At 47.4% G+C, this 144,179-nt stretch overlaps 1 protein-coding gene across 2 annotated transcripts; it reads right to left on the bottom strand.

Moving 5' to 3' along the window:
• Positions 1–47,088: 47,088 nt before the first annotated feature.
• On the bottom strand, positions 47,089–137,032 carry LOC146859197 (dehydrogenase/reductase SDR family member 4-like). 2 transcript variants are annotated; one of them, XM_085649875.1, is made up of 10 exons: positions 136,898–137,029; positions 119,800–119,867; positions 115,474–115,668; positions 94,822–94,999; positions 94,366–94,467; positions 62,888–62,958; positions 55,169–55,220; positions 52,970–53,104; positions 49,783–49,838; positions 47,089–48,135 (listed from the first exon to the last, which is right to left on the bottom strand). In XM_085649875.1, the coding sequence occupies exons 2-10, from the start codon at positions 119,820–119,822 to the stop codon at positions 48,021–48,023; spliced, it is 927 nt and encodes a 308-aa protein (XP_085506001.1). In that variant the 5' UTR covers positions 119,823–119,867; positions 136,898–137,029; the 3' UTR covers positions 47,089–48,020. The 2 variants fall into 2 exon arrangements, with proteins under 2 accessions (XP_085506001.1, XP_085506002.1); XM_085649876.1 differs by lacking the exon at positions 119,800–119,867 and having other exon boundaries at positions 136,898–137,032.
• Positions 137,033–144,179: the final 7,147 nt, after the last annotated feature.

Here is a 144,179-nt window from a genome sequence, read left to right as displayed (position 1 = left end):
AGTAATCTACAGCTCGTAAAGCAGTTCATTACTCATAGGGGTTTACGTAAGTCCAAAATTGTACACTAGACCAGAAAATAATGTCATTCCAAAGTTAGATTACTATAATCGAATACGGTTGGTGTTAATCAATTCACATATTCCAACGCTAATTTGCAACGCTAATTTCGCTTGTACAGTACAAGGCAGTAAGATCTTCAAAGTCAGGCTACATATGTCCACGCGCACGTAATTGCAGGATAAATGCCTGAAAATGTAAACAACATTAGCCTTACAGTGCACGTACTCTTGGAGCCAAAAGATGCTCCATAATGTGTACTCCTCATAACATAGTGTTAAAATTACTGTTATTATATAGTATAGTACAAAACAATTAGTACCATGCTGCTTACATGTCAAATACCTTTTGTTATGCCAATATACTGGTACACATCTCATACTTCATAGATATAAAAAATACATTCAGAGTCTGATCTACAAGCTTTTCCAATCTTGAGTTGACAGAAGGTGAAAATTATAAAATATACCAATACCATGTGAGGAAGTGAGGAACAAATTCGGAGGAAAGGGTAGGATGCCCGTGTTGGTGAGTGCCAGTGCAAGGGCTCCTTCCTTCTCTCCTGTTAAAAACATAAAACATACAAAACATTCCCTTAGAATTCGATATGTCAATAGTCTAAGCACATGACTTAGTAATGAGGTCTTAGAAAGCGCAGAAACATATAATGCAATGTGCACTATTCAAATTAATATGAAAGTAATGTAAAAGCAGTGGAAACAGTTCAAATGAGTTCATTTTAAGGAGGCTAAGTCATACTTTCAAATGAATGGACAATTCCTCATCAATATTTAACCCTCCTGGGCTCTTGGTGAGAAATTCAATGATATATCTGGATTCACGTTGTCTCAAAGTCAGAACTCTATCTCCCCCTCTAGGATTCTTAGGGATGTGTTCTAAAATCATATAACTTAAATCGGAGACATTAGCAAAGTGATGTTCATTAAAATGACGAGCGACCGGATATTTTGGATCGTTGTTCGTTATCGCTCTGAGATGTTCTAGAACCCTCTTTTTGGCAGGACAGGTCATACTGCCAATATACCACAAATTGCATGTACATTTGATAGCATAGATGAAAAAATTTGTGCTGCAGGTCAAAAACTGCGTGAGCTTTTTAGAAATGCCACTGTATTCCAGAGTTCCCTTGAATTTACTGTGTCGACATGCTTTGCAATGACCGCATGGAAAAATCCCACAAGGCCATGCCCTGAATTGGTAGGATACTGGGTGATGTCATGCTTAACAACTATGTCACAAATGTTTCTATCTCTTCTATAAGTGATAGTTGGGCGATCAGGTAAAGATGTTCCCAAAACCCCATCCGATTTTAAAATGCCCCAATGTTTGGTAAGTATACGTTTGATTCTCTGTGCTTCAGAATTGAAGGTTAGAATCATCCGTGTACCCGCCTTGTCATCATCTTCCTCTAGAATAGGTTTGTCTTTTAAGGTGTCAGTTCTCAGTACCCCATCTACCCGATCTCTGGCTTTTTTCAGAACCCAATTAGGGTATCCACTGCTGCGAAATCTATTTTTAATGTCTTCTTGTTCATTAGAAAAAGCATCAGGATTACTACAGTTCCTTTTTGCCCTCAACAGCTCCCCATAAGGAATGCTCCATTTGAGAGCTTCTGGGTGGCTGCTGAGGGCATGAAGGATACTGTTACCCGCTGTCTCTTTGCAGAACAAGGATGCGCTCAGTTTGTCCTGTTTGATCTCCAAATAAACATCCAGATACTCAGCTTGACTCCCATGTATATTGCCTGAAAGTAAAATGTTGTACTTGTTAGTATTCAGTTTTTCAATAAAGACTTCAGCCTCTTCCTTCAAACCACTCCAGACAATAAATAAATCATCTATATAGCGAAGCTATATAATGACTTTCTGAAAATCCTCGTGAAGGGAAGTACTTGCGAAGATTTCCTGCTCCCAGTATCCCATGAAGAGATTAGCAAAACTGGGAGCAAAGCAAGAACCCATCGCAGTACCCTTCACTTGCCTGTAGAGGGCGCCATTAAAGGAAAATATGTTGTTTTTCAGACAAAAATCAGTCATTTCAATTATCATCTGACTATGCTCACGATATTTCAAGGATCTGTGCTTCAAGAAGTGTTCACAAGCTTCCAGTCCCTGTTGATGGTCAATTATCGTGTTAAGTGATTGTACGTCAAGAACAATAAAGAGATAGTTGGATTTCCATCTAAGATTCTCTATCTTAAAGAGAAAATCTTTTGTGTCCCTTAGGTAACTCGGTAGTTGTGTGACATACTATCTCAGAAAGTGATCTACATATTTAGAAATATGTTCGGTGACACACCCAATTGACGAAACAATGGGGCGTCCCGGAGGTTTGATCTTATCCTTATGTAGTTTTGGTAAAAGATACAGAATGGGAAGTCTAGGATGATCTTTCTTCAAACAGCAAAATTCTTCCCACTCAAGAAGACCTTTATCTTTCCAAGTAGTCAATTTCTCCCAGATGGCAGTGATGCTAAGATTGTACGTATCCATGGTTACTTGTGTATAGAAATTCTTGTCGTCCAGTTGGCATAGGGCTTCATTAATATAATCTTCCCTATCCAGTATCACCACGTTACCCCCCTTGTCAGCTGGGCGGATCACGATACTATTGTCTTCAGCTAACATTTTCAGTGATTGTCTCTGGACAAAGGAAAGATTATTCTGCGTATCATAAGGACGTTTGTGAACACTGAGTCTAAGGTCCATCAGAGATTTTATGGTACAAAGGTAGATTTCGCCCTAAACTGAGTATGTGCTGCAGCTCCCTGTTCCAACTCCATGTTATCGAGGATCTGCGTGGTATTAGATTCCCCACTGTTACTTTCACTCACTTGGGCCAAATCGGCCAAAGTAATGAGAGTATCAATATCGCTGATCATAAGATTATTGTCAGTTGTATTATTCACGTTGTTCCTAGGTTGATGTTGACCTAGTCTTTTGAGCATATGCCATTTTTTTGAGTTTGAGTTTGAGTTTTCTTACATATTTAAAAAGATCAATTCTGGTATCTGTATACCTAAAAGAAGAAGAAGGACAGAAAGAAAGACCTAGACATAAGGTACGTTTTTCTACGTCATTCATAAGTCTTTTGGACAGATTCACCACCGTTTTGTTTACCGTTTCAATGTCCATTAACCCCTTCGACGCGCATGACGGAACGGTTCCGTCATGCACGTCGGTTGGGCTGTGCTTATGACGGAACCGTTCCGTCATGGCCCCGCCCGCGCTCAGAACCTTCAGCGTGGCGCGGAAATCCGCGCCGCGCTGAAGGGGTTAATAGTTTTTGTTGGAGCGTGTTCGACGATTTCCCACTGCGCCCCTTCCTCTGCCTGTGTTGCCAGCGTTGTCTAAGTCTTTTCTTTCTGTTACGACGTTTCCCCTGCCTCTTCCCCGTCCACGTCCTCGTGTTGTCGATGGTTTGTTGTCTCTTGTTGATTGTCGATCCTTCTGCAGGACCCGAAACTCCTCTAAAAAATTGATTGGCCTTAAATTGCGTTCCTCGCCAGAAGTATTCCCTCCAGAAATGTCCGATTCAGTATCACTGATGGTAGAGTTGTCAGTTAAAGTAATATTCTCGTTCACAGTAGGTGTTAACTTTACAGCATCTTGTGTTTTATATAAGTGGTCATACTTTTTACTAAAAGTCAGAATTCTACCACTTTCATAATCAGAATAATCCCTGTTCATTTTCCTTTGTTTCCTTGCCTTAATTTCTTCCTCGTATTTTGTAAGACGTTCTTTCATGGAGTCTAATATTTTCTTGAGAGCTGCAGTGTCCAACATTGGTTGTAATTCAGTGAGTATACGTGGTTGCCGTGCCTCTTTTCCTGAGAGCATACTTTATTGGATTAGGAATTGGGGTATATATATATCTACACACATACATGTATACAGGTATTTATAGAGTGTGAGCCTGGTAAGCTAGAGAGAGCCCCAAGCAGGTAGAAGGAATACTTTGACAGAAAGAAGAGCTTTGTGAGGAGGGGACCATTTCATTCTTGAATTATAAAGACAAAAATTATAAAGATGGTCCAGTTCTTAAAACTATTTCTCTATTGTAATAATTCTAGTGTCAGAACGAATCAGTACGGGGAGTTTATTGCAATCAGAAATACAGTTTTATCTTCTTAATGGAGACTAGAGTTGAAAAGATTGGGGCTTGAAAAGAAAATGAGAACTCAGATACTTGGATTTTTAAGGAAGTGTGAACCTTCCTGGATGAACACAGTTTAAATCAGTTAATGCTGCATTTGAAATGGGATTCATAGATACGGGATAATTCCAGTCTATCTCTAGTGGTGGTTTAAGTACCACTATTATCATTTCACATCATCTCAAGTACACATATAAAGTGCACATTCACACCTGGGGGTACCATATGTTTTGTGCTATCCAAGTAAATAGTACTTATTGTATAGACCTTGGAAGGAATAAAGGTTGAGTGGTAGCACCAGGATTCAAACATGTGAGAGAGTGGTCAAACACATATTGCGCAGGTGGATTCATTCATTTAATAAGCCATCAGAGTAATGCGATCTGTATGGGTTCTTCACCATTCCTATCATTACACACACCACTGTGGAGGCTTGAATATGACTGTAATCACACATTATCACTGTGGGGACTTAAACATCACTGTAATCACAAAATATCTCTGTGAGGACTTGTACATGACTATATTCATGCACTATCTCTGTGTGCTATCCCTGTGCATCCCATTAATCACACAGCATCTCTGTGGGGACCTCGACATCTCTATAATCACACACGATCTCTGTGGGGACCTGGGCATGTCTATAAACACACACTATCTCTTTGGGGACCTCGACATCTCTATAATCACACACTATCTCTGTGGGGACCTGGGCATGTTTATAATCACACACTATCTCTGTGGGGACCTCGACATCTCTATAATCACACACTATATCTGTGGGGACCTCGACATCGCTATAATCACACACTATCTCTGTGGGGACCTGGGCATGTTTATAATCACAAACTATCTCTGTGGGGACCTAGGCATGTCTATAATCCGCCATATTCTCTTTGGCGACCGTGGTAATACTATAGTCACGCACCATCTCTGTGGGGACTTGAGCATTTCTGTAATTACATGCAAGCTCTGTTTTGGCTTGAGCATCATCAGCTTTGCATTCGCTGTATGGGGCTTTGCGAATACTGAAAAGTAGTAAAGTTAGACTTTTGGTATAAGTTTACATTTGTGAAATTGAAAAGTAGAAAAGTTAGATTTTTTTCTATTGTGTATTGCCCTATTTTAATGAGGACTTAAACACAATTATCTTCATACACTATCTCTGTGGGGACTTAAACATTGCTATAATAACACATCTTTGTGGGGGCTTGAAAAAAACTATAATAAAACACTATCTTTGTGGGGACTTGAACATCACTATAAAAACATACCATCTCTGTGGGAACTTGAGCATTCCTGTAATCAAACACATGCTCTGTTTTGATTTGAAGCACCAGGGAGTGCCAGGGAGTGCCATGAGTCACAGGGTCAAGACTGATATGCATATAGCTGGGTCTGATCTGGGGTGGTGAAGTGAGCTAAAGAACGATGATGGATTCAACCTAACCCTGGACAGACAACTACGCTACGCTCGCATAGTTTGCGCTACTTCGCACTACACAAATTGCATGCAGCACAGTGCAAAAGCACGTAGCGTAGTTGGCATTTTTTGCTCGCTTGCGGTCCTCAACGTCAAGTTGGCGACCGCGAGCGAGCAAAATGACATCCCGGCGAGACTTTTTCCTCGTTCGAGATCAGCAACATCAAGTTGCCGATCACAAGCGTGGAAAATAAACCTCCCAGTGAGATTCTCAACGCGGGGAGGTCAGGTTTCTCATTGCGAGTGGTCATGTTTGCTCGTGATGAGAAACTACCAGTCCGCGTTGAGAATGCTGCCGCTTGAGTAAAAATCTACACGAGCAGCAGAAAACGACAGCTCGCACTGTGCAAGATGCCGTTTTCAATGATTGCACAGTACGGACAAGCATCCGGCACTGTGCGATCATCGCAGACAGCGCACTACGCAGTTCGCGTAGTGCTACGCATATCTCGCATAGTGCGAAGTGCACTTTGCGTAACTACGCGTTGTGCTACTACGCGAACTACGCCCAACCCAGATCTGTGACTGGGGGTGAGTGACTGAAAAGTTCAGCGCTCTGTCCATCATCTCCTTGTGTTTGCTTTGTTCGCCTCAAGTTGGCAGGGTATGCGTGGGTCCCTTGCTCACTTTACCACTGGATTCAATCTAGCCCGGCTGATGAGGGGGTGTTACCCCAAAACTGGTCCCAGGCATGCTTATTTCCAGTCCAGGGAAGACCTGACTTGGCAGTTCGGGCTAGACTGTTCCCATGAGGCACAGGGTCAAGACTGATTTGCATGTAGCTGGTCTGAACTGGTGTAGCGAAGTAGGAAGAACTTTCCAACCCCAGCGCCAACACCAACGACATCCTACCCTCACAGGAACTGTGCGACTTACTGGCCATCTTCTTCCACCGCAAGATCGCCGACATCCACGACAGCTTCAACACCACGACCGACCCGACCACTCAAGACTCCACCCCTCCTCCGAACACCAACAACGCCAACCGCCTCACCTCCTGGTCCAACGTTAGCAATGACGAGACACGCAAGGTCATGAACTCCATCCACTCAGGATCGCTGACAGACCCGTGCCCACACCACACATTCAACAAGGCAGACGCAGCCATCGCCCCCCAACTACGGAAGGTCATCAACATCTCCTTCGAAACAGCGACATTCCCCGAAAGCTGGAAGCACGCCGAAATCAACGCCCTCCTCAAGAAGCCCCAGGCGGACCCCAAGGACCTCAAGAACTTCCGGCCCATTTCCCTACTCTCGTTCCCGGCGAAGGTCATCGAGAAAATCATCAACATGCAACTGACCCACCACCTCGAAGACAACAACATCCTGGACCCGTCCCAATCCGGATTCAGACGAAACCACGGCACGAGACTGGCCTCATCCCCGCCACAGACGACATCAGGCGCCAATTAGACAACGGCGAAACATCAGCCCTCATCCTCCCGGACCTCTCTGCTGCCTTCGACACGGTCTGCCATTGCACTCTAAAAACACACCTCCAAGAAGTGAGGAACTTCGATTTTCGATCGTGATCTAACGACCCACCATTTTGTGCTCCGCCGCCATTTTGTGTTGCCCTCATTCAGGCAGCACAACGATCGAAGTCTTTTTCTGCTTTTTCTGCAGGTTCGTGTCAAAATAAGCCTTCTGCCTCTGTTTGCAAAGCTGGTGTTAGGTTTGGCCGAGTACACTAATCTCTGTCTGGTTTTTCTAATCCCACTATTCTCCTCTGACTTTATCTTATCGTCTGGCCTTCGCTGTCCTCTGCTAGCATTCTCTCGTTTCACAACTGTCCTCCAACACACACAAACGTATCTCGCCACCTGCAAGTTAGTTGCAGATCAGTTAATGAATTAGCTCGTGGGGAGGTTGACAAACGAAGTTGGAGGAAAGGCTTCTTCGAGTCATCTGATATTTTGTTTTCAAACCTTTCCTATTGGTTCTGTCCTGTTTTCCAACTTTTCTTATTGGCTCTTTCTTATATGTTCTGGGTGTGTATTTGGTTAATGTATACTTTACATATGTGCTATAAAAGATTGTGCGCCACAGAGTGAAGTGGCAGTCTCCTGAGAACCTACCTCGTGTACTTCTGGTACAACTGTACTAGCTGCAGCTAATAAATCTAATCTTTTACGCCGACAGAGTGTCCCCGTGTCTCTGTGTAGCTAAGCAGGAGAAACCAGGAGATTAAGGCGTACCCTGCGCCGCCAGATCCAAAAGGTTCTGGTTCTTCAGAAGCCGGCATCTAAGAGAAGGCCCTCGACTGGACCACATCCTTCCTCTCCGGCAGATCCCAGAGCGTCCGCCTCCCACCCTTCCGATTCACAGCCACCGACATCATCTGCGGCGTCCCCCAGGGCTCCTCCCTCAGCCTCACGCTGTTCAACATCTACATGGCCCCCCTTGTGAAAGTGGCCCACCACCACAACATCATCTCCTACGCCGACGACACTCAACTAATCCTCTCCCTCACCAAGGACCCGAGTACCGCCAAAACCAACATCCACGACGGAATGAAGGCCATCACCGACTGGATGAGGAGCAGCTGGCTGAAACTGAACTCGGACAAGACGGAGGTCCTCATCCTCGGACCCAACCCCTCGGCCTGGGACGACTCCTGGTGTCCGACCACCCTCGGGACAGCACCGACACCCACCGACCACGCACGCAATCTAGGATTCATCCTCAACTCCTCCCTCTCCATGTCCAAACAGGTCAACGCCGTCTAGTCCACCTGCTTCACCACCCTCCGCACGCTTCGCAGGATCTACAAGTGGATCCCGATCGAAACAAGAAGAACAGTGACACAGGCCCTCGTCAGCAGCAGGCTGGACTACGGCAACGCACTCTACGCCGGAATCCCAGCCAAACACCTCCACATCCAAAACGCCTCCGCCCGACTGATCATCAACGTCCCCCGCCGCAGCCACATCACCCCCCACCTGACCAACCTACACTGGCTCCCCGTCGACAAGAGGATCACCTTCAAACTCCTCACCCACGCTCACAAAGCACTCCACGGCACCGGACCAGCCTACCTGAACAGCAGACTCAGCTTCCACACCCCCACCCGCCAGCTCTGCTCCACCAGCCTTGCACTCGCCACCGTCCCCCGCATCCAACGAACAACCTCCAGCGGCAGATCCTTCTCCTACCTCGCCGCCAAGACCTGGAACACCCTACCCACCCAGCAACGGCAGGCCAAAGACTTACTCGCCTTCAGAAGACTCCTCAAGACCTGGCTCTTCGAGCAGTAGCGCAACTCCCCTCCCCCCCTCTGAGCGCCTTGAGACCCTCACGGGTAAGTAGCACGCTTTACAAATACCATGATTGATTGATTGATTGTGCTAAAGAACAATGATGGATTGAACCCAGATATGTGACAGGGGTGAGTGACTGAGAAGTTTCAGCACTCCGTCCATCATCTCCTTGTGTTCGCTTTGACTAGAACATCATCAGCTTCACATTCTCTGTATGTTATGTTATGTTATGTTATGTTATAAGGGGTTTTGTTAAGCGCTCAGCTACTCAAGCAGAGTGTCCCGGCGCTGTCAGACCCGAAACCACAGAACTCTAACAGGGGGAAGGAAGCTTATTGGCTAAATAGCCATGTTTTGAGCTCTTTTCTAAAGGACATCAAGCTCTCACTCTTCCTTAAAGATAGTGGGAGGGCATTCCAAGCCCGGGGCGCGAGGTACTTGAAGGAACGTCCACCTATACGGGCGCGCCTGATTGCTCGGACCGTGGTGAGAGATAGAGACGCCGAACGCAAGGCTCTGGCCGGCCTATGGAGAGTGATCCTCTTCCTGAGGTAGTGAGGGCCCATGCCATGAAGGGTCTTAAAAGCCAGGGTGAGCGTCTTGAATTCAATGCGCCTCTGGATAGGCAGCCAGTGAAGAGTTTGCAGCAGGCCGGTCGCATGGGCGCGATGACCAAGACCAAACATCGCCCGAGCGGCCGAGTTCTGTACAATCTGCAGGCGCGAGAGGAGAAACTTCGGAAGGCCCAGATACAGGACATTGGCATAATCTAGCCTGGATCCTATCAGGGCCTGCACTGTTGTTTTCCTATGGGCGATGGGGAGAAGGGGAAGAAATTTTCTAAGCGATTTCAAAGCCCCGAAACACTGACCGACTAGACTCATAATTTGTGGTTTAAGAGTGAGAAGGGTGTCCATCTTGACCCCGAGATTTTTTGCCGCCAGTGCCGCATTAGAGGGGGGAGACATATCCATCGGCCACCAGGATTTCCAACAAGTATCTGGAGGACAGCCAAAAAAGAGAACCTCGGATTTGTCCGAGTTACATTTGAGTTGATTCTCTTGAAACCAATTAAAAACTGCCTCCAGGCAGCCTTTAATGAGATCACCATCAAAGTCCATATCTTTCCCGCAAGAGAAAAGGAGCTGGGTGTCATCAGCATATGAGACAATCTGGGCACCAAAAGACTCAGCAAGTGCCGCCAGAGGGGAGATATAGATATTAAAAAGAGTTGGGCTCAGGATTGACCCCTGAGGAACACCCACATCCATAGGCGGCACTTCCGCGGAGTGCGGGGGTGCCCAGACTGTTTGTTGGCGGTTGGTCAGAAAAGATGAAAACCAATTGAACACCGTTCCTCCAATACCGATCTCCTCAAGGCGCGCCAGAAGGCGGCCATGAGGGACGGTGTCAAATGCCGCCGAGAGATCAAGCAGTATCAGCATTGCCTTCCCCCCTGAGTCCAGAACTTCCTTAATGGCCTCAGTCACCTCCAACAGGGCCGTCTCCGTGCTCATATTGGTACGGAAGCCGGACTGAGTGTGGTGCAGAATACCATGGGACTCAACGAAGTGCGAGAGGACAGACTGAACGTGCTTTTCCGCCACTTTTGCCAAGGCTGGGAGCAAGGAGATGGGTCGATAGTTGGCATGAATAGTGTGATCCAAGGAAGGCTTCTTCAGGAGTGGAACGACCATCGCTCGTTTCCAGATGGACGGTACTATCCCCGTTTCTAAGGAGCGATTTATGATGGGGTTAACCATCGGGTTGATCACATGGGCCACTTTAGCCAAAAACTTAGCAGGGCAGGGGTCCAGAGGAGAGCCCGATCTCATTTTTAAGAGAATTTCCAGAGAGGCATGAGGTTGGATAGGAGGGAAGCTCGTCAGGCTGGGTTGACCCTGCTCAGGTACCTCAGACGGGGTTTTAGGACAAGACAGTCCTCCCTGATCGAGAGAGGTAAAAGTTGCCTGAATACTCCTGATTTTATTGGAGAAGAAGCTGGCTAATTGAGAGACCCACGTCTCCGAGAAGGAACATTTGAGGGAGCTGGCAGCAGGAGAGGTGAGTTATTTCACAATTGCAAAGATTTCTTTGCTAGTATTCGCCGCTTCTTCAATCCTTTGGGTGAAGTAGGCCTTTTTGGCTACATAGATTTCTTTATGATAGGCCTTAATACAGGACCTATAAGCCTCCTTTAATGGATCTAGATAATTTACACGCCAAGCTCTCTCGGCCTTCTTACAGAGCCTTCTACTGGCATTGAGAGCATGCGTGAACCAGGGGGCAGAGGCACGTGAAGATTTCTTGAGGGACCGCTTAGGCGGGGCTAAGTCCTCCAAGCACTGCGCTAGCCATGTTTGAAAACGAGAGAGGTCCAGTTCTAAGTCCCCTGTAAGAGAACAGGGGTGAGACAGCCTATATTGCTCAATCATTTCTGGTGTGACTAGATGAAAGGGTCGTGACAGCCGGGTCTGACAGCCGACAGGTCTACCAGTTACAGCGGTCTTAGACTGAATCTTAAAAGTTAGTAGAGAATGGTCCGACCATAAGACGGGAAGAGGGGGCGCAACAGAGATGGAAGAGGTAGAAAAAATCTGATCCAACGTGTGCCCTCTATCGTGGGTCGGCGATATCACGTAGGGTAAAAGGCCCAGAGGTGCAGTGGCATCTAGTATTTTGATAGTGTCAGCGGCATCCAAATTATCAAAATGCACGTTAAAATCGCCCAAAAGGATAAAATGTTTAAATTGAATACTCATGGCTGATATTACAGTGTCAAGCTCTTCGCTAAAAGATCCCAACGGGCCTGGAGGTCTATATATCAGCAGACCGGCACAGGATTGAGCAGGTGAAAATGAAAGGCAAAAACCCAAGGCTTCTACCCCGTGAATTTCATTAGTGGGTATAATGGAGCATGCATACCGTCTGTCTATCAGCAGTGCTACTCCCCCACCCTTTCTATCCATCCTGTCTTTTCTTAGTACGTAATAATTAGGGGGCAAGGCATTAGCAATATCAGGCCCGGATGTATCATCAAGCCATGTTTCAGTAAGAAAGAGACAGGCTGGCTTGAAATCAGTAAGGAAGCTGAACAAATCCTGAGCATGCTTGCTAGCCGAACGAGTGTTCAGAAGAGCACAACTGTAAGAGCAGTCATCAGTGTTATGCATCGTCGTAGTGGTTATATGCCGGCTAAGCTTGGAAGCCATTAACTCCACCCGGTCCCCTCTCAAAGACCAACCACATCCCGAACAACGCAGGTTCTCCCCGGTACCAGGGTCACACACACCGCAGTTGCTGTGCTGGCCAGTTCTTAAAGCAAGCAGCTGAGGGCCTGTGTACTCCACAATTCCGCACCCGTCCGCATCCGGGACGCTGACGGGCGCAGACGGGCTTTCCGTAGGCGCTCCTTTGGCGCGGGAAAGGCGCCTCCGCAATGCGCGTCCGCTGCGCGGAGTCATCACCGTCTGATTTTATACTTCCCGCCCGTGAGGCAGCAAGCCTAGTCCGCCGACCAGCGAGCCTGCCTCACTCAAGATGGCCGCCGTCCCAGAGCGACTATCCCGCTGTACGACTGACCAGCGAGAGGGTCGCCCGGAGAGCACAGCAGGAAGGAGGAAAGCGTGGAGCTGCGAAGCCCCGACACCGGAGCAAGTGACTTCGCTCCGCTGCCCCAAGGTAAAAAGCGAGTCCCCTTAGCCCCAAACACAGCGAGAGTACAGGAGAGATCCCCCGGCTTTGCGCCTCAGGAGAGAATAGCAGCAGCAAGAGATAAAAGCAGAACAATACACTTCACACATAAAAACAGCATAGAATTTAAAAATGATATAAGACAGTTTTAAAACAGCGCATTTAAATAGTGCAAAGTAGGCAATGGCAACCCGCCGCCAGAGAGAGCTCACACCAAGGCAGCCGCCCTGGTAGAGTCAGTGGCAAAGGTCTTTGAATATTGGAATATTGAAAAGTAGTAAAGTTAGACTTTTGGTCTAAATTTACCTTTGTGAATACCGAAAAGTAGTAAAGGTAAACTTTTTGTCTAAGTTCACCTTTGTGAATTGGGCCCCTAATTAAATGAGGACTTAAACACAATACCCTTCATGCACTATCTCTGTGGGGACTTAAACATTGCTATAATAACACACTCTCTTTGTGGGGACTTTAACTACACTGTAATAACACACTATCTTTGTGGAGACTTGAAAATCTCTATAATAACACACCATGCCTGTGGGGACTTGAACATCTCTATGATAACACACTATCTCTGTGGGGACTTAAACATTGCTATAATAACATACCATCTCTGTGAGGACTTGTGATTCTTATAATTACACCCAACCTCAGGTGTGGACTTGAACATCATTAGCTTCACACTCTTTATAATGACTTTGAATGTGCACACTATTTCTATGGAGACTTAAACACAATGATCTTCACCCACTATCTCTGTGGGGACTTGAACATCTATTTTGGCCAAAATGTAAGCAGCTAATCTCTGGGTTCCACTTGACCATATTCCTTGGTTCCATATGTTAATTTCTTTATGTGCTAGGTCCCTTATCTCCTAAGATTTTAAGCACTGATACATAGGTTAATTACAGCTTTAAGTGTCTTTAAGCATGATATGATATTTCCTGGCACATTAACATAATCTGTGTTTAATGTATACCTGTAGTATATATGCAGAAATTCATATATGAATAGATTAAAATGTTGTTTGTGTATATTGTTGATAAAATAAACATTTAGTCATGTGCCTTTGACTGTATTCAATCACAAATAGTGTTACAGACTAGGTCCCCACAAGGAAGGGAGGGAGGGGTGTGTGTGTGTGTGTGTATGTGTGTGTGTGTGTGTGTGCGTGCGTGTGCGTGTGTGTGTGTGTGTGTCTGTCTGTCTGTCTGAGGCGCATGCCCTAGCCAACCACAAATCCCATTTCGAACACTTACTGGTCAAGCTACGCCCCTGGTGGACAGAATCACGAACCACTTTTCAAACACATGGGCAATTTTATAACTGTTTGCTGAACACTGGAATAGTATTTCTTGCATAATGTTCTTGGATTAATTACCTTACCTGCTTGTTGTTATGAATGTTTTTTTTATGCATATTTCTTATCTACTGAGCTACTAGGAATAGTGAAGTTTTTGAACATTTGTTTAAGGAGAAGGATCAAATGCAGACGTGGGACACGATGGAGGTGGTTAGCAATAAAGCACCCTGTGTGTGCACAAATGCTTTCTTTTACAATACAAATTTGTGCATAAATGCGATGATGCTTGCAAATTAAGTAATATTTTACAAATTATTACTTAGAACAGAAGTGTTCATTTTAACATCCTATCTGTGGGAAATTGGACTGTTGGTTGAGGAGGATGTTAATGCTGCTCAAGCAACAGCCGCAGTCCATGCCAGGGTAAACCATAAAAAAGTCACTAAATGAACCTGTGCTTAGCCCTGTGGTAGCTTGCCACAAAAGCAGTCAGACTTCGCTTAGAGGCAATGTGCAAAGTATTGATGTGGCACAAAAACAGTAATAAAGTGAAAACACAACGCAGGAAAAATCCCAATACAAGTCAGTCTATTGTGATCCCTCCCTCCTTCCTAATGCAACCAAGAGTTCCAATTGAGTGGGAAGACTGGATTGAGACATTCGAGAATTATTTATTGGTGCTTGAGGGCACAGGCTTTTCTCTGCGCAGAAAAAAAGCTCCTCTTATTGGTTGGTTGGAAAAAGAGGGCCAACATGTGTTTAAATACCTACCACCAGGACATAATGACTGCGGAAATGAGAACGAGGATGTGTAAAAGGAGGCTAAACTGCAATTACACACCTGATTCGTGAAAACAGTGACCATTGTGATGCAACGCCACAAGTTCTACACTCAACCACAAAAAAACTTTTAAGTCAGTGGATGATTTTGTAGGTAGACTGTGTGAGTTGGCGTCAAAATGTCAGCTTGGAAAAATGACAGAAACATTGATTAGGGATACATTAATAGTGCAATGCAGTATCAAGAAAATGCAGGAGAGGCTGTGGGCAGCTCGTAATCCTACTATTAAAATGCAATAAATATTTACAAGGAGATGCAAAAAACAGAAGGTAAAAATGCCTCAGAAGTTAATGAAGAGTCTGAGTTGGTTAACGCAGTAAAAAAAACTTTTTGCAAACAAATAGTAGTTCTAACAAAGGAGGTAGTCACAAAGTTATGGGAACATCAAGCTTTGCAAGAAGGCCATCATCCCAATCTTGTCACAGGTGTGATAGTAATTTCCACTTGGGCGATCCAAAAATGTGTTTTGCCAGAGGAAAGGAATGTTGTAATTTTGGCACGGCAAACATAACAAGATGATGGACAGAGTGCTGAAACGTTTCGACCAATCACCCCCAGTCAAGAGCTCTGGGTTTAATCCATCATTCTTTTGCTCACTAGGAGGCATTCAAAGTAGTGATACGAGGGACCACAATCAGCTCAGTGTTAGGGACACGCCACATTCTTTACCGGGAACTTGCGCAGGTGGATGGCACCCTAGCCAAGTTGGAACGAGAGGCCGCCCACTCCGAAGCTGCCAAAAGCATACCTTCAAGAAGGCTGTATAAAGTATGCAGACCTCCTAGAACAACTGTGGGTGATAGATTATCGAGCTTACACACAGAAAACACACACAGAAGCGGATAGGCCGGGCACACTGTTGGCACGTATATTTAGAAACACCCGAAATCGACACCTGTAACAGAAATACTCACTCCTCAGCTGACCCGAGTGACTACACAGAGTGAAATTAATAAGGTTTTCTATAATTATTATAGGGCACTATACACCGCACCATGTAAAATGAACACAAGGGAGATTAGTGAACTCCTGAGCCCAGTTCGCCTCCCGCAAATTCCAGCAGAGTTACATGAGATATAGCTGCACCAATCACTACAGCTGAAATACGCACAGCAATTAAAGATATCCCCAAAAATAAAACAACGGGCATAGACGGATTACTGGCGGAATTTTTTGCCGTGAACCCCCACCTGTTGGCCCCAAGACTCCAAAAACTATATCAGGGGGCATTCAAGGCCGGATCCTTACCCCCCCCCGCCCCCCCACTACAGTGCAAACCCTAATGACTTCCCTTTCTAAACCTGGCATGGACCACACCAACCTGTCTGCTTAAAGGCCGCTATCTTTGCTAAACACAGAATATAAAGTACTGAGTAAAGTGCTATTCAGCCATCTCCAGCCACTGCTGCCTAAATTAATACGTATTGACCAGTGCGAATTTGTACCTGCACGTAATACATCTCTCCATATACGTAGGCTATGCAACGTTATGGTCGCTTGCCCTGAGGAATTGATCAGTGCGGGATGTATATCATTAGATATTTCCTAAGTGTTTGTTACGCTAGATTGGGACTATATGATTGCTGCCCTTAAAAGATTCGTGATTCCCTCCGAATACATACAATGGATTAGGATACTCTATCATATCCCAACCGCCCGGGTACACACAGGGGTGCACATATCTCCTTCATACCCAATACAAAGGGGCACGACACAAGGCTGTCCATTCTCACCTATGCTGTTTGTGCTCGCACTCTAACCCCTCACCCACAGATTGCCTGCTGAATCAAACAATTGGGAAATTACTCTTAATCATGCACTCCATGCACTATCCCTTTACGTGGATGACATCATTCTTAACTCCCAAGACTTACGGGAGAACCTGTACATGGTGGCAGAAATATTTACTCAGTTAGAATCCATTGCGGGTCTTGCCATCAATTATGAAAACTCATATGCATTCCCCTTTCAGACTGATATACCTGGGCAAACTATCCCCTTTGGAGATCGAGTCATAACGGTGGCTCCCACCTCTTTCCATTGCTTAGGGATTCAAGTGTATAGGAACGCCCAGGACCTAATTGAAGGGAATATACCCAAGGCAATAAACATTCTGCGCGCCCAGATCACCTTTTGGACATCCCTGACACTTTTGGCTGCTGGCCGACTGGCAATTACTAAAATGGTGATGCTACCACGGCTCCTTTCCATTTTTACTAATCTCCCCGTAGTAATTCCCAGATCTGTTTTTAAGACACTAAACTCACTATTAGCTGACTTAATATGGGGCTCTTGTTGCCGACGAATTAGTCTAGCAAAGCTACAGCTCGCATCAGATGCTGGTGGAATGGGGGTACAGGACTTCTATGCCTACTGCCTAGCAGGGCTGTTGCAGTGGCTTTCCATGTATCCAAACTCAGAATGAATTTATTTTCAAATGCATGCATGAACAAATTCGCGTAGGTAGGCGCGGCACAATTGCCCATCGATGTATCAGTGAGCTGTAGGTCCATGGTACATGATACATGGAAGGCACATGCACGTCTATTTTTGCGTTACATAGATGATATTTTCGTCTTATGGTTTGGCTCACTAGACTCTCTCAAGACAGCCTTGACAAACCTAAATCAGATCAATGACCGCATTCAATTCACTTTCAGTTTCCATGAGGCATCTATAACATATTTGGATGTTCAGCTGACAATACGTGACAATCAACTTACCACCACCTTGTTCAGAAAAATCACCGATCGTAACAACCTGTTACATTACACCAGTTTCCATCAACCGGCATTGAAGAACCACTTACCATTCTCACAGTTACTTCGGGTGAAAAGAATTGTGTCAGATCATTCTGAATCGCAAGATCAAATCCAGGCTATGGCACATCGTTTCACCACCCGTGGATATCCCCAGGAGGTCGTTTCCAACGCCATAACAAAAGTGGCTAACACACCACGTGAAAGGCTGTTACAACCCACCACACGTAAAGAACAGCACCGCATGGTCATGGTTTCCCGGTTTTCCACCATGAGTCATAAGTTCAAACAATCAATCAGAAAACATTGGCCAATGTTGACGTTTGAAACTGATTTCAATGGCATCTTCAGCAATCCACCGATGTTTGCATACACCAGGAGCAAAAACATTCAAGAGCGAATCCGTCCTAGGATTGTTGCACCCACCACACCGTTTCGAGGAACAGTTCCCTGCCTAAACTGCAGTAACTGCAACAGTATCATCGGGGGCAATTCAGTTGCACACCCAATGAGAGGCACTCCAATTAAACTGCATGTCAATGCCACTTGTGATACCAACAATGTTATCTATCTATTAAAATGCCCTTGCGGCCTGGTGTATGTTGGCAAAACAATAAGGAAGATCAAGACACGCATCCTTGAGCACAAAAGCAATATACGCACCGGCAATTTAAAATCAACAGTGGCCACTCATTTTCTAGAGAAACAACACAACATTTCGCAACTGAAATTCCTGGTTCTGGAAACTGTGATAAAGATGGAGGGCAGAGACAATGACACCTTCCTACTGCAACGCGAAAACTACTGGATTTATAAACTGGACTCTCTGAAACCGAAGGGTCTCAACGACCGCTTGGAATTCGCTTGCTATCTATAAATTTGAACACTTGCATGTGCATGTCAGCAGCTCTTCTTTTAACCATAATTATTTTCATTATTGTTTGTTTTCACACTTTTTATTTTTTCACACACTGTTCGTTTTCACCTTTTTCACACACTGCCTGTTCCCTGTTCACACTTTATTTCCTTTGTTGCCGCCCTTTCTTCTTTGTCTATGTAATCCATTCATGTTTTCCCCATTGTCCCTTCACCGATACTTGCAACATGGCGCCGACTATTCCCGCAAGTTCTAAACGGCTATGCGGACTAACAACTACACGTCACTTCCGGCTTACACCGGCACCCCTTCACTTTATATGCGCGCCGTTTTTCGAGCAGCTCTACCCACATCCCGTGACCGTAGACCGGCACCGCTGTAGTATTACAGCCCGAATCGCTGAAGTACCAGCACAAGGTAAATGCTTGCTTTAACCGGAACACTTGCGCGTCCAGTTGTATGCACACCAGTTCACATTTCACGGAGCTTTCAATGTTATTCGTTTCACTTTTCCGCTTGTAATTTGTACATGATTTATTTTTACAAGGCGCATATTAGTTGTTAACATTTTTTTCGTTCGTTTCCCCCCCCCCCGGCATTTTTTACCGAGCACTGAACACGGCTTTCGGTTGGGTTCACCTCTTTTGAAACTGTTGGCAATACATCTTGTTTGTTTTTTAATTACTGCGATTCGAGCAACACACCTTCGCTCCACATGGGACGTTTTTCTCCGTTCTTCATTATGTTTATTCATGTATTGTAGCGCATGACAATGAGGCCACTATAGCATCTTGGCACTATTTGTAAACTCATTGGCAGGGTCCTCTATTGGCTTTTGTTTTATGGCGTAACCTCTCATTGAAAACAGTTAGTTATTGTTGTGTATTGTTTTGTTTAGACTCCCCTGATGAAGGGCCAAATGGGCCCGAAATGCATTGGGACCATGACAACCAGATGATATGGAGTATATATAATATCATCATTATTGCATTTAAAGCACATGAAGCATTTTGAAAAAATCAGAGATCAATAAATGTTTTGACTTCAAGTATTCACTGCATCTTCACTCAATGCTACACTCAGATGGTTTAAACACGTTTTAAGCTTTTGCTTGAAGAGGTGTGCCCAGAGGGACGTTGCCTGTGTCCAGCCAACGCATGAGAATCTTTCTTGTAACGGATTATGCAATTATTGGGGGACGATGCGGAAGGGGCAAGACGTACAGTCCAAATTCACAGACTTAGCACTCATTTTAGCAAAGAGGTGTATTACTAGGAGGTGGAAATCAAAAACTGCCCCCAAGATTCAAACATGGAAAGAAGAAGTTGAACTGTGGGGGATGGCAGAAAGTGGAGCCCTCCATAGGGTGGAAAGAAGGGGACTCCGCAAGAGACTCATAGCAATGCAATGGGACCTATTACTAGAATCCTTTAAAACATCGGATGCACTAAATTCTCCATCGGAAGGACACTTGAAAACCCCGTAGCACCCGCAGTTAGGCTAACGGTGCCACAGATGTCACAACCCTATCAATCTGAACCTACTGTATTATTTCTACAGATCAGACCATCGACAGTTTGGCTGAGAGCCCTAATCAGCCAACCCAAACACCTATGTCTCCTGCCCCCTAATTTCTAGGTGCACGCACGCTGATATTCTCTGTAATGGTCACTTGAGACAGGTTGGTCCAAAAACACTGGGGCACTAAGAGGTACCCGTCAGCTGTGGGCTAACGAGGGACATTCTGTTTGTATTTGTTTTCCTCTGTTTGCTTGTTTCTCCTACATTTTAGGCATTATTATATAGCTGTGCGATATAGTGGTAGCGGCCACTACGACTAAAGCAATTCTTTGAACTGTGAGGAGACATCCCCGCTAACAATACGTAGCAATAGTATTACACTGCCTTGTACATTGACTGTGGTAGATCTTATATGCACAATTGCAAATGATAACTCATGTAATGACTTAATTCAAATGACTAATAAAGTATGTTTAAAAATATGTTTTTTTTGCTCACTATGCCACCCCAGTTTGGACCTAGCCATCTGCAAACTAGTCTCGACCCTGCTCCTCTTGGGAACAGTCCAGCCCGAACGGCCAGGCCAGATCCTCTTTGGACCGGAGACAAACATTGTGGGACCTGTTTCAAGGTATCACCACTCGTCAGCCAGGCTAGCTTAAATCCAGTGGCACAGTGAGCAAGGGACCCACATCTGGTCATACCCATGGTCACTTAGGGAGAACATAGCAAAAACAACAAGATGATGGACGGAGTGCTGAAACTTTTCAACCACTCACCCCAAGTCACAAACATTCAGGTTTAAATCTATCATTCTTTTGCTCACCAGTCCACCCCAGTTTGGACACAGCCATATGCAAATCAGTCTTGACCCTGCTGTTCATGGGAACAGTCCAGCCTGAACTGCTAGGGCAGGTCCTTCCTGGACCGAAGACAAGCATCCTGGGACCAGTTTCAGGGTATCACCCCTCATCAGCCAGGCTAGCTTAAATTAAATGGCATAGTGAGCAAGGGACCCGCGTCTGGGCATACACTTCCCACTTAGGGCGACAAAAGGAACAATTGATTGACAGAATGCTGAACCATGAAAACATTCACCCCCAGTCACAAACATCTGGGTTTAATCCATTGTTCTTTTGCTCACCACGCCACTCTAGTTTGGACACAGCCATATGCAAATCAGTCATTTTGCACAAGTGTGGAAAAGTTCAAACAAACAAGTTTTATCCATTGATGAAGCAAATGAATTGACAGAACATAGTTTACTCATGGTGGATGATGCGTCTTCAAATGAGGGGGGCAATCAGATGAAAATGAAAATATGCCCCAAGGTAAACTTTAATGTGAATGGAAAAGTAATATCATTCATGGTGGATTCATGGTCATAGTATACCATAATACCTAAGCAATTGCTTGAAGTCACCTGGCCTGGAAGCATACTTAAATCAACTGACATGATATTGAAAGGTTATCAAGGAATGGATATTAGTGTGATGGGCAATGTATGGCCAGAATAGATTTTGATTGCCGGGAAACCTGTTTAAAGGTTTATATACCGCGGTCGAGGGTCCGCATATTTTGGGTTGGTCACATCAATTTGACTTGCACATTGTGGTGAACCCGAGAGCTGCCAACCAAGTAATGGTGGTGTAGGACATGGAACTGAGTGGAGTACTGGACAGCTTGAACCTGTTTTTGAGAATAGGTTAGGTGAAGCAAAGGAATATTTAAATAAAAATCCATTGAGGAAGCATGCTGTGCCGGTAAGACATGTAGCAAGGAAAGTATGTGGAGATAAGAGCTGAAGTAAAAGTGATTGTTGAGCAAATGGCCCAGTATAAGTTCATAGGCTCCGTCAAGACCACAGAATGGGTGACACCTGTCATCATACCAAAGGGTCATTGAGGTTTTGTGTGTTTACACGGCCTCAATCAGACTATTTTCATGGATTGTTTCCCTCTGCCGAATATAAATTAGCTGATTTTGTTGTTGTTTGGGGGAAAGTATTTTTCCAAGCTCAACTTAAAAATTGCTTATGATGAGGTGAAACTGCAGCTGGAGTTCCAGAATTTGACTGATTTTGTCACAGGTAAAGGGATATTCCAATTCAACAGGTTACCTTTCGAATTGTCGTCCACATCAAGCATTTTCCAGAGACTAATATCTAATATATTGTCTCTGGGTCAAGAATGTTGTTTTCTTTCAAGATGACATATTAGTCTTTCAAGAAAGTATTGCTGCACACAATGATACTTTGCGAGAGGTGATGACTCACACCGCCAAGGCTGGTTTGACTGTGAAAAAGAAAACTGTCCATTTTGGGTGCAAGAGGTAGACTATTTCGGATCTCATTGCAGGAGAGGAAGTCAAACCTAAATTGTAATTGGTAAGTGTGGCGGTACCTAATGATAAGGACAAATTTTGATCGTCTGATGAAATGTTATTCCAAATTTGTGCAAGATTTTGCCTACAAAACTGAAGCCTTGAGGGAGTTGTTGGGGAAGGGAAAGAAGTTTGCGTGGGGGGACGCCCAACAGGCAGCTTTTGTGCAGATTAAGGACTATATTGCGAACACTGGAATTTGATTCTTACTGCAGATGCCAGTGCAATTAGTATTGGTGCTGTGCTTTCTCAAGTACATGGGAGGATGGAGAGAACAGTGGCTTTTGCTTCTCATTTGTTGTCTAGCACTGCAAGGAATTACTCTGTCAAGGAGCGGGAGGCATTAGCTTCTGCATGGGCACAAACTATTTTCATACTTTCATTTGGGGCAGTAAGGTGAGTTGAGAAAGGATCATAAACCACTCCTGAAGGTTTTAGGGCCTGATGGCACTAAGAATTGCTCAGGCGTTTAACAAGATTGGCTTTGAAGTTACAAGATTATGACTGCTGCGTTGAATATGCACCGGGCTGGAAAAACAAGGTGGTGGATTGTTTGTTGAGGTTGCCTGATAAGGTGGCAGATGAATGTGAGATGGATACAGAGGAAGTGGTGGCGAGTGTGGAGGATGCCACGGACGGTTCGGAGGGTTGTGTCTCAATGGAAGACTGGATGGGTGCTATGCATGGAGACAGTGTATTCAAGGCAGTTTTGATTGGAGCAAAGATGGAGTAAGGAAGGAGTACATTTCTGGATGCAGTTAAATCATTTCACAAAGTGGTCAATGAATTGTCTTTGTTTGGGAATACACTCTTCATGGGAGGCGAAAAGTTTGTGCCACTTTGTGCAGTAAGAGCTGAACTGGTACGAATGCCGCATGAAGGACACTTGGGTCAGATGCTCAAGAGACTCTAGGAAAGGCTTTGGTGGCCGGTGATGGATTGTCAGGAGCAGAAAGAGGTGTAAGATTGTGAAGTGTGCAACGATTCGAAGAAGCGACTGAGAGTGAGTTTAGGGGTATTAAAAAAAGATTAGCATGTGTCTGAAGCAAAGTTTGTTAGGAGAAAAAGTTTCTTGGATTCCATAGGCCCATTTGCTTTCCTGCCTGAACAGAAGAGGTATACTGCTGTCACCGAGGATACTAAATCTAAGTGGGTTGAAGTTCACGTAGTGTTTTAATGCAAAGGCTACTATTGCTGTTTTAGAAGAGATTTTCAGGAGAGAAGGTATTTCCTCAGTTTTGGTAACTGATAAAGGCAAGCAACTTACTTCTGGTGAATTGAAAGAGTTTTTGAGTAACATTGATGTAAGCATGCTTGTACCTCTTTGTAAACTCTACAAGGAATGGTCAGGTTGAAAGGATCAATTGGTCAGTGAAGGGTACAATGGAATTGTCTAGCAGGGTTGGTTGTTCAAATGCCATGAAGGATATGTTGTGGGCCCATCACACCACTGGTAATACCAATACGGGCAAAACACCCTTTGAAATGATGATGGGTAAGCAGCCAGGGATGCGAGAGCGGAGTTTAACTGTGTTGGGTAAGGCTTTACAGGTAGATCGGAGTAAGTTGGTGATCAATGAGAGTGATTGTTTAGGATTAAACCTGGTGGTGTGGGTTGTGGTCTGTCCAAGTTTTAATTGCCCATGCAGAGAGAAGATTGTGGGGGGAAATTGGGTGAAACTGAAGAATGGACAAACATGAAATTAGAGGAACTTTCCTTTGTCGCAGAAGCAAGGGTAGAGTGTGGTGCAGCCGAGAAAGGAGGTAGATAAGTGTTTGGGTTGGCTGTTGATGAAGGATTGGGATTTTCAAAGGGAAGAAGGTGGAAGTGGGGCTGCATCGTATGACTGGGTCTCTCTTTTTTCAGGTTTTGGTTCTTCCACCGAGCGGGCAGTGAGGTCTTGCAGACCACTGGGACGGTTGGGTGAGGATGATTTGTTGATGAATTGTTGTGTCTTAGTCTTTCTTCTTGTCAAACACAGTTTGTTTGTTTCCACTTGTAGTTGTCGTGTTGTATAGTAGGTCTGGTCACTGGTAGTATGTTCATTTGACTGTACCTCCTTATCTGTTTTGTTTTCTATCCGCTTTTCCTTTCTTGTGGATGCTCAGGCGGGGTGAGTGTCAATGTGTTTGTGTTTCAATGGGAAGGGAAGGGCCTGTGAAATAGTGGTTGCTTATCTATGTTCAGCCCTATTGCTTATCTGGGTCCGGACCTGTGATGTTTCCATACAATGTTGCCTATGTAATGCATTGTGACTTCATTGAGTTCTAGGGTTGTTTATCTAGAAATTTGAGAGTTGCTGTCAGTCAGTGGCGGCTGGTAGGGAACGGTGGCAGGGAGCAGGGGGAAGTGGGGAATGTAGAAAATAAAAATAATAGACAAAAAAAAAAAACTTACCTGCTGCTCGCGCAGCCAGCCTCTCTGCAGTCTCTCCTCGTCGCAGGCGAAGCAACAGGGCTAACAGGTTTCCTAAGCTAATGACAATGCTGCAAAGCAGCATTGTAATTGGTTCCCCTAAGTTCCCCTAAGCCAATTACAACGCTGCACTGCAGCCTTGTGATGGATCTGAGTGCTGTGGTTCGGCACTCAGACAGAGCAGGTTCCCTATCAGGCTGTGTAATACAGCCTCGTGGGGAACAGGCAAACTGCGCCTGAATGCTTGGCTGGCCCAAGACAGCCGGTCAAACAGTCATGCGCACTTTTGAGTGGACAAACCACTCCTCCACTTGCCCCTGCTCTGTCCAGCCCCACCCCTCCCAGCACCTAAGAACGGAAAAAGGAAACGATAATAACACGTTTTGTGATTATCATTTTCTTTTTCCTCTGCACTGCCTTAAAGCAGTGGAGCAACACTTTTCCACCTTAGCGGAGGAGCTGCTCCTGGTTGCTAACTGGCTTTAGATGTCACAGGAGTTTGCTACCAAATAAGTTACAAGTTCTTCAACCCCTATGGTCTACTACAGTGTGTTCACTAAAATTACGTCACCTTTGAAGAAGCCTCTTATGTCCTTGTGGTTTGACCAGAGAGCAAGCAGAAATGTCCTGGCGTTCTGGGTCCCCCGGGCAGGCTGGTTACAGCAGGGCAGCTCACAGCAGCAGAAGAGTCCTGGTGCAGCAACAGGAGGCTTTGGGCAGCAAAGCACCCCTTGGTCAGCAAAGCAGAGCAGACTTCATAGTCTGAAAGTCCTTCCTGGCAGAGTCTTCTAGTCCAGAAGTGATATGAAGAGTGGGTTTGAGAGTCCCTTTTTTTTAAACCTGGTGCCGTCTTTGAAGTAGGAGAAGTTTCTAGAAGTCCTCCCTCACTACCCTGGCTACAGGCACAATAGCCTAGTGTGAAATCCTTTGTGTGTGAGCAGGACACAGCCTATTGAATTGCAAGAGGGGCTGTGCCCAGTTTCACCATGAAGCTCGATCAAGCCACAACGCAATACCGTTCCTGGCTTGATACAGCGTTGACTTTACTAGTGCCCCCTAAACAATGCCAACAATCCAGGAGAACCCCATCAGAACCATGGTTCAATGACACATTGAAAGCTCAGAAGCAACAATGTCACAATTCTGAGAGAAAGTGGAGACTAAATGACAATGCAATTACATGCTTGGAGTACAAGGCTTCTCTCTTAACCTACAAGAAACTTATCCTCAGAGAAAAGGCTGCTTACATTTCTGAGAAAATTCTGGTACCCAACAGATGACCCAAAGCCCTGTTCACTACAGTAAAGAAACTTGTAAAGTTGCCATCTGTACCTGACACTAGTATTAGTCAAGAATTCTGCAATGCAATAGCAGAATGCTTCCAACAAAAGCTCAAATCAGTCTTAGACTTGTTTATGCAGCAGGATAAACGCCCGGTTCAATCAGCGCTTGAGGTTGTTAAGACTCAATCAGTTCTTTTGGATAATTTACAAGTTCCTCTTGAACCAGACCCCGACCCTTTCCTGTTTTAATACACTGACAATCGAACAAACCTCTTTACTGATAGCTGCCACCAAATCTGGCTCTCCATTAGACCCATGCCCCCCCCACCAAATCTTGCATATCTCGCCAGAAATTATAGCCATTCCTTTAACTGAGCTTTTTAATTTAATGTTTACGTTGTTGTTGAAGAAACCTAATCTGGATGTCAAGGAGCCTCTCAATTACAGACCAATTTCTAGACTTCTATTCCCCGTAAAAGTAATTGACAAAGCAATAAACACAGAACTTTCTGCTTTCATCAAGGACAATGACATCCTGGATCCATTCCAATTTGGACTTTGTGCTCAGCACAGCATTGAGTTGGCTCTCATCACGGCAACAGAGGAGCTTAGGCTGATACTAGACACTGGGGGGAATGCAGCGCTGATCCTACTGGACCGGTCAGCAGCCTTTGATACTGTCAATCATGGGCTTCTGCCGGACCAGCAGTGTACCATCGGGATCAGGGGTAAGGCGATATCTCTTTTAAGCTCCTTGTCGGAGCGGTCTCAGGAAGTGGCTATGGGGAACATGGTTTCACCCCCCTTTTCTTCCCTTTGCCCAACACTTTAATCTCTACGTCACCCCGCTGGCTAGTCTGGTTAGAAGCTATGGCTTCGCCCTTGTGTCGTATGCTGACGACACACAGATTGTCAGCTCTACCAGCAAGACGGCTACCATGTTTTGCGATTGTATGAGCCACATTGCAAAGTGGATGTCAGACAACTGTCGGGGGGTGGAGCTTGCCTGAACCGAAGATGGCCGCCTAAATTGAGAGCTCCATCGAGCCATCCATATATTCATTAAAAATCCTTCATTGTCACTAACTACTCTGCTACAAGTTTGCAGCCCTGTGCATTGGAACGTGTCCTGCGCTGTTAGACTCCATCCCAGACGGCAAAGACGCCCTGTGGACGAAGATACGCAGGGTCAACTCCGGAGGCGGTGACTGCGTAGCAAGGCCTAGCGGAATAGAGATGGATGCGCTCTGCCTGGGGTCACCGCTCCGGAGCTCCGGGAGAGTGAACTACTGTGTGCCGCATCGACTGTGGGCGAATGTCACAGCGTCTGCTGATGTATCGGAGGGAGCGAGTGCAGCGCTCGCGCCTGGCTCACTAACTCAGACTGTGTTGGCTCTGGGCGGCGCCAGCGGCGCCTTGTAATCTCCGGCCGGCTGACCGGGGTGCGCCGGATGTGATTGCGGCGAAGCGGTCTATCCCCCGGGGACACTGTAATAGACGCGTCGGGGCACTTGAGGAGCAGTTGATGCGAGGCCACCCCTTGACGATTCGGGAGGCACCTGAGGACACCCGGATTTCCAGGTTTGGCCGCTCGTTGTGTTGAGGGCTGGGTGCCCATTGCCCAGATACAGTGCAACAGTCCGGTTCACTACAGGGAGCGCTGATGCACACTGAGGAGAGAAGCTAGGGTGGGTGCTTACCAAGAGCTCGGTGCCCCACAGAAGGCCTTAGATCATTGCAGTGGCTTGGACGGTAACACAGTCCGACTGCGATTTCATCACCCAGGGCGCGGGGCTCCCAACGACCAGTGTGGGTTCTGGTGTGTAGCGGTGGATCACCTACTTCTTTGTCTGAATATCTGAGGCCAGCCTTTTACCTACTGTGGTGAATGTTGGCGGGGCCGAGGGTTCCTAGCGGTATGTGGCGGTGCCTCGGTGAGAACCCCTGCACAAGGTTCTGCGCCTACGCTGGAGCGGATTCAGACTGGGACGCGAGCTACCCTGACGGCGTGACGATTGTACTAAGGTGACAACCGCTCCTTTCAGGCGGCTAATACACTCAGAAGCCGGAGGGGTGTCTTGGCCTGCCACCTCTTGCATAACAGCGGAGAGTCTTGGGACAGCAGATTTGACTCATTCACAATGGGGAAAGTTGATAAGATTCATCCTAAGCTCAACTTAGAGCAGCGGAAAACCTAGACAAGAGACAATACCCCAGAATGGAGTCACAGTGCGCAAGAGGAGGCGCCGGAGCAGGTATAGGGAGATATCCGTGTCATGCTCGCAGCCATGCAGAAAATCCTACAGAACAGCCTGTCTGCTATAGATGCACAACTGGATTCTCTGTCGTAAAGGATGGATAGAATGTCAGAGCGCATGGATAAGCAGGCGGAAAAGATGGATATGGCGGAATGCAGGGTGACAGAAGTTGAAGAGGCACAGACAGAGTTGGACACTACACAAAAACAGATGAGTGGAGCGCTGCAAACCCTGCAAGATAAGGCGAAGGACCTTGAGGCTCGTTCCCGAAGATGTAACATATGAATTGCGGGCTTACCAGAATCCATGCAGGTGGGGAAAATAGAGCTATTTGTTGAGAAACTACTCCACAACTTGCTGGGATCCGACACGTTCTCTTCACTGTTGGTAGTGGAGAGAGCGCACCGCTCGCTGGGCCCGAGACCTGCTCCGGGGACCCCACCAAGGCCCATTATTGCTAAGCTATTAAACTATAGGGACCGTGATGCTGCCCCAAGAGTGGCACGGGAGAAGCAGTCCCTGCAGTTTGAGGGTCCACTATTCCGTTATATCCGGATTTCACGGCCCGAGTGCAGGAGGCGCGCAAGCAGTTTGCCCCACTCAAGCGTCAGTTGCGAGACCAAAATATCGACTATGCAATGTTGTACGCGACTTGGTTGCGGGTGAACAGGCAGGGCAAATCCAGGATCTTCACAGACCCCAAAGCGCTGCAAAAAGCCCTGAAGGAGTGGTCAAAGGAGCGACGCCGAAGCCCAGACCCGGATGATTTGGCGGGTGCTAATGAAGGCACTCTGGAAGAGCAGGACTAGCATGCGACCTATCCGGACTACCAGATAAGTTTGGGTATGAACAAGATGTGGAATGCTCTGCTTAGGCGACTATGAGGAGTACTGAACTACTGTTAATGGGTGGTTTGGGGCATTTCTCCTGTGTGGTGACTGTTGTCAGATTGTAGACTGTAAACTGGGAGGGGTAGAACGCTTTAAAAAGGAGCTATGGGGCATATTTAAGATGGCTGTGTAAGTTTCTCATGCACCATATAGACCTGATGGCTGACAGTAATGGGCAGATAGCCCACCAAAGTTGAATTCCAGATGGGGTAGGCAACATCTGCCCACAGGTGTGCACCACAACCTGAGTTTTGTCTCTCTTATTGTTGACACAACACTGTTTGATGTGAATTTGTTATGATGTCTGGGGTTTATATAGAGCGGTGTCACCACTGCAAAGTTGGGGAATGTTTGGCGTGGATGGTGGGGGGGGGGGGGGACCTGAAACTGACACATTGCAGGGTTTTTAGAGTGGTTAAGTTTCGGCAGGGCATGAGCTACCTTGATTATGTCTCCAATTTGCAGACTAGCATCCACTCGATTGTGCAAAAGATGTGATGTTGAATAATAGCACGTGCAACAGCAATACACAGTACACTGCGAGTCTTGACGTGGAACGTTCGGGGCCTCATTGACTTTAGGAAAGTAAGGAAGGTGATGGCGTACTTGCAGCGGCATAAGATTGACGATGCATTACTACAGAAGTCGCACTTGCCCTTAAATAGTCGCATGTTTCGCTGCAGAAGTCTCTTGGGGACGACACATGGGGCGGGTTTCACAACACATGCGAGGGGTGTGATTACCTGGTTGAACCCTAAATCCCATCTCACGCTGGAGCCATTGGCCACAGATCAGGAGGGCAGATTTGTTATATCGCGCTGCAAGGGGAGGGGGTTAGATTTGATCCTGGTTAATGTCTATTGCCCTAATTATGAGAACCCGAAATTCTATGCTTCACTCACAGACACGATGCAACACTATATGGGGAGAGCTCAACTTTGGGGGGTGGAGGGGAGAGGGAACTTTAACTGTGTTCCGAACCCACAACTCGACAGATCGGGTGGGCCGAAACAGGGCACTACTGCGTCGGCCCAGGCTATTGCAGACGCGATTACGCAATTAGATCGGCATGACGTTTGGAGACAGCGGAAACTGCATGAGGGCGTGTATACCAATTATTCTGCATTCCACGACTTGCACACTAGGATAGATTACTGGCTAGCCTCACAAGATATTTCTACACGTACGCGCAACTGTATGATTCTCCCACGCACCTACTCTGACCACTCCCCTATACTTTTGGTGGTAGACACTCCACAGAAGCATATACCCCCTTTCGCCTGGCGCTTACCCCCATATTCACTGTTAGATACGGCCTTTAAGTATGAAATAGCCAAAGCTATAGACACCTTCTTCACTTGTAATGTAGGCTCGATGGACTCCTTTGCAACTATCTGGGAAACATTTAAGGTTTATATCCGGGAAATTGCAATGTCTCAACACTGCGGGGTGCTTTGGTCGCTCCGACAGAAACTGTGTGATTTGGAGGGTTCACTTAAAGCGTTAGAACATCAATTGTTAGGCGGAGCGGATGAAACTGTCGCAACGATGTTTAAAACACTACTAGAGGAATATCACGATACAGCGGACACTGAACGTAAGCATTTAGATGAATACGCAACAGCATGTACGTATGGGGAAGGTGAGCTCCTGAGCGCTGTCCTGGCCTCACTCCTGAAAAAGCGCCGAGAACCCACAGTGGTGTCGGAAATCAGGGGTGCTGAGGGGGGAGGTCATAACGGGAGATACTAAGATTGCTGCACGGTTTCGACAGTATTACTCGACATTATATGACTCACGTAATGCATGTGTGGAGACTGAAACGTTAGACTATCTGACCCATGTTAAGTTGCCATGGCTCACCAATGAACATCGTGGATATTTAATGTGCACGCTAAAAAAGGAGGAAATAGTATCTGCGTTGCGTGGATGAAATCGGGAAGTGCCCCTGGTGTAGATGGCCTTACTGTCAACTTCTATAAAGAATTTAAGGACCTACTGGTTCCACACCTGGCCACACTGTTTGAGGAGATGGTAGTGGATGGCGTTATGCCCCCTTTGATGAGAAGCGATCATCGTGGCTATACTGAAGCCGGGCAAGCCCCCCGTCTGACTGCTCCTCCTATCGACACCTGTCATTATTAAATGTTGACACCAAGCTGTACGCCAAGATACTGGCGATGCGACTGGCGCCACTAGTTCCGTTTCTAGTGGCGCTGGAGCAGGCGGGATTCGTGCCCGGCAGGAACCGGTCTTATAAGCTGAGAACGGTTTTTGGGGCAATACAGCACACTAGACAGGATGTACAGGCAGTGGCGGTGGTTCTGGACATGGAGAAGGCCTTCGATTCGGTCAACTGGCTGTTCATGAGGCATGTTTTGACGAGAATGGGACTGGGAGAGATTTTCTTACAAATGATGGGGATATTACATATCTCTCCATCTGCCAGAATAAAAATTGGCAACTTAGTCACTGACCCAATACGTATTACCAGGGGCATGCGTCAAGGATCCCCCTTATCTCCAATTTTATATGCGCTTGTGGCGGAACTATTGACTTGTGCATTGCGGGAATACCATAGTCGAAGGGGTATAAGATTCCCAGGGTACGATCGGATAGTCTCCAAGTATGCTGACAACACGTTGCTTTATGTTAGAGATCCCGAGACAAATCTGTCTCCTATACTAAGGGAAATAGTGAAGTACGGCACGATTTCGGGACTCAAGGTGAATTGGGCGAAATCAATAATTTTCCCCCTTACTCCGGCTACCGTGCCCTTCCCGCCAGATTATCCACTACAGTGGACTACGGACCCGATGAGATACCTCGGAATCAAGATACATAATGATTCGGAGGTAGTGTTTCGTGAGAACTATAGAGTAGCTGTCAGTAAATTGGAGGATGAGATAGAGGGATGGATCCGACTCCCGCTGTCACTGTTGGGCCGAATCTCAATCATGAAGATGGTGGTACTCCCTCGTTTTCTATTCCTGTTCTCTAATATTCCTAGGGTCCTTCCGAAATCTTTTTTTTGTACATTTACATCGCTTCTGATAAAATTAGCTTGGGCGGGGAAGCAAGCTAGGGTCATGTGGGATGTACTTACACTCCCTTACCGTCTAGGGAGACTGGGTGCTTCGGACCTTGATCTGTATTATAGGGCAGCACAGAGTGCCCATGCATATCACTGGGTGCATGGCTCGCCAGGTATCCCACATATCCAGATAGAACTGGTGGCGACCTCGTCGTGCTCGCTACCAGCTATGTTATTTACACCGCCAGACCGCAGGATAGGGATATTCGACTCCATAAACGCGACTAGGCATGCATGGCATCACCTGTTGAAGCTCCAAGCTGGGGCTATACTATACTCCCTGCTCGCTCCCTTGGAATGGTGTCAATGGTTGCTTCCATGCCGCGACAAGGGTGTAATGCCACACCTCTATTTTAATGAGTACCTGTACTTATTTTTCCCCCTTTAAAGCACTGGTCTGGGTGCGACTGCTGTGACGAAAGTACGGCGGACTTTTCACACTTAGCGTGGTTATGTCCCAGGATAAACACCTTTTGGGTCCTTGTGTTTAGAGAGTTAGGAGTCATTATAGACATGCAACTCACACCTGATCCCCTGCTTGCTCTGCTGGGAAACCCCAAGCCGCTTCCTAAAGCAGTTCATAGATTGGTAGATAGGAGTATGTTAATTACCAGGCACAGTGGCGCAATATGTTGGTCGAAAGGCCCGGTTCCTACGATTGCGGACTGGTCCAGGGACATGATGTACTGCAGTACGTAAACAGAGCTCTATAGCAAACTTCTCCCACCACGCAGTCGTCCTAAAAATGTCTGGGCGCTGTATAAGTCCCATTTGCGGACAAAGGACAATGCGACTAGAAGGGCTGCCGCTGCTGCAGGTAATGAGGAGGTGGCCTAGATGCTCTAACACTGAAAAGACATAGAATTTGTTCTGTGGGGTTCCACTGTTAAACTGTGGGGCACGGATGAACCATCAGACGGGAGAACATCTGGGGAGCCCAGCGTTATGATGGGGGTGCCCTGCTCTGAGCCTTTGCTGACAAAGTATATGGCAAAATCACAACTGATAAGACTGACTGTAAGACGATAAACTGTGTTTGCTATTTCTTTGTACATCCCTGCTATTAAGATGTACAGTGTCATGTATTGCTGTTACTCAGAAAACGTTAATAAAGACTATGTCAGACAATTGTTTGAAATTGAATTCTTCTAAGACTGAAGTCTTGCTGCTGGGGAACAATCCTTCATTTTGGACAAACAGCTGACCAGTCTGGCCTGCTGCCCAAGACAGTACCTAAAGGCAAAAATCTAGGTGACTTGTTTGACACTAAGTTGTCCTTTGAAGCTCAAATCAAAGCTGCTACTTTTGCATGCTTCTTTATCCTGAAAAGTTTGAGGAAAATCCTCCCTATTTTCTAGTGCTCGACGGCGTAGTATCAACAAACTTCAAACGGCACAGAACATAGCAGCAAGATTATTGTTGGGCATCTCTAACTTTGATTCAGTCTCATCAGCTTTGATCAGACTCCACTGGCTACCGGTGGCTAAGAGGATCCAATATAAATTATTATGCATCGTTTTTAAATCTCTCAACAACATGGGGCCATTACAGCTGATGACATTTCTTAAACCTTACACTCCTGCAGGAGCCCTTAGATCGGCCGAATTGAGAAACATAATTGCTCCCAGAATCATCAAGGTGAGATAGGGCGGTAAGAGCTTCACAGCCACAATGGCCAACCTTTGGAATTCTTTGCCTACCACGTTGAAAAAAGAGATTAGTCTCTTTAAATTCAGGAAGGGCGTCAAACTTGGTTGTTCTCAGTTTAATGGTTTTACTTTCTCTGTATAGATTGCAGCATAGGCAACGCCTAGACACCTCAGGGAATTTGTTGCACTCTACAAAACAATTATCATCATCATCGCCCCCCCTCCTCCACATTGCCTTAGATAGCCCATTCAGGCACACCTAATCCCTTTATTGTCTGGGAGGAATATACAAAGGCAAACTGCCATTCACATCTAGTCATGTAATCCAGTGCACGCTGCAGGCACCAAATAGGGCAAGGCAATTGTAATTAACTGAAATTAAGCGATTGTGCAGCTGCTGAATTTTTCACATAATTATGGATTTGCCACGTCTGACACATAATCCGCACATTTGAACAAAAAAATTGTTTCTACCTCAGACAGATCAAAAGTTACTAAAAACGCAAGTTGCAGCGCAGTGGAAGACTCTTTGGAAAGGTTGGCTGGTCACCTTTTTGTTACTTATAGCTATAGTTAGGTGTTAAACTGGTACCAATGAGGTGCAACCTATGCCCAGACAGCGTTAGCAAGTATACAAATTACTTGGCTTTTCTTGCTACATAATTTGGCCAACCCCGCCGCATAATTTGGGCCTCCCCTGCAGCATAATTTAAGTGGCCCTTCTAAAACTCCAACCGTACCATAAAGAGAATTAATTACAATTTATCAGACACCAAACATGATGTTCATACCTGTTCGCAATCAAAAGTTAACACTTGTTAAATGCAATAGGGTAACCCAATGTTATCCTATGTCAGAGGTAGGATCCACAGAAGTGAAAAACTAATTTAGGAGTTTTTTCACTACCAGGACATGTAAAACTTAAAAGTACATGTCCAACGTTTTAATTACAATGACCCTGCCCCAAGACTTTGTAGGGCCTACCTTAGGGGTGACTTATATGTATTAAAATTGAGTTATGGGAATGGCTGGTTACTTTCAAAGTCGAATTGGCAGTTTAAAACAGCTACCAGGGTGCAATGGCAGACTTGAGACATTTATTTTTAAGGGGCTACTTAAGTGTTGCTGTCCCATTGGTAGCACTTCATTTACATGTCCTGAGTATATGGTATACGTTTTTACTAGGGACTTACAAGTAAATTAAATATGCCAATCAAGTGTAAGCCAACTTTGCCATGCACAAGCACTTTAGCACTGGTTGGCAGTGCACAGAGTCCTAAGGCTAACAAAAACAAATTTAGCAAAAATAGGAGGGGTGAAGACAAAACGTTTAAAGGAAGACCACCCTAACTCTCACAGGTCTAACACTATCAATGAATAAAGGCTGGGTTTCTCTTCCAATTCATGAGCCTTTAACTTACGGGATAAATGTCTGTAGCATGGACTTTCTGTGAGGAACCCCCACCGCAGACAATGATTACCCCAAAAAATAAAACAATTAATCCTACTACCATCACAGGCCTGGTCACTGGGCAGAATCCTTTCAAATGCTACACTGCCAAATCAGTCAGCAGTCACATATGATTCCAGAACATTCTAACACTGTATACCATACATAAAAGCCATCCATTACTGTAGGAAAGTAGGATCTGCTATCATGGCTAGACCCACCTTTTTGCTGGGTCAGTATGGTTTTCTGACTAGTCTGGCTGGGATCCTGCTAATCAGGACCCCAGCCACTGTGCTTGCTCCCTAAATTGGACATGGTAAGTACATTGTTACCTTCACAATTGGCTACTGGTGCACCTGTGTAAGGTACCCAGGCATAGGTACACCAGGTGTCCCCCATGGGCTGCAGCATGCATTATGCCACCCATGAGAGACCACTCAAACTCTGACTACAGGTCTGTCATTGTTCAGGATTTTCACATAGTGAAGGGCCAAATTGATCCTACAGTTACAAATCTACTATATCTAGGAAGGTCCTACCAAGAAGATTTTCCATTCCTTCAAATATGGAGTTTTGCATGTCACTTCAGCAGTTGATGTAGTCTGCGAGGATGCATTACTTTTGTATACATCTTTCTTTAGTTTCATAGTAATAATGAACCTAACCACTATCTAAAATATGTCAAATATGTTTCTTAACATACATCAACCATATTTTGTATAGAACTAGCACACACTTGTTTGATTTGATTAGAAGTGAAAACTGTTGTTCCCCGGCGGGGAAGTGTATACAGGCTGTGACATACTGCTATAATACTGTAAGACCTCCCAACAGGACTACTTTAGGGTGCAGCGATGCCCGGCCTCCGGGATGTGGGATAAGCTGTCGGGCTGCTGTGAGGTAGTGTGGTACAGTAGCCGGCCTCAGGGTTGTAGGCGCACTATGATGTATGTCATTTCGGGCAATTTGATAATAAAGAAATACATTTAAAAAACAAAAAGAAAACTAGCACACACTTCGTAACCGTTACCATTAAGTCTATGTTTTCTCTTATCTGCTTTTCTGTGGTAACTATGCTATACTTTCGTTCCCATTTCTGCCATAGTTAGTCTTTCGGAATGTAGTCAACTCATATCCCACCCAACACATTAAAGCATTTTCCTCATCTAACTAGGCAGGTGTGTCTCCTAGTATGTCCTTGATATTAATATCTCATGATGTCACCAATGGGAATAAGGAGGAAGCAATAGCAGCTATTGACTCAATGTGCTGTGCCCTGTCACAGTTTGGCATCCCCATTAACTGTTATATTTAGTTCTCTTGTTAATGAACTATCAAATCAACAGGGGGTTCCCCATCATCTCTTACAATATTTGGTATTGTAGGTCATAACAGACCACATGTATTGCAGAAAAAAAGAGGTTTAACCCCTTCTCTGCTAGGCCTCACCCCTCCACCCCTGTGCTAAGCCTTTTTTGGGGCTGTTTGGGAAGGTTTGTGCTTAGGCCCCCATAACTCTGTCAACATAAGGTATCCATGCCAAATTTGCATCCTTTTTTCCTCAACATACCGAGGATTCTAAAGGTATCCAGGGTTTATGGATCTCCCAGGAGAGGACCAAAAAGTTAGCCAAACTACAGATAAACTTTGGGCTAAGATCACCAAGATGGAACATCATTCAGGAACAGGCAGACGTTTGTCAGAAAAACAAATGTTTCTGGACAGTTTTGGAATTTTACTGGGACTTAGACTCTTTTTCCTAGTTTTTGTGCTGTTACCCACGTTTCAGTTAGTGGTAGAAATGAGTGTGAAAACAACAATGGATCCTAGAAAGCTATACATTTCTGTAAAGTAAACAAATTCTGAATTCAGCCTGGGGTCATTGGTGTAGATCCTTCAAGGTTTTCCTACAGAAAACAAGAGACAAACTAAAAACAATATTGAACTACAGTCAAAAAAACTGTTATTTGTGTCTACGTGTCAACTGTAGCTACTTCTATGGCAGATTTTTTAAAGCAATACACTTTTCCGTCCGCTGGAGGCTTCAGATGGGGGGAGAATATATAGGGTTTGAAGGTTCACCAAGAACCTGAGGTACCCAGAGCCAATTACTGAGCTGCACCTTGCAATGGTTTTTCATTGTGTACCAGGTATACAGTAATTTATTCGGTAAAATATAAAAAGCAAAAACTAGGTATCAAGAAACCTATGTATTTCCAAAATGGGAACTAGATATGGAGTTTTGAAGCAGTGGTTATTTGCACATCCATGAATTTGTGGGTGCCCATAAAAGCATTTTTCAAAATTACTTCTTTTTTCACACTGGCTTACATTTGGAAGGCACAAATGCAGAGAAAGACAATTGGTAAAAAATACTTGTTCTTCTATTGAGTGTTCTCTTAAGTCTCCAGATAAAAATGGTACCTTACTTGTATGGATAGGCCTTGTGTCCGCAACAGAAAATGGCCCAAATCACAACATGGGCACATCAAATCTTTCCAATGCGCCTAGCTGTGGATTTTGGGCCCCAGCTCAACCGGCATCTAGGCAAACCTAGCAAAACTACATTTTTGAAAACTAGACACCATGGACAAAAATGCAGGCGACCCCTTTTCATAAAACAGGTTGTTTTGTGATAGATAGGGGGACACCTGAGTTTTTGTTCCTGGCCTGGGCTTGGCAGCCATCTAGGGAAACTTAACAAACCCAGACATTTGGCAAAAATAAACAACCAGGGGATTTCAACGGAGGTGTGCTCATGTGGATCTCCCAAAGTTCTCTTCCCAGAATCTTCTGCAAACCTCAAATTCAGCAAAAACAAATCACATTTTCCTCACATTTCTGTGTGGGGTCAATGTGCCGGCACAAATTTCCTACCACCCAGCGTTCCCCTCAGTCTCTCGATAAAACTGATACCTCACTTGTTTGAGTGGGCCTGGATCAGGGAAGGGGCAAATGCGTGTAGAGATTGAAGGGGCACTAAAGCGTGTCCATAAGGGCAGTTGCCTTTTTATACGTTTTTAGGCTGACTCTGCTTTGGGCACCCAAACAAGTGAGGTATCATTTTTATAAGGAGATCGAGGGGAAAGCTGGGTGGTAGGAAATTTGTGCTGGCGCAATGATCCTTCAACTTTCCCCACACAGACATGTGAGGAAAATGGGACTTTTTAACAGAATTTGAGGTTTTCAGTGGATTCGAAGTATGAAATCCCTATACAAGCAAGCCACACCGCCAACCAAGCGACAGTCCAGACACACCGCAAGCCAAGCATCATTCAATGCACACCGCCGCCAAGCGCTATCCAGGCACACCACCAGCCAAGCGCCAGTCCAGGCACACTGCCAGCCACACGCCAGTCCGCGCACACCACCATGCAAGCGTCAGTTTACAGACATCGCCACCAAGCCCTACTCCATAAATACTGCCAGGCAAGGGCAAGTCAACACACACCGCCATCAACATACCAGTACATACACATACACAGCCAGCCAAAGCAAGTACACGCAGACTGTCAGCCAAACTACACACACACACACAAACTTTCCCTGGTATCCAGTGGTTCTCTGCCCCCCTTGGGAGCAGATGAGCCTAAAAATATTGATCTGCACCCAAACAGGGCAGAAACAGGAAAAATGTGCACCTAAAGAAAGGGGAGAGGCACTCTACTATAGGGGGAGCTACCTGACTTACCCTTAAACATATCCCTGGTACCTAGTGAGCTGTCTGCCCCACCCGGGGGCAGATAGGGTGTAATAACCACCATCTTACTGTGCCTTTTTTTGGGGGGTGCAGGAAGGTGGGGGCATCAGCATTACATTCTGGGCAGCCCCTGCTGCTACACAAAGTAAAAATAGTACCTGGTGTCAATTAGGCTTTCTCTCCCCACCCCCCACCCCTTCCCCCCCCCGGGGTAGTCAGATCAGGGGTTGTTGCCCGTATCTGCTCTCCAGAGGGAGGCAGAAAAACTGTGCCCATTTTTTTAGGGGAGCGTGGGGGCATCCGCTTGCCCCTTCAGGGTAGTCCCCATCCCTAAACAAACAAAAAAAATAGTCCCTGGTGCCTAGTGGGCTTTCTATTGCCCTGATTTGCCCCCCAGGGGGGCAGAAAGACTGACATTTTTCTGGGGGCATTGGCATGCACGCATTCTGGGAAGCCCCCACCCCTACACTAAGAAAAAAAAATCCCTAGTGCCTAGAAGAGTTTCTGACAACCACCTCCCCTCCCCCTCGGGAACGCTGATCGGGGGCTATTGCCTCGCCTGCCCCCAGGGGAGGCAGAAAGTCTTTAGTCCCCATTTATGTGGGGTGGGTGCAAGTCCATGCCCAGTCTGGGCAGCCCCCATCCCTCTTTTAAAAAAAAGAATCCCTGGTGTTTAGTGGGGGGGGGGTTTATTGATTTTTTGAAATATATGCACTAATTTTGCACAAACACCAAGCACTTTATTTTGACATATGATATATATATATATATATATATATATATATATATATATATACACACACAGAAGTCGCTGTACTTAGCAGCTCGCCTACCCACGGTGTCGGTGCCAGCTGACAGCGACAGCAGCCGTTTAAAATGAATGAAGTATCCAATGTATATCCTCAAAATAACAAAGAAACCAAAGGAGCGGCACACCAGGAGACTGCTCAATGAATTTATTGTGCACCAAGACTTTGCGTTTCGGCGTTAGCCTTTTTCGAGTGGATTTTTGTTAGCAACTTCCCTTAGAAATACAGATGTGAGTTTATCGACATAGTAAACATACTACGCATTCTGACGAAAGGAAATCCTAATGTCAAAAACTATAATAGCTCTATATATCTCTCAATATTACTGGTTATCATACAATTAATCATATATTATTCAGCTCAAAATTCATTCATTTTCAAAGGAATTTAGGCATGATTGTGTAATACGGTTGCCAATGTCTCAATAAAGTTAATTCAAACAATGCGTAACGGAAAGCCCACATACAGAGTAAAAATATGTGAGATCCCCTTCGTCATGATCTCATACAAACGCATATTTGCAAGTGCGTTTATTTACAAGGGTTATTTCGGAATTTGTGGCCCCAACAAGACTTATTGTCGCCATCTAGACTGTTGCACTCAAAATTATATTTTGAACAACTGACCCCCCAACAATTCAACATATACTGCATTAATTTCATGTTGTATATTTTGTCGTGAGTTTTATAAACATTTGATACATATTATACCATACGGCGGGAATAACCATGGCGAGTTCAATAATATTGCACACTATACCTGTGTGTCATAGTGGTGCCCGGCTCTTCAATATGAGCCTGTGGAACGATCAATAATGCATGATAATGTACACATTAATATGCAATCCTGAGTAATGTACTCATATAATCAACCATCGTCCCACCGTTATATGAAACCACGATTATGTATTGCTCTAGTAATGTACTCATATCATATTGACTCCCATTGGTTACCCTATGATACTCAAAAAACAGGGAAGTGCTACATGTCGGTGCCCATAATATGAAAAAAAAAGTGCATGAGAAATAAATGTGTCTAAATTACTTATCCGTGATTACTATTAAGAACTGAAGGTACCCATGTCATATCCATTGCAAATAGAATATTACCTGCCCCTCGGTCAGATTACAAATTACCATATTTCAATATTATATATATATATATATATATATATATATATATATATATATATATATATATATATATATATATATATATATTTGCTTGTATGTTTATACAATCGGCAAATGCTGTAGTTCTAGACCTAGGGAATTGTATATATAGGGTGGGTACTGCATTATCCTGCACTTAAAAATTCTGTGATTACATTAAAGTTAAAACCATATGAAAGAAAAACACTGCTGATACTGATAGTAAATGTCGGAGTTCAACGTCCTATGTGGGTAGCCAATTCTTCCCCACTGTTAAATCCATTAGGAGTTTTAGTGTATAGGTCAATGATATATCCAGACTCTAGGACACAGAGATTCCTATCCCTGTCTCCTCCTCGTATTTGTGGCAGAACTTTATGCCAAAACACTGCAATAGATTGACATCGCTCTGATGTTTGTCATAAAAATGTCTAGCAACAGGATAGTTGAAGTCACAGTTTGAGACTGCACTGAAATGCTATAAAATTCTCGCTTTTAGTTGTAGTTTTGTACTGCCGACGTATTGGAGGCCACAAGGACATTCCAGCAAGTACACAACAAAATCACTTGTGCAGGTAATTTCTTTCCTGATAGTTTTAATTAGCCCTAAACCCATAGTGTAAGTTCTGCAGCTTTTGCTTCTTTCGCAGACTTTGCATGTCGAACCACAGATAGTAAACCTGTTTGATGGATTTAACCAATGGGTTTGGGCATTCTCCTGGGGTAACTGTGGACCAAGCGGTCCTTTAGAGATCTTGTATGTCTATATGTGAATTTAGGTGCCTTTCCTACAGGTTTCTCTATTACTGGATCTGCCAGGAGGAGACTCCAGTGCGTTTTCATTACTTTCCTCAGAGCAATGGCCCCTCTACTGTACGTAGTAATCATTCTAGGTGCCTCATTACATTTTGTATTAGACAATGGATCTGATCTGGATGTCTGATTAAAAAGCAGATCACTGTGTTTTATTATTTACTTTGGTTTTAGCTCTCTGAAGGTCTTCATCACTGTAGCCCCTTTGTTTAAACCTTTGTACTGTTTTCGTTTGTTCCATTTGGAAGCCTTCATTCGTGCTGCAATTGTGATGTGCCCGCAACATCTCCCTATATGGGGTGCTGTGGACTAATGGGGTTGGATGGTTGCTAGCGGCATGTAAGACAGTGTCAAGGTCTGTCTGACCACTCACCATCCTGTAAGGTTGAAAAAGAAGATAAACACTCGTTGGAGAATTGGCAAGCGATGTTATCATAAAAAGAACAAATTATTAATTACCAGACTGTTCCTGAAACAGTGTATTATTACGTTGCAGAAATCCAATATGGCGGAAGCTGGCTCCATTAGAGAGTTGAGTCAGTGGTCTAGACCTTCCAGGCTCGCGCCAACCCAGGTGCTTAATGCGCGGGCTCTGGAAAAGAACTGCGCACTTCAACCGTCTGCGTGACGAAGCAGGGTGCTTCGTATTCGCGCATTTCAGTTGTTATCACAGAACTTTAGTTACTCATAGCATTAGTTTTTGAGTGGCGTCTGCGTCTCAAGTTTTGTCTGAGAACCTCCGTGTAGTGAAAATTCTTCACGCATGCGCTACGTGGGACGAACCAACTATCCTCCTCAGAAGCGGCAATTAGAAGACTCCGAAAATTCTCTTCGTGTCAAGAACTTAAATATTTGAAGCTCTAAGTAGCAGAGATTAGTTCCGGTTGTTGCGGTGGTAAGAGGTGTCTTGTGACACCAGCAAGGCTACCCAACATTGCCATTATTCAGTTAAGAAATACACGCTACAGTGACTGCTTAATATTCTGCGTTATCCACCCTGTGGTGATGAAAATAAATAGAACAGTTAATTCCTTATCTCCACGTAAAAAAGCAGAAAATCTAATTGTCAAGAACTATTCATAAACAGCTAATTGTACCTTGGGGTGAATATCTTAGATAAACGAAAATAAGCAGAATTCATGTTAAAAACAGGAAATGTATTCATAGTCTAACTTCTATTGTAGGTGCAGAATACTTCCACCAAGCAACTACGTAGATAGAGAGATGCAATAGCCTTGGGCCAATGGGTAACAGCAAATGTGCATTAATTAAAAACAGATTGCTGTACTGTGAAGTATTGTTGTTTATGAGACTTATTTATCCACTGCAGGCACAGCGTGTAGAACTGCCCAGACTCAGCTGATCCAACAGCGTCAATAACATTATCATCATCGCCAGGCTTTCTCTCTTGTTTTCCACTTCCATGTATGCAGCCCATTCGAGGAGTAATTCCGGGTTGGGGTTCTCGTATGTAGGAACAGTGGAAATTCTAAGGCCCCTTGTTACTCGACCTACTTCCACGTAATTGGTCAGGGATGTGACATCCCACCATTTGTTGATCTCACTTTTAGATAATTTCTCCAATAGATTAAGCTTTTGTTTCAATGAGGGCTCAATGCCACTTGATGCTGAATTGCTACTTGTTGTATTTTGACCTACATCAAGTACTTCGTTGAACAATGATAATGCTGCAACTTTTCATTTTCCCATTCAGTCATTATTTCCAAAACTTGTCCCAGGTCTTGGTGCGCAATAAATTAATTGTGCAGTCTTATAAAAACAAGGGAGCATACCAATAACAAGCTCACTGGAGGGCATAAATATAGAAGTAAATCAAAAGTGGAATTTACTACAATTCTTATTGTAAGAATTAATGTATAATTATGGTATGGTTAAATTAATAAAGAAAAGGACACTACTGATCCCACAATGCAAATGTAATAGGAATGCAATGTGTAATGTTGTTTTAGTAATGATTGGTAATGATAATTTTCACAGTTTTATCACATATGTGCATTTATAAAACTACACTTCCCAAGACCGCTGGGGACGATCGAGCGGAACTGTCTAAAAATATTTAAAATGGCTATTGGACAAAAACATACCGAATCCAGTGATCAAAGGCCCTGCGGCGCCGAAACTCGTACGGCATTGTCCATATTGTATTACTCTAAATATAATTAAAAAAGTAATTTGAAAAGAATTCCCAGCGAGTGAGGCCCCTTTATACCATTACGGTAACTTTTGGAGTGTTTTGCGGTGAGGCTCTGCCGCCAACGAGGATTGCACCGCCATAGAGCACCATTATGTATATGTAATGGCACTCTATGGCGGTGTTTTTGCTGTGGTGTGAGACTTTAGTAGTCTCTCAGATAGATATATATATATATATATATTTTATTTTTTTGCTGTAGTATGAGCCTTTAGTAAACAGTCTCTAGGTATATATCAATCAATCAGGGAATTGTAAGCGCGCTCCTCACCCGTGAGAGTCTTAAGGAGCTGAGGGTGGGGGAGATTGGAGGGGCGGGGGAAGTCCGCAGTTCTGTTAGACGAAGAGCCAGGTCTTGAGGGTCTTCCTGAAGGTGTTCAGGGAGGGTGTGCTTCTGATGTTTGCTGGGAGCTCGTTCCAGGTTCTGGCTGCGATGTGAGAGAAGGATCTTCCGCCTGCCCTGGCTCTGTGGATGCGCAGGGTTTCGGCTTGTGCAAGGTTGGAGGACCGGAGGTTTCTCTTGGGTACGTGGAAGTTGACTCTGCCGTTGAGGTATTTGGGTCCGGTGTTGTGTAGGCATTTGAAGGCATGGGTGAGGATTTTGAAGGTGACTCTTTTCTCCACGGGAGCCAGTGGAGACTTCGCGGGTGATGACTGATGTGTTCATGCCGGGGGGATGCCAAGGACGAGTCTGGCGGCGGTGTTCTGTATCGTCTGGAGTTTTGCGGAGTAGTGACTTGTTTACGCCGGCATAGAGTGCGTTTCCATAGTCCAGTCTGCTTGTGATGAGAGCGTGGGGGACAGTCTTCCTGAACTCGACGGGGAACCGTTTCAAGGTCTTGCGGAGGATGCGGAGGGTCTTGAAGCAGCTGGAGGTGACGGCGTTGACCTGTCGGCTCATGGTAAGAGATGAGTCGAGCACAATGCTGAGGTTTCTGGTGTGGTCCAAGGGGGTCGGTGGGCTTCCAAGGGTGGTCGGCTACCAGGTGTTGTCCTATGCTGAGGGGATTGTTCAGAGGACAAGGACTTCTGTCTTCTCGGCATTGAGTTTTAGGCAGCTGTTGGTCATCCAGACTGCGACGTCTTGCATTCCTTTTTAGAAGTTTAGTCTGGCGGTGGTGGGGTCTTTGGTGAGGGAGAGGGCGAGCTGGGTGTCGTCCGCGTAGGATACGATGTTGAGGCCGTGTTTTCAGACGATAACAGCGCGGGGGGCCATGTAGACATTGAAGAGGGTCGGGCTCAGTGATGACCCCTGTGGAACTCCGCAGGTGATTTCTGTGGCGTTGGAGAGGAAGGGAGGCAGCCTGATTCTTTGGCTTCTTCCGGTGAGGAAGGTCGGATCCAGTCGAGGGCTGTTCCTTGTATTCCAGCGTCGTTTAATCTGGCGAGAAGGGTGCAGTGGGAGACGGTGTCGAAGGCTGCTGAGAGGTCGGGTAGGATCAGGGCTGCGGAGTGGCCTTGGTCAAGGATGTTGAGCATGTCTGTGGCGGCGAGCAGGGCGGCTTCAGTGCAGTAGTTGCTTCAGAATCCGGATTGGGATGGGTCGAGTATGGCGTTGTCTTCGATATAACGTGTCAGTTCCCTGTTAACTGTTTTTTCTGCAACTTTGCCCCCCGAAGGGGAGGATCGAGATGGGACGGTAGTTCTTGAGGTTCGCGGGGTCGGCTGTGGGCTTCTTGAGCAGGGGTCTGACTTCTGCACGTTTCCACTCATCTGGGAAGGTGCCTGTTTCGAAGGTGGTGTTGATAGTGGTTTGTAGTTTGGGTGCGATATATATACCGAGAGACTGTTTACTACAGTAAAAATAGACACCAGGGTTCCAAAAAAGGAAAGACGGCTTCGGAGAAATCACAGGGTAGATCAAGCTGCTTACACCATTCCCTTGCAGGTGCCAAGTCAGTTGGACACTTTCAATAAAGAGATAATAGGATATTATTTACTTCCTGCTAACTTGCAACTACATTTTCGTCTTAGTCATTGTAGACAGTACTGCAAAGCGACTTGTTTATGATTAAGGATTACTAGCACACTACCACCTGAAAGTCTCTTGGTGCTAAATTACCATTACTGAGGGTAACACAAGAGGGAGAAAGGCATGTAAACAGCCAGGTCTTGAGGGCTTTCCTAGGCGAAAGATGACAGACTATGTGTTGTACAATATGGAGTAGGGCCTTCCAACTGTGTGGGTATTGAACTGAACTACTAACGGCAGCAAGTTGTTATAAAAACACCAATGTAAGATAATGTTTCAGGTGCAAAGACAAAGGCAGTAACTAAGTTTTCCATTGTGCAGGAAGCACTGCATTCCCAATAGATCATAGCAGACAGAGGGAGTAACTGAGGTGTAGTTTGTCGGGTCTGCCATCAGGTTCTAGATGAATCAAAAGATTAATGCCCTAGTTTAAGAAGAATTCCAGCTCGGTACTCAGGCATGGGATTCAATATTTAAAAGTAACAGATCCACAAGAATGGAACCAACCTCAACCACATTTCTTCAAGGAGATTTCTTTTTAACATTCCTCATTTGATGCGCTGTCTTTCAAATTCTTATTATCAGGTACATTTATCTCTGTTTATTTCTTAATGCATTATTTCTATTCACTTTACCTGCATATGCTCAAACAGGAGTTCACCAAAACACCCACGTTTCCTTTTAACCTGCCTTGCGTGGCCCAATATATTGCTAGCACTGGCTTGCTCCAGGAAGTGCACCATGCTGCCAAAGGTGGCTGAAAAAGCACACAGATTATAAAACATACATTTATTTGTAGGACACCAAGTATAAAGCTGGTTATAGTCCATCTGAGGGAACAAACAAAACGCCCTGAATACTCTTCAAAATATTGCTTTTTTCTTTAGGGCTGTATAAGAAGAGTCATTTGTTTGAACTTTTCAGTGATTACAGAGAAGCTGGGACTGGCTCACACGCCCACCATGTGGACGCATCGCAAGTTAGCTTAATTTCAGGAATTTCAATGTATTCTATTTCACACATGACAGCTCATCAATTACGGTTTGGTTTTTTATTTAATAATTCGGTAATGGTAATTTTTCCCACAATAATGATCCAAACAGTAAATACCAAAAGCAGAAGAGAATACTATAGCAGAAGATGCTGGAAGGGGCATGAAACGCAGCAGTCAGGACAGTTATAGTGCAAGTAGGGCTTGGGACACCCAAATGCATGTCCAGTCTCTAGAGTGGAGAGGCAGAAGTCGAGTGTGGGGAAGATGATGCGTAAGTTGGTGGTGGGCTAGACTGGAGAGATCTCTGCCTGCTATTAGGATTTTTACTTTTCAAGTAAATATTGTGCACTGTAAATTTCTGCTTCAGTCTTCTTTTGTGACAGCAGCGCAGGCTAAAGAGTTGAGAGTAAAGCCTGACAGATAGCAGTAATACATAGCAGTAATCATGTTCTGACTGACAATAACAGTAAAGAAGAAGCAGAGAGAAAATCAATACAAACAAGCAACGATAGCGCTCATGTTGCAAAGCATTCGGGGAGTCCGGTCTCAATGGAGTTAACGTTTTAAAGGACCCGGGCCATTATGCAGTAAGAGTACTCCTAATGAGATTCTAAGAAAAGGTAAAGCGTTCGTAGTCTCTCAGGCATGAGAGGAGTATTCAAGGAATACACATTTAAGGCATCTACTGGAGTACTGCTAGAATTTTCAGTCCAACATATCAGACAGTAGGAATGCTTGAGATGCCCTTTTTTCCTTATTACAACAATGTTGCACGACTAGCAGTAGCTCTTTAGTGTCTGTGAGTCTGCTCCATTAATCCTGTACACTCCAGGGCATCTCTACCCCAGTGATGCTAAGGTGCCTCCTGCTGTCTTCTCATTAGCTTGGTCTTCTGCTTGCGATCCATGGCGTCATCCAGGAACACAACGGAAAGTTGCTGTGGCTTGTAAGTACCATTTTGACACTTCAGCTTGCTACAGCCGGGACTGGGCTCCACCAGCCACCACAAGAGTCTCCCCAGTGATGTAGGCAGAATCAGGTGAACAGAGGAATGAGACGGAGCCAGCGCAGTCCTCAGGCTCACCTAGCCTGGAGGGAAGTCAGGTGAAAAACATTAGAAAAACATAGACCAACATCGCTGTATGCGTACACATCTAAGCTGAATTTTTTTGCAGTTGCCAGAAGAGTTTAAGTTAAATTTAAAATGCTCCCAGCTGGGAAGAGGCGAGGACAGATTGCAGGAGCACTACGAGGGATGCACCTTGAGGCAAGTGTGACTACAGGGGTCCCTCATTTCCCCCCCTTCCCATGGGACATCCCAACTCCTAACCTGGGGTTCCAAGTTTTCACAGTAGAGTTTGACAATGGTCAACCTACCAGGTGGATTTATCTTAGTCTTTAGAGACTAGATAGGAGCCCTTACATCAAGTCCTGACCCTCGGCCACTTTGGAAGAAACATGCAGACAACACTGATGGGGATGGGGTACTAAGCCCTCATGTCTCCACTTTTAATATTAAGCAAACCGCATATAAATAAAATTACATGTGGAGTGTGCATTAATTTTTTAAATCACTCACTTCTAAGCACAGCCCCCCACTTAGTTGTAGAAGTGCCTCCCTGTCTCCAGGTGAAGGCCCGCTCTCAATCAAACGCGGTTTTTAGAGAGCGAGGACTGCCCATAATGAAGCATGACACCTGGTGGTGTGAGAGCACAGTCCTTCCAATTTTTTGATATGCCCAACACCCCACAGAAAAAGGCGTAGTGCGCCTTTTTCCATCTTAGAATCAGACACTCATTCACGATAGCTTCTTTTTGTGTGTATCTGCTTTAAAAAAATGAAGGGTTTAAAAAGGCTAATTTTCAACTAACATGTTTATTTTGAAGTGGATAGACTGTCACTGTTTTTTAAGAGAAAAGACTTTCAAATTGCTTTTTGTCTGAAGGGAACAGACTTATAGGTTTGTTCTAAACAGCCAGGTCCCATTGGCTCGTTAGGGCAAACCATTCCCCACTTGCCCTATTCAAGCATACCGGGGACCAATTGGCGCGTTCAAACGGCTCTTCTTGGCCTGTTGAGTCAGCCAGGCTCCCATTGGAGCGTTCAAATGCACTGGGCTCCCACTGGCATGTGAACGAGAAAGGTTTCAACTAGCATGTTCAAAGAAGCAAAGTTCTTTCTGGGTATTTAAACAAGATGGGCAAATGAGAACCACCCCGAGCTCTACAAGCCCATCAGTAGAGTTAGCCTTTTGAGAAGATCTCCTGACATCAGTCTCTCCATATCTGGGGGCGCATGGTTTCTTTAAACATTTTGCAACCGGATAGAACAGTGACTGAAAGCCTTAGGCAGAGATAACCAAGAGAAAGATGTGATCACCAGAGGGACTGACTCATCATTTGATTCTCTGAGGTTAATCAAATAAGAAAAACAAATTGCCCCATACTTCCATACCTCGGATTGGGGTGGCTTATAAAATGGTCACTCATTATGACTACTTAAGAGAGCGCAGGAATCTGCCTACACCCAATCATGTAGAGCTGGAGTAGCTGCTGCAATGGAAATGTAATATGTTTTAGAAAAGGAAAAACGCTTGTGGGTTTCCTGATCGAGGACTACACATGCTTCGCGGTGAACATGCGACACATGCCTCGGGCTGCCACCAAGGTCATTGCCCCGTCTCAGAGCTTCAGCCACAGAAGGTAGATAGAAAGAAAGTGGTTTTAGGCACATACCTTTGGACACCGAGTTTGGAAATTAGGTAGTTCATTGTAGACTCATCTCTCCAGAGCTGTTGAGTAAAGCAAAGAAAAGGCAACCAACTTAGTCATGCACTCAAACTGATGCACCTAAAGATTAACACACAAAAGACAAACACAGGGAGAGATGATGGTGAAGACATATGTGCGAGGATCTCTAGCTGTAGAGCCACATGAACACACAGGACACACTCAATCATACAGATGAACAGGAAGGCATGCATGTGAAAGCACAATTCCAAATATGTGCCTGACAGGAAGACACGCTCAGCAGCAGTAAACAAAACAGGATGCGCCATCAAGCCAGTGAAAAAGGTAACATTACTCTTCATTCTACAACAGGACTCTTGCAGAGGTTTGTTCATGGCAAGCACAAAAATAATGTTGGCGTATCCAGCAGCTCCTACAAACAACAGTGTTTGCGTTCCAGAAATGCTCGGTGCTCCTTTTTGCAGACTCTTGCCCTTCTGGCCATTTCGTGCCATTCAGAAAAACTCCTACCTCATTTATTCATCCATGTATATACCTACATCTAAAAATAAGTGAATGAATAAAAGAATGCATATTGACGGTGTCACTGAAGGTAAATCATGAGGACCATATCCAGGGTTGCTTCAAAAAGGAATACATTTCATTACAGTTGGCTAAACGCTACTGAACATGAGAAAGAGGTTTATGGAAGGCAATGATTTTAGATGCCATCATAGCATTGACCTAGATTGAAAGCTGTTTGGTAAATCAATGCTTTCAGATCACACTAGCGTAGAAGCCAATTTACTAACCTCAGAGTGAAAACGAAGCCGCACCAAGACATAAATAAAAAATACAAAATGCCAAGTGCAGTTAAAATGGTCTAAGACAGGGGAGTTAAACACAGGCTCAGGCGGGTCGGATCCAGAACTGAAATGCACAAAAGATACATTTGCATAAAGTGAATCTAAAAGCAAATCACTACATAGTCATGGGTTATGCTGAAAATCAGCCTTTGATTTGGCACTTGTCGCCCTATGTTGGACAATCCTGTTCTAAGAGGTACGGGTATTCCAACATAATCTACTTGGGGGACTAAAAGATCAGTGTGTCAAAATTTAATTTAGGATATTACTCATGCTTATATTACCTGCATAAGGTGTCCTGTAATGTACTACTAAAACGTATTCAGTTTTACATTCTCCTTCAGGCAAACTGGTCCACTAGACAGCTGGCCTGCAATTTCCATGGTGCCTCAGACATTTGTGCCAGATATAAAACCCCAGGGGCGGACCTGAGACATATCATATGGCATTGCCATCAGATACATATAAACTGGGCTACTATACACTCCCAAATGGAATGTTTCACGGGTATCCAACAAGTCTCATCCTGGGAGGCAGGAGCCTAGGGAATATATGCCAGGCCACACAAACGCAAAACCGTAACACTTTTTCTGGATCTGGCCCTTATACTGGCAAGAAAACCAATCTCAGCACGTTTGAAACAGTCTACCTCGTCGAGCCCAGATCAATAGCCGAACACATTCACCTGCTGGGCAAAAGCCGAAGCAGGGGTGATACACAGAGAGAACACAAGGGGGCAAAGTCGCCGCCCGAAGGCCCACAGATGCTCTCCCCGTTGAAAGACCCAGCCCCAGAGTCCTTCTTGGAACCCCAGACTTGAGATTCCGACACCTCATCCTGAAGGACAAGTACCTAATCCACCCCTCATTTGGACCTCAATCCCAGGCTCCAAACTTTAATATGACCCTAACCAGAAAGAGCCTCATCTAGCGCCTACTCCACCCCAACTTCCTACCATCCTAGTCCAATTATTGTTTATCCGTCAAACAGATCAGCATGCTTGTATGTTTAACTGTTCAACCTGGAATGTATGTAATGACATCAAGTTTGAACTCTGGGAAAGCATTATACTTGTAATATGTATGAGTATATCTAATGACTTTTTCGAAAACCCAATAAATAAACATGATTAAATGAATCATGCTTGTCAACACAAACACAAACAAGCATTGGCAAAGCCAAATGCTCTTGCCTAGCTGGCGTTAGGCTTTGCCAATGTTATTTTCACAATGCTGTACAGCATCAGAAAAAAGTAAAATGATTTTGTCAATGCAGTGCAGCATCGTGAAAAAAAATACATCGATGACGCAGCCACGAGAAGGATGCTGGTGTACAAGTGTGCGGACATATGCACGTCTATGTCACGATGCATGCCTGCAAATGGACCATAAAGCAGGTGCCACCATTTTTTGTTTACCGATCCAAAATGGCAGACACCACATGATAAGTAAAAAAAATGTTTTTGTGCAAAAGTGCTTAATGCACTGCAGAGTGGTCCAACAGCAAGAAGCAAATAGCAGCTGCCGGCCCTTTCAAATTTTTCAAAAAAGGTAATAGGCCTGCGCAAGGTTCTGGCGGCATAGAGGAGAAGTTGGGGGGAAGCAAAAGTTAGTGAGGCAAATTTAATACAACTAAATCCGGGTGGAAGAGAGTGGAAAAGAAGCACACAAGAAAGGGAGCCGAACAGAATGCAAGTTTGAAGTACACAGGGGGGAGAAAACACAGGGTCAAGGGGAGAAGAATATGAGACAGAGTGCAACATAGACCACAAGGAAGGGGAAAGAACACAGGCAAAAAAAAAAACAACAGAGCGCAGGGAGGAAGATAATCACACAAGGGAGTATGGTGCAAAACACATACTCTCATTAAGTGCTTAAGCAAAAAGTAAAAGCAGTTCCCTAAAAGTGACCAGCGGAAGGATGGAAGTCAGCCAATCAGAAAGATGGTAAAGAGGCTATGCTCCATGGAAGTGACAAAATCAAGATGTACAAGTTAGGGGAAGGAAAGCCATTGAACAAGCAGAAAGCGAATGAGAATGGCAATAAAGCTAATCAATTGTAAGCAATGGGCCATCTGTAAAGCCCTCTAACTTCTTGAAAAAACCCCAGTAGGTCTTTTGCAACCAGACAGTGCTGTCTGGTAAGTATGAATTAAAAATGTGTTAGGAGATCTTTTAGGGGAACTACAGGCAAGAGACCAATAGCATAGGTGATTCCTATTTGTACCTTTCATGCAGAAAACAGTAATACAGCCTCTCCCTCTGCCCCACTTTCCCTACTCAATTACATGTTTCATCTACTTGAATTGGGCGATGCCCATGTACTCACCGCTGAGCTGAATTTAGTCTTGATGAGCCCAGGTGCCAAACTGTTTATTCGGATGTTCATGGGTGCCAACGATGGGGCCAGTGCCTTGGTCAATCCGAACAGAGCAGTCTTACTTACACTGTAAGGACCAAGACTCTGAAAGATTCAAAAGAATGATCTCAAGCAGATCTACATTAAAAACACCCACAATACCTTTTCAACCCTGTTCCTCTCCCAGAAATTAGAACTTAAGTTCAAGGTCTCCTAAACAGAACCGTCAAACTGATTTAGATGAATGAGTGACTATTTTATAGTGTCAAATTGGAAGTCTTTAAATGCCTGGAGTCAACATGGAACAACTGTGAAGGGTCGCCAATGGAATGTGAGATGGTCACATGCACTTGTTATGATGAGATGCATGACATGTCCGTATAATCAGAGGTCGTCTAGTGTTATTTATTTCATGTGTGAAACAATGGTTCTGGGTCCAGTATAGTAATCATACTGGCAGTCAAACCTTCACTTAACAAATTCTATGGACTGGGCACTAGTCAAAGATGGCTGCATGTTCACACATTATAATGCAGCCATAGACTATGCCTATAGTCCCATTTCAAAACAAGGAACAAATGATTCTCCATCAAATCAAGGGAGCTGTTTGATTCTAGACATTTTGGCATTATCCTGGCAAGAGCCAGGTCTCTTAAGCCTTCTTTGATTTCCAGATAGTTTTAAATGGTTCTTATCTGTGTCCCGGAATGGAATTCCAAAGATTAGCCACTTATATGGTGAACAATGTACCACCAACCTAGAGTGGAGTGTTCTCTTCTATAAATATGTTTTGATCTTGACTTGGATGAAAACTGGACCTTTGCCATCGATTACCCTATTGGTAATGCATAGGACACTGAAAGTTGAAGGGCTAGTGATGGAAGCCAATGAATATGCTTTGCCTGTAAGGCATCGTGGAAATCTATATAAATTACTTGTTTAAGTGGAGTGCTTAATTGCTGTTCTGAGTCTAGCTTCTACAGTGTTCAATTAGTAAGCTGGCGCGCTGGGGGGCAAAGTTTGGGTTCTGAGGAACTAAACTACTCTTTGCTACATCACGACAACTTATGTTGTCATTTTAAAGAAGTATATCTAACACAGGAGAAAAATAGTCACTTACTTCCCTTTAAGTATTTTTCTTACTACGATGAGGGAGTACAATTAATATACAGGTCATCTGCAGTAAACAAATTAGCCAGTTAAGGAAATCTGATCACAAGTAGAGGTTTGCTGGCTCACAGGGAAACAGAAATTGTCCCAACTAACCCATACTTTTGCATGGATAGGACAGTCATACGTGCGTGACTGATATGATTAAATTTGCCCAGTGTTAATGTCCTGTTTAGTAATCCAGTCATCCCTTGCCTTGAAGTGTCAGAAAAACACTTCACTACCGAATAAGTGGGCATTGACATTATGTTGGAATAATTTACATAGCAACATTCTGCATTGGTATAAACTTTACAGTGCCAGTGCAGCAACAGCATCAGATTGTCCAGATGGGTGTGAGATAGCCATTTAGATACCTATGCCACCATGATCCACGTGTAACATGCGCAGCATACATTCAATCTTGGCTGGGTGAAACAAGCCTAACATCATTTTAGGGTAAAAAAAGTACCACTGGGCTTAGTTACAATATACCCTGTTATTTTGAGAGCTAGAAATCTTAAGAACTATAGCCACTTAACAATGTTTTGCTAACTATCAGCAATATTGTAGTCAATGAATGGCTATTGTGTACCTCAATTTGAAGCCTTATTTTTCTGTGAGGTTTCTTATGGAAAGAGCTGTTGCCTCACATTGGTTATGTTACTCTGCGAGAAATGGGTGGGCACAGATCCAAGTTAAAATGTAAGTTGTCGCAGACTGGATGAGAGTCACCCGATAATTCTGTAGTGTGAGAGATGCCTTGAGATGGCACCCTGTGAAAGTACTTTCAAAACTCAAGAAATGCCGCACAGTGTCACCCTGTGTTGACAGGAATTGGACAGGAATCCCAGGAATTGGAAACCCACTTAGTGAAGAGGCCTTCGGAAGTCCCCCTGCATACCCTCTTGTTGAAAATGCTGCTGTTCCAGTTAAAACTAGACTCTAAATCCTCATCACTTCAAACGTTCCTACTGTCCTCAAAGGACAGGCTGAAGTTTTAAGAGTAGAGTATCTCACCTCGAAAGGAACATATCCTGCAATAGAAGACACAATGACAATGGCTCCACCCCTGCAATGAGAAAAAGAAGAGTAGGTTTTTCATTTGGAACTTTCCCTGCCCCCTTCATTCTTCACAGTGCCAAATCCCTAGTGTTTCTGCAAAGTCTCACATGCAGAGTAGAAAATCAATCAGTATGCTGTGCCCTTTCAACAACTTTATTCCTGACAGTTTTTGTCTTGACTCTCTTGGATGCTTTGTGCTATGAATAGACTTAGACATATCCAAACCACACTAAAAGGGGAACCACACTACAGCAGTTGAAGCTTCAGGGTATGGGGTTGTGGCAAATCTTAACTGAATTGACTGTGGTTCAGCCTACCACTCCCGTTTTGTTAAAGAGTTGATTACCTTGCTTGGGTAACCCCAAGGACCTTCCAGGTAGACTCTTAGGGCCTGATTACGAGTTTGGAGGTCCTATAACAGACAGTGCAAAGCGCCATCTGATGTAGGACCACCAAAGCTATGGTGCTGCCTCCAGCCAGATTAGAAGTTATATGCTGGTCTGACGGTGAGCCCTGCGATGGTCTGACAGCGGCAGTCTGGCAGAATAACTGAAGAGCATGACATGCAGATCACCGCTCTCAGAGTGCCAACTGCACCTTCCTGCACGGTGTGGCATACATGCCACACCAAGCAGGAACTGGGGGTTAAAATCCAGGGAGGCACTACATGTGCCCCCCTTGCATGCACCCCTGGGCCCTTAGGAGGCAGGGGCCTTATTAGGGCCCCTTTAGTTGCCTCACCGCCACTCTTTTCATGAAAGGCTCACCGCCATGAAAAGGATGGTGGTGAGGCAACTCAAAATATTCTCGGTTTGCCGATGCTGCACCACCAACATCTTTCTGACTCTGACTGCTGCACGAATGCCATGGGATCCTGGATCACTGGTGGTCACAGAGGTTCTGTGGCGGTCCGACTGCCGCAGTCATAATACTGCGGGCAGTCTTGCAGTGCACGGGTGGCGGGAACTCATAATCAGCCCCTAAGTGTTCACAACTAGACAAACAGTTCTCGTCAAAACAACTAAATAAATAGAATAAGCAATTCTTGACGCAAGGGGGTAGTTAGTCAAATGTGAGATAACACTCCTAAATCTGTATGAATATTCCTCCAGGAAAAGAAGACCTCTTTAACAGACTTTGTTGAAGGACTGCACAAGATGGCCAAAATCAGTTGCGTCCTTCCTTGCCGAGGCTTGACTAGAGGTGTTCATAGATAAAACCATGTGAAAAAATTGTCATCTACACAAAAGGCTACATTGTGCAAGAAGATCTAAAGGATGGAAAGTGAAAAACCTTGAGATGATTTTTAATGGAAGCTTCCGAAAATATGTGTGCTGGACGAAATTTTACAAGCACAAGGTGCCTATCAATAGACTACTGAAGGAAATAAACTGGAGAGTAAGGGCCTCAATTGGGGTTTGGGGAGATTCCTGACCCGCCAAACATGTGGCTCCACTGTCCTATTTTAAGGTGCAGGAAAATCCATTTCTGGAGTCTCTACACTAACACTGGAAACAGCCTGTCTGCCACAGGCCTACTGCCTTTACTGCTTTTGCAGTCCTTACATGCAGATTTTCCCTACCTGGGTCTGCCATGCACAGCAACACGGTCTGAGATAGGGGAATTAAACAATGTCTCCATGTACAGGCAGAAAATTCCCAGGGCATAAGGACCATTGTTTTTTTTTTTTTTTCAGAAACAGACCTACATTTTGAGGGGTGTACCTGAAAACACAAACAGGCATGTTCAGCATGCCAACATGACATGTTAGCTCATTGTGCATACATTTCTAACTTAAGTGCTCCCACACTGTTAGTGGAAGTACTGTTGTCAGGTAAAAACAGCTGAAAAGTAAATGTACCTTATACAAATAGAGAGCAGTACACAGCGCTCGTTTGGGGCATGCGAGGAGCCGAGAACAGGATGGATCTGCACCCGGCGGCGGCACAAGCATTAGCCTCCAAGCTGTTTCATAATACTAGAAACTAAAATTTTCGAGGTGGGAGCAGACGTCTTCCTACTTCACAAAGAATTTGCGCCAGACTGTTGCCAGAGTCATTGAAGCGGAAACAAGGCTTTCTACTTTGGAAGATACAGTTGAACAACTTTCTTCTGATGTGACTCGCCTGTCCCATAACGCAAGGATCCTGTAGGACCAGACAGAAGACAAGAACAGAGCAAGGCACAATAACCTACTCTTTATAGGGTTTCCCAAGGGTACAGAGGGCCAATCCCCTTAAGACTTCTTGGAACACTGGATCAAGAAGCTTGAGCCCGAAGGCCTTTCTACTTATTTTGTATTTGAAACTGCATACTGTTCCCCATCTCAGAAACCTCCCCCCAGGGCGCCCCCCCGGCCGCTAATTGCCTGCTTTCTCAACTACTGTGATGGAGATGAACTAATGTTTCAGTCCTCTTGCATAATAATCTTCCCTGATTATACGCACAGGGTACAGACCCTACGCAAGTCTTTTGACCAGGTCAAGGCAAATTTTCGCTCTATGCATCTCCTACATGTTGTTGTTCCCCGCCAAATTAAGGGCTATACATTACTTCAAAACTGTATTCTTCGAATCCCCTAATGAAGCATGGGCCTGGTTAACAGAGCAAAGCCACTTCGTGTTTAACCCTCCTACCCCGTGAGGTACCTTGGACTTGAATCAGACAAGCAAGCACGACCAGAAAAACCAGAAGAATACAAGGCAGCGAAAGATCTCCCTGGAGGCTGGCGGGCCTCAAGGGGGAAGATGCAGCCTCAGACTCAGATGGAGGAGGAGGAGGACGATCGAGGGGGAAGAAATGACGGGCCGGCAGCCCAGACAGATGTGGACCAACTGACCATTGAATCCTCCAGTTGAGTGTCTATATAATGTCTAGATCCTTTATGCATGTCAGCACCAATGTATCCTACATTATTGCCTTAAGTACATGTAGTGTGGTGGGGACCTTATGGCGCGCCTGTATACCAACTCGCTCCCAAGTTCATAGCTAGTTCTATGGTTTTGTTGGAGATGGGTGACAGATGCTTCTTCGTGGGGTCCTGTAGAGAGGGGCAGTGGTTGTTTATTTTTGTTTTGTTTGTTCCTCGTTCCAGGTACAATGCATTGTTACGACACTTTTGCTTGACGCACAGTTCAAATGCCAGTACTGCTCCTTCTCTCCAAGGCTAGTTGGACAGTCCTGCCCACGGGTTGTTATGATCTCCAGAGGCTCAGTCCCCATATTGGTCTTACCGTTCCTACCATGCCGAGTGTCCTAACAGTAATGACCTGGAATGTCAATGGCCTACTTGACCGCATTAAGAGGGGTGTCACCTTCCAGTTCATACAGCCATACACACCAGGGCTGCTGCTGCTGCTGCAAGATACACCTGCAAGGTCATAATTGTAAATTTGTGTCCCAGAAAGGATACAACAGAGTGTTCCACGTGGGCCATGCCAGGGATCCAGGGGGGCGGCTCTCCTCATACAGAAGTCCCTACCATTGGCTGTCACGAAGGTGGTTGGCGACCTCCAGGGGAGGTACATAATAGTGGAAGTTACAATATTGTGAATGTATATGTCTCACCTGCCCTAAACCAGTCCCCATTGACGGTCATTAAGGGCCTGATTGTGTTGCTTCCTCCCGAGAGGACCATCATTGGGGGAGACTTTTATGATACCATGGAAAGATAAGATCGGTTTAGTTTCAGAGGGGGAGCTCAGAGACATAGCTAGGCCTGGGGGACTGGGTGTGAGGGTTAGGACTTACTGATGCTTGGCGCATAAGGCACCGGGAATCATTGGAGAACACTCACGCTTCCGCTGCCCATGGATCCCTGTCTTGTATTGACGATGTATTCCTTCTAGGGGACAACCTCCTTCAATGCGCTGTGGCCCAGATTCTGCCCTAAGACTTATCTGATCGCGCCCCTGTTCTAATTAGTTTCGGTACGCCTACTCCAGTCAAACCCCCGATCTGGTGCCTAAATACTTGGTTTCTTCAAGACAAAAAGTATAGTATTTCTCGGGAACAAACTTTCTAGCTTTCTTCATTTGAATGAGGACTCAGTGCAGTCAACGGCCACCTTTTGGGAGACCGTAAAGGCTTACATGAGTGAGGGCCTGCTCTAATGTTAGGGGAATAGAGCATGACAACATTTCCCAGATCATAGACCTCGAAACTTCTATCCGGGCTCATGAACACACAGATCCCCAGGCACTTACCAAGACAGGCATGCGCCAATTGGAAATTGATAGACAGTCTCTCCAACAATTGAGTCTGGATGAGGCTTGCCGTTGTTGGATGGGTTCCCTGTCTTTCCACACATGATGCGACATACCGCATCATTCCTCAAGTGCGTGGAGACTCCGGGCACTGGGCAATGGAATCCCAAGCGATTTCTACAGTAGTTGCCCAAATTACGAAAACGTACATGCTCCCCAGCCTCGCCTGGCCCAGGAGCTGGAGTCTTCCTTGGTTGCTGAGCTTCACTTGCCTTGCCTCTCAGCCGTCTAGAGAGTGAGGTTGGAGCAGGTCTTCATGGCGGAGGAAGTAGACGCGGCTTTGTCGGATTTCAATGCCGGCAAAACGCTGGGATCCGACGGATATCAGATGGAGTTTTATCGCAAACTTAAGACCGACATCGTCCCACCCCTCCTCCTGTTCTTCGACAAAGTGATTAGCAAGGGCCGCCTGCCCCCTGCAGTTGACCATGCCACGATAGTGGTCCTTCCCAAGCCTGGCCGACTGCCGACTACTTGCCCCATGTCCAGGCCGATTTCTCTTTCTTAATAGCTAAGTTAACATCAATGCCAAAAATTTGGCTAATAGGCTTCTGACTCTTCTCCCTTCCCTCGTCCACCCAGACCAATCTGGGTTTATCCCCTGCCAATGGACCAAACATTGCATTTGTCGAGTACATGTGGCTCCATCCCGAATAAGGGTTTTGGGAGACCCAGCGGCTCTCCTAATTGACATCGAGAAGGCCTTCAACATTGTTGACTGGACCATCTTGGAGGAAACGTTTGCACCACATGGGCTTCTAACCTTTCTTTCGTGACTACGTCAAAGTCCTATATACTGGGCCGAGAGCCAGAGTGTGCGTTATTGGGATGCGTCACGTGAATTTCGGATAGGGCGGGGCACCCGCCAGGGATGCCCATTATGCCCATTGCTATTTGCTCTGATTATAGAACCTTTGGCGACCTGGGTGAGATGCGACGCGCAAGAATGGGGCTTCAATTGGGGCCCCGCACAAGAGGACCGCATTGCCCCCTATGCGGATGATGTCCTGTTGTTCATGTCTCAACCAGCCAATATGGGGCCCAGGGTCCTCCAAATACTATACCTTTTCGGGGATGCGTCAGGTTTGCAAGTTAATTGGAGTAAGTCCTTGTTGGTTCCACTCCAAGGCGATCGACGGGATGAGGACTGAGAATCTCAGATACCAATACATCGGATCAGCTCTCTGTACCTAGGAGTATACATCTCCTGAGAGCCAGGCTTAACATACAGCCTAAATTTGAATCCTGTGACTTGGAAGGTTTGTGATGATAAGAGGTGATGTGGTACTCTCCCGCTGAACGTTATGGTCAGAGTTTCCCTTTTTAAGATGATGGCCCTCTCAAAACTCCTATAGGTCTTGCAAAATGATCCAGCATATATCCCACAGGCATGGTTTGATGCCATTTAGACCATGGGACGCAGATTCATTTGGACAGGGGGCCCTCCTAGGAAGTGCACATGTGTGACATATGATGGAGGACTGGTTATAGCCGACATGAGGCTGTATACTGGCGGCTCAGCTTCTCCCAATCAATGACTGGTTGCACAGGGGTGGGAATATCCCGCTTACAGGAAGGAGTTCGCCCTGTTAGTGCTTGACAGAGTGATGTCCAACCTTTTTGGGGCTGCTATCCCTGCAGCTCTCCCAGAGGTTACCCAGGTTGTTTTGAAGGCTTACTCTGGAGAACCCCACTGTGGAAGGGAAAATGGTTGAGAACGTTGGCCTCCTTGGCTGGCTTCTGCAGATGGGACAATATAGGGATCTCAAGGCTTGGCGATGTTTGGAGGAGGGGGGCACATGAGGTCCTTAGAAGAGCTTCAAGCCAGTTTCAAGCAGCCACTCTCCCAGCTCTTTCAATACCTACAGCTCCGGCACGCCCTCTACACATACCACACCGCACTACACGAGGTACCAGAATACAGCACTATAGAAGGAAAGCTCCTAATGGGTCACTTGATTAAAGTGGGGGTGTCTCAAAGTTATCGCTCATTGGTGGTACACTCCCTCACAACACTGGACGCCCTGAGACAGAGGTGGGACAGCTGGCCAAAGTAGACTGGAAGGACACGTGTATGGCAACCTGCACTCTGGCAATGTCTGCCAGGCTTTGCCTGGTACTATTGAAGTTCCTTCACCAGGCCTATCCTATGCCTGTGTGCTTGTGGCGGGCTGGCTCCCCTAAACGCCTAAGGTGCCGAGCCCCACTCAGTGATTTTTTCCAAATGGTTTGGTTCTGTCTTAACATACAAACCAACCGGGAAACTCTCAGGAGGACTCTCTCATCAGTAACAGGAACTGCCATCATTTTGGAACCCCGAATTACTCTCTTGGGTATTATGGAAGACATGGGTGGGCCCAGTGGGGATAGGATGCTGGTGGGGATAGGCACCCTAATTGCAAACCGGACATAGCCCTCCACTGGACAGCTATGACAGTGCACCCTCTGGAGGCTTGGAAGAGTGGCATTGACTGGTGTAAAAAACTTGAAGAACTTGTGGACTACCATGGCCTAATGGGCTAATTATCCCTCACTGCTATTGCTGTGTGACAATAAGTATTGTGAACGCCTGGAGCCGGTACTGTACTGTAAGTTTAAAGATACCGATTTCTGTATCCAAATGGAATGCAGTTAATACTGTTGATGATTGGCATGTAAAAACAATACCCTGTCTCCATTTATATAATTTTTTATTTTTTTCCAAAGTGCTCAGTCTGCCACTGGGTACAGAAAACCATTTTGGGCTTCGCAGACTGCCTACCAACAGCTAAATGATCCATTAAGTGTTACATCTAAATCATGCATTAAAAGTTTTTGCCCCTTTGCTCTAACAGAAGCAGCCATCATTTTGGATATCAGGCACCAGAAACTAGTCCATCATTTGCTTGGGCTCTCAGGAGCATAGGTTTATTTGCTGCAGCTCTCAGCACCATTAATCAGATCCAGATGCTCTCTCTGGCAGCTTGGTGCTCATTGTTGATCTGCTTACCCTACACTCTGACACATTTTTACTGACTTTTACTTCTAAAATATCACTCTATTGGTTATTGCATGGCATGTAGATTTAGTAGAAGCATTCACTTCCCCTTTTATATTTAGTACTTCACTCCTATTTTTAACTGGACTGCCTGAAGACAAGATAATGTTTTCCTTTGTAGGCTTCAACAGCCCTTCTACAGAAGAACCAGTTGGGAAAACTGGCGTAGTGCCTACTAAACTCTAGGCCAGCCCTGTCACTTGATATAAACTGTCTGTACTCTCCTGTGTCCCTACCTTTGCTCCCTCTGCTCCTTCTGCCTTACAACGTGTTGGTACTCTCAAGACATAACATCTTGCAGTCTAGTACCAGGAAAATAATCATGACTAAATAAGAGTGCACAAGTACCACATTCAAAGTTAAGGACCTTACCCTCGTTTTTGCATGTGAGGGGCTACAAGTTTCACCAACAGGAACGTGGCCTTTACATTTATATCCAGAATCTGAAAGAAAAAAAATATTTCCATGAAAGTTATATTCATTTCGCAATGATAAAGAGCTATGCAGTACATAGTTTTGAGATAAGGGGCAATACCTTGAAGTTACAAAAAACTGTAAAAACAAATGATGTCCAATCCTGTGGACAGCTGTACATCCACCTAAAATCCCTTTCCAAATATGGTTTGTGGACATCCACAATCAAAGAAGATGGAATGTGATAGGAAAGGGAAAGTTGAACCTAGGATACCCAACTTCACAATGAAATGAATCTTACTGCTATGTTCAACACTCTTCTAGTCACAATCAAGGAGACCTATCAGAGAAAGAGACAGGCCTGCGACGTCTTCAAAGTAGTGATAAATAGAGCAGTGAAGAAGATGTGTAAGTGTTGTAAATTAAACAGACACAAAGTGTGAAGTGAGAGTTACATTAGATCCGAACTTTAAACACTAACAAAGTTCTCCAACACCTTTCGCTCTGTGATTACACGGTCGCGGCTCAGGAGGAAGAGCGGAAGGGGGGCTATCTCCTCCCCTCTCCGTGAATTGAGTGTGCAGTGTGGCATTGCGTAATGTCATGGCTATCTTTGGCCTAATAAAACACAATCCAGCTTTAGTAGGGCCCTGGCTTCACCTCCTGGTGCAGGGCGGACTGTGCTTTATGGCAGGCATGGAGGGAGGGAGGTAGGGAGGGGGGGTGGTCTCAGCTGCAGGTCCGGCCTAGTACAGTGCCCCTGCTATTACTAGTGATCGAGAGGCACCGAGGTGGTGGTATTGTTGGTGGTGGTACTGGTGGTGGTGGTATTGGCGGTTTTGGTATTGGTGGTAGTATTGGTGGTGGTGGTACTGGTATTGGTGGTGGTTGCAAAGACAGCATATGCCAGACCAGGCTTCATGAAATAAGCGGTGAACAATTACCATACGAAAAACTGCATCCTTTCTGAGGGATACATCCAATTATGACTGAGGTCTATGTACGGCCCACATCAAATTTTTTATGTGGAGCTACACAGAGCACAAACACAATACACGCCTACTTAAAACGCATGGGCGTACACATGGCAATCCTACAAGAGACTCAACTCACTGGCTAAGAAAGTTTGAAACAAAAAAAATATAAAAAGATTGAGAGTACAACTCTAGAATACATCATACTCAGTGTACATCAGAGTTGTTATATGGATATGCCTGGGGGTTCACTATTTGGAGGAAGATCAACACATAGACAAGTAGGACCGATATGTTTCCGTATGTGGGCAAATGGAGGAAAGGACACTTCATTTAATTGGGCTATACTCACCGAACACTGCTCAAGCTGAATTTCTAGATCTGTTCGCCACACAGATTGGCAAACACCCACAGGGTCCATACATACTCGGAGGTGACTTACATTGTGTTATGAATGTTGAGGCATAGTGAACTCAACTCCAACTCCCAAAGGGCACCAGTAAGAAAACTATCAGAGAAACTGTCTGACTGGTCTGGAGGATAAGCACTTGTGGACATATGGAGAGATGCATACCCGGTAAGCAAGGAGTGCTCCTACTGTTCCCTGTCCCACACTCTACATACCCGGTTAGATACGATTTTAGCGACAACTCAACTTGGCAGGGAAACACTTGGGGTTGAATTCTTGAGTAAGGCAATGTCCAAAAACAATCCGCTACTGTGAACACTACAAAAAGGACAACAGGACTCCAAAATCCCCACTTGACAGCTACGAACCTCAATGATCGACAACTCTGTATTTAGGGCTTGGTTTGGCTTAATACCGGGCAGAAATACTATTCTTAACGCCCACAGTAAATTCCACGTCATTAGCAACATATGCCCCAAGATTTAATGGCCAGTGGCAGCCTCCGTAAATATGCAGAAGGCCTTTGGCACTGTAGAAGGCGAGTACCTTCTGAAAGTACTACAAAATATGGGGTTCGGTGTAAAAGGGTAAAATGGATAAAGTTATTGTACATCAACCCCACAGCACATATCAGAACAGGGCGAGTGATATTGGACTCTTCGTATGTGAGGCAAGGCACGAAAAGGAGCTGCCCTCTTTGCCCTCTGACCTTTGCCATGGCCATGCAGCCTCTGGACAAGGGAGAAACGTCAGATTCTTATTAATGTGTTTCCTCGAGCCATATCACTATATGCAGATGACATGCTGCTTGACATGAGCGATGTGCAAACACGAGGGATGTAGATGCTATATGAATTTGGTAGGTTTGGGAGGGCCTGGGTGTTTCCACTCACTGAAGGGTGAACACATATCATTAACTAAGGCATAATGCAGGGCCAACTCTAGAAAAAGGACAATTATGTACAGAGATCCAGAATATGGTGTCCAAGGGAATTTGGGTAGAGCAATCACAGCAGTCAGGGTGTCTAGCTTTCTGGACACAGTTACCCCTCTCCATAATAAGCCCTGTGGAACTATCCAAGATGGTACTGCTTCCAAAGATTGCTATACTAAATCGAACCCACCCCTCCCAAGAGCCACACTAAATACAGCAGCAAGGATGGTCACCAGAGCGAAAAGATAGCACCCATCCTCCCTGAAACATCTAAAATGTCTCCCAATCAAACCCGTTGCTGCTATAAAGTGGCCTGCCTCACCCACAAAATCCTCTACACTGGGAAACCTGCTTCCCTTGGGTCTAAACTCTCAAAGGCAGGGCCAGACAAGAAATCTTAGAAGCACCAACACTTTGCTTCTCATCCCTCCAAAAGAACACAAGCAAAAAGCCCTCACACACTTCTTTTCGGGAAATGCACCTAAAATCTGGAATTCACTCCCAGTGCATCTAAGGACCACCCCCCCCCTCCCCCCCCCCCCTTCATGTGCTTCAAAAGAAAATGAAAGGATCTTTACCTCAACCAAAACTTCAAGCCGGCGGACTCAAGCAACTAGCCAACCACTGGATTATTTTCTGCTCATATCCTGTTTTCGCCTCCACAAACTATTGACCCCCACTGAGTCTTTAGTATATAACCTTTGCTCCCTAACTCGACCTTGACTATTGTTCTTTGTCTGTGTTTTTGCCTGTAAAGCGCTCTGATACCCTTAAGTCTTGCCAGTGCTACAATAAATGCCTTAAAATAAAGTTGGTATCCTTATCTTGATTCTTTGGAGCAGTGCTAGTTCAGCAAATGGAATCTAGTATGGACGATTCTTCATCTTAATTGAAGCACTTGTATGCACCAACAAAACAAAAAACATGCTTTAGGAGCTAAAAAGAAATAGTAATATGGCAGAGTCTATTGTATTGCTTCACCTTTTAGAAAATAAAATAAAGTAAAGCATCAAATGTCTCAAAAAATTAAATTGTTTGTAAATTAAGGAACAAGTTACTTACCTAAACGTAGATTAGTTATGGATTCCTCACCTTAGAATTACCCCCCAGGCGTCAGACTGGATACGGCAAATTTGTGTTCAGCAGTACCCCTGCACGTAGGTAGGTGGCGTTGGTCGACTCCGCGTTCGTTGTTGGCGTCGTGGTCGTCGCAATGACGTCACGGTATCTACTTAGACACCGCCCCTGCGCGCTGATGTCAGTTCTTTAAACAACATTGCACACAAGAAGCGCAGAGCCATGCAAGACACTGACCACTGGTGCACAAAACTAGGGCTCTGAGTGAAGTCCCTTACCCTAGAAATTAGAACGGGGAGGATGGATGGGGCGGTGAAGAATCCATAACTAATCTATGTCTCTTACAGATATATTGTTACTGAAGGTAAGTAACTTGTTCATCTGAAAGAGACAATTAGTTATGGATTCCTCACATTGGAATACAAACCCCAGAGGTGGGTCTGCAAAACAAGTTCACACCAGAAAGTCCTGGAGAACAGAATGGCCAAAGAAGCCGTCTCTCTGGACTTGGCTGTCCAGGCAGTAGTGTTTGGTAAACGTGTGCAATGAAGCCCATGTAGCTGCCTGGCAGATGTCATGAAGGGGGACTTCACGTCCCAAAGCAGTAGTATCGGCTGTTGCCCTGGTGGACTGGGCATGCAACCCTCCTGGAGGTTCCTTTTTCGCTAAGGAATAACAGATTTTGATGCAAAGAATGACCCATTGTGAGATGGTTTGTTTTTCCACGGCCTGACCTTTCTCGGCGCCGACATAGCCAACAAAGAGCTGATCATCCACCCGGCATTGCTTTGTACGATCCAGATAGAATGAAAGCTTACGTTTTGGATCCAGACGGTGGGCAAAGTGATGGTCTATCCTATGTGGAAAGAGGTAACCACTTTGGGAAGGAAAGAAAGCCTAGTGCAAAGGACAACTTTGTCCGTATGAACAGCCAGAAAAGGAGGTTTTGAAGAAAGAGCCTGAAGCTCACTCACCCTGCGAGCAGAGGTGATGGGGGCCAGAAAGGCAGTCATTTCAAGTGAGAAGTCTGAGAGGACAGTTATGTAGCGGCTCGAAAGGAGCGCACATAAGGTAGGTCAAAACCAGGTTCAAGTCTCTTTGAGGCATTACGAAGGGAACAGGAGGAAAAAGATGAGTAATGCCCTTAAGAAAAGATTTACAACAGGGGACTTGAAAAGAGAAGGCTGATCAGGAAGCCGAAGAAAGGCCGAAATGGCCGAAAGATAGCCTTTAAGAGTGCCCAGAGCAGATGCCCAGCGCACCATGCCACAAATTTGTTCCATCTACAGGTGTATACTGTTTTGGTGGAGGGACGCCTGGCTGCCAAGATAACGTTACAGACTTCGGGAGGAAGGTTGAAAGCTGTCAGCTGTCGCCACTGAATCTCAACGCAAGGAGGTGGAGGCTGGACAGGTTCGGGTGGAGGACTGTCCCCTGCTGCTGCGACAGGAGATCCTCCTGAAGGGGCAGTCTGATCGGAGGATCGATGTCCATGTGTAAGAGCTCAGGATACCATACTATTCGAGCCCAGCCCAGGGCCACAAGAATGACTTAGGCCCGGTCTCGCTTGATCTTCTTCAGCAGTCTGGGTAGAAGTGGTATAGGCGGAAAGGCGTATAGAAGACCGCAACTCCACTTGCGACGAAAAGCATCTCTGAGCAAGTGCCACCTCGGAAATTCCAATGTGCAGAACTGCTAACATTGCGCGTTCTCTTCGGCGGCGAATAGATCTAACCAAGGCTCTTCCCAACGCTGAAAGAGCCCTTGCACCACCTCCAAGTAAAGACGCCATTCGTGACCCATCATGCACCGGCGGCTGAGTTAGTCTACCCTGGCGTTCAGACAACCTGCCAGGTGTTAAACCACCAGGGACATGCTCTGATGTTCCAGCCACTTCCAGAGACGAAGTGCCGCCTGACATAGGGTCCACGACCCCACCCGCCCCGTTTGTTGCAGTATCACATGGCGGTGGTGTTGTCTGTGAACACCTGCACTACCCTCCCTTTGACAGAAGAAAGGAGTGCCTTCAGTGCAAGATGGATCGCCCGAAGCTCCAGAAAGTTGATGTGGAGCCCGGACTCCGCTGGAGACCAGAGGCCTCTGATCTCCGACTCTCCCAGGTGGCCGCCCCAACCCAGAAGTGATACATTTGTCACCACTGTGAACTCTAGTTGAGGAATGGAGAGGGATCCTGTATTGTTAGCGACCACTACAATGGATGTGCAGTGCCCTCCGAGATCTGGACGCAATCGGAAAGATTTACCTGATGCTGTGCCCACTGGAACTTCAGGTCCCACTTCAGAGCCTGCATATGCCACCTGGCATAGTCCACCAGCAGGATGCAGAAAGCCATGAGGCCCAGTAGCCTCAGGGTCATTCTGACTGAAACTCAGGATAAAGGCTAAAAGATCAGAATCATAACCCGAATATCCCAGACTCGCTGCTCGGGAGGATAAGTTCAAAACTGCCCTGTGTCCAGAACCACTCCGATGAAAAGGAGCTTCTAAGCGGGAATCGGGTGTGACTTTGGCACTTTGATGGTGAACCCAAGCAAATGCAGGAGGTCAGCCGTAGTCTGAAGGTGAGAGACAACAGCCTGGGGCAGACCTGTCTTCAACAGCCAGTCATCTAGAAAGGGGAAGACTGGAACCCCTGATCTGCGTAGATGAGCTGCAACTACCGCCATCACCTTTGTGAACACCCGAGTGGCGCTGGTAAGTCCAAAGGGGAGCACAGTAAACTGAAAGTACTCGTGGCCTACCATGAACCGTAGGTAATGCCGATGGGCCAGCAGGACGGTGATGTGAAAATAAGCATCCTGCAAGTCCAACGCTACCACCCGATCTCCAGGGTCAAAGGCAGACAGGACCTGAGCCAGTGTCAACATTTTGAACTTCTCCTTCTGAAGGAAGCGGTTGATGTTCCTGAGATCCAAGATAGAACAAAGGCCCTTGACCTTCTTGTGCACCAGAAAGTAGTAGGAATAACAACCGCAACCTACTTCTGGGGCAGGAACCTGTCCGATGTGATGTTGAGCCAGTGGGGGAGGTGGTGGCGAATCCTGCGGCCCACTGGCGATTGGTGGCCCTGCAAGTTCGGGCTAGGAGGGCTTGGAGGCTGCTGCAGAGGGGGCGCAAGTGGACTGGCCCACCCGCTGGCCCACAGACCCATAACGGTGGGTCCCATGTCCCCAGCCGCGCAGAGGCTGGACAGCTTGCGCAGGCCTGTGGCTCTGGGTGGAACATGGTGGGACACCCCTTCGGTAGCCACGAAAGGGCGAAAAGCAGATTGCACGGGCGAGAGGTGCAAGCGAGGCCCAAGGATCTTGCCGTAGCCATGGAATACTTGAAGCGCTCAAGCGTGTTGTCTGTTTTGTCGCCGGACAGGCGATGGCCATCAAAGGGCATGTCCAAAAGTGTAGCTAGGACCTCACCCGAAAAGCCAGTGGACCTCAGCCAGGTGTAGCATCTAAGGGCTACAGACGTTGAAAATCGACCTGCATAGCGAGTCGGCGGGGTCCAGCCCAAATCAGATAGCGAACTTTGCTGCTTCTCTCACTTCATCCACTGCACGGGAGAGCACGGCGCAGGGCCTCCTCCGGGCACTGCGGCAGCACCTGCGTAGCCGTGTTCCACAGAGAGTGGGAGTAACAGCCCAAGAGACATGCAGTGTTCGCCAACTGCAGTCCTAAGCTGGAGGAAGAAAACATTTTCTTCCCAAGATGGTCCAGCTTCTTGGATTCCCTATCAGGTGGTGTGGTAGGGAATGCGCCCTTGGAGGTTGAGGCTTGGACCACCAAGCTCTCAGGGGTGGGGTGTTTGGAGAGGAAAATGGGGTCGGCCGGGGCCGGTCGGTGCCCTCAGGCAATCATCCTGTCCACAGGAGCCCCTGTGATGGGCTTGGACCCAAAAGGATGTCTGTAAGGGCCTCACTGAAAGGCAGCAGTGGCTCCAAAGAGGCTGTTGCCGGCTGAAGCACCTTGGTCAGGAGGTTAGTCCTGACTGCTACTGGAGGAAGCTCAAGGTTTAAGGCCTCAGCCGTCCTACGCAACACCACTGCGTAAGATGCACCCTCCTCCGTAGCCACGGTAGGGGGAGATAGCATGTCAAGATCTGGGGAGGTGTCCAAACCACTGGCCTCACTCAACTCCTCTCTCCAGTCCGGTTCCTCTAACTGGTCCTGCCAAAGGGTCCACAGACCCGTCAAAGTCCTCCTCACCCTCCTCTGGTAGCCACTCAGGGCAATAGAGAACATCAAGGGAGAACAGTGGTACAAAAGTACCGGTCGGCGCCGGTACCGATTTTGGTCGACATCGGTCCGGCTCCGTGTCCACATCTAGGGGCAGGCTGGGGTCGACTTCGGCTGGGGACACAACCTGCGTCGGAGGGGGCAGAGGTGTCGCCACTGGATTCTGCACCGGAGGACGTGTCACGAGGTTGACCGGCGCCAATCCCTGCGGGCCCTACGGCGCCAGAGCCTAAGCCACAGGCATCGAAGGCTTAGAGACCCCAGCCGAGTCAGCGGTGCCCAAAGGCGCACAGGCGGAGTCGGGCTGCCCAAGGATGGAATGGAGGGCTTCGGTTGGGCAGGGGTCACTCTGGCTCCCGGGAAGGGAGTCGACCCAAGAGGCTCAGCGGGCAGAGCCGGACAACTACCTTCCACTTCCTATGTTGCGTCAGCCGACGGACAGGGAGCGACGGTGCTTCTTCGCCTTCTTCTTGTGCTTCAACTTACCCGAAGACTTCGACAAGGAGTGGTGGTGATGGCTGCGCGACCGATCCCGCTACCTCCCTCTCGACCGGGACCTCCAACGGCGTGGCACAATATGCTCTAGAAGTGGTTGTGGTTGTGGTTGTGGTAGTATTTTTTGTAAAAACACATACAATGGAAAAAGCATTCACCGCTTGGAGCCTCAATATGATTAAAAAAACAGAAATTTAATTCCATGAATAATGCAGGCATTAAATGCAATTAATGTCAAAGCATTAATGGTTAGCAACACAGTTGCTCCAATCAGTAGTAGTGCATTTAATATTTACAGTGCTCTCATTGCTATTAGAGGTGAAGTGACTGTCACTTTTAGAGTGAGATGTCCCTACACCACTCTACTACATGTGTGTGACTGAGTAGATGGATGCAGAGGGAGCCTTAAAGCTTGGGGCGACTCCGCTATTGGTGAGCTGTTCAATTTTGAAGATTCTTTTTGGGGCGTGGAAGGTTGCGCTGCTGATTGCAAACTGGTATTGGCTCCAGGCATTATGGGCAAGCCCTGTGATGTCTCTAGGTTGTTCTTTAAAAAATAACTGCTAATAGTATTTTTAGTTTCCGCTGTGTGCCTGTTCTGGCTTTTCCACAGTCTTTTTTCTTCCCGTTTCGATAGCCGATGGGTATTATGATGGAGAGGTGGTGCTTCAGAGAATGCATTAGAATCTGCTGGTGCCTTGGATTAGCTGGCAGGGGGCTCGGGTTTGCGCAGATGCGGGCACTGGCCCCTCGGCCTCGTCCGGACTGAGTACCTGGGATAAAGGATTGGGGAGCCCCGATGATGGTAACTTCTTGATTTCTGATAATACTGCCGAAAGAAATTGGGGCAGTGAAGATAGAGAGTCAATGATGGGAGAACAGCAGCATACAGATTGAACGAGTTGGACTTGAGATTGTGCTTTTGTTATCAATAAATTAAGTGCCTCCAGTTTTTGGTCTATCCCGGCAGTGTACACCGCGAGAGTGTTTAAGAGGTCCACCTGCAGGTCCATTTTACCTGAATGGTAAGTCAGTGCTGACGCCGTAGTGTGGAGGGTTTGAAGTAGCTGTGACCAAAGGTAATTTAAATCAGGGGGTGGGAGTATTTCCTGAACGGTGGACCTTTGAGGTTCGTTGGTGAAGAAAGACCTGTCTAGGGAAGTGTGGTTTTCACTATCATGTGCCCCAGCCGAGTTATCCTTTTGGTGGCATTGGTTAAATGTATTTGCTGCGCATGCGGGGGGGTGACATTTTAGGATTACTTGAATGGGTGCTAGCCAGGATCATAAGTTGTGGACTCAGAACTTTGGTGCTCCCTATGAAATGATCCATTGGGATTGGGGACTTGAGTATTATGGGAGAAAACTGGCTTGGATTCTGAGCTGAGATGGAAGTTGGGGGAGAAGCCAGTGCTGAGGAAGGGTGAGCGACTAGTGAGTCGGAAGGTAACTAACCAGAGGCCTGAAGCGAGCAAAGAGTATCGGGGACTTCTTTAGAGAGAAATGCGACAGTTGCTGAGGGACCTGATGACAACAAGCTGCCTGACCCACTGGCGGCAGCGTGAATCATAGGTTGAACCAGTATTTGGTGCGGGACTCAGGCTGGAGTGTTTGAAGAGGAGGCCGGGGATGTGTCAGAGGTGCTAGATCTTGGCTTTGGAGCTTCTGCTGAGTTCCTGAAATAGTCCCTCAATGACACCTTATTTAATTAGGAGGTTGCGGTTGCTGAATGTCCCGATGGTGGCTCTTCATGAATCGAACCTTCCTGGTGCGCAACTGTGCCCCATGTAGTTTGGTGCGTGGAGGAGCCTTGGGAAGAACGAAATTGGGTCGAGGACTGCCAAAGTTGGAGCTCGTGTCCTGAGTCTAGGCCCGATTGTGATATTGCTGGTGTTGCTGGTTGAGTTAGGGCCATTGCTGCTATGACCGAGGACACGTGGGCATCCTTCGTCTTTAAGCTTTTTTTTAGACGGTTTTATTGGAGCTTTCCTAATTCTCCCAGATCTCATCGTTAGGAGATTTTACTGATTAGGGGTACCTTCAGTCTTCCTGCTGGTGTACACTAAGATGCTAAGAGTGACTAAAGGACAGCGGTGTGCTGTTTTACAATTTTAAAATAGTTGAAAGGACTGCTGGAGACAGGCCTGAGAGCAGTCCGACAGGGCCGAGTTAGGCCTGTTGGAAATAGAGGCCGGGAGATTTAAAGGCCAGTGGGAGGTCGAAAGGGCCACGGATTGACTCACGCTGATCAGAGTGTCCCAGACTAACGAGGCCGGCTCCGACACCGTGACTCCCTGGTCCCTAGGAGGAGCGGACGGAGGGCGAGCAAGGGAGACTACTGGGACCTCCTCAACCCCCCTCAAAACCCTTCTTCCTAAGGAGCTCACCCGGGCATCAATTTCTGTGGCGAGCTAAGAGAGCCGAGCCGAGCAGGCACCTTCTCCAGCCGCTAAGGCTTTTGTGATGGTGATGCAGAAATGGTAGCAAGACTAACTCTGCTCCACGGCGACAGTGAAGCTGCTCTGGTCAGTGGGTGGCGAGGAGCAAAGCGGAGAGGAGGCAAGCGGGGCACTTGAGGCGGGGTCGCAGGCTGCACCTGGTCTAATCAGGCCGCCTCCGCGATACTGCCAAGGGCTCGCACTCACTGCGGCCGCCGGCTAGAAGGTGGCCGCGCTTGCCACCGGGATCATTTCGCGTGGGCGTGGGCTGGTGCAGGCAGTGGATGGTGAAAATGATAAAAGCAGTTGAGAATTAGGCGCCACACTCCCGTGCTAGCGAAGATCCTTCTCCTACCTCGCAGCGTAGACCTAGAACACCCTGCCTCTCACCTCAGACAATCACCATCACTGCCTCAATTCAGGAAGTACCTCAAGACCTGGCTCTTCAACTGAACCACAACGCCTCGACGGACCTGCAGCTCATTCCGCCCACCACCCCGCGCCTTGAGAACCTTACGGGTGAGTGGCAGCGCTTTACAAGCCTTTGATTGATTGATTGAGGTTCAGCATGCCCAGTTGGTTAACTATTTTGTTACACACAGTTATGGTGAATTTGAGATGATGAGGATTGTTTCTAACTTTGTGAATTAATCAAAAGAAGCACTAATATTGACCAAATTCTTACTTGGAGAGAAAATCAGTGGAACCCAAAGCATCGTATTGTTAATCAAGGTTTTAACTCAGCAATGGTATGGATGGCACTGCAATATAATTTTCTGACAGACTGTTTTCTGCCCTGCCCACTGTGTTTCTTCATTTTCATTTTTTGCCTATAATTTATTAATAATTGCTCACTTTCTTTATCCGATATGTTGGTTTATACGCTGCACTGCACTACTTTATGATTTTGAGGAGCTTACCATTATGTTTTGTTATGACCTGCTTTTGTTGCCTGACACATAAGGACCATCTTTGCTGTTTATTTTACTGTGATCACATGAATTCCTTCTGGCTCACCTGTCTTTAATGGCTAGAGGGCAGTCAACCCGCTGCAGAAACCTTTGTGAAACACTTTTCAATTCGTTCATATCGGTCTATATATCAGCCTTTGTTGGCAAAATACTTGATAGTTTGCTTTTCGTCCTTTATGAACAACTACACCAAATTGAGCGTACAGTTTAAGCACCATTTTGGTAGAGTCGAACACATGTTTGGATCAGTGCCTAGTGGTTGATATGTTTATGCACAGGTGCATACACTTAGCCTGGCTTTAGTAGAAGATGACCTCATAATAATTCTTTCTTTGAATGTGAGAAGACACATTTCACAACACCCGAGGGTGTTGATTAGTGTATATTTTCTGACGACTGCTGGTTTATTTTGCTCTTCTTCATATGTTTAAAATGTAGGCTGGCCTGATTGCCCATGTCCCCCGTTATAAATTGTAGATATTAAAACCTGTATTTGAAAGATAAGGTGTCATACAAAGGTATAAGGTGAGTCTATGGTTATTAGTTATGACTTGTGACTGTTAATGATATTGTGATTGCTGATTGTTAGTGATGTTTATGGTGTGTCCCGTATTTCCTTAGGCTTATACTTGTAGGGACTGAAATCAGATATATCACATACTTGATACCTTATCATGAAAAGTTATATGTTGTTATGCTTTCTGCAAGGACTGTGATTAGTGGATATAAGCATGCAATAGGTGCATGCTGTTGCCTCTCATCCCTCTCCTGTGGACATTGTAGTAAAAGTTTCTCATGTTAGTTTCTCTTAAAATGTTGGCTTCTTTAATTTCAAACAGATTAGCATTCTTGATTCACAGAGGTGACACCTGGTGACTTCACTGATCTGGTTGTTTTAATATTGATCAAACCGTGCAAGTTCAATGATAGTATAATGATGGTTCCAGTTTTCCACAAGTATATAATATTGATATTCTTTAGATGGTTTGATGATGTCAGATTGAATAATTTGAACGTCCATAACAATGGGAATTCTGAGGTTTTGAGGAACATCTGACTGAGAGTACACATACTTTATCTCGAATCTGGCTCAGTGGGTGGATTGCTTTGATGGGGCCGAAATTATGAATCTATCAAAATAAACATCCTTCTGAATTGTTGTAGTTTTAACTGAGCTAATGTCTAGGATTACTGGCAAGGCCTTGAAGGAGTTGTGTTGGCATCATGTAGAATCACTTAGACTTGGTGTAGAATTAAACAAGATACTTGTACAGCGACATCAACTTACACTAGTCTCCTATTCCATCCAGCCTTATCTAATTTGGTGTCAAGAGGGTTTTGACCGATACTTACTAACTAGACTTAGGTTTGATGTTTTCTTTCGACTAGTTACTTTTCCCACAGCAAATGACTGGGCTAGAAATCTCTGTAACTGCCCGTGCGAAAATTTGTCCACTCAATCCACTTTGCACGTAATCTGTTTTTGTAAATTTTATTCGTTCGAAAGATCAAGATGGATTAAGCCATTTTAAAAAAAACATGGTTCATGGAGACAATGTCGCCCAGCCTTATTGTTTTTAGTTTCTCTAAACGATGAATATAGTGTGTCAATCATGCTGGGTTTTTTAAAAAGTATTATAAGGAAAAGGAAAAGTTTAATCAATTTTTAGAGTAACTTTGTATGTATTTTAAAATTTTTATACTTGCCTTTGTAATGAACCTGCTGCTTTTATGACTTCATGAATTTTGAATTCGAATAAAGTATATTTACTTAACTGGTTGTGTTGTCTGCACAGTCTGTGTTTTTTCTCTCATATCTTTATATTTTTTATGCTTTACGTACTTTATACTTTATTGCTAGATGTGACTCTTTTCTCATTTTGCATTTGTGTATGAACATTTCTGCTCTCTTTTACATTTATTAAAAATAAAAGTACTTTTAAGATTTATGTATAATTGAATTCTTTTGTTAGTGATTTACTTTGTGTATTCATATGCCTGCCAATTCTTACAGCATACAATCTATCCATTGTAGTAGTACAGGCAATTTATCTGGTAAGAATATTATAACATAGGTTAGGCCAGTGTTTACGTCGGATCTTTATTAAAATGACTCCTCTTAGAGATATCGACTTGGCTCTGAACAAGTGAGTAAGAAATCTCAGCTTAAACTCTCAAACTTCATAAGATTTCAAAATATAAGAGGCAATCCACCTGTGACGGTGGCTTACCCCTTTCTATTGCTTGGGGTGATTCATCATAACTGCAAAATGCGTGAAGCTCCTAAAGAACTTGGTCATCCCAAGTCATTTTCAGAAGTATGAAAACATCCAGATTGTGTAAGGTTTCCTCAGCCAAGGAAGTGCGATATCTAGCTTGAAACAAAAGAAGGGTCATTTCCAAACTTACAGAATTATTAAGCACTGTTAGAATTAAAAAAAATTGGATGTCTTTAGAATCACCTTCTTCTTGCAGTATGGCAGTGTAAGGTAATTTACAAAACAAGGCCAGGGATGTCGGCAAAGAAGGACTTCTTACAAGTAAGATTGTCAAATTCACAAGATTTCATTGTCACAAATTATTTGTGCATAACAGATGTTTTTTTTGAGGTGTTGGTGCGCCAACAGACTACTGCAAAAGTGGCCAGGTAACATTTGCCACAATTCACATGGAGTACTGTACATGCAAAAAGGAGCAAACATAGGACATGACATCATACAGATCAATTAGAAGACAGTACTTTTCATTTTTCGTTAAGTAAAAAAACAACAACAATTTCTTGATGCTTCCTGGTAGGTGGTCAAAATATCTAAATCATCTCAGACTTGTTGGATCTATTCAATTTTTGCACAAACTGCTGGGCAAACTGCACATTCGCCATTCACTAGAACATCAGTCCCTGGAGATGTTCACCTATGCTCAAGAGGGAGCCTTGTGAATACAGCATTGTTCTCCCAGGCAAAATGATTTTGGAAATGAGAACCCCAGTTTAGCAAGAATGGCACAATTGCATGTAGGCCTTGGAAACATCTGCAGAGCTTCTAGAACGTCACAGCCACTTGGTAGAAGGCTTTGGGTCTCTGGAGGACACTAAATGAATGGGCAGTGCAACACAAACTACATTTCTCATGAATCCATTAACTCTCACAATGTTGTTCAATAGTAGCGAATATCTTGAATTTATATAGCAATAGATTCCTTGTGGTTGAGTGTCTTTCCTAGGCAATCAAAATACTTCTTTGTATAAGGCAGAACCTTGTTGCCTGACCTTGTAAACACCTTGGAAATCGTTTTCTGTTTGGAAGCGTGTTTTAGAAGTCAAGCCAAAAAAGAGAAGTATTCTAAGAGACTTGTTTGCACTTTGGAAACAGACTTAAATAGTTTGAAGACACACTTCTAAATAAACTTTTAAAGAGTATAACCTATATTTGTTCCACTTCAGATATTTAAATACACAAGGAAAAAGAAAGAATCCTCAATCACTTTAAAGACTGTTGACAATTTCACTATGTATATAATGTATTTAGGGTAGTGTATCACTGTGAAGAAAATTCATTGATAGGAGTGTGAGTACCATAGTAATTATAGTACGAGTTACCTTCGGTACCGATGTATCTGGTAGAGACGATTCTAGCCGCACATTCCTTCACGTAGAATTATCCCCAGGCGTGAGACCGGAACCGGAAAACTTTTTGCCCAAGATCCCTGCGCGCTGGCATCACGCGACTCCGCCCAGGCGTCGTCCGCGCACGTGGCGTCAGCGAGGTCACATAAGTCCCACCCCGGTGCACCTATGTCAGTTTTCTTCAGAGAACTGTTCCACGCCACAACGCGGAGTCAGCAGACAAAACTGTGAGAGTATAGGAACAGTGTGCGAAAGAGCAGAAAAAGGAAATGTCGAGGAACAACACCATAAAATAGCAGCACCCGGCACTGCAGTACCCAAAGGCAGGGAAAGAATAAAGAACAGGGCAGCAAACCTGCCAGTACAGAGACAGCCTCCCCACCCTCCCCTCAGAGACAAGGGACATATGTAAAAACGTCACGATAACAAGCAACAGGACTACAACCCCAACCAAAGACAAGGAAGGGGAACCAGTCGGGAACACACAGGGAATGACAAAACTACAAGACATCCCCATCACAGAGTGTGATAACCCCCATCAGGAACAAGGGCAGAGGCACAGCCAAAAGACCCTAACCTCAAGGGTCGCAAAGAGCCAGAAATACCAACAAACCTATCCTCCCATGTGACAACGTGGAGGAAAAGGGGGTGGGAGGGACAGCCCGACAGAAAGAGGGAAAGAATGTACTCATAGAAGACACAGCCACCCACAGGGAAGCGAGTGCAAAAGACCAAATCACAAGCCTTCGCAAAACGGGGAGGAAGGGTGGGCCGTGAAGGAATCTGCGGCTAGAATCGTCTCTACCAGATACATTGTTACCGAAGGTAAGTAACTCGTACATCTGATAGAGACTACTAGCCGCAGATTCCTTCACGCAGAATAAATACCCTAGCCATACCCAGGGGAAGGAGGGTCTGCGAGAGGACCCCACCCACCGGGGCAGGACAGAGGACCGCCCGGGGGCCGAGTCCAAAACAGGATGAGGAGCCCCGTCCCCCAGGCAAGGGGAAATGAAGTGAAGAAGATAGCCAGTCCTCACTCAGCAGAGGAAAAAAGGCAAGGCGCAAAGAGGCCAAACACCCCACGCCCACGTGAGGCAACAAAACCTCCGACCAAGGCAAGGAAAGGAGCACCGAAGGAGATGAGCAACCTAGAGACTCCAAGGAGAGAGGAAGAGCAAAGGCAATCCCAGACAGGAGGGCGCCGAAGAAGAAAAGCAACCTAGAAACTCCAAGGAGAAGAGGCAGAGCAAAGGCAACCCCAGACAGGATGGCGCTGGCGGCAAGAAGCAGGCGGAAGCAGAAAAGGGGAACTCAAGGTCACCCAGGAAGAATCATCCAACACCCCGCAGGGACTACTGTGCCCGCAAGAGTGTCCAGAAGTCAGGGACCATCCCCCCGACAGGGAAAAGAGGTAAGCCAAGAGCAAAGCCCACTGGAAGCAGCGGAGAAGGCAGGATGACAGTCCCACTAAAGCCGCAAAAAGAGCACAACGGTGCAGAAAGAACAAGAGGGCGGCACTGGCAAGCTCCTCCAGGTGCCAAGGACACCACAGAACGAACACTCAAAGCAAAAAGGCGAAGAAGAAGGTTGCATCGGCAACATACCATAACGCCACGAAGAGCAGAAGCCCACAGGCGACAACAACTCCCCAGCACATACCAGGGTTATATAACAGCCAACACTGCCCCACATGGGGCATGTCATATCCCAAGACATGGGAACCTCTTAGGAAGAAACTTCCACAGCAGAGGACAAAAAAAAGACCTGCGGCAAAAAAAACCGCAAGAGGCCTATCAAGCAGCCAGAGGGGAAACGCAGAAGGCCCAATCTCAGGCCCAGCAGGGTGTAAAAAACCCAATGGAAAAACCCTCAGTCAAAAAGTGCTGGCCAGCAGCCAACAGAACCACAATCTCAGCCAGACAACCGGGGCGGCCCGCCCCAACGGAAGAACAGCTCCAAGAACCAGAGCAACACGCAGGTCACTGAGGAGGAGAAGAAGGAGGGGGGTAGGGGGAGGAGGAGGAGGATGAAGCCCTGCCAAGAACCTCTGGATGGCTGAGTCCACAGGGGCATGGAACAAAAGAGAACCATCGCAGAGAAGGTCCACCAGCCGATCTCGAACATTCTCCGGGAACACACTGTCCCGAAGCCAGGCATGGCGACGAAGGGCAACCGAAGAAACCATGGTACGACCCAACACCTCCGAGATGTCCAGAGCGGAGCAAAGGATAAACGCCGCCCACTCCCAACCATCCAAGATGTGATGTTTCAAATCCACACAAGCACCCTCCTGAGAAGCGGCAGACATAAGGGACTCCACCGAGTCCCACAAGCAAGAAGTAGCCCTAGCCAAAACACACTGTGTGTTAAGGGCCCGCAGAGCCGCACTGGTGGAGGCAAACATATTGCGCCCCCAAGAGTCCAGCCAGCGGGCCTCCCGTGAAGGGGGAGACAACAGCAGCGGCAAAGCAGGAAAGGCAGACAGCAAAGGGGGGCCTCTGGTCGAAGAGTGAAGAGAAAGGCACACCGTATCACACGGTGCCGGAAGGTGGTGGTGCAGAAGGTGGCAGTGCAGAAGGTGCTGGGGTACCGGGTCCCCAGTGGCGGGACGGCACCAAGTCCCCAAGAGAGAAGAGTGGAGTGAACCCTCGAAGGGAAGCAACAGTTCCCTACCATCAGAGCCCTGAAGGAGAACCTCCAGAAGATGATCTGTGGGAAAATGGGTAGCTGGATCACCCACGTGCAAAATTCCCACAGCCGTGGAAACAGCGCGGGCGAAAGCCGCACCCGCCTCCATAAGGCCCAGCGGAGGGGAAAGCAGCTCCTCGTTAGGGGACGGCTGCAAGCTGAGGCGGCCATCCCCCAAGCCAACCGGAGGAAGGAATGGCCAAGGCCGAAAGGAAGGAAGAGGGACCGAAAAGTGGGGGACTTGCGGCTCCTGCGGCTAAGACCGCGGTCGTGGAGACAGCGAGGAGCCGCCTCTAGGCGACGTCAGGGAAAAAGCCACGACACGGCGGCCCGTCTCCGGCGAGTGTGACACCAGCAACCGCCGAACCTCTGGAGAAGAGGAGGCGTCCGAAGACGAGTCCTCGACCCGACATCGGTCTGGCACTGAAGAGTCCGCAACCTGAGGCAGGACACTGTCGCCGACGGGCGCTGGAGGAGATGCCGGGGCGACCGCGACACAGCACATGGCACAGGAGACCGGAGCTGGATCGGAGCTAGGGTGGCAAAGGGCGCTGACCTGACCTCCGACAAAGCAGCCGTCTGCGTGGAGGGACGAGAAGGGCCCGGGGAGGGACGAGGAGACCCCTGCCAGCCTCGACTCGTGACAGGGCGAGATGGGCCCTCCGCCGACCCCTGTTGCGCCGCCAGGGCCCGTAGTTGCCGGTGTCGTAGCGGCGTCACCTCGGACAAGGTCGCCACCTATCCCGAGGACTGAGAGGGGCTCGGGCGAGAAGGGCCCTCCAGCGACCCCTGCGGCGCAGCCTGGGACAGCAGCCGCCGGCGCCATGGCGGCATCACCTCGGCCAAGGCCGCCGCCTGTCCTGAGGTCCGAGAGGGGCTCGGGGTGCGACCTGAGCCCCGGCGACCTACTGCGACACCACAGGGACTCCGCAGGAGTTTGCAGCGAAGCAGAGGCACCGTGGTCCGAAGGATACACCCCCGAAGGCCCGCACCCCAACAGCACCACATCCTCCGAGCCTGGATCCGAACCAGTCGGCGTCTGGGCCAGAGCCGCCGACGACGCCACGGAGGGCCTCGCACACTGCAAGAGATCCGCCGACGTCTCGGGAGGGGAAGGAGGAGGAGGAGAAGCCAGCGAAGCCTGCAAAGCCGCCGCATATGTCTCCATCTGGGCTCTGGTCGCCCCCACGCCAGGGAACAGCGGATAAGGGGACGACAGGCGGGACCGCACCACCCGCGGAGAGCCCATGCCCCGACAGTCCGGAACCCGACCCTCGGGGACAAACTGCGACACTTACCAAGAGGTGAGCGGTGCACTTGCGACCTGGGAGAAGATCAAAGTCTGCGAGGAAAGCTGGGGTCCGAGAACCTCCCTCAGGGGCCGGGCGAGATGACGACGCTGACCAGGACACACGAGCCGACAGAAGTTTAATCCGGCAACTTCGGCTTCATCTGCTGGCAATCAGTGGAGTCGTGGTGCTCCCCCAAACACCACATACAGATGGGGTGAGGATCCGTCGCCGACATGAGGTAGCCACACGACGAACAAGTTTTAAAGCCCGAAGGCATTCGCACACTGTTCCCACACACGCAGCAATAGCAGAAGGGAAAGGCATAAACAGGCCCAGACTACAAACTGGATCCGCGTTGCACATGGAAAAGGAAAAAACTGACATAGGCACGCCGGAGTGGGACTTATGTGACCTCGCTGTGCGGACGACGCCTGGGCGGAGTCGCGTGATGCCATCCACCCAGCGCGCATGGGTGCTGGGCAAAATGTTTTCTGGATCCAGTCTCACGTCTGGGGATAATTCTACATGAAGGAATCTGCGGCTGGTAGTCTCTATCAGATCTGCAGTTTAAAGAACAATCTTGTGAATACAATAGAAGCAGAAAGTATGTACTCATCATATCATTATCATAAACGGAGCTAGACAGATACAACTAGAGTATATAAAACGCTAATGGACCGATTCACAAAAGTAAACTGAGATAAAAGTCTAACTTCACGACTTTCGGTGTTCACAAAGGGAATTTGGTCTCAGTTAAACTGAAGACCAAAACTTAAGTTTAACTGAGACTAAAGTCTAACTTTACTACTTGTAAATGTTGTTGACCAGTTCTCTATAACTATTGCTCCTTTTATTGAATTTCACTGGAATACTGATCCTCCATCACTATTACACTATTATTATTGTTGTTACTCTAGCACTACCATTAGCATTTCTCTGTTGTGTTTCTCTTCCACTCTCTTCTATAGCTCTGACTTCTGGCCTACCCTTTGGTTTCCCCCCACCCCACCCCTCCACTTCCTCCCCTCACCCCCTAGCGTTTCTCCCCCCCCCCGACTTCCCATCTCAAACGCCTCCTACCTCTCACCTCTTTATGTCCCACCCCCCCTCCCCTCTATTCCTCACAATTCCCCATCCGACTGCCCTTCCTCCCCTCCTGACCTCCGCTCTCAAACGCCACCTGCCTCTCAATTCTTTTGTCCCACCCTCCTCTCGCTCCCAAGATGCAAGTGAGCTCACTGAACTCTTCAACAAGACCACCAGTGAGGTCATAGACCTCCTAGCCCCTCCCAAACTTAAAAAACAAAGCACCATTCCTTCTAAAACTTGGTTTAACTCTGATTTCAATGACAAAAGGCGTTCACTTAGACTGACTGAAAGATCTTGGAGACAACAACTGTCCGCCACCCACCTTTCCTGTCTCAGAGCCGCTAGATCAACCTATAAAAAACACATCTTCAAGGAAAAGGCCTCCTTTTTCCGAATACAACACAATCGGGCAAAAAACAGACCCAGAGAACCATTTACATTGTTCGCAACCAAAAACCCACAGCCCCCCCTAAACTTAATACCTCAAAAAAAAGATGTGAAGAAATTGCCATCTTCTTCTCGGATAAAATTGCAAAATTCGAGCACTCCTTCCATCTAACTGAGATCACACCCAATTCCCCTCTCGTTGCTGACAATACACTTATCGATCCTCCCGTATTGACTCTGTCTCCTTACTCTTCCCCTCCCCCTCTCGCTACTACCCCTCCAGATCCCAGCCTTCCCCCTCAGCAACTAAAAAACTATGCATCTTGGTCTAATTTCCACCCCGTGACTGAACTCGAAATCTCTAACATCATAAGCAAACTTAAACCGCCCTCACACACCAAAGACCCTATCCCCTCCAGTCTTATCCAGAATCTCAACCACATCATTGCCCCTTACTGGACTAACATCATCAACACCTCCTTCTCCACAGGTTGTATCCCAGACTCTCTTCAACTTGGTCAAATCACGACTATCCCGAAAAATCCCACCTTAGACCCTAATGACCTGAACAACCTCCGCCCTATCACTAACCTACCTCTTCTTTCCAAAGCCCTGGAAAAATGTGCTCTGCCTCAATTTGAAAAACACATTAACAACTTCAACCTTCTTGACCCCTTGCAATCCGGCTTCAGAAAAGGCTGCAGCACAGAAACCGCTTTGCTAAATATAATCGACGACATTCACGCTTCCCTTGACAATGGTGTATCCTGTCTACTCATTCTGCTTGACCTCTCGGCTGCCTTTGATACAGTCAACCACAACTTCCTTCTCAACTCACTCAAGTCCCGCTTTGGCCTTAACGGTCAGGTCCTTAAATGGTTCACCTCATTTCTCCAACACAGAACACAACAAGTCAAAATGAACGACTGTCTATCCAACCCCTCTCCGGTTTCCCTAGGCGTACCCCAAGATTCTATTCTCTCCCCGTCACTCTTTAACCTCTTTATAGAACCTCTTACCCTCATCCTGAAACAACCAGGAATCAACTACCACCTCTATGCCGATGACACACAACTGTACTATAAGATTAGGTCCCACACTTACGTACTTCATATTAACCATACCTTAAACAAGATCCAACACTGGCTCCACTCCAACCAACTCAAACTCAATCCCAAGAAAACTGAAATCATCCTCTTCTCCCCTAAAAACATTGGACTCCCCATCCAAACCTGGATCTCTGACCTCAATGCACTCAACTGCTCGCTATCTTTGTCCAACTCAGTGAAATCTCTTGGTTTTACCGTTGACAAAAATCTAACCCTCAACGACCCCATAAAAACTCTGCTAAAGGAGCTCGCTTCGCTCTCCGTCACCTGTAGGAAATCAAACCCTTCATCCCACCGGAAGACTTCAAATGGGTCGTCCAATCCCTGGTACTCTCAAAAATCGACTATGGGAACGCTATCCTCACACGAACCACCAAAGTCCACCTAGCCCCACTCAGATCTGTGCTCCACCTAGCAGCCAAGCTCATCACTAGCTACAAATGCTTTGATCACATCTCCCCTGCCCTGAAGGCTCTCAACTGGCTGCAAGTTGATGGTAGATCCTCCTACAAGACAGCATGCATCACACATAAATCCCTACACCAGAATGCCCCTCTGTACCTCACAAACAAACTTAAAAAAGCAGGCAGCTCCAGAACGATGAGGAGCACAAACACTTTCCTCCTCATCCCCCCCTTATTCAAAAAGAAAACCACTCAATCTCGCTCCTTCTCTGCAAATGCGCCAATCATCTGGAATGCCCTCCCTAAGGAATTGTGCTACAACCCCTCCTACATTGCCTTCAAAAAAGACCTTAAACTGCGTCTCCTCAGGAAATACTGGGATCCTTAAATCATACCTCTGACGACTCTATCCTCCTCTACTTCACTCCCTCCCCTCATCTCTCCCCTCCCCCTTCTATCTCTCTCATCCTATGTAAAAATGTATGTAAATGTATCTACTCTTATTAGACCTCAATGGAACGTTTGTTTTTATTTATTGTTTCTTACTGTGCTTTTTGAGCAACTCCTGTAATCTTGTTTATCGCACATGTAAAGCGCTCTGATACCCACGGATCTAGCCAGCGCTATATAAAACCTTTCAAATAAATAAATAAAATAGGTTATCATTAGAGAGAGAGGGAGAGCAGTGCATTATCAGTTCCAAAAGGTGTTCTCCAAAGGAGGGTGTGTTGCCTGGTGGGTGATAGAGGAGGTGGCATTTTGTTGACTGACCTCAAGCATCTTGGTTTGAGTGATATAGAGAGTGACCCAGCACTACTGCAATTAGGTAAATATCTTAATTTGTAACCCAGACGTTTTAGAGTAGAACCTCTAAGATGAATTCACTACTGAATCTACCATTGAAGAGACACCAGCACTGGGATCTTTTTCTTTGATTGTGTCACCACTGACTGCACCTAGTGTAGAGCCAGCAGCTGCTGTAAAATCTCATCTACAGCCTTGCAAGCAGACACCATAACTACACAAGGTCTCGAGGCCCCCCGTTTCCTATCAATATTGGGGAAGAAGCTGTGAGGCTGTAGACGAGATGGGAGAGAAAGTGATGCCAGGTGTGGCTTGGAGCTTCGCATGAGACGAATTTCCATCCATAGGCTGATTCAACAGGGTTGATGCAATCAGGCTGGGTGCTCTTAAATGGTATTCTGGATTTGTGAGATTTAACCTGTTACCTCCTTTATCTGCCAGTCACGTTTAGTATTTGTTGGGTCTGTCAGGTCATTTACTTTTCTCAAGCCCACTGTTAACAGAGACAGTCTTTTGTCTTGCCCAGCTAATATCTTAGGTGGGGGTACTCTGTAGTTACACTGCTGTGGTCTCATCTAAGACCAGGAGCAGGCATCTAAACTCGGGTGCGGGGTGTGCACACAAAGGACGCATGCAGCGAAATGCCAAAGGCAAGCCCGTCTGTGCCACAGCAGGGCCTAGGGCCAGGAACTCTGCCAGTTTTGGACCAAATGTTAGTAGAGAGGAACTTGCATCTCAGCGGGATGCTCTTCGATCTCGTTTTTGTTCCATACTCCAGCCCTTTCAGACCATCTTCAGGACATTTTCAAACCATTCCCGGTCTGAAAAAAGACGTTAGCTCCATGAAACACATCAATTCTGGAAGCAATAGGTCACAGTTAACTTCACTATGGAATAACAACCTAACTTGTGTCCTCTTAAATGCTTAATCACTAGTCCAGCATTGTTTAGAAATCAACAAATTAATTTTAGACCTAAACTTATATTGTCTTTTCATTATAGAGGCCGAGCTCTGAGAGAACTCAATGCCAGAGGGTACCCAATAAAACATTTCGACCCCCCGGACAAACATGGAGGTGGGACTGCTTGCACTTTTAAATAGAATCTTAAAATTCTTAATAATAGTATTTCTCACACTAAGAATGCAAAATATCTAGTCCTTACAATAATATTAAGTGATTACCCTGCAGTTAAATGTATTTTGATAAACAGACCTCCTGGTTCTGTAGATAATTGTACTCCTCTTAGTAGCTGTAGCTACATGCCTACTAAACAGTGACTGACTATCGGTTGTTGGGAAATGTAAATTACACTCTGACATTGTGCAAAATAGTGAGGCATAAAATTATATAAATTCCTTCATCCCCTACATCTGCAGTTAACTACCAGCGCTACCCACACAGCAGCCAACACACTCGATTTAGGGCCAGATGTATCAACATTACATTGTGCGAGTCTATAATAGCGAATTTTACCGATTCGCTATTATAGACTCGCAAAATGCAATGTATGTAGGTATCTGCTGATATTTTGCGATTCCTACACATTCCTTATTTGCGACTCGCAAATTGCGAGTTGCAAATAAGGAATGGCTTCCTATTAATTTCTATGGGCCAAGAGGCCCTTAGGAAAGAATGGGAATTACGTGCCAAATTTGCGAGTACCCAATAGGTACTCGCAAATTGTGCACGCAATTTCAAGGGTGCATAGGTTCCTAAAGGACACCCTATTGCACCCCTGAAATGTGCATGAGTGCACGTGGCGCACATACATGCCCAAAGGTGCTAAAATGCTAAAAAGTGCATTTTTCAAGGTAATCGCAAATTACCACCAACTTGAAGTTTGTGGTAATTTGCGATTCCTTACAGCAATATTTGCGATGGCTACTAGAACAGCATTTTGGGAAACTCAAATTGCGATTCTCTAAATGCTTGCACAAAATATGGAATCGCAAATTTTGCGATTCCTTATTTTGCGAGTAGCTTTCTTTCCTACATTGCACACAGCTAAATTGCAATCACAAACGCTGATATTCTGAGAATTTCAGCATTTGCGATCGCAATTTAGCTTGATACATCCGGTCCTTAATCTTTGGCTATCCATGTGCCCTTCATTTTAACGGTACATTACTAGTGATCCGGTCTGATCATAAATAACTCTATTTCAAATTAATCCTAAACACACTGTGCGTGGGTGTAAAGTCAGATCTTGTAGACTAGGTAGGGCCTGGCCAAACTTAAAATGAATGCCTAGGACACTCTTTTGCAAAGTTCCTGTCTCTCACGATCCTGATTCCGAAATCAAACGGGTTAATAAGTATATAGCTGTGACTTTAGACATTCACTCCGGTCAGGCTCATTGAAGCACACAAAAAAAACTCCTCTTTGGTGCACTAAGACCTTCTGATGCACCAAAAGAGATTGCAAGAAATTGGAAAAATCATGAAAGAAGCATAATAACCTGGATATTAGCCTATTATATAAAATTCAACTACAACACTACAAAAAGCTTGTCTTCAATACCAAGGCAACCTACTTTCCAATCAGATTTCTAATGCAAAAAAAACTCTACAAGAGAAGTGTCTGCTATATAAAGAAAGCCTACCACATGCCCTTAGCAACAATAAATCACACTGATCCCTCTCAGGAGACGTGCAACAACATATCCAACTTTTTTCAGGAGAAGATCACAAAATGGTTACATAACTTCGAACAAGGGGGTAAAACAACAATCATAGTCCGACAAATAACCACCAGGCCACCTTGTTAATAGTTGAATAAGGCTTCAGCTGAGCTGATTACTTAATTATTTCTGCGATCAGCTCAGCCTCCCCAATAGACATATGTCCAGGGCACGATCAATAGCAATTGGCAAACACCATTGTCTCAGCACTTACCGAACTTTGTAACTCCTACCTTCAATCAGGTATACTCCCCTTCTCCTGGAAAAATTCACTAGTGACCCCTCTATTGAAGAAACCATTGCTTGATCCTTTGACCCTGTCCAATTATCGACCCATTTCTATACTACCCCGCTTTCGTAAGATCTCAAAGGCTATGATCAACAAACAATGTATTAGCTTCCTGGAAAATCACCAACTCTTCCACTCAGCACAATCTGGGTTCAGGAAACGTTTAATACAGAAGCTGTAAGAAAACATTACCAATGACATCCTCTTCCTCTTTGATGAAAGAGGCATTGCTGTTTTGATAGTGATTGATTTATCAACCGCATTTGATACCATCAAATCATCTTGTTTCTAATTTTACCTTGCAGATTAAATTAAACTGAATTCTCGAACTTTAAATGAAGATAAAACAGAAGTGGTCATCTTTGGTAACCTCTCTTCATGGTCCAATGGATGGTGGCCAGTAGAGTTGGGGCCACTCCTAACCCCTGTATACAAAGCTAAAAAGTTGGGAATCGTCTTCAACTCTATTCTTACCTTCAATAACACCCAAAAGCTCTCACAGTCACTTGTGTGTGTCTGATCAATGTGATTAAAAAAATCCTTCCCTTCCTTATCTCGGCTGCAAGGATAATTGAGTTCTAATACTCTCCAGGCTGAACTACCGCAATAATTTGCTAGTTGACTCCTGGAATACCCAACTCAAGAGTACAGGTAATGCTGAAACTCATCTGTTCGTGTAAACTACAACATACATCACCTATTTCTACTCACCCTCTCCCTCTTCTTTGGTTGCCATTTGCTAAGAGGAGTCTTTTCAAGGCGCTACGTATTTGCCATAAGGCAATAAACAGTAACATAATGGAAAACTATATGTCCTCCTTATTAGGTTGCTGCCTTTTCACCCCCACACTGCGTTTTGAACCTCAACATCTGTTGTCAATTCCAGGGCATAAAAAAAATAAAAAATCAGGATAGATGGCAGATCCTTATCAGTGTTAAAATCCAAAGCATGAAACTCCATGCCCACATTCATCTGGACTCAATCTAACTATGTACATTTTAAAAAAACAACTGAAAACGTATTTGTTTAACTTAACTGTTGAATTCTTCGCTATTCAGTTGCTGTCTTTTATGTCTTCTAACAGAAGAATTGGCATTGAGGAGAGCCAGGAAAGTTGTTTTTGTTTCAGGCAATTGCTGCGCTTACAAATAGCAAATTCCTCCATTCAATCAATTCACCATCTACGCACAACCCAAATAGATGGAAGAAGGCAAAATCAACAAAGATACAAACAACCAAAAAATGACCATGTCGCTAAAATCTGAAGAAAAGAACGGATAAAAATGTTGATGTGAATGTACTTTATATATGCCAGATCAATATGAGAATGCTACACAGTATTACTGGGGTTTATACCAGCAATACCTAATTGGGAAGGAGTCAGGCGAGCCGGAGGGCATAGAAGAATAGATCGCTAATGGGGGGGCACTGTTCTTTGCTAGCGTTGCTGAACTGGAGATCACTCCAAAGCATATGGGTAGGAGACTACTTTACATTGTGTGTGCTCCTGTTTCCTCCTATGTTACTTATGGGTATGTGCATTCACATTCAACTGTATACTTAGTCATTGGTCCTAGGAAACGCAGTATGCAGCAATTGCCTCAGCATCGATACGAGGGTTGTCCCACTTTGTTATAGGGAGGTGGGAAGGGTGGGGGGGTTTTGTTCGACTGTTGAATTGTACTTGCTATGATCCAATTTGTGGTGATGATACAACTGCTGTATGTGGTGCAATGTCGCGCCAATGTTCTAAAATGCAATAAACAATTTTTTTGTTTTTAATTCAAAAAGAGAATGTTACACAGGAGTCAATTTTTCGACCCTAAGGCTGGAAAATGAAAAGGACTACAAGCTCTAGAAGTGGTATGGGATGGATGGATCACACCCTGTTAAGAGGAACTTGTTAAATGTTTCGAGTAGGGATAGTTTAGTGGGATGAAAATCTACTTCACTTATGACATTAATCTAGACAAAAGTTAAAACTCTTAAGTTGCATTGCATGATTATCTGATCTTGGTAGGTGCAAGACAAGTCTTAAGAATGAAGCACATGATTAACAAACCTGCTTGGTTGGACTGAAAACATGGAATGTCAGTGATCTAAATATCCCTGTGAAAAGTTACAAAATGTGGTAAGAATTGTGAATCACTTCCCACACAATTTACTGTCAGGAGAAATCTTCTCAGGAAAGACTGTAATCGTAATTGCATTTATATAGGGCTTAATACACCTGACGAGGCGCTGAAGCGCTTTAAGCTGGGCAGAACGCTGTTCTGGAGCCCAAGGTTATTGGGTAGTACAATGTTGTTGGTTACTGTTAAATGCAGCCTTATTGTTCATAGACATATTGTCCATAGATATATACACAGGACGACTAAAAAGAAAACAAGTTGCAATTGAAAAGCGATACATAAAGAGCTACTACTGAACATTAAACACACCATAAAGAACAGTGAGATTTTCAGATACATTATATTTCAATGTGTAACAAGAAATACAGATCTTACATCGGTGGTCTTTTACACACCAAATGGAAACCAAGACAAATGCTATCAAAAATTGCTATGATCAGTGCGTGAACACCAGACCAGTGAACTGATGTGTGTAGGCGACTTAAATCAGGTACTAATGTCAGAATTTGATAGGAACTCATGTGACAGTTACACTAGTGGAAGGATTTTCAGGTACATTCTAAAAGCATATACAGAAGCTAATCACATGGATATATGGCGACTAGGTGTGTGCAACACCCACACTTCTAGATGTCACATCCACAATAGATATTAGCACAACAGTGGTCTTGGATCATGCACTGGTGGTCCAAGACCAAGAATAGGGACTGTGGCGCAGAACATCAGCATAAAATCAAGGGTAGGCTCAGCGGTCTGAAGGAGATGACCTCAATTAGAAGCCAGTTGTAAGTCCTACTCACAGGAAAATCCGAACTACGCCTACAACGTTGCTGAGAAAAAGCCAATAAGGAGAACAGAATCTTAGCAACTAGACTAAGAATAAATAAGGTGAGGATGAATATATGTGATGAAATTAATAATTTGGTAGTCAAAACAATCACAGTATCTGTAAAGAAAAGGGAATGTATCAAATCCTATAAAACAAACTATTTACCATGGAGATAAACACCTAGGGAGACATAGAAAGCTTTCTAAAAGACGTTGACATGCCACACTTATCACAATAAAAGAAAGAAACATTAGAAGCCCCCATAACCCCAGAAGATATCCAATATGCTTTTAAGTTACAGCCACTGAACAAAGCACAGGGTCCAGATGGTCTTATGGCCCATTTTTGCAAGAAACATGTATCGTTGTTGATACCAAAACTGGCGAACCTACACAACTCCTAAAGAGAAATGTGAGCTGTAACGCCATCAATGGGGAAGGCCGGGATCTAATTAAATAATAAGAAAAGCAAACTTAAAGAACACTGCTAGTCCTAAAAGCCCAAAGCCTTCTTAAGTTTAGACTTTAAACTGTTCGACAAAATTCTAGCCAAAAGACTGGAACTTTTGTTATCAAGAGTCTCATACTGGCTAGACAAACCTCTGCCAATGTATATTTGACAGAAAAGGTAAACACACACAAAATATTGAATGCCATAATAACTCTTGATTCCGAACAGGTGTCTGACTGCGTACCCTGGTCATTCCTTAGACAGGTTCTAAAAAAGATAGGTGTAGGCCTAATGATGCAAAAAGTATATACGGGCAAGTTATGTGGGCATTAGTACATCGACTCTTATGAATGGAAGCAACACAACCTCATTTAGACTTAAAGGGGGAACATGGAAGGGGTGCCCCCTTTCACTTCTGTTGTTCACCTTGTCCACTGAACCCCTTGCCAATAAGGCGAGCAGATGGCTACAGTTAGAGAGATGCCTATCGGGGCATACTACACAAGATTCATCTCTTTGCAGACAACATTTTATTGACATTGACTGGCACTGAGGAATCAATTTCATATCTATAAGAAACATTCAATAAATAAGGGATCATCTTTGGTTTTACTGTCAACTTGGATAAATCAGAGATATTGAGTATGGGCCTTACAAAACATACGCAAAGAGCTCTTCCCAGAGAAGCCCCGGTTAGAGAGGCAGAGGCAAAATTAAGGATCTAGGCAACATTACACCAACCATCCTAGGGCTCTATAGAGCAAACTGCTCCACATTATTTGTGAAGATTAAAGCAGATAAGAATAGATGGCAATATTATTTTATTTCTTGTTTGGGGTACGTAGCTCCTTCTAATACGGACATAGTTCCAAGACTATTGTACGTCTTACAGGCAATGCCCCTACAGATACCCAAACAACCATTATAGAACTTTCAGATAGCATATGATGACTTTATTTGGGGCGGGGACTAAAAAACCAAGAGTTTGAGAAAAAAGCGAAGGAGATCTCAATAAGATGGAGATGTTAGACTACCTAATATTAAGACATATGAATGTAGTATTTGACTGGGTGCCATGAGCAATTGAAAAGTACTTGGTCCATATGGACAGAGCACTAATGATCTCATTTGAATTCCACAGAAAGACAGACCAGAGATAACAAATGCCCTATTCAACATCTGGGATAGTGTCTTCGAGAATCCCAAGATTATAACATCCCCATCCCATTCTACCCCTCCCGTCCCCACCTCCAAATATTATAATAGTGCGGTTCCAGCAGCCAAGGAAAAGCATAGCTTTTAAGAGAGGCATAACATATGTGACCATGTTGTGAGATCTGGGTTTCCTATACAGGCACAGCCTACTATTCCTTAATACAGCAGCCTTCCAACGATTTTAGGAAATTTCAAATCACTGTTAGCAGACCATGCATTTTGGGTAGGGAGGCAAGATTTTGTGAGCATAGCGGTAACAGATTTGTATTGAACGATCTAACAATTTGTATTACTATAAAAGTCATCTATGTGAAATGGTGCACCTGTAACCTTCTATATATAGGTCAGACTAAAGAGAAAACGTAAGCATGGATTTTGCAACATTGTCACAGAATATGGTGTCCTACCACAGGAGTGCCTTTGGTTGACCTCTACAAGAGAAAAACATAAGGTGGGAGGATATAGTACTGAACCTTTGCAGTAGAGATCTGGCAATGATTCTGAATATCTGCAAATCAAGTGGATGGATGCCATGAACTCTACTGAGAATGGACTGAATGAATATGAGGAGTGGGGTATGTTGGGGTGATTACTCCCAATGGTTGACTATTTTTTTGTATCTTTTGTTTTTTCTGGAATCTCTCCCTTGACAGGTGTCCATGTAAAACCATACCTAGATCGTCTTAGCCTTTAAGCTGCATTAGTTCAGCAGTACTTCCATTACTGTCAGCAGGGGTCACCAAGGGCTATTATCGAAGACTCCAAACTGCTCTCACTGTTGTCCTCTACTTTGCCTCCTACAGTCGCCAGAAGGAACCGTCCTTCAACAGAACTCTGAAATCCAGATAAAGTGGTCTATGTGAAAACAGAATTTTTATTGTGTAATGCTTACCTTTTCCCACTGTTCATCAGTGGAGTCCAATATGTTTCCAGCAAAGGGATTAACGGCAGCATTGGACACCAACAAATCTATTCCTCCAAAACGCTCCACAGCCTGAACCAAAAAGAAAATCAATTAGGGTAGGTCTCCTACATACTGTAACTAGGGGCCTCAAATGGAGGGAAAAAGCTAAAAGCACTTTAGGCCACGTGAGGTCAATGGAATAAGAAAGGAGGAGAGTGGGAAAACAAGTCTTTCAGATTTTAACCAGGACTCCAAGCCCCCTTACCTCAACAAGATAGGCTGGAGTCCTCACTCAACAAGTTTACTATGGCCCTAAATTGGGAAGGAGAGGACTTTGATTGACCCAGGACAGGAATTCGATCCAAGCAGTGAGAATTAGTGGGCATTAAGGGTAGTGGTTTCAAGGGTACAAGGTTATGGTTGTTCTTAAGCGGGTGCTCTCACCGTTTCCACCAGCCTCTGTCTGTCCTCCTCCTTCCCAACATGGCACACGACACCCATAACGCTGAGGTTCTCGGCCTTTAGCTCCTCCACTGTCCGGTCCACATTTGCTTTCTTACGGCTGCTCACTACTACGTGTGCTCCATCTTGAGCCAGTCGCCGAGCGATGGCCAGTCCAATTCTGGAAAAGATCAGAGATCAAGGAGGTTCAGTGTAGAAAGAGATTATGAGATGGAACATGAGTGTCATAGAATAACAAGAGGCTCAGCAGAACAGTATTGCAGATGATTGGCAGAGTGGTGTGTGGTTTCCAGTGCTGGGATACAAGGGGATGTTTACAGGTCAGACTTGAGGTGGCATGCTAGAGTGTTGTGTCCAAATAATTGAGAAGGACGCCAGAGTAGTATGTAGATCCTAGCAGTGGATTGACAGAATACTGTTTATCAAGCTTGATTTGAATCTGCAGAGCTGTGCGTGTCGATCCAGTACAATAGCAGGTGTGCTGCTGATGAGAACTGTTGTGCCTCATTAGAGTTGGTAGGGTGAGGGTCCAAGAACTAAAATAAAAGCTGGTGTTGCAGGTTAGAATTCAGAAACACTAGCAGAGAGGTCTGCGGTCCCAGTACTAGAACTGAACAAGCAGCTGTATATAAAAATAAAAGTGCACTGGCTGAGCTCTGTGCTAATCCCAGTATGCAAGAGCAGGAAGCGCTGTAAAATAGGATTCAAATCAATTGAGCAAGCTGTTGGTGAGCTCCAATACTGTGTTGTGTAGTTCCTACAAATCTATATAGGATCTGTGCGTTTTAGTTAACATAAACTTAAGGGATTGGTGTTGAGACTGATTCCAGACACCTATGAAAGATATGTTGGTCTGTAGACCAGCTAGCTCACAGTGCCATTATGAGCCCGCAATCCACTGCTCAAGACGTCACATATTACATCACTCATGACATGGTCAGTGGCATCACTCATGACATCACTGATGACATCATCCTTGTGATAGAGTGGCGGTCGCGCGAGTTATAGTTATCTGAACTAACTATAACGGGGGAATTTCATTGGTTTTTTACGAGTGAAATATCCACCTAACTATAACATGTGTGAAACCTATGGTTTTTTAAGTAAATTTGCAAGGTTTTTTAAATGCTAATTCCTAACTATAACGTGTGTGAAACCTATGGTTTTTTCAGTAAATTTGTACGGTTTTTTAAATGCTAATTTATTTATGTATTATTATTTTTTTTATATCTTTATTTTACAATAAACTATGTATTAAAACATTATTATTAGTTTTTTGGTTTTTCACCGTGCGCGCACCCCCGCAATTTTTTGTAAAAAAAATTACAATTTTTTTTTCTGCCTTCGGGGTCCTTCAGGGACCCCCTGACAAAGGCTAGGGGGTCAGGAACTCTCTACCCTGCCCCCTTTTCACGTTCGCCACCTTCCTTTTTCACTCTCGCACTGAAAACAAACAAAATGGCGGCCGACACTTCCTGATTTCGACCGATTCGAACGTTGACTAACATGTAACCACCAATCAGAATTACGCTCGCGCACGTTAGGGTGCTCGCACGGTGCGCGCACGGTGCGCGCTTATAGATATTTATATGCTTTTAAATGCTATTTTCTCAGGAACTACTGAACAGATTGACACCAGACCTGCAAAAGGCACTTTCCTGACCTGAGGACTACCTCTCTGCCAAATTTCAAGTAATTCTGTTCAGCCGTTCGGGCTGTACCTTCGACTAAAGGTCCTATGGAAAAATGCATGGGGAAAACGCGTTTTGGGACCCCCCTTTTTTCTCGGGCCCCGCTTGACGAATCACCCCGAGACTTTCAGGGTAGGAGCTGAACGGAGCGCCCCATTAGTTTTGAAAATTTCGCGGGGATTCGTCAACCGGCGCCAAAGTTATTCAAAATAGAATTTTCAGATTTCCTATGGAAACTCGGTCCTAACTATAACTATCTACTATAGTATATATATATATGGTTATGAGCACCAAGAGAGTAACGAAAAGGTAGAATTCTACCACAGTGCTAAAACAGTTAATACATTAAGGAATATGCATACATAACAGTAATAATGCGCACTCCTACGATGCAACCCCTGACTAGATGTACCTAAATGTACCTAGCATGTATGTAGGTGTATAGCCAAGAATCCCCTTAGGATAGAGCCAACCCCATTACCTGATGTGGGAGAGCGAAGGACTCTCTCTTGGTCTTGAGATGGACACCCCGCAAGGGATGTCAGACCACTGCATTCAGGGACCTCAGCATCTCGCGTCAGCGTGTCAGCATGGAAGCCTTTCTCCTCTAGCTTGCCCAGTGAAGATTTAGTGCTTATATAACCGAAAGGGACACTCAGGGGTTCTACATAGAAGTGCATGCATAATATATGAGGCTAGTTTTCAGAGAAAACCACAGGACAGTCATGTAGCACCTAACTAGGTAAAAGGTCAGCACCAAAACCTGTTATGTAGAACAATGATAGGGCAGATATAGGTAATAGGGTTTGTCACAATATTGGGGTACATTGGGGTTCATAACAACTGAATTAGCAGGTAGTGCTGTTGGCCAGGGATGAGGTATTTTGGCAGAGTTGGGTGCAGGCTCCTGTACTGAAACAGGAGGTTTGCTAGAAGCACAGGTTTAGCTGCAGTGGCACAGCTGTACTGAGGGTTCTGGTAGTGCAATGGCACGAGGAGGTGCAGTGCAAAACGGAGGTACATGGTCCAAGCTTGGTGCGGATCTGGAATAGGAATGCAACAGGTTAGGATTGAGAAGCACTAATGTTTCAGTGTTACCGTCAGAGCGATGCCATCGCTGTACCAGAGATATAGCCATTATTCAGGTGTAAGACTGTGTGTTAAGGACTTAGCCACGGGTGACCCTTGCCTCCTAGTGCTTCTTCAACTGCAAGTGCCGATCAACAGCGGTGATCACTTGCCAAAGACTCGAGGCAAACCACTCACACCAGGGTATAAGCCACTGTTCTAAAATCATTTTCATCTTACATTTGAGGAACACAATTTGTTCATGTTGTCTCTTCGAAATCCCTTCTTGTCCATGTCACATGAGGCATCCATCGAGGATCAATATGCGCCCAATGCCATTTAACATTTACATACAGTCACGAGAAGTACTGCTAAGTCGACTTCAGATTGTTCCTCATCAACTTGCCAATGACACTCAATTATACCTGTTATATCTGGTGCATTGTATTATGCATCTTCCCTGGTGCTCTGGTCCTTGCTGCTCAGCCATCCATTGATGCTTTTACACTAGATACCCTTGCATGAGGGATGAATGTGTGGGGTGTAAGTCACACATTGCTTCTGTGTGAAGTTTAGTGTTTTTCATTTGGGTGTGCAAGTAGGAGAATTCTGTGTTGTGTAATTGTATTTGACAGTGCTTTGTTGGTGTTCAATGTGTCAATGTGGATTGGTGTGTCATGCCTCTTAATTGTTGGTTTTCTGTGTTATCCCTCATGTCATACTAGTCTGGCCAGCTGACCCCGATGGAGGCAGAGACCCCCCTATTCTGCGGCCAAGACAATTCTATAGCTTCTGGCCATGATTTGTTCAGGACTTCCTTAGTATCGGTAGCCAAGGTTTCCTGTGATTTATATTCCACATCATCCCCTGTACATCCCTATGGTTTTAGAACCACCAGTAAGTACGTCTGTGGAATATTAAGAACTACCCATATTTTATCCAGAAGCCATCTCTTCGGTTGCTCCCCCGCTATCATATAGTGTTAAAACCCTGGGACCGCTGTGTCCATACCGACAGATTTCCCTCTTGGACTGATGCTGGCTCGATACTTTGACTCCATAGGCGGTTGAGCATCCTCATGGCTGTATTCACGTAATTTTGTATATACACATGTAGGCGAGTAGGATCTGCACTTATGTTGCCCCCACTTTTTTTCTGATGTATACACTGGTTTCTGGCTATAGTCTGGCTGGATCCCTGCTGATCAGGGCCCCAGTCTCACTGCTCTCTCTAAACAACTTGGTGTGCATATTAGATGCACTAGTGATTGGATACTGTGGTACCTTATGAGCCCCCAGTATATGGTACCTTAGGTACCTAGGGCATTGGTACTTCACAGGCCTACCAGGGGCTGTAGCATGTATTATGCCACCCCTGGGAAGCATTCTCAATCTGACACCACAGGCCTGCTACTGCAGCCTGTGTGAGGTAGTGTTAGCACTCCTCACTGAGGTATAGGTTCCTATATCTCACCATACACACACATATAAACCTATCAGCCACCCCTCTTGCAGGCCGTAACAATCCTGAGGGCAGGGTGCTTGGTTTACTATGTGAGGGGGTGCTTCTGCATGAGCAGGACCCCTCTGCAGCTGGCAGAGTCTATTCTCTGCTGCTGTTTGTGGATACGGTTAAACCATATACTCTTAAGTGCATTATAACCTCGCTGTAAATGCTAACTTTGGAATGACTGCATCAAAACATGTCGTGTTTGGTGTCAAACAACTTGGAATCATACCCCCACACCAGTAACTGGTGTGGGAGTATGATCCCACCCTACTAGAGGGGATGACATGTACCCACTGTACTAAACGGTAGAAATCTTCTAGAGCCCTGGCATCACAAAATGGATGTCACCAGCACAGACACTGGGCTGCCCTCCTGCTGCTGACCGAAACTCGCAGTGGAGGGAGCCCAACAAAAGGTATCCTGTCACAGGGAGGTGTCACCACCTCCCAGACAGGATTTAGTGTATTGGAGCTGGGTGGGTGCACTCTTAGAGTGCTTTGAAGTCCTGCACTGGGGGAGCAGTAGGCTCCTCTGTGCATATGCCAGCTCAAACCGGTTCAGGGGCTATCTGCTCCTGCTCTGGCGCGAAACTGGACAAAGGGAAGTGGGTGTAACCACCCACTACCCTGACCCTCCTAGAGGAGTGGTCATAGAGCTAGTCCCTCCCCTATCCTCACTAGAAGATAGCAAGCATTTCCAATGCAATCCAGATTACCCCGGACGACGCTCTACAAAGAAGAATCCTGGCCCTTCGACGTTCCACTATCTCTAGAAGACTGAAGAATCTCCCTTGGAGTCAAGGAGTGACTCCCCTGCTTGGCAGGCACTAGTAACTTTAATCGGTTGCAAACTTCACCGCTCCCGCCGGAGTCCGAAGTCCCTGTGTCCCCTGAAGCGGATTTCCTGACCTCTTGACGGCCATTTTGAGTCCCCAGTGAAGCTGTGGCATCTGGACCCCACGAGTGACGAGGAACAGCAATACCAGGGAACCGTGCACTGATTTCGAGTGCAAACCCTAAACAACGTTCTACGAACTTGTGCTTTGGACCATCTGTTTTCCAAGTCCCTAGCAGGTCTGGTTCCGAAAATCAGCAGCCTACCCCGTCCCGAGTGACCGTGGGCTCCTGAGAAACTTTTCCTGCAAAGGCGTCTTCGCGGTTACTTGCCCGTTGGCTAGTGACTCACCCAAAGCCTTTCTCATCGACTTCAAGGGCTCTCCTGGTTGCTCCGGGCCTGCCCTCACTTACCCTCGCTGGGTAAGTCCATCAGACCTTGCTGGTCTGCATCACCGACTATCTTCAGTTCACACGAGACTTGCAGTTGCCAAGGCTTGTTGGCTCCAATCCGGTTGCCGACACCGTCATCAGCTGCAGACGTCATGGGACACTCCGAATCCAGCTGCTGGTCATCGTCGATCCCTCCTGGACCTCGTGAACGAAGAGACAAATTACCATCGACGACCTGAAATGACGCGACATCAGTGGTCATCCATCCTGCTGGCTACCGGTCACTAGCAAGTGACTTTGAACACTGTCCCCTCAATTTTCGGGTCCTCTTCATCTTCAATCCACCTTCGGATTCCAGCGGACACCTCTTCAGTCGTCTCAAGCAGCAAGTCTTTATTGGACTCCATTGAAAACAGCATCGCGACCCGACACCAAAAGACACCTATGCACCCGGCTTCCCTGGGTGAGGTAACTCGTGCACTCCGGTGCCCAAGTGTGTGTTGGCCCTCGAAATACTTACCCTGTAAGTGGCTTGCTTGTTGACTTCTTCGAAGTGCCCTAAAACTTTAAAATACAAACCGCGACTTGCTCCATTGTAACCTATAGGAAACCCGCGGCTGTGTTTAGACACTGCACGCGTCGCCCGTGAGCTTGTTACTTACCTGCTAACACTGCAGTAGTGAAGCCCCAGCGATTCCCAAGGCCCTAGGCTTTGTCATTTTGCAAGTCGACTTTGTTAACCCATTTTTTTAGTATATGGTCTGGTACGCCCCTAGGGCTCCAGCCATATTTGTGCTTAATTTATTGAGAACTGTTGACATTTGAATGTGTATCTGGGTTCTAATCTCATAAAGAGATTAGTAGAGTGTATCTAGAAATAAATACATATATATTTGATATATATACCTGTGTGGTGTCCTTTTCATTTGGTAATTCAAGAGATTATAAGGTAAAACAAGCTGCTTTACATTCCTCAGAGACCTAGCCTGAAGGCTGCTATCCACAGCTACCACTAGGATAGCTTTCTTTAAAAGGTTGTCTTAAACCTATCTACCATAAGAGTCGAATTGGACTGGTGCAAGGTGGCCACTATAACTAGTGACCAGCATATGCCAGGCCAACTTCTCACAACACATGAATGTAATGTGATACAGAGCCCCTCTCACCATGCTATATAAATTGTTCATGATCTACACATGAAATCTGACCACAAAGTGAATTGTATCTGCTGTGCCCTGCAGAAGGAACTGCTGGCAAAGGTTCCACTCCGAAACGCGCGTCGGCTATGTTCCTTGTCTTGAAATCCTTCTTGTATTTGGTGTATTATAACTGTTTTTTTGTAATACAGTGTGTCGTGTACAATCTATGTTTTTCTCATTTGGGTTATGTATGGTATGATTGATGTCCGTGTGGTTTGTGGTGTCATATTGTTGTTGTATATTTTTTGTATTACTTTGTTTTGGGGTTGCTCTATTTGAATTCTGCACAGTACAGTTTTTTTATATAAATGAATTTACATATACATTTTTTGAAAAACGAGACTTTTTGATACAATAAAAAATGTTATAAACAGTTGTTTTGTGGGACAATGTTGCTGTCTCTTTTTTAGGATGTATTACCTATGTATTAATTAATGGTTAGGGAGAGGTTTTTCGTTATTGTTTTCTTCCCTGCCCTCCTCTGCCTGTATTAAGTACCTCAGGGACCCTCTTTAGTTTTTCGAGTGGTTTGTGGTGGTAACATGAGCGGCAAGTTTTGCTCAATGAATCTGCGTGTTTAGTTGTGGTGTGGATATATGTATATTTATCTATATACTGTTCCTTTCTATTTTAGACAGTGATTTAGGACTGTTTTATTCCATCTTCAGTCCTTTGTCAAGATTTTATCTTAATTTAATTGCACTATTTGCACCTTGCATTCGCATTATTTATAAGTTTTCTGTAAAAGAGAAAGACTTGTGTAACATCTGGTGTATTTTAGTATGTGTTTTTTCCATTTTGTATTTGCAATATTTTGGTTTCTTTTATGTAAATGTAATGTTTCCATCTTGTATTTGCAATATTTTTATGTGTTCTGTAAAAGGGGAAGATGTGTTATATCTGGTGCATTATATTAAGCATCTTCCCTTTGGATCTGGTTCTTGCAGCTCAGCCAGTATGAATGTGCGGTGTGGAATGTTGGAGTGATGCGATAATGCTTGTGTGCCAGTGAGGTGGAGAGTGTCAGTTGGAGTATGGGCTGAGTAGCAGGGAGGCTGCTCCTGGTGGGCTATCCTAGGATCTAAGCTAAGAACCTATAAATATATTTACCTGCAACAAAGACCAATAAACTATATTCTATAAGCTACACCTCGGCTACTTGACCATTTCATTACAACAATACCCTTATGGGCAGTAAGGCAACTATATCCTCAAACTCGTACCCTGTCAACACATCCTTCAAGCCAGGATGTCTACAGTATTCTGCAACCTTAAAGCAATAACAGATGTTTGTTCTCATCGATGATGCTGTGGAAATCGCAGAAAGTACCGTTAGCATAAGCAGAAGCCATTTTGTTTGTGGCATCCATTTTCGTTAGTTATGTGGTAGCCATGTGCTTCTTGCGTCTTCCTTGTTGCCTGCTTTTCTATTCTGCTTGAATCATCAAATATAATTAACTCCTTCAGTACTAAGTCAGAGCACTGTGCATGCTCAGAAAGGCCTGTAGCTGCTAGAATGCACCTGTCTTAGACTGTAACTGACAGGCTATTCCAACTGAAGTAAGCAGTACATCTCCCCTCACACTTTGTTGACCAAGCAATTTCTGTATGCCCATGTTAGTCAATAACTATTCCTGTATATGCCTGTACCTCCTTGTTGAGTCTCCATGCTTGCTCAGCGGTAAATAGGGTATAAAAGACCCTTGGTTCCTGAATTCTATGGACTACCTCCTACAGTAGCCTGAGGGTATTGTATTGATGTAGTCCCACTCATGAGAAATTAATAAACCAGGTTATTTGATATTCCAACTTCCGTGCCAATCTCGTCTTTGTTGGTTTAAGAACCAGTGGACAGATAAGGAAGAACCCCTGCACCGGTGGGCCCCTAGAAAGGCTCATTTCCACAATGTGAAAATCAGCTCACCAACCTGAATTTGGAAGGCTCCTACTCGTCTCTCTTCCTGTGCCAAAACCTTTAGCTTTTCACATTGCTTTCCCTCGGCCCTTCTATAGCAAAGCTGAGAAAAGGGTGCTGACATTTCTTGCTCATTTTCAAATACTGCACTGGCAGCCCCTCTGAGCAGATCCACATTAAAACCTGCTGTGTGAGCTACAGGGTCTTACACTCTGGGTTACCCTGACACTAACCCACACAAGTAAAGGCATCTGCAGGTGGTTTAAAACTCAAAGTCACACAAAAAACATATATCAAAACAAACTTTTCTTTCAATGCTCTGTGCACTTACCGCCCCTCTCACCTGCACCCCATACTTGCTCCACCCCTCTTGCACTACTGAAAGGGTCTCAAAACCTACCTCGTCCTCACCTGCCCATCTTTCTCCCACCTTTAAAACTGCCAAGTAGACTAACGCATTTAGTGCTGGTGTCTGCATCACCGCACTAAAATGCATTAGTCACGCATATTATAGCTCTCCAAGGACCTACGAGATGCTGCATACAATAACAAAAGCATCAACTTACTGCCAGCAGCTGCTCTACTGGCAGCCCAGGCCAGCAATTATGAGTTCCCACTGTCAGATTCGGAGCGGTGAGCTACGGGCTGTATCAAAGCTGTAATTTTAATCACCGCATTTATTTAATAAAGAAATTCCCACCAGGCTCAGTCTGTCTTGACCACATAATCATGCAGTGTCAGAAAACATTATACAGCGATAGGAAGGATCTGGACCAAGACTTCCGTGGATCCAGCGCCTTCTGTTGTTTTCTGGAGTGCGCCCGCTGTGACTGGCCCAAGCAGCAACACTTTATTTATTGGGTCGAACCTAGGGGCAGCGCGCATACACCACTCGCTCTGTGAGGCATGCTGTATTCGAGTATGCACAGGAAGGCACATCCACTCTCCGCCCATATTTGTCATTGGCTTGTGTCATTGTCCTTCATAAATGCTGACTTCTGATTCGTAAAAGGCTTGTTAGTCCCTCCTTGTATGCATTTGTTACCGCCCATAACGACTGGACCTTTTACTTGGCTTGTTACACGGTCTGCATTAGGAGTGGGTGAGCACTATTTTGTTTATTGACACTGATGGGGACATTGCCGACCGCTTTTCTTATAGAGCGCTATGCCGCTCTTACTTGCATGCTGAGCACAGCACCCACTTTAGGGACATTGCGCTATGTGTCATTTTTGTTTGCTAACTTTTATAATGAGTACGGCGCCCGCTTCAGGGACACCGCACTCTGCAATACAATAGGTATTGCTTTTGCAAAACTTTGAAGCATTGAGATTGTAAATGACAATGCCTTTTAATATTATAAAAGGCATTGCCATTTACAATACCAATAGCTCAAAAACTCGCAATTGCGAGACCTATTACATTGTAAATGCTTGTTTCTCCTGTTGCCCCACCTGCCCAGTCAAGGTGGCACTGCACGACCCTCGCAGAGTGCTCTGTGTGATGGTCGTGCAGGCCAGCTGCGGTGCTGCCTACAGGAGCTTCACACTGGTACCCTCTCTCCTAACGGCCCCCAGCCCTCTGGGCAGAATTGGTTTGGAACAGAGTTGGTGGCGAGATGTTGCAATCCTCACAGTACCCTCCGGATCCCAACTTTCTAGCTGCTCTCACTCATGCCTGTGCCCCTCGCCCTACCAGCGAGTGTACCATAGATCCCTGGTGTCGCGGTTCACCCTCTGTGCAGGTGTTTGTCGGGATTGGATCTATAGTCTGGTCTGGCGGTGGTGGGAGCGAGGCCCACACTCTACTAGCACCAGCCCATCTGCACTTTCCTGCCACAACTAGAAGTCCTCCTGCGGAAAACTCACTTATTCCAAAATAAAGAGACTGACAGCAACACGACAATGCCAGACCAGCTGCCCTCACAGCAGTTAGCTCAAGAGGCAGCGAAACGATCACCACCCTCAAAGGCCAAGAGTCGAATGCCTGCAGTCAGCTCAGCAATCAGTATCATCGAAGGCCAAGAGTCGCCTGCCAGCAGTCAGCTCAGCGATCACTATCCTCGAAGGCCAAGAGTCGCCTGCCTGCAGTCAGCTCAGCGATCACTATCCTCGAAGGCCAAGAGTTGCCTGCCTGCAGTCAGCTCAGCGATCACTATCCTCGAAGGCCAAGAGTTGCCTGCCTGCAGTCAGCTCAGCGATCACTATCCTCGAAGGCCAAGAGTTGCCTGCCAGCAGTCAGCTCAGCGATCACCACCCTCGAAGGCCAAGAGTCGCCTGCCAGCAGTCTGCTCAGCGATCACTATCCTCGAAGGTCAAGAGTTGCCTGCCTGCAGGGGGCGTGGCCAGCAGCATGCAGGGCTAGACGTGTCTCCCGGGAGCTCCCGGCCGACGTCTATATATCCGACAAATTACATGTCTCCACCGGTCTAAAACCACACACTGGCTGTCGGTGGATGCCTGGAGAGGGACGAGCGAGACAAAGCCCGAAACCGAAGCCTCCAGAGGGAGTTTGGCCGACCTTGACGTGGCGCCCGTGGTGAAGGGGTAACGGCCGGACAAGATGGCGGCGCGGTGAACGGCCCGGGGCAGAGTGCCGCATCCCGTCAGGAACAGGAGGCTACCTGTAAGCGACGAGGCGCCATCGGACACTGACGCCAGCCGCGCCCGGAGTGCTGTACAGGCCCGGGTGCCTACAGGTCCGCCCGCCGGGCGAAGAGTCGGTACGTAGCGAAGGCGCTCAGGTGACGGAAAGCGGCACGAGAGCGGACGGCGGAGGGGCCGGAACCCAGGGTGGCGTGCTGTTCGGCTTCCTCGACTGGGCCAGAGAGGGACACCGGGCCGCGCGCTGAGTGGACCGGGTGCGGCGGGTGTCGCTGAGACGTGAGGCACACCTACTCAACATGGCGGCCACTCCACCGGACTGACGGCCAGAGAAAAGCCCTGCGGTCTCCACGGCGGGAGACGGGACCTCCCTGCCCATACCGGTTACAACGAAGTCACGGAGGTGGTACGCTGGTTACGGCTAGAGCGGGGGAGCAGCGGACGCCGAGAGCCCACCTTTACCAAGATGGCGGCCGCGACCGCGGACGCACTCGGTGAGTGAGCGGAGCGGGAGAAGGCGGCCCTGCGCACCCAAACACACAGCAGCCGGTAGTGGGGGCATCTGACTTGAAACGAGGGGTTCCTGTGGCGGATAACCCTTCCCCCCCCCCACTCCTCACGCCCTCACTGCCGACCCACGGAGGTGAGCGTGCAGGCAACACTGGCGACCGCCACGCACTGACAGCCACGCGGACCTGGGAGAGGCGCCCCCCGACCGCCCCACGGAAGCACTATTGCTGAGACCAGTGGCGATGAGAGGGCTGGCCTTGTAAAGGAGCAGGAGTAGGGCAGCGCAAGGTTGGAGAGCAGGGGAGAAGGTAACAGCTACACTGCACTGTCGAAGGGCCATGAGGGAGGAAGGAGACTACAACCAGCGGCGGGGTAGACAGGGGACCGGTTGGAATCTTGCTGGACGTGCCTCGGCATAGGGTGGGTCCACCACAGCTAACTCGGAGGGGCGACGCCGCACACCGCACTGTGCAGCACTGAGGAGTAGTGGGACAGGCAGAGCGGAGGGGCACCTGGGGACACGCGACCGGAATACCCGCTATCAGATAGGCGGGGAGGAAGTGGAGCACCAACCCAGTACACCACCTTGGCCGATCAGAGTGAGGTGATAACGGGGGGGCTGCCTCGTACAGGGTTGGTACTGGAGATTTGACGCACGACGGGCAGTGCCGAGACACTCTGGATCCCGGTGGGACACACAACGAGGAGGCCGCTACAACCACTCGGCCCAGGTCACTCACAGCTGGGCTCACCACGGAATCAGTCAGGATGGGGAAGAGAGACCCCCCACCCAAGCCCCCCAAACAAGGCACTCTGGATCTCTTCGCAGTGCCAAGGTCATCCAAAGACAACACGGGTACGGCGGCAGAGGGGGCCACTGACACGGACAGGTTACTGGCGGCAATCCAGGCGTCGAGATCGGATATACAGGAATCCCGATCCGAGTTGGAGGGCAAAATTGGGGAAGTGGGCGCTGAGGTCACACTCCTGCGCCAAGATTTCAAGAACCTCTCCGCCAGGGTGTCCGAGACTGAAACACGCATTGGAGAGGCTGAGGACTCGATAACTACCCTTCGAAGAGAAATGGCGGAGCTCCAGGCGTCGCACAGACAGCTGCCCTGGAAGGTGGATGACGCCGAAAATAGGGCGAGACGGAACAACCTCCGATTCGTAGGATTTAGAGAGAGAATCGAGGGGAACAATATGGCAGCCTTCCTGCACAAGTGGCTCACGGACACCTTCCCTGGAGCCCGTTTTTCTTCTTGCTTCGTGATCGAAAGAGCGCACAGGGCGCTCCTGGCGAAACCTCCGGAGGGCGCGAGACCCCGGCCAGTGATCGCACGATTCCTCAACTTCGCTGACAGAGACTTAATATTGCGGGAAGCGAGGAAAATGGGCGTAATCCGAGTTGAGAACACCAACATAATGATTTTTCCGGACTATAGTCAGGAGGTCCAGAAGCAGCGGCGCTCCTTTGACTCGGTGAAAGTCAAATTGCGATCACTGAACATTACGTATATGCTGCTCTTCCCAGCAAAACTCAAAGTCATCTACATGGATAAGGCGCACTTCTTCAGCCATCCGGAGGATGCATGGCACTGGCTGGAGGAGAGACCGATCTTAAATAGTCGGGAAACGGCAGGGAGAGAGGAGCTGGTGAGGGCGGCACAGGATAAGGCGCGGTGGGACACGCCAAAACAGCAGAGGAGGAGATCCAGGAGACTTTACTCGAGATACACAGGCACCATTCACGCACATCGGCAGGATCCAGGAGGGGGAGATCGGAATCACCCGGGACGTCGAGGACGGCACACAGACCACAGGAAGGGTCACGGGACCCGACAGGCTCGGAAGGAGAAGGAGAACACCTCAGGGACTCGGATGGGGAGGGTGAGGTGTCGGACACTGACCAGCGCTCCTTACACCCACTGGAATCAGAGATCCGGCAGTTGGAACAGGACGTATCCGACAAACACTGCAGCACAGTACCGACAACGCAAGACTCACATTCGTGACCCTGGAAGACGTGGATGGTTAGATTGTCGGCCGGGACACGGCCATGACACGCAAGTGGCCAGCACCCTTTTAGTTGTTGTTTCTCTCTCCTTTATTGTTTCCTTCCATTAAATCTTTTTGTGTTTTCAGGTACGGTTTACTTGTTAGCAACAACAGTTCTGTAGAGGGAGGGAGTGGGGGGGGTGACAGACCGACTTCTACTAACAGCTTGGACCGTGATGGGGACGAGTCTGGAAGGGGAGAGAGGTGGGGTGGGGGGCGGGAGAGGGCACAGGGGAATTTCAACAAGTTGGGGAAGCAGGGGAGGGAGTTGGACAAGGGATAGCACAAAGAGGCACAATCTGAGGAATGGGAGTCCACACTGTCACACACAGCCGCTATGGTCGCCTAGTGACCTCCAGAAGACCTACACAGTATGGCAGGTACACTAACAAACACAGACGGTCTACGCAAGGGGATATCCATTATGACTTGGAATGTTAATGGTCTGGGCTCCAAAATAAAGAGGGGATTAGTGAATTCATACATAAAGAGGACCTCCCCGGACCTCACCCTCCTGCAAGAAACTCACCTTAGGGCGGGAAAATGTACATTCATAGCGAGGGGGAGATACAAAGTCTTGAATCATGCGGGCTACACGTCAGGCGCCAGGGGAGCCGCAATACTAGTTAACAAAACACACACTTTTCACCGTAGCGCGTACGTGGAGCGATACACAGGGTACATATGTGGGAGTACAGGGAGTGTGGAACAGACAACGCATGACAATCATCTCAGTATATGCCCCTCCGAAACTCCAAACACGCACACTCAGGGAGGTAGCGTCCATCTTACTGGAAACGGCGGATACGATGCAAATAGTGGGGGGGGACTTCAATGATGTCATGTCGGAAGAATTAGACCGCTCGGGGGCAACACACCGAGGGGGGACACAAACAGCTCTTGCGAAATACGTGGCGGACATGGGACTCACTGACGCATGGCGGTGGCGACACCCGACGCAAGAGACGTTCTCCTTTTACTCAGGGGCCCACAAAACCTTCTCCAGGCTGGACTATATTTTTGTGGCAAGACAGTATCTGTCGGAAGGAGATGAGATCTCGTACAAGGCAAGGGGAATTTCAGACCACTCCCCCTCTATGCGCTCTTAGGGAAGAACACCGAAAGGCGTGAGACGGAATGGCGATTGGCAGCCTGGGATATTCAATCCCCTGAAATAGTACGGGGTCTGAGGGCAGACATAAAAGTGTATGTAGCGGAGAACAAGGGCTCAGTGGAATCTAACATTGTCTTCTGGGAAGCCATGAAGCCTGTAGTGCGAGATAGACTCAGAGGGAGACTACGGGATGAGCGCAGCAAACAGCACAGGGAGGCAGCAGCGTTAGAACGCGAAATCCTGACCCTAGAAAGACACTACTATGTAAACCGAGGTGAAGGTATACTGCGGCAACTGCAAGACAAACAGAAGGAGTATAGGGAGCTGGTCTCCAATGAGGCAAAGACGCAAGCCCTAGCCACGTTACACCGCCTGTATGATGTAGGCGACAAGTCAGGCAAGCTCCTGGCTTGGCTTAGCAGGAAAGAACAAGCCGCGAGGTGGGTGGAGCGAATCAGGGAAGATGGGGGAGGCCTGGAAACTACCGACGGGGGCATAGCAGAAGCCTTCGCGCGGCACTATGAGAACTTCTATAGGGGCCGGGACCTCGGGTCAGTGGAAGAGGCCTTACTTTATATGGAAAATCTGGATATCCCAGTATTGGATGAGGAACTCAGCGCCCCTTTGGAGGCGAGAATCACACTGGAGGAGATCTCCGCAGCCATCAATAAATTAAAAACGGGGAAGACACCGGGGCCAAACGGGTTCCCGGCGGAATTCTTTAAAAAGACGGCTGACCTATTGACGCCCCACCTGTTGGCGCTATATGTAGAAGCATACGGACTAGGGAGACTCTCACGAGATCTAGCATTGGCAACTATAGTGCCGATATACAAACAGGGAAAGCCGAGGGAGGATTGTGCCTCGTACCGCCCCATCTCCCTCCTAAATATGGAAGTCAAAGTACTGGCAACAATTCTAGCGGCGCGCCTACGGACGGTGGTCCCAGACCTTATACACACAGACCAATTTGGATTTTTGCCGGATAGGGCGACAAAACTCAACCTCCGACGGACCCACAACTGGCTCCAAGAAATACAAGGTAGAACGGAGCCGCACTGGTTCCTGTCCTTGGACGCGGAAAAAGCGTTCGATGCGGTACATTGGCCCTTTCTCATGGCAGTGTTGCGTCGGTTTGGCTTTGGCCCCCATTTTCAGAAATGGATAGGGCTGCTATACGCGGCGCCGAAGGCGAGGGTACGAGTGAATGGGTGCCTATCGCGCGAATTCCGGGTGGAGCGGGGCACCAGACAAGGATGCCCGCTGTCACCTCTCCTTTTCACTCTCACCATAGAAATACTGGCGGCCAAAATTCGGCAGAACCCAGAGATCCATGGCTTCAGGTGTACCGAGTCGGGGGATACTCAGGAAAAGGTTTCGTTATATGCAGACGATGTACTGTTGTATATCACGAACCCCGAGATATCCGTAGGGCAGTTGTTCAGAGAGTTGGAAGACTTTGGGGGAATGGCAGGCCACACCATCAACTGGCATAAATCAGTCTTGTATACGCCACGAGGAGCAGTACAGGGAGTAACGCTACCGGAACGTCTACTCACCACCGCTGAGGGGTTCCAGTACCTTGGGGTATATGTCACCTTGGACAAAAGGCTCTCGTTCCAGAGAAATGTGGAACGAATACTGAAGGAGGCAGTGGAGGATATGACAAGATGGAGACAGTTGCCGCTCACCCTACTGGGGAGGGCGGCGATGTATAAGATGATTACCCTACCCAAATTTCTCTACGCACTTCAAAATGAGTACTATCCGCTCCCGACTAATACTATCACTAGAATACACGCTGACCTGCGGTCATTCATATGGCTGGGCAAACAACCACACATTGCGCTCCAGACACTCCAGCGACATCAATATAGTGGAGGGATTTCATTACCGAACCTGGAGGCATACTTTTGGGCGGAACACCTGACCCCCATTAATGACTGGCTGCACGCACCAGCGGACCACCCAACCTATGCTTTAGAGAGGTATAAATTATCCACACACAATATACTTCACTATCTGTATGGGGGAAAGGCGGAGAGAACGCTCTTGCCAGCGACTTTGATTACGATTAGAGCATGGTCCCGAGCTACTAGATCCACGGGATGGGAGGGGAAGCCAACACGTCAGACTCCACTGTGGCATTGCAAATGGTTGAAGGAACTACATAAACTGAAAGGCTTCCAAAGGTGGGATGACATAGGGATCTCCACCATTGGGGACGTGATTAGTAAAGGTGAGCTGAAGACGTTCGCGATGCTGCAGGCAGAGTTCGGATTACACCACACACAACGATACAAGCACCTGCAGCTAGTACATGCCTGGAATGCACAGCAGATATCACTACAGGGCATACCGGAATACTCACCTTTGGAAGGGAGACTCCTACAGGAGCAGATGGTACACCAGGCAGTCTCGCTTACATATAAAACCCTCACAAACAACATGTTGGGAAATCTGGCGAAACTCAGATGTACATGGGAGGCGGAAGTAGGGCAGCTAGAGGACCTAGACTGGGAGCTGATATTGATGCACCCCCGAGAAGTCGCCATTAAATCACGGCTGAGGCTGATCCAATTAAATATATTACACAGGACATACTTCGACCGGAGGCGTCTCCACAAGATGGGTAGGATAGCAGACGCCACGTGTCTTCGATGCAATACGGAACAGGGAGATTTCTACCACACTATATGGTCCTGTGAGAAAATTCAAACGTATTGGTCTCACATCTTCACAGAATTGGGGGAGGTGTTGGGAATGGAGCTAACACTAGACCCGAAACTGGCGTTACTGGGAATGGTGACCGAAGTAGACCTGCCGCGCCCACATATCATTTTCCTGGTGTTGGCGCTGGTGGTAGCGAAAAGGGACATTGCGAAATATTGGGGGGTGGCGGAGCGGCCTGAGATAGAGGAATGGAGGAGAGGTCTGGACCTCTATATGGCAGCAGAACGAGTGACATACAAAGCGAGAGGTTGTCCAAAAAAATTCCGAAAGATATGGAGCAAATGGAGGCAATACCATGGCCTAGAGGTGGGACACATAGGAGGACACACATAGAGGGGTAGATGGCGGGGACGGGCGGGAGGGACCACCTGATAACGATGAGTGCCAGTACAAGACAGTGACAGTGATTCATTTAGAGATGCCGTACATGCGAGATGCTATATTATGTTGTGGGAGGGGGGACAAGCACTAATGCACTATACAAGTATGACACCGGTGGACTGGTGACACATAGTTGGATGGACTTGGGAGCTGTCGGTCCACCCTGGAGGGGGACGTGCTATTAGTTCTGTAGGGGGTGGTGGGGGACGGGGGGGGTGTTGTGGGAGAAAAACAATACAAAAAGCAGGATCGTGGGGTTCCATGTGAAACGCGTAACATTAGACACATTTGCACTCTATTGGAAATACCTAGGTGTCGCGGCCCGGCCGCAGGGTTGTGTGCATAACGGCTATGAACTCATAACAAGATGTAAGTTTGACATGATGGTTGGGACGTGCCACATCTGTAATTTTTTTCATGCCTGCACAAAAATAAAGTTTAAAAAAAAAAAAAAAGAGTTGCCTGCCTGCAGTCAGCTCAGCAATCACTATCCTCGAAGGCCAAGAGTTGCCTGCCTGCAGTCAGCTCAGCGATCACCATCCTCGAAGGCCAAGAGTCGCCTGCCAGCAGTCAGCTCAGCGATCACTATCCTCGAAGGCCAAGAGTTGCCTGCCTGCAGTGAGCTCAGCGATCACTATCCTCGAAGGCCAAGAGTTGCCTGCCTGCAGTCAGCTCAGCGATCACTATCCTCAAAGGCCAAGAGTTGCCAGACAGCAGTCAGCTCAGCGATCACTATCCTCGAAGGCCAAGAGTCGCCTGCCAGCAGTCAGCTCAGCGATCACTATCCTCAAAGGCCAAGAGTTGCCTGCCTGCAGTCAGCTCAGCGATCACTATCCTCGAAGGCCAAGAGTTGCCTGCCTGCAGTCAGCTCAGCAATCACTATCCTCGAAGGCCAAGAGTTGCCTGCCTGCAGTCAGCTCAGCGATCACTATCCTCAAAGGCCAAGAGTCGCCTGCCAGCAGTCAGCTCAGCGATCACTATCCTCAAAGGCCAAGAGTTGCCAGACAGCAGTCAGCTCAGCGATCACTATCCTCGAAGGCCAAGAGTCGCCTGCCAGCAGTCAGCTCAGCGATCACTATCCTCAAAGGCCGAGAGTTGCCTGCCAGCAGTCAGCTCAGCGATCACTATCCTCAAAGGCCAAGAGTTGCCTGCCTGCAGTCAGCTCAGCAATCACTATCCTCGAAGGCCAAGAGTCGCCTGCCAGCAGTCAGCTCAGCGATCACCATCCTCGAAGGCCAAGAGTCGCCTGCCAGCAGTCAGCTCAGCGATCACTATCCTCGAAGGCCAAGAGTTGCCTGCCTGCAGTGAGCTCAGCGATCACTATCCTCGAAGGCCAAGAGTTGCCTGCCTGCAGTCAGCTCAGCGATCACTATCCTCAAAGGCCAAGAGTTGCCTGCCTGCAGTCAGCTCAGCGATCACTATCCTCGAAGGCCAAGAGTTGCCTGCCTGCAGTCAGCTCAGCAATCACTATCCTCGAAGGCCAAGAGTTGCCTGCCTGCAGTCAGCTCAGCGATCACCATCCTCGAAGGCCAAGAGTCGCCAGAGAGCAGTCAGCTCAGCGATCACTATCCTCGAAGGCCAAGAGTTGCCTGCCTGCAGTCAGCTCAGCGATCACCATCCTCGAAGGCCAAGAGTCGCCTGCCAGCAGTCAGCTCAGCGATCACTATCCTCAAAGGCCGAGAGTTGCCTGCCAGCAGTCAGCTCAGCGATCACTATCCTCAAAGGCCAAGAGTTGCCTGCCTGCAGTCAGCTCAGCAATCACTATCCTCGAAGGCCGAGAGTTGCCTGCCAGCAGTCAGCTCAGCGATCACTATCCTCAAAGGCCAAGAGTTGCCTGCCTGCAGTCAGCTCAGCGATCACCATCCTCGAAGGCCAAGAGTCTTGGATGGGGGTGGAGACTGGTCATTGACGTGGCTAACAGTGACAGCATTGTTTTATTCTCACTATTGTGTTGGTCTACAGGTATCTCATATAATAAACACATATATAATAACGACACACGCATCCTAAGACTAAAGTTAAACGCAAATTAAACTAATCTGTAAGAAATGCTGTTTTACATATGGTGGGTGTGGTGTGGTGTGGTGTGTCTGTGTGTGTGTGTGTATTTTGAATCCAGGCTGGCACGGGGGGGGGGGCTGAGGGAGGGGGTTCCATGACTTGCATGGATTAAAAATGCATTACACACAGTATATAATATTAACTTCGGCTCTAGGGGCAGTTTTAAGTTCTTTTTAAGCAGGCCTTTTTGCTCATTAGGTACTAATTTCGAATATTTATCTCTCAAAGTGTCCTTCTTTGCTTCATTTTACTAGCGATAAAACATCGATCAAAATGTCAGACATTGGCATTGAAATGTCACTCCTACGCACACTGAAACCATGGAAATGTCTGAAAACTTGGTATCTGTGCGCCTGCAATACAATCTCCAACCCCCACTTGCTCGGTAAACATTTCACGAGGCTCTGTAGCGCCAGATGCAGGCTCTGGGTGACTGTCTGGGGGTAATTCTTGCCCTAGGAGGTTGTAGGGGTTGGCCCTGCAGATCCCCGCCGCTGTGTGCAGCGCTAGGCCTTCACGCCGCAGTTATCCCAATAAAACCCCCTGCTCGAAGCCTGGCCACTCACCCATCAGTGGAGGCGGTCACTAGGGCCACCTTCCTTGCGAGAACCCCCGCGGAGGCTGCCGTGCTGCTCATTCTCGGGGCTCCGTGCTGTACGAGGCGCGCGTACCGGGATGCAGTGCGCAGTGCGCGCTGCATGCTGCCCAGGCTCCGGGCTGTGGACTCCGACCCACTGAAGACCTTGGACTTTTGGCTTGGGCTGCAGGAAACACAATTGCAAGTCATGGATTAGACGGCTTTAAACAGACCGGACGCCTCAGACGCTCGTCAAGGCGGACTAGTCGCATACAGACTAAAAAAAAAAAAACACATCTACAGCTCGGTCAGTGTTTGTCATGGTGGTGAGGGTGTACACTACATAGAGCCCCTATTCACAAGCCTGTGCGCACAGTGTGAGGCGCTACGCTAGAGGTGCACGCAGAGAGCTAAGCACTGTGCTAGAGAGACCCTGTTTTGCGCCCCATATCTAAACTGACTAACTTCGGAGAAACAACTCAATCTGTTATTACCTTCTAAGCTTAAAAGGGGGCCGGGGGGTGGACGTGGGGACGGCAGCTATTTTTGAGCCGGATTTGGGATCTCTCTAGTCACAGTAAAAGATGCTGAATGTGTCCCCATCTAATTTGCCAACAAGGGACACAAGTCAGCAGCGACCACATGTCTGCTTTTAGTTCGGAGCAGGAAAGTGCAGGCCCTGAGGGGGCTTTCATATTTATGATGCCAGTTGAACCCCAAACAATGACCGGATATAAAGGGCCATCAGCCCTGCTATTGTTGGGAGTAAGATCCTAGCTGGGAGAACCTAACACCTAGACACTAAAGCAATGGAGAGGAAACAAAGGCACACATCTTGTTATAACTTCAAGTACTTAAGAGAAACGACCATTTGGATACTGGTTTTGGACTTTGTTTAGTTAATGTACCTAAGAGACATGCATGCACTATAAGAATGTCATATGTATTTGTCTGTACAGTACTTGCAAAAATATCAATTTAAATAGCACTTATTTTTGATGTAATTCTTTTATAGCGCTACTCTTCCCAATGAGGGGTGTCTGAGTGCTTTACATCACATGCATATATTATACATTAGCAATAAATCATACAAGTGTTGAAATCAATGTACATACAGGATGTTACATACAATAATGAGGGTTTCCTTGGGTAGGAGTCACACGTCTTTACTGGTAGGGATTATATCTTAAAACAGGGATCAATTTGTAAACAAGCATTTGCAATGCAATAGGTCTCGCAGTTATACGAGTTTGAACTATTGGCATTGTAAATGACAGTGCCGTTTATTTATGTTTTAAAAAAAAAAAAAACTTAAATAAAAAGCACTGTCATTTACAATGCCAATAGCTCAAACTCGTATAAATGCGAGACCTATTGCATTGCAAATGCTTGTTTTTCTCTTTCAACTTAGGTTTCCCAAATGAGACAGCAGCAAAAATAGCCTTGGACGTCGTGAAGGAGTGGCTGCGGGAGAACCACAGTGAGGTAGGAAGAGACAAGCTGGCTTGCGGTCTGACTCCCCGAGGATGCTGCTAGCCTCCAAGTTACCAGAATGCAACGTGAGGCGGCGCACGCCGGTGAAACCTGGCCCGGCCCGCTAAACACAGGGTCAAGTTAATGCCAGCACAGTGATGACAGCGCATTATTTAAGGGATCAGAATACAAGGCTAATCGCAGGGTAAACCTTGTTCTAAAGTGAAAGGGAGAAGTTTAGAGTTTCAAGTGATGCTGGAGATGGCAGCGTTTCTAATGACACTGGGAATTTTCTTCAAATGGCTGTATTGGGCTGTAATGGATGCAATGGTGATGTAGACAAGACAGTATTCGCCGGATTACAGAAGTGTTGTCTAGTGCCTCTGGTGTTTGCTCCTGCTTTCTGTGCTTTGGGCGCACTTCCGTAATCAAGGGGCCAAAGATGCTTGTGCTGTCACACTGTAATATGCGTTGCATTGATGCATAAGGTGCAGAGTGAATTCCAGATTTTGCCTGGGAGAGTGGACAATACAAACAAGCGGCCGAGAAAGTGAAAGTGATCGCGATCAAACATCAAAGCGGCCGTGCGGCCGCGAAAGTGAAAGCAAATGGTGTGCAGGCTGCCAAATGGTGCGCGCGCCCGGCGCACATGCACTGTATTTGGAGGCCTGAAAGCACTTGTTTGCACTTCCAGATCCCCCATTTACAAAAGCTCTCGCGAGAGCAGCGCTAAAGCGCTGGTTCAGGCGAGACCTAAAAAGTGTCATGAGGTCACTACAGCATACACCATCCATTGCCCCGGCCAGCGGAGCAAATGACAGTACAAACACAACTACTAACCATTGCTCACCTACAAGTGTGACAATTCGGATTATTCCAGGCCACCCACAGCTATAAGAGGGGCCTGGGTGGCAAGAATAATGAATTGTTCATGTATATTTAATTATTAAACAATGCTGTTGTGCTTATCTCAAAAGTAGACAGACACCGCCACCCTGTGGTAGACTGCGATTAGTGCCTGTGTTAACAATTAAGTGACTGTGTCAGCACCGGAAACCAGCAACTCAAATTAAACACTAGCCTGGAGAAACACAAAGTCAGGATTTAAAACATTTTTAGAAACTGTAAAATAACAACAGATTGAGAAAAAGCAATAAGGATCTAAACTCACGTCTGGCAGTATGCATGCATGTCATTAATGCCGGTTCACAGCTCACTGTGCTATATTACAAGGATTGGAATTTATGAACTGCAAGTAACAAAAGTATCCCTGTGTCAAAAGCAACAACCCAATTGCCTAGCTACATAAAATACACATTTATCATCTGTATGTTACTCAGTATGCTTTGCAGGAGACACATTAACCGTCTATGCTACTTAATGAGTTATAACTGTGACAAGACAAAACACAAATCTCTCCTGCAACTCCATTAACCACCATAGTTATCTCATCATTAATAATATTCCCTGAAATTTACTGAGCTCACAGAGCTCTCTACAGCAGGTGCCTTAACCCCGTAAGATATTTTAAAAGCCCTTGCAACCCATTTAACCGGAATAGATTTAATGCCACGTTTCTCGTTGTTGCTAGTTTCTTAATGACAGAGTTAAATAAAAAAAATGTACAAGTTGACAGACAGCATTTCATGACTTTGCCCCTTGTGACTTACCCCCTTTTTGTTGCCACGCCCAGATCCCCAATGTATGGGTTCCTGGAGGGAAATGTTTCCAATTTGCAGCACTGATTACAAGTACTAAGGTAATTCTGACGGGGTGAGTAATTCCTGTTATCAGCCTTCCCAATTAAAAGTGAACAGATTTAATTTGGTCCCAGTAAGTTACAACCAGGGACTCCTGCTGATGAAAGCAACAAAAATCTCTAGGTAAAATTCCAAAAGAGGGAACAGATGAGGTTCTGACTAAATTAGACTGGCTGTATCGGGTATGGAAGATAGTAGGCATGGAAAAGATTACAGCTGGCTTGTCTCGCCCCTTCCCAAGGTTCGATAAAACGTGGGGCACCACTACTAACTTCCTCTCCTCAGAATTTGTGGAACTTACCTGCCAACAATACCTGCGAGTCCTCTGTCTCTCTACCACACAGACCCAGACTGGTGACCAACCCCAGCTAAAGTCATAACCTTGTGTCCCCCAAGAGATCAGGAACCTTCCGGCTGCTCACACTAGCTGCTATTTTCTCTATTTCCTATTTTCTCCTTCATGTCTTCTTCCTTTCCTCTCACTACCTATGCTGAAAGATTTACAACTATTGATCCTCACCGGCCAAAAGGATGTAGGTGGCGGCTAATGTTCAGCTTTGCATCTAAAATTAATAAAAAGATTTAAACCATAACATTCCAAAAGATAATGATGAAATACTGATGGAACGGGTCTCGGAATTACAGATTCCCCAGGTAAGTTTTCATTCTTCAGGGGTCAGTAACTCCATGGTTGTGGTATTACCACCACCAAATCCAGGACACGCATCATGGTGAACTTAAAGAAGTGTGGCAGCCCTTCATTATGGAGCTACTTCTTATTGTTTCAGCCATATTTGAACCAATGCCATTGTAATGAAAGTTCTCAGATCTCCCCTGGACCAAGGTATGTACCGTCACTTTCCCAGGGAGAGAATATAGTTCCAAACTTATGGAATATAACATATACACAGCACTTCCTAAGGTGGGCAAACTTTCAACACTCCCCCCAAAGGCAAAGCAAGAAAACAATATCACAGGAGTCTCCTCTAGACCAGGGTAACGCACACAACACTTCTCTAGAGCGAGATATACATTGCACATCACTTGCCAGGAGTAGAACAACTTTCCTATAACACAATTACCTGCTAGAAGGGAATTCACCCATCCTTCTACAACAGAATACTTGGCCAAGAAGAGTCCACACCTCCTGCTACATGGAAAAGACAAATTGGTATATCTGGGATATATTTATTAGTAAATAGCACCACACGGTAAGCCAAATGTACCTATCATAGCAGACTCTAACATATCAATAGTATGATTGAAACACAATCAAGGCAAACATATATGTAGAAATATATATATGTATATAAATGTATGGAACCTGAAAATAAAGTTATAGTAAGCAAGAACAGTAGGAAAACTAGAAAATAGTGGAACACCTCACCAACTGTCTGTCTGTCCATCCCGTTTCCACTTCGCCAAAGGGGAGTCCGGTTCTTCGGCCGAGACAGTAGTGACACTATACGCCCCACCGCCACAGCTGCACGTCTGCCCTGTGAGGAACTTCCACCGAACAGAACCCAGACACCTCCTTTAGTACAAGTGGAGACGTAAGACGAAGCTCCTGGTGAGCCTCGCCCCCTTTTCCCATCAGAGTCCGTACCACTGAGCACCAAGGCCACAGCTTCAGCTGGCCAGGAGTCTGTTATGGCTTCAGAGCAGAGCGAGCACATTCCTCTGACAAGATCCAGTTCTTTCTGGTCAGTAAAGGGCGAAAAACAAGCGAACAGGAAAACATGCCATTCTCACCTAGTGAAGCTCAGAAAATGGAGACAGCTCAGAAAATGGAGTCACTCAAGCATAAGCCTCTATTCATGCAAACGAGCAAAATTAGTATGCAAGATGACATAAGATCAGGGCAAAGCCAATAGCAAGCACTGCCGTTAAGCAAGATAAAGTCAGAATCTGAAAGAGACATAATCAAGCCCTACTTCGTAGCTTATTCTGAATAGGCAGCTCTACACATCACCATATTATGTTATAATATGCTAAATAAGACTAAGATGGTGATGGGCGACGGTCATTATCAGGCTATTTATTAGGCCTGGGCGGTAAATTCCGTTCTGCTCGCGGAATTTGCGGAATTTGGGTAATTTCGCGTTCCGCGGAGAACGCGAAATTGCCCAAAATTCTGCTTTCCGCCACTTTCCGAAATCTTTTGCTTGTTTGCGTTCTCAAAATGCGTGTTCACGAGATATTTCTCCCCGAGCATGCAAACAGCGATTGTGAACAGGAAAAAAGCATCGCGAAGAAGCAATTCCGCGTGTTCGCGGAATTTCTGCATGTTCGCGGAGATTTTTTACCGTTTCGCGGAGATTTGCGTAATGCGATTACGCAAATTCCGCCCACCCCTACTATTTATCCACATAAATGGCACATTCATTACATTCCACCCATGACCATCGTCCAACAACATCAAACATACAAAAACTTTAAACAATATGCAAACCATCTCTGGAATAATAAGAAACACAACGTATAGACTACACACATTGAATGCAACAACATAATGCAACTAAAAAACAAATAACTAAGAGTGCACCACCCAAGATAGAACGTAGCATACCAAAATCTGGTAGCCACCCAAAAAATCAGTCCCACCGCCCTTTATTCTTGGCAAGACTATTCTACTGAAAGACAGCAAGATTATAGAACAGAAGAGAAGCAGGCATATGCAAGACCATCCTACATTCAGGCTAGGCTAACATAACACACTAAAATCAGTTAAAATGGTGGTGGTTGAGGGTCATCATAGGGTGTCAGACCACAAAAGTGGCTCATTCACTACAGCCATACTGAAGTTTTTTTCAAATAGGACTACTTTACAGGCGCTGAAAGACGGGTGTTCCCCTAAGGCTTATTATCCAGAGCCGAGCATCAAATAAGTCTCTTTTGGGCTAATGTTCCTTCCCATCTAGAAAGGTCAACTGAAATCAAAGTGGTTCGTAGTAAACCCTATCTCTCGGTGTACAAACAAATTAAAATACAGAGACATTGAGGCTTCTATGAGAAGAGACCCAAACACAAAATCACTGCGGCGTTCGTGAGTCCAAAAAATAAAACGGCAATAAGGTGGGTGTGACCCATGAGCGCAGCTGGTGACCTCACAAGATAGAACTCCTAAAGTGTGAGCAGTCTGTGCACATAGACATTCAAGAAACTACCATAGGTAGATGCAGTCAAAGAACGTGGAAGGCATATCAGTGCAAACCAAAGATAGGGGGCTTCTAATGCAGTAGACTACACTTCCTGCTAAAACTGAAGTGCTCGGTCGACGTAACAGATCACTTGACCCCTTGTAACTCAGTAGGCACAGAAGAAAGGATAGACTGCCACAGATGAGGACTGCTTTTGACCCCAGAAGCAAGGGTGGCCCCCTAAGAAAATGTGAGGGGGCAGCTTGCGGGAAATTAGCCACATATTAGACTGCCTTCATGAGATATCAACCCAATCCTGTCAATGTGCAACCTTTGCTGTTTTTTTGGGATTAATTTTTCTGGGCCAGTCATATATTATCTCCAGTGAACTTCGCAATAATCCAAGTTTGATGCAGTTGCTCCATCGTTTTCTTTCCTCTTAGTCAGGAGAACTGTACTTAACCGACAATGGGCCACCCAAAATAATACCCATCTCCTGAATCAGGGTTGCTACCACCCCCTTAACCAAGCTATCAATTGATGGTGGCATCAATAATTAGTCCAGATGTACTAGTCTTTTTATGCGTTCCTCTCGCATAATAAGAATATAAACTGCCTCTTCCCAGCTAAAGGTATATCAAAGTTCTGGGGTCCTTGCCCTTCCTTCTGTGTGGAAGATGTGGGTATGTGTTTTACATTGGCTTTGGAGTCCACTGGATACCTGTGTATGCTGGAGTCCCATCTCCTTCACACAGGCTCCCATTTTGCATATACTCCTGCTCAGGATCCCCTCTCTGAAAACTGATTTACTTTGTGGGTTGAGGTGAAGCTGCCAACTCATTGCTTTGTTACTGTAGATTCTTCTAAGCTCAAATACAATCCACACCTCCTCCATTCTTCCTGTGTTCTCAGTGTTTACTTAGTAGTGGTGACCTGTGTTGGGCTCTGTCTTACTCAATTGCACAAAATTTCCTTTACCAGTTCAATCGTGAGACTCTTCAATTCAGGAGTCTGGAAAACCCGGCCACAAAGAAAAGATGGACTTCCCTGGGATTGAGGGAAATGTTTGAACTTTGAACAGGGCAGTCTCAGGTACACTTTACTTTCCCGCTTTGGTCTCCAGGAGGAACAGAGTCACTGGCACCACTGAGCCAGTAAAAACATTATTATTATTATTTTTTTAATATTCTTTATTAAATTTTCCAACACATACAACTCCCCACAAATGATGCACTTCATCAGTTGGAAACATTTCCCTTGTTACATTGCCAGGTTTTACGTTGTTAAACATTTGAACTCTGTCCTCCTCATATACCAGGCTGCAATTGGCTATCCCATGTCCCCTGCCCCCAGTGCCTTTATCATCCATGTTTACAAGCAATTGCTTCTGTCCAACTCAATGCTCTCAACCTTAGTGCCCCCTATGCGTTCCTGCCCCTCCCTCCCCCTTCCCTTATCCCCTCCCACCGGTGTGCTCCCATTACTGTGGCTAGGATAATCATTCATCACTTTCGTGCTGGGTATGTGGACCTCTGTTCTCAGGGAGGCCGCGCTCCCAATTCCGAATGCTCGGTTCCCTTGCTTCACCCCTGCGTCACTCCCGCTTCTATCCATCTACACTCTATGCTCTCTCTCATTGTCCCCAGCTTCCTCTAGGGTATCGGTATTGGACTCTGACTCTGGGGTCCTCAACTGTGTTAGCAATGCTTCCCATGCCTGTGCTGTTTCCATCGATTTTTCATTGTTCGCTCTCCTGGCCTGTTGCATCCGGATTATACTTTCGCTGGCCGCCCAGTTTATAAACTCCGCCTTCCACCGTTCTGGTTTAGGGCCCTGTTTCGACTTCCACTGCCTCGTCAACTCCCTCTTAGCCAACAGAAGCCCAAGGTCAATGAATTTGCTCGTTAGCTTAGTTCGCGCAGTGTGGGGAAACCAGTGCAGTATACACACCCCCATGTCGGGCTCTATCCGTCTATCTGTCACCTCGTTTAGGGTCTCAACTACCTCCTCCCAATATGCTCCAAGCTGCGGACAGCTCCACAGCATATGTTGTAGGTCCGCCGCTTCCCTGTTGCACCTTGGGCAACTTGCAGTATCCACTTGAAAGTATTTATTTATCTGCTTCGGGGTTAGGTATGCCCTATGTATGATGTAATAATGAATTAGTTGGAACCGAGCGTTCCGCGTTCCCTTCCAGGCCCTTTCCACTATTTTAGCCCAAGCCGTCTCAGGTATCTCCTTCCCTAGGTCTGTTTCCCATTTCTCACGCAACTGAGTCAGTGGCTGTAGTCCCTCCGTCACCATCCGTCTGTTTAGACATGCTACTGCCTTTATTGTCCCCGCTGCCATCACCACATATTGGCATGTGAGGGATGTCTGTGGCTCCGATAGCCCTTCGCCCCAATGCTTCTGAATCGCTGCAATCAGTGCGGCGTGCAACAAAAAGGCCCCCCTGCGTAAGCCATACCTGTCCTGTAATGTCTAGAAAGGCAATAGAGCCCCCTCCTCGTATAGATCCAAGACCATTTGCAGCCCCATCTCCTCCCATTCCGCTAACTCCGACCAGTCTCCCCCGTGCGGTAAGGCCGTGCACATGCCCAGAGGGATTTCCGGGGCGTATGGACACCTGTTACCGGCCTTTCGCCTGCATCTATTCCAGCAGTCTCTCAATGTTTTCTCCTCGATCCCTAATGCCTCCACCCGCAATCGCTGTCCAAGAACTATAAACGACAACACATGCCGCGGAATCCAGCTACCCTCCGAGCCAGCCGGGCCCCCGGAATTCCCGTGCCACCGCCTGTGTGAGCCACTGCAGCTGAGCCGCCAGGTAATACCCCTCCAAGAGACTGACTGTTTGGACGAGTGACCGTGAGGCAGAAGGCAGCGGTGGGAGCGGCGCGTGATACGGGACAGCCGAAGAGGGGGTTGCCACCGCGAAGGGAGTGACAGAAGAGTGTAGCGGCCACCAAGCAGGGAGCTGCGAGGGCAGGCGACGCGGAAGAGTGGCTAACAGACGAGAGAGGAGAGCGGTGGCACATATCCATGCCAGGGCTCGGTGTGGCTGCTGAGGGAGGTTCGGGTGACCGGAGGCACTCAGCGAGAGGAGGTAGGAGCGGCGGGGAGCGAATCGGGCTCCCTGGAGACCAGTGACCTGCGAGGACGGAGCAGGAGCAGGGCAGCTCAAGATCGGCTGGCGGGATTGCGGAGGACGGAAGGAGGAGGCATCGGCGGCCGTGGAGGCGATGGCCCCAGGCCCGGAAAAGCGGTCAAGATAAAGGGGCCGCAGGCGACAGAAAACGACTGGAGAGGTGCTAGGATTGAGGGAAATTGGCATGGAGAATGCAGTTGGCCTTAGGGGCAGCGGCCGAGGGATGAGGAGAGGAGAATAGACGGAGTAGAGCTAGGTCTTGAAGGCAGAGCGGAAGGTACTCAGGCAGCGGAGGAGTCCACTCTGGGAACACACGGAGAGCGTCGCAGGGGCGGCTTGCCCCTTGAGAGGGGGCCAATCAGTGGGACCCTCTGAGAGAGGGAGAAAAGCAGCTGACGGTTAGAAGGTTTGCTGGAGCTAGACGTTGGAGAGAGCATGGGGAAACCAAGAGGGAAACAGGTGGGAGCGCCTGCGGAGCAGGAAGAGGACGCGGCTGCTCGGGATCAGCGAGAGGTGAAGGAGCGGAAGCCAGAAGGGATGCTCCAACAGCAGGTTGAAAGAATTCTGCAGGCCATAACAGACACCAAGGAAGCTCTGCAGACGGACATTGCGCATGTGACACAGAGTTTGGGGTTGCTTCGAGCGGACCACACCAAACTGGCCGATAGGGAGAAACAAGCAGAGACGACAATTGGAGCTTTGGAACCAGCACAAAAGGAGATGGCCGCGACGATGATGGACATCCAGAGCAGGCTGAGGACACTGGAGAGGCGGGCAGAGGATGCAGAAGGGAGGAATCGAAGGAACAACATTCGGGTGGTGGGGCTACCTGAAGGGGTGGAAGGAACCAGCATGGTGGTTTATCTGGAGGAGTGGCTGAAAGAGATGGTGGCACCGGAAGGTTTGTCGTCATTCATCACACTGGAAAGAACTCATAGAGTACCTGCCGCGCCTTTGGCGCCTGGGAGACCGCCAGTGGTGGCCAGGTTGCTCCATTACAACGATAGGGATCTCCTGTTGCAAAGGGCGAGGATAGCGGGCCCCTATATGGTGGGCAACAGTAGGGTATCCTTATTCCCGGACTATACACTTGAGGTGCAGCGCTGCAGAATGACGTATGTGGCAGTGAAAAGAGCACTTCGGGAAGAGGGGATCCAATACTCACTGATGTACCCGGCTCGACTGAAGATCATTGTGGATGGCAAGACGACCTTCCAGGACAGTCCGGAAGGCACCTGGGATTGGCTTGAGAGATACAGAGCGGGTGCAGGAACAGCGGGGGGAAGGGAGGGGGGGGCGGAGGGGCCTCGACTGGGCAGACTGCGGCATACTCGGAGGCGGCAACCGGTGGCCCAGAAGCTGACAGGGATTCAAACGGACAAGGAACGAGCAGATGCGCTGCAGGCCGCCTCGGCCATTTCTCAAGGGGAAAGGGGTCTGCCCTCAGCGAAGACTGACTCGGAAGGGGGTTCCACGGAAGGGGAAAATGAACAGTCGGAAGCCGGGAGTGTGCAAATGCTACATGTGACTGCCAGGACTGCGGCTGAGCTAATTGATGGGTGAAGTAGGAACACGTCAGGCATGGGAAAGTATAGTGGAGGAATTTCGGGGGTAAATTGGGAGGAGACCAGATGAGTGCCGAGGGGGCGAGGGCCCTTTGCTCCGACCCGGGGGCAACGCGGGGGAGGGTGTGAAAATTGAAGACGATGAGGTGTTGAGGTATGGCCCCTGGCGGGCTGATTTGTGTTTATGGGGATCAGGCGCTGGCAGTCTCTTGGTACTCCACCGCCTCTTAGGCTCCCGCCGGTCTGCAGGGGTCCGGCGCGCTCCAGGTCGCCCCCAACTGCGCTAGCCCGCACTCACCGGCCTTCTGGACGCCACCCTTGCCGCCCTTCAAACTTGCAAGGCGTTGAAGGGGGAGAGAGGAAAAAGCACCGCCACCCCTCTCTCTCCTCTGCCAGCGGCTCCTCGATTCCTCCTGTCCGCCCCCTTCAGGATCCTCTAGGCTCCCGTGCCCTCCTCAGAGTCAGCTCACAGCACTAGTTCAGGTGTTCCGCGGTGTGCCTCCGCCGCCATTTTGCATCTCCGCCAGTGCCAGCTCCTGTTCCCCAGCGCTCGGCCATGCGACGTCCCCCATGCCTGCCAGCGACGTCAATCAATCTTTCTCCGATCGCCCCCACCCGACCTTTCAGGCTGCGCCGGCTCTGGGATCCGTCCGGGCTCGAAGTCCTCAGGCCGCCATCTTGGGTCCGCCTCTCCCGGCCGAGCTGCCCTTGGTGGTGCCGCCGCCTCTTCTGTCGCAGCTCCCGCCGTCCACGAGTGCCGGTACTTCAGGCCCCCTCTCCTACCCCCGGGGACCCGGGGGGGGGGTGGGTCAATCAGCTGTCCCGGACAGGATAAATGACGGGGTCGGGCACGGAGCTCTGCTCTCACGCTTCCGTTCCCATCTGCCTCTTGGCCACACCCCCTGAGCCAGTAAAAACATTATATATATATATATATATATATATATATATAGATTCACTGTAAAAACCATAGGTTTCAGGCACGTTGTAATTAGAAATTAGCATTTAAAAAACCTTAGAAGGAGGAGGAGCCTAGCGCGCATCCAAGATGGTCGCGTGAGCACAGGGCTCCCCGGACCCTCGCTGCTCCTCGGAATTTATCCTGACTTTATCCTGACTTGGTTGATGGAATCTGGAAGGCGAATGCTGGCTGAACACTAAACTCCTTTCGGAAATCAAATCGGACCTGGCAATCCGGAGTTATGGTGGTTTGAACTTTTGAGGCCCACCCGATGGCTGTGCCCGATGCGAAGGTGATCTGTGGAGCCGGGGCGTAGTTGAACAACAACGGCAGCGGGGTTGTGCCAGTGGCCGTCACATCACTTTCGGTTTCACTTTTGGTCTTTGAGGGGCTGGACAGTGGACTTGCTTGGTGCGACTGAGCTTTCACTTTGCCTTCGCTTGATGCCTGTGTCTTCGCCTGCAGCCAGTGTGCTCATCGACGGAGGTCCCTTCGCTCCGCCACATTGTGGCCTCTGGTGCGGACCGCGTCTGCCTGGCCTGTGCCACCTCGACGCTTCCTCGGTGGTCCCCTTCGGCGATCGAGGCTCTCATGGGAGGCAAGGAAGACCCCGAGAGGCGTAAGACCAAAACATCCCTACGTGGGGGACCGGTCCAGACGAACAACATGGACCGCTACACACAGGGTAAAGGATCCCCTGGGACGGCCAATGTCCCCCCGGAGGACGCCAGTGGTGGCCCGTCCGTTTCTCCGGATCTGTCCTTGCAGGACATCATGGGCGCCATTAAGGGCATCAGGCAGACCATCGCTACGCAGTACGAGGCCTTGGCCCGTAAAATCGACACGGTGGCCATTGATATTACGCTAATCCGGGCGGATCTCTCTAAGACCAACGAGAGGGTTCAATCGCTGGATGTGCGGACGTCCTCCCTTGGTGCGGACGTGTCGGACCTGCAGGCCACTCTCGGCGATCTCAAGTCGGCCAACGATCTGATGGCTCGGCGGCTGGAGGACTTCGAGGGACGGGCCCGACGCAATAACATCCGCGTCATAGGCGTTCCGGAGACCTCCGAGAACCGCCCGGTTGATCTCCTGGTCGAGGAGCTCATCCTCGAACATCTTGCTCCCACTGGCCTGAGTAAGTTTTTCGCTGTGGAGCGGGCCCATCGAGTCCCAGGTGGCCGGCCGCGACCGGGGGCCCCCCCGAGGCCTATCGTTGCGAGACTGTTCCATTACAGAGACCGAGACGCGATTCTGCAGGCCGCACGGGTCCATGGCCCGGTCCGACATGAGAACTCGTCCATTAACTTTTTCCCGGACTTTACCCAACTTGTCCAGAAACAGCGGATGGGCTTCCAGGGGGTGAAGCGGCGTCTCCGGGACCTCGGTCTCAAGTACTCTATGCTTTTTCCTGCAAGGCTCCGAGTGGAACATGAGGATCGGACTACATTTTTTGACTCTCCTGCGACTGTGAGTGACTGGCTGGATTCGCTGCCGGACCGGGGTGACTGGAGTGGGCCCTCTGCCGGTACCGAGGGTGGCGGGTCTCCTTCGGAGTGACTTATGGTCCCTGACTCTGCCATGTTGTACTGTTCGGCTGGGTTCTACTTCTTTTGTGCATTTTGTTTCATTATGTTGTGGGTGGGGGGCGGGCGGGGACGGGTCCCTTCCCTCCTCCGAGGTCTTTTCGTAGAATGGGGTTTGTAGGGCGACAGGCACACTGCAAGTTGGGGTGGTTTTTTGGACCGCAGGGGTGCAGGGTGGGGGGTGTTGGAGTTGGGGGGGGGGTTGGTGGGTGGGTGGGGTTGTTTGGATTTGTGTTTTTTGTTTTCAAGGCGAAGTATTGGCTATGGTTCATCCTTGGGTGTTGCGCTCTTTGCTAGGGGGCCCTTGATCTACTGGAGGGGATGGGGGGGACGGGTTGAGATTGATGTCTTGGAACGTCAATGGATTGGGGGACCGTATCAAACGGGGTGTTGTGCTGCAATATCTGCGTCGTCTGACTCCTGATGTGGTGTTCTTACAGGAGACGCATCTGGTTGGCAATGTTTGTCAGGCCATGAACAGGGGGGATATCGACTCGTGGCCCACTCTGGTTTCACCACTGGTTCGAGAGGGGTAGGCATTCTCTTGCGAGCTTCACTTCCGTTGGAGATCACCAGGGTGGTCCTAGACGATAGAGGGCGCTATGTGGCTCTGACTGGGAGGTGGGAGGGGCAATCCCTTTCCTTGATCTCGGTCTATGTTCCCCCGGGCCTCCAGAACTCCACCTTCTCAGACTTGGGTCGTATGTTGCTTGGGCTTCCTGACAGTCTCTTGCTTATGGGTGGGGACTTTAATTCGGTTGTCTCGGGTGACCTGGATCGTCATCCGCCCAGGGCCCTCCCTGCTGCCCAGGCGTGGCTTGGCGGACTCCTGGAGACCTTCGGTCTGGTGGACTGTTGGAGGTTAATGCATCCGACACAGTGTCAGTACACCTTTCACTCTGGGGCCCATGGGAGTCTCTCCAGATTGGATTATTTCCTTATGCCCGCGGCCCAGGCTACTCGGATTCGAGAGGTCAAACACCTGGCCCGGGGTATCTCTGATCACTCCCCACTGTGGTTGCTTTTTGACACTGGGTCGCGGTCCGCTGGGCGGATCGCTCCTATTAACCCTTGGTACCTGCGAGACCCCAAGATCCGTGATAGCCTGATTAAGTCGATTGAGTCGATTGATCAATATTTTCTTGAGAATGAGGGGTCGGTGTTGTCCTCGGTGTCCCTGTGGGAAGCTTTTAAAGCAGTGCTCCGCGGGCATGCCCTGTCCCAGATAGTGGAGGCTAAGAGGGTTAAGAGCGAGGCGGTGGTGACGCTGGAGACTGAGATATCGGGATTGGAGGCAGCCTTGGAGGCGGGTGTCACCCCGGATGGGCTGCACGCCCTCAGCCTGAAGCAGTTTGAATATAAGTCTCTCGTCACTGATGCTGCCAAGACTATGTATAGGGAGCAGCAGGGTAGGTTGTATGACGCCGGAGACAAGGCGGGTAAGCTGATTGCCTGGTTGGACAAGAAGGAGAGAGTGAATCGTGTGGTCCCGGAGCTTCGGGTTTCGGATGGAGTGTGTGTGACTGAGCCTGGTGAGATTGTGGAGTGTTTTGCTGACCACCTCCGGGCAGTGTACTCCCCGGTGTCTGATAGAGACGAGGACGACTCTCGTCTTCTGCTTCGGGATATTGCCCTGCCCGGCTTATCCGTCGAAGACCGCGAGCTGATGGATGCCCCTTTGTCTGTCGAAGAGATTGCTACTGCGATTCGCTCCCTCCGCTCGGGCAAGGCTATGGGCCCCAACGGCCTGCCGATTGAACTATATAAGTTGCGCCCGGATAAAATCGCGCCTTTCCTCCGTCATATGTTTCAGGAATCGCTCGAGAGGGGTTCCCTTCCCGACGACCAGCGTCTGGCTACTATAGTGGTGATTCCCAAGGAGGGTAAGCCACGTGACTGCTGTGCCTCATATAGGCCTATTTCCCTGCTAAATGCCGAACCCAAAATCCTCGCTAAGGTCCTCGCCAATCGCCTGCTTAGCGTTATATGTGACTTGATACATCCGGATCAATGTGGCTTCATCCCACATCGTAATACCGCTCTCAACTTACGGCGTCTGCACGGCGTCCTCGCTAGGGCTGAGTACTTCGCTGAACCGGCCATATTGGCTTCCTTAGACGCCACGATGGCCTTTGATACCATTGAATGGCCATTCCTTTGGGCCGTCTTGGCGAAGTTTGGCTTTGGGGAAGGGTTCATTAGTTGGGTGAAGCTCCTTTATGCTGGACCAATGGCTCAGGTTGTTGTCAATGGGCGGGTTTCTCGGCCTTTCGCTCTCGGGAGGGGAACTAGGCAGGGGTGCCCGTTGTCCCCGCTGCTCTTTGCTCTCGCCCTGGAACCGCTCGCTGCCTGGCTCCGTTGGGAGCCCTCGATTAGGGGGCTCCGGTGGGCCCCGGGCTTCGAGGATCGGGTCTCATTGTACGCGGATGACATTCTCTTGTATCTCACCTCACCGCGGAAATCGCTCGATGTTCTCTTTGATGTCCTTACTTCCTTCGGGAAAAACTCGGGTCTGATAATTAATTGGTCCAAATCTTGTGTGTATCCTATCTCTGGTGGTCTTCCTCTCTTGCCGCCTCGGCTTCCGCTCCAAATATCTCAGTCCGGCTTTAAATACCTGGGGGTGTACGTTTCGTTGGATCCGGCGGTCCGCTATGAGCAGAATCTCCTGTCTCCACTCTGGCGTTTGAGGGCAGATACGGCTCGGTGGTGTAAGCTACCCTTGTCTCCACTTGGTCGCGCGGCGCTGTTTAAAATGATGTCCCTTCCCAGATTCCTTTATGCACTCCAGAACTCCTTCGATGTCATTCCTGCGGCCTACTTTAGGGAGGTGGAGAGTTTGCAGAGGAGACTGGTTTGGGACGGGCGATCGCGTATCGCTTTAGCCAAGCTGACTCTTCCCTGGTATGACGGGGGCATCGCGCTTCCTGATATTAGACGGTACTATTGGGCCTCCCAGCTGTCTGCCATTAATCATGCTACGTACGCTCCTGGTTTGAACCCGGCATATGAGATGGATAAATTCCTGCTTCCCGGCGGTAACTATAACAGAGCGCTTTACTCTCGATCCGCTGGTAGGACCCTTACGGGCCCTACCAGGATTGCGGTACGTGTGTGGAAGGCGGCCAACGTAGCGATGGGCTGGAGTGAGCGTTTAACGTGCGCCACTCCTTTATTCGCCTCAGACCGCTTGGGAAGCCTCTGGACAACGAAAGGCTTCGAGCGCTGGGACACGATCGGCATCAGCAGAGTGGGGGACCTGTGGGTTAAAGGTGCGGTTAAATCCTTCGCGGCGCTCCAGCGCGAGCACGAGCTTAGTGAAAGAGAGTTCTTCCGTTATGCACAGGTTCGGCATGCCCTGCTCTCGGTCTTTGGGGAGGGGACCACGGTCCCCTCTTCTTCGCCTCTCGAGGACCGCATACTCGATCGTCACGTCCCCGACAGTACTATCTCCTTGATCTACAAAAAACTGATAAACAATCGGGCTGACCTCTTGGTGCGTCTTCGGGAGGCATGGACGGGAGATGGGGTGGAACTGGACGACGAGGACTGGCAGACTGCACTGTCATCCCCTAAGGAGGTGGCCATCCCGGCCCGTCTCCGCCTGGTCCAGCTTAAGATTCTCCATCGCGTATATGTGACGGGCCCCCGCTTGGTCTCGATGGGGTTTTCTGACGACGGACTCTGTAAGCGTGGCTGCGGGCTCAGTGCCAATTTTCTCCATATCCTATGGGAATGCCGCGAGGTGGCAGAATACTGGCGCCGGGTGCATGATATTATGAGACGAGTCACCGGGGTCGCTCTGCTGCCGGAGGTGCGTCGTTGTGTGCTGAATGTATGGGAGCCCAATGACTACAATGCGGCTCAGGCTCGGTGGGCGGCCTTGGGGAACATGATTGCAAAGAGAGATATAGCGCAGCTTTGGGGTTCCCAGCGGCCTCCCACCGTGTCCGTATGGAAGGAGAACATGGACTGGTGCATATTCAGGGAGAAAACTGTGTATGTGGCTCGTGGTAAACCGGGGGCTTGGGGTAGAATTTGGGGGCAGTGGAACGTGTATCGTGGGTCTATCTGTGCTCCCCCTTTGGTGGATATGTCTGGGGTTGCCTCGTCCCCCTGATCCTTGAGGGTTCCTTGTGTATCTCGTTCTTTGGAGTACAGATTTGGTTCTCCCGTGGCCCCCCCTCCCTCTCAGGCCTTCTTTTATTGACCGCCCTCGGGTGGTGGGGTGTGGACTCCCCCGGCTGTGGTTCGCCGCCCATTTCAAGTCGTTTCGCCTTGCTTTTTGTATTTTTATTTTTGTTGTTATTTATATTAAAAGTGTGTATTCTGATTTCCCTTATGTGCAGTCTGATCTACTGTGATATAGCGGAGCCCCTGTGGGCCAGTCATTGTTTTCTGATCTGCTGGAACACTTCAACTACTAGCGGCCGGCCCTGGTGGTTGTAGGCCCGTGTTTGTAACCCTTTCTATGCACAATAAAAAAAATTCAAAAAAAAAAAAAACCTTAGAAATTCCCTGAAAAAAACATAGGTTTTATGGAAAGTTATAGTTAGTTGGACATTGCACTCGTAAAAAACCCGTGAAATTCCCCTGTTATAGTTAGTTCAGCTAACTATAACTCGCGCCCCCGCAATGCACTGCTGATGACGTCACATATTACATCACTCATGACATGGTCAGTGACATCACTGATGACATCTCAAATGTTTTAAGTTGGGGGATTAAGTCCCTTTGAAACCTGAGAGTCCCTGGGTCCAACTAGCACACCACATACCTCCAGTAAGCACCACAAAGCTGCGTTGCAGAGAGGTGGTCCAAGGCCATGCCCCCTTTTACACCTCTCTGCAATGCAACTCTGTGGCACTTATTGGACGTACCTGGTGGGTTAGTTGGCCCCCCAGGGATCCTCAGGATAAAAGGGGACTTAATTCTCCAACTTACAAACGTTTGGGCACTTGTGACATCAGGCCACGCCCCCTCCCTGCACCACTGTGCAAACGCAACCCCTGGTGCGTTGTAAATTGGGGGATTAAGTCCCCTTGAGTCCTGAGGGTCCCTGGGGGTCAACTAGCCCACCACTTACCTCCAGTAAGCGCCACAGAGCTGTGTTGCAGAGAGGTGTAAAAAGGGGCGTGGCCTCTGAACACCTCTCTGCAACGCAGCTCCCTGGCGCATACTGGAGGTTCCTGGTGGGCTAGTTGGCCCCCAGGGATCCCCAGTATTCAAGGGGAATTACTTCCCCATCTTACAACGCTCCAGGGGGCGCGTTTGCAGAGTGCTACAGGGAGGGGGCGGGGCCTCCGGCTGTGTGGCCCCCCTTCCTTTACTATTTTATGGGCCCTGGGGACCCCATCCCCCAGGGCCAGACCCCCATTAAAAAAAATATATATATATATAGGTTACGGGAAGGGGGCCGCATGGGCGCCCCTCCCGTGGCCAATTCCAGCCCCGGGGACCCCATCCCCCGGGGCATGGCCACATTTTATTTTTTTCATTATTATGGAGGGGGGCTGCGTGGCCCCCTCCTAAGGCCTCTATTGGCCCCGGGGTCCCCATGCCCCAGGCCTTTATTTATTTGGGAGGGGCCCCCCTCCCGGGCCACTTCTGGCCCCGGGGACCCCATCCACCGCAGCCTGGTCATTGCTTTTTTTTTTTTCCGGAGGGGGACCGCATGGCCCCCCTCCTCAGGCCTATTATGGCCTCGGGTACCCCATCCCCCGGGGCCGGCCGACCTTTCTTTTTTTTTAGTTTTTAGGGGAGGGGCTGCGTGGCCCCTCTCCCGGGCCACTTCTGGCCCCGGCGACCCCATCCCCCGGGGCCGGCCCTATCCATTGGGGTCCCTAATCCCCCCCCCATGGTCCCACCGGCTCCGCGCGTCCTGCGTGAGCCGGCATTGCATTTCCACAAGGGGAGCTGCTGACATGCAGCTCCCCTTATGGAAAAGAATTTCTGCTTTGCTTCATTGAAGCGAGAGCAGGTTTGCAATGACAGAGTTTGCAATGTTTGCAATGACAGGGCGGGAGCCGCGAGGCTCCCGCCCTGTCATTGCAAACAGCAGTGTCCCGGGGGTGGGCACCCCGGGACACTGCAGGAGCCGGCCCTGGGGGGTGGCGGTCCCCAGGGCCATCATTGGCTTCAGGAGGGGGACCGCGCGGCCCCCCTCCCACTTAATGCAAAGCACCGGGGGGTGGTGGTCCCCGGGGCTTCGTAACGGACCCCCTATTTTGAATATTTAGTGCCCCGGGGAGGTGGCGGTCCCTGGGGCGTGTTGGGGGGGCTCGAGCCCCCCCACACAGGTTGATTTTTAAAAAAAATTTAAAGACCTGGGAGGTCACGGTGTGTGGGGGGATTGGGGCCCCCCTACACTTTTTTTTCTACTGCCCCCAGGACCTGGCCCACTCGGGGGCTTTATTAAATGGAGCGCGGGAGCCGGCGCTTTGTGGGGGGGGGGTTTTCGGCAGGATCCACGGTTCCTCTGCACATCCCGCGTTTTTTTTATATGCTTTTTTGGGCCCTGGGGGTCCTTCTGGGACCCCCTGAGCAGGCCTAGAGGGTCAGGGTGTTTCTACCCTGCCCCCTTTTCCTGTTTTGCGCATTTGTTTTTCTGTTTTCTTGTGCCTCGGTTCTACCGCATGAAACCTTGCATTACCGCCCGGATTCTTAACGCCCAGCTTTGCATCTCTAATGAGATGCAAAGTGGGCGTTCCTGACCTGACATGACTAGAGAAATGTCGCTAAGCGACATGAAAAGTAGCGATAACCCCTGTTATCGCTACTTTCCTTACGCCTGCTTCAGGACTGACTTAGCCATGATATCCTATGGAAGGTGGATATCATGGCTAAGTATATGAGGCCCTATCATCAAGTTAACGCCAAACTTCATGAGATTATCGCTGGGTTTCCAGTGATGATCTCACGTTTGGCAGTTAGCGCTACGATTTTTATCGCTTTTGAGATAAGCGTTGCTAACAGCACGCTATCTCAGCGATAAAAATCCACGTTAGCCGGCGATAATTATCCTAGCGCTAAGTGCGCTTAGCAATAATTATCGCCGGTTGTTGCTGATATGCCCCTCCGTTTTTTGCCCTCATCCTCGTTGAAAAAAATGCATCTTAACTCTGCAGCAGGGCATCCCTTCACTGCCTATGATGTACCGTTAAAGAGACTCTCAATAGTTCTTTCACAGTCTCATCATTTCAGAACTGAACCATTTTCAATATACCATACTACGAAGACATAGTTGTTACTTATTTATCTAATGCAACTAACAACCACTGACAAAGCCAATAGCCCTGGCTTGTTGTAGGTGTAATATTACTTGTTGTATTATATATCTGAATATAGTGACAGAAGCAGCAAAATACCAGTCAGGTGGCACACTATGCTAAGCATAGATTTTCAGTTTAAGTGTTTTAAGCCACGCCATTAATTACATCAGCCACACCCCTTGGCGAGACCCCCAGTCTTTACATCCCACTTAAAGCCCTGGGTGTTGTCTATTACCGCTAGCCCACGAAAAGGTTTTACAGCTGACTTTCAGCCAGAGAATCCATCCTCCTTTCAACTAACGTATTCTATAAAAACGTACCCTTTCTCTTCGATGACCCTCCTAGAACATAAATGTTCAATGCACTGAGATGGAAATGAAGAAGTAACCTTAAAGTGAGACAAAACTGCTGTCACAAGCTCGAAAAGTCGGCAACTATGCACATACGTACAGTAATTAGTAGGAAGGCACCCTCTTTATCAGCAAGATAGCCTCCAGACCATTACTTACAGAGACTGGCAGTCACTTCATTCACGCTACTGTCCGTTGTTGACCTTTAATACGATAGATTTGCCTGCAATTTACGTACTTCCGGGTTCACGGCAGTGAACATAGACCAGTGAACATAGATTTGAAGGCGTCAGGATCGCGCTTTGCGTAAGGTCACCTGGGATTGGAGCATTAACGGCAGGTCTGCCAATCCTAGTTCGCTATACAGATTGCCGAAGTGCTCATTGGCTGGTCAGATCTCACTTCCACACGCGTTTATAAACGCTGGAAATCCATCCGCCCTTCTCGACCCGAAGGTATTGGAGCGCTGTACACGAGCACCTTACATACATTACACATTCAGGAACGGGGAGATTGAATGATTTGCCCAGAATCACAGGATGAGGACGCTATGGTGTTGGGCCTCGGGCCCACATTGTGTGAACACAGAGCATACATGCCAACATTTCAGAAGAGCAAAGTGGGAGATTTAAAAAAAACAATCGGGCGAATGGGGCCTTGAATCGGGTTACTGTCATGTATGGGCTTTGGAAGTGTGCTGCTGCAGGATCGGACATTTGAAACGCAAATGCATGTTTTTTTTCTTACCTTTCAGGAGCATGGAGCGCAATGGCAGACAAGAGAGAGGGTGATGCAAGTGTTGTGCACTGGCCTGGCAGGTTGCTGGTAGTGCATACATCACCCCAACCCCCCTGTGTGGCAGCCCTGGTGAAACAGCTTCTCAAACACACACAGCCGTCACCGAGTGCTTCACAGGTCTTTAAAAGACCATTTGCTTGTTAATGAGGCTTTGTTGGTTTTTCACCCCTTCTAGACTCCTTGCATCGCCACTCTGACTATTGCTGGAAGAATTAGCACGTTACACAATACCAAACTCTGTCAGCTGAAACCCCGAGTAATCGGGTTTTTGCTTGCAGGAATCGGGAGGCGGGAGACTAGCATTGAAATCGGTAGTCTCCCGCCTGAATCGGGAGGGTTGGCATGTCTGATAGCAGTGGAACACTAGAATGTATCCAGCCGGATACTACATCCCTCCCAAATTTTAATGAAAAACAAACGAGAGTCCAACCTGTAATAGAAACACAAAGCACCATATGAGTCTATACAGGCTGTTAGCCAGGCAGCGCTGGAGCCTCGGACCGCATGGTCGGGATGCTTTCAGTTGCTTTGACGATGTTCTTTAGACCGGCCTGGTCTCTCGGTGTAGAAAGTCAATGTATGAAAGTTCAGTGTCGATGCATCCGGAGCTGCGGTGAAATCCACGTTGGATTCGGAGACGATCTCTGTGAGGGAGGCCTTCCTGTGGGGGTGACGGGCTCGGTGACCTTCCTTACTCCTGACTGCTGAGCCACGTTCGACTCGCCTCTCTCGCATGGACTACTCTGCCACTGGAGCCTCTTGGATGGCTTTTTTTGCTGGCTGTCATGAGACCGTGTGGACCGTACGGGGCTTAGCGTGAGCCGCGCAAAGGCGTCGCTGAGGAACTGCCAACGGATTCACAGCCAAGTCGCTCATGTAGCCTCTGAGGGTGGTGACGTCGTCTGGGCGTCGTCGCTGTCTGGACTCGGGTTCTGCGTCTTCCTCTGGCGATCTTGTGGGTGACCAGTCTTCTGCCGTGACCTTCATGTTTACTGCGCCTGGTGTGCAGCTGCGGCCGACACATCTCTCCTACTCGGACTTCCTTCGCACAGGAACTCCGTCAAGGCCCTTGTCCCCTGGACTGCCACGTGACCGTGTGGGCTGTGCGGGGCGTCTCGTAGGCCACGCTTAGGGGTCGCTGCAGAACTCCCAACAGGGCGAAGGCCAAGTCTTGTGTAGTCCCCAAGGGCGGATCTTCCAATGGCCGGGTGTGCTCGACTTCGGCAGGCTGTAGGTTGACTGGGGTGCACAGACTGTTCCTGGGTGATTCGACTCCTTGAGCTCCGGTTGTTCGGGGTGTGTGGATTCACTCGGATGGTGCGATGCTCCTTGGTGATGATGCACCTGGGAGGTGGTATCAGGATGTTAGTTTTCTTCAGTGGGCAGACAGGCGGTGATCTTCTGTCGGGGTGACCTTAGGGAGTGAGGAGGACTTGAGGGACTCTGTGGCACTGCTCCATTGTCTCCAGGCAGGTGCACTGCGAGGTGTGGTGTTATCGATACCAAGCAGCCGCTGACAGGTGAGAGGACGGTCGAACTGCAAAGCGTGGGGCCAGGACACAGATTGCGCTGCTAGCGGCTTACGGTAGGTCCTCCTGCGGAGCTGTCTCCAGTGACGTCTCTGCACCCCGGAGGCTGGCTTGTGGGGATGAACACCTTCCTCATTGCTGGTGCGAGTCCTTGGTCCTGTCGCTCTTCTCTATTCCATCTTGCGCGCCAGTTGTGGTTGTCTGCCCTGTGGCGTCACGCCACTGTACCTCCCACCTTTGTGGAGTGGCGTTGTGCCCCGCTCTTCTCCTTCTTATGGCCAAGTTTTTCTTTGGATGTGGCGTCCTGCCACCTGTCTCATGTTGGCGCCACATGGACATCTCACTGGTCACGTCGCTCCTGGGACGGTCTTTCCCTTCCTTTTGCGGGCCTGTTGCAGGCCTGTCCTGTCCGTCGGACTTGCATGTGCTTCTTGGGGACTTCCATTGGCACCATCTCCTCCTCAGGGATCTCGCGGTGTCCCACTTCTCTTTGTTCGAGGGCGTCGTGCTTGTGCTCCGAGGCTGCACCGTCGTGGTGCCGGCTTCTTCCTTTCTCCCGGTGCGCTCGTCCAGACTGATCACTCTGCGTGACAGGCTCCTTTGTTGCCGTGCGCTGTGACGTCCGGTCACGTGTCGCTGTGCTGTCGGATCACCTGTCGCTGTGGCAGCCTGCCACATGGAGTGTGCAGCTCATCTCTTGTCTGTCTTGGGTCTCTGCAGACTCCGTCTTGAGGCAGTGCGAGGGAGGACACTGTGTTGCCTTCGGCCCACTGCGGGGCTTCTCGGAGGCGATGGAGATGTGGATGTTCTCCTTCCTGTGTTCGGCAGTGTTTCTTCTTTGTGGCCGTCTGGCGGGTCGGCTTCTTCGTTGCGACTGTTTGGCCAGTCGGCTTCACTTTTGGCGCGCATCTGACTGCACCCTTCGTTTGCTTCACTGGACGCGCTGGCTGCGCATTCTCTTCGGTCTGATACTTCCAGGAACGGTGGCAGCTGTCCCTGTGCTGCGGTGCACTCACTTGGTGCTGTGTGCTCCTCTTCAATCTCGGTGCAGTAGAGATGTGGTCGCTCTCTGTACTTCGTCTTCTGATGGCTCTGGGTAGTTCTCAGAGTGGAGGTAGGTTTGGGGTGTCTTGGTTCTCGGCAGGGATTCAGTTTCTCCACTTCAGCCTGTTAGACAGTCAACAGGGTGCGTGCTGTGTACACTTCTGATGGCCAGCAGCTTCTGGGTTGCAGTCTCAGGGGGCTGCGTCGCATCCTCTCTACTGGACTCTCGGTAGCTGCACCTTGCTTTAGTGCTGTGTCACAGGCTGCAATCCATGCTTCTTGGTGGTTGTCGATCCTCCAAGAGTAGGGCACTGCTGGCTCCTTTCCTTCCAGCGCCTGCTCCTCTGACACCTAACAGCTTTACCTGTAGCCTGTGTGGGAGGGCTGACTCTCTGGTCTCTTCTCCAGTGTCGCTGTGGTTCCTGTGGCTGTGCAGGGCATTCCGCTTACCCCTGGTAGGTTTTCCTCTTGCTGCGAGCGTCGTGCACGTTGCGTGGAGGCGCTGTGTTGTGCACTACCCCTAGGGGCACTGTGGCTACTGTTCAGGTGCTGGGTCGGTTTGCTGCCATTGCGAACCCATGCTGGGATGATGATGCTGGTGTGGGGCTGTGTGCAGTGTTGGTGGGCCCCAGTCCTCGCAGGATGATCTCCACTGTCTGGCTCTTCCTTTTAGTGATTGGGACTGCCACCTGGATGCCTGTTTTCCTCTTCGCTGAGGTTGTGTCTGCTGAGTTGGCTGGTAGCGGGTGGAGCGGGGTGCTTGCGGGTAATGTCTGTCTTTGGCCACTGTGTGGGAGCTGGGAACTCTGCGTGGTTTACCTTGGGCTAGGGTGAAATAGGCTTCACCCTATGCTTGTGTGGGGTCTTATGCAGTCCTCGCGACTCAGCCTTGTTTCTGGGCCTGGCGTCCACTGGTTTTCGCGCCTCTATGGATGCATGGGCCTAGATCTTCCTGCCATGATGATTTTACCAGTGTGCTGACTTTCGCACTGCAGGCTGTTTATTCCTCGTGTGCTTGGTTCAGTGGCTGCAGTACCACTTGTGGCAACTGGGTGTCAGTGTAGCTCTTCGGTGCCCGGCAGACTTTCCTGGAGATTGCAGGCTTCTACTCTGACTGGAGACTCGCAAGCTGGCTGTGCTTTCCCCGGGGCATCATGGAGGCAGGTGTCGGGACACAGCTTGCAGTGTGAGCGATACGAGGCAAGTTAAGGCAGTCTTCCCTTCCTGCCCGAAGCTGGGAGCTCTTGCGGGGAAAACGCTGGGTGCGGATGTCTTTTGCTTTTCTTGCGCTTGTGGGCATGTTTAAACTGTGTCTGCGTGCCGGACATTGGAGGCAGCCTTTATGTGCAGAAGTGCTTTCCCCCTTTTCCTGCACTCATATCTGGAGAGTCTGGGTGCCAAATACCGAGCCGCAGCTGGGCGGTACTGCGAACACCCACTGCAGTCGCCACTGGGGTTGTTACGGCCGTAGGGCCGGCAGCACAAGGGAATGCAGGTTGCTCACTGCAGTTGCGAGGCCCTTAACCCACCGGCTTGCGGCCTTGCATTCTTCTGCTGCAGGGGGTGCTTTTGCATGGCCGGGGGACTGTTTCTTGTGGGCTACACCTTTCACTGCGCTCTCCTTCCCGGAGCCGATCACATTAGCGAGAGGTAGCCGCTCATGTTCGCGGGCCTCACTGGGGGTATGCCTGCGTGGCTCTCTCTTCATTGAGCGGGCGCACCTCACCCCAGAGACATATGGCGGTAGGATCAACATAAAACTCTAATGTCCCGGAGCTGTAATATCGCTCTTCAAGCCGTGCGGGCACTTTATGATGGCGGCGGTGCTTCACTCCCTTTTTGTTTTCGCCACTCACTTCTTCATGTGCCAGGCGGCTCGTCCTGTGCCCGGCAGCTTGTCACAGCAGGCGGGGTTGCAGAGGCATGAAGGCAGCAGCATGGCCCTACCGGTCAGCACAGGTGAGCACCTTGGGTGATTGTTCCTTGCCTCGTGCAGCTTCAGACTCTGTCACGCCGACAACCTGTAGTGGGATGCCACCTGTTATGTGTCCTCCTCCTTCTTCATGAGGAATAGCTGGCGGCAGCACACGCAGGTCAGACCCGCTCGTCGCCAATGTGATGTTGGGCCTCAGGCCCACATTGTGTGTACATAGAGACACAGGCTAGTATGGTGCAGTAACTGGCCCAGGGCACATGCGCCCGGCCCCTTTTATTAACAGGGTCACCTGACTGGTGACGCCTGTGGTTGGTGGGTGTAAAGTGTCTTACATCAGCAGTGGAACACTAGAATGTTTCCAGCCGGATACTACATCCGTGACCCTGAGGCTCGAACCCTGGTTTCCAGCACCAAAATCGACAGTCTAACCGACGGACCACATCCCCTCGCTGTAAGAGAGTGTGGTCGTTAAGAAAATACTGAATGTATATTTTTAGTGATTGACCGGGCGGTCGAGGACTGCACAGTTCGTGCAGCTGCTGCCCGCCGTTATGGGTGATAGAAGCAGGCCAAAGTATGTTTGCAGTGCAACGGCCATAGTAGCTTTGCACAAGGCCTGGCTACCTGGGTTTACCGTGTAGACCATCCTGGCTGCTTCTGCTGCCCCACCCCACTTTTCTGGTGCTCTGGCTGGGTCGTTATCTGACGTACGGGCCTGTACCCATGCAATGTAGTTTTCTATAGGTGACTTGGCTAGTGCTTCAAGTGAAATGAAAACAGATGGTGAGGTCAAAAAAGAGCGTGGTCGTTTAGGTATGTGTTACATCCTGCTCTTCCTCCCTCTTTGTCCCTCCTTAGTGTTAGTGTCTGCTTGTCTCTGTCATGTCTCTGTGATGTCATCCATGATTGTACCTGTTATTGTTCAAGGGATTTATCAGTTACCTGGAGGCTGAGCAGGAGGTTATCTGGGGTTTCTTACCAGATTACATTTCTACTTGAATGCTGTACCTGACCATCTAATCCCAAGAATAAATATACTATTTGAACATTACAACGAGGAGTTCTCATCATTATTTTACTGAACGTAACAGTATGCTACAGTTTTTACAAGAGGCGTGGCGTAACAGCTGTTCATTAGAATTTCTAACTTGATTAATTCATGTTGTTAAACAAAGAAATCCACAGAGCAAAACACAAACAGCAAAGTACTTTAGTAAGCGAGACAATGGAAGAAATTTACTAAAAGCACAACAAACAGTTTTATGTAGTGCAGCAGGGAGGGCAGTGTACACTAAAACTATTCACAGTGAAAATAATTTCAACACTTTAACACGTTAAGAATGCTAACACGAAAAACAAGCATTGCAAAGCCAATAGGTCTAAGCAGCTTTCAGAAACAAGCAGAGTTATATCCTAAGCATTTTTAACTGAAGTTTTTACATTTTTCTAAGAGGTAGATCCTTTCCCTAATTTTTTTGTTTCAACCCACTTCTAGCCTGTGGTTTAATAAGGTATAAATCCATTGGGTGATCACAAAAAGCTATACATTTCTGAAAAGTAGACAGAATTCACCTAGGTGTCATTAGTGTAGATCCCTCAAGTATTTCCCAGTTAAACTAACCATTGAAAGAAATGAGAATTGATAGGGAAAATTGTTCATTGGTGACAGCGTTTTTATGTGTAATTTCTTTAAATATGACGAATTTACAAAATAAATATACAGTTCCGTCCAACTGACTCTTCTTTGCGGGGATTTATGGTTTGCAAGTTTTCCAAAAACATATGATACTCTAATTCAAAAGCTGAAATGCAGCTTAGGTTTTATTAATTGTATAACAACATGTAGCAATTCATATGGTAAAGTATAATGAATGAAAAATGGCCAGGAAGGAAACCAATGCATTTCTGAAATGTGTGAAAGACGCTGAGTTTAGGAACAACAGTTATTCATTCACCTCTGAATTTAGGGTTACCCATACTGTCTATCAAAAGAGAGAGTGGGTTAAATTAGATTACACACTTTTTTGAAAACTTTGGAATGTTAGCATCGGCTCGATTTATAAAAAGGTCTGGCTTTTAGGAGTCCAGTACACTGCAGAGCAACTGTTGCCTGCGCTACCCAAATTCACAATAA

This window comes from Triturus cristatus, chromosome 3_2 (assembly GCF_964204655.1).
Source record: "Triturus cristatus chromosome 3_2, aTriCri1.1, whole genome shotgun sequence".
Lineage (NCBI taxonomy): Eukaryota > Metazoa > Chordata > Amphibia > Caudata > Salamandridae > Triturus > Triturus cristatus.
The sequence above is the reverse complement of the archived record's forward strand: the minus strand, read 5'-3'. Positions and strand labels throughout refer to the sequence as shown.

Bases quoted from the DNA above. Each gene is read 5' to 3' on its own strand.
- LOC146859197 (XM_085649875.1), bottom strand. From the start codon at position 119,822: ATGGGTGAATTCCCTTCTAGCAG. The intron at 115,669-119,799 runs GTAATTGTGTTA...TGTTTCCTGCAG, and splicing joins GGTGAATTCCCTTCTAGCAG to CCCAAGCCAAAAGTCCAAGG. The intron at 49,839-52,969 runs GTGAGTACATGG...TTTACTCAACAG, and splicing joins AGACTAAATTCAGCTCAGCG to CTCTGGAGAGATGAGTCTAC.